This window comes from Capricornis sumatraensis, chromosome 10 (assembly GCF_032405125.1).
Source record: "Capricornis sumatraensis isolate serow.1 chromosome 10, serow.2, whole genome shotgun sequence".
Lineage (NCBI taxonomy): Eukaryota > Metazoa > Chordata > Mammalia > Artiodactyla > Bovidae > Capricornis > Capricornis sumatraensis.
Genome location: NC_091078.1, coordinates 19,594,857 through 19,737,554, shown reverse-complemented (window position 1 = coordinate 19,737,554; position 142,698 = coordinate 19,594,857). Strand labels below are relative to the sequence as shown.

General features: G+C 47.7%; 2 protein-coding genes and 1 non-coding gene across 5 annotated transcripts; 2 read left to right on the top strand and 1 right to left on the bottom strand.

The window, feature by feature from the left end:
- The first annotated feature begins 52,169 nt into the window (after positions 1 to 52,169).
- Positions 52,170 to 124,222, top strand: HK1 (hexokinase 1). 3 transcript variants are annotated; one of them, XM_068982370.1, is made up of 18 exons: positions 52,214 to 52,291; positions 70,736 to 70,898; positions 83,243 to 83,391; positions 89,022 to 89,141; positions 91,088 to 91,183; positions 91,775 to 91,874; positions 91,988 to 92,171; positions 98,473 to 98,628; positions 102,949 to 103,182; positions 105,625 to 105,929; positions 106,850 to 106,998; positions 107,336 to 107,455; positions 109,115 to 109,210; positions 111,066 to 111,165; positions 116,035 to 116,218; positions 118,265 to 118,420; positions 121,562 to 121,795; positions 123,380 to 124,222. In XM_068982370.1, the coding sequence occupies exons 1-18, from the start codon at positions 52,229 to 52,231 to the stop codon at positions 123,522 to 123,524; spliced, it is 2,754 nt and encodes a 917-aa protein (XP_068838471.1). In that variant the 5' UTR covers positions 52,214 to 52,228; the 3' UTR covers positions 123,525 to 124,222. The 3 variants fall into 3 exon arrangements, with proteins under 3 accessions (XP_068838468.1, XP_068838470.1, XP_068838471.1); XM_068982367.1 differs by lacking the exon at positions 91,088 to 91,183 and having other exon boundaries at positions 52,170 to 52,291; XM_068982369.1 differs by lacking the exon at positions 123,380 to 124,222 and having other exon boundaries at positions 52,170 to 52,291; positions 121,448 to 121,564.
- On the top strand, positions 94,785 to 94,857 carry TRNAE-UUC (transfer RNA glutamic acid (anticodon UUC)). The gene has a single exon. It is a non-coding gene; the product is annotated as a tRNA-Glu (tRNA).
- A 2,257-nt stretch (positions 124,223 to 126,479) lies between the features above and the next one.
- Positions 126,480 to 135,056, bottom strand: TACR2 (tachykinin receptor 2). Its single transcript, XM_068982890.1, has 5 exons — positions 134,665 to 135,056; positions 132,903 to 133,097; positions 130,815 to 130,968; positions 130,012 to 130,208; positions 126,480 to 126,696 (listed from the first exon to the last, which is right to left on the bottom strand). Exons 1-5 carry the CDS (start codon positions 135,054 to 135,056, stop codon positions 126,480 to 126,482), a joined length of 1,155 nt encoding a protein of 384 aa, XP_068838991.1.
- Between the last annotated feature and the right edge of the window lie 7,642 nt (positions 135,057 to 142,698).

The window sequence follows — 142,698 nt, the reverse complement described above, 5'->3', positions numbered from 1 at the left end:
CACAATATATAGCCTTTGGATGGTTCTTGGTGGTTTTTTGTTTTTGTTTTGTTTTGTTTTGTTTGTTTGTTTGTTTGTTTTTAAATAATTCTTGTTTTGTTTTTTTTTCTATCTTTCTTTCCTCCTTTTTCCTTCTGCTTCTTTTCTTTAATATTGTATTTTTGAAAATCCAACCTCTACTCTAGATTTTTAATCTTTGCTCTTAGGGTTTTTGTTGTCAATTTTGTACATTTAAAAACCCAAACTTCACTACCCAAGTTTACCTGAGAGCGAGATTACTGGCTTGACCACTCCCTTCTCCTTTGGACTCTCCTTTTTCTCCACCAGGTGGCCTCTGTCTCTTTTCTCCCCCATCTCTTCTCTATCCAACTCTGTGAATCTCTGTGTGTTCCAGACGGTAGAGAACACCTAAGGAACTGTTTACTGGCAGGATTTGTCTCTCTCCTTCTCATTCCTCTCTCTTATCCTCCTGGTCACCTCTGTCTACTTCCTCCCTCTCCTCTTCCCCGTATAACTCCGTAAATACCTCTGAGCGGTCCAGACTATAGAGCTCACATTAGGAACTGACTACTGGCTAGCTTGCTCTCTCCTCTTTCAATCTCACCGCATCTCATTCCAGTTATCTCTAACTACCCACTCCATCTTCTCTTCTCCTTGTAACTCAGTGAACCTCTCTGAGTGTCCCTCAATGTGGAGAAACTTTTCATCTTTAACCTAGATGTTTTACCATTGGTGCTGTATAGATGGAGAAGTCTAGAGGCTACTGTAAAAGTAAAACTGAAAACCAGAAGCAGGAGGCTTAAATCCAAAGCCTGAAAACATTAGAGAACTCTTGAATTCAGGGAACATTAAGCAATAGGAGCTCATCAAATGCCTTCATACCTACACTGAAACCAAGCTCCACCCAAGGGCCAACAAGTTCCAAAACAAGACATACCACTCAAATTCTCCAGCAACACAGGAACACTCCCCTGAGCTTCAATATACAGGCAGCTCAAAATTATTCCAAAACCTTTGATGTCTCATAACCCATTACTGGTCACTCCACTGCACTCCAGAGAGAAGAAACCCAGCTCCACCCACCAGAACTCCAACACAAGCCTCCCTAACCAGGAAACCTTGACAAGCCACTGATAGAACCCCACCCACAGTGAGGAAGCTCCATAATAAAGGGAACTCCACAAATTACCAGAATATAAAAAAGGCCACCCCAAACGCAGCAATATAACCAAGATGAAGAGACAGAGGAATACTCAGCAGGTAAAGGAACAGGAGAGTTGCCCACCAAACCAAACAAAAGAGGAAGAAGTAGGGAATCTACCTGAGAAGGAATTCCGAATATTGATAGTGAAAATGATCCAAAATCTTGAAATCAAAATGGAATCACAGATAAATAGCCTAGAGACAAGGATTGAGAAGATGCAAGAAAGGTTTAACAAGGGCCTAGAAGAAATAAAAAAGAGTCAAAATATAATGAATAACGCAATAAATGAGATCAGAAACACTCTGGAGGCAACAAATAGTAGAATAATGGAGGCAGAAGATAGGATTAGTGAAATAGAAGATAGAATTGTAGAAATAAATGAATCAGAGAGGAAACAAGAAAAACAAATTAAAAGAAATGAGGACAATCTCAGAGACCTCCAGGACAATATGAAACACTCCAACATTCGAATTATAGGAGTCCCAGAAGAAGAAGACAGAAAGAAAGATCATGAGAAAATCCTTGAGGAGATAATAGTTGAAAACTTCCCTAAAATGGGGAAGGAAATAATCACCCAAGTCCAAGAAACACAGAGAGTCCCAAATAGGATAAACCCAAGGCGAAACACCCCAAGACACATATTAATCAAATTAACAAAGATCAAACACAAAGAACAAATATTAAAAGCAGCAAGGGAAAAACAACAAATAACACACAAGGGGATTCCCATAAGGATAACAGCTGATCTTTCAATAGAAACTCTTCAGGCCAGGAGGGAATGGCAAGACATACTTAAAGTGATGAAAGACAATAACCTACAGCCCAGATTACTGTACCCAGCAAGGATCTCATTCAAATACGAAGGAGAAATCAAAAGCTTTACAGACAAGCAAAAGCTGAGAGAATTCAGCACCACCAAACCAGCTCTCCAACAAATTCTAAAGGATATTCTCTAGACAGGAAACACAAAAAGGGTGTATAAACCCAAACCCAAAACAATAAAGTAAATGGTAACTGGATCATACTTATCAATAATTACCTTAAACGTAAATGGGTTGAACGCCCCAACCAAAAGGCAAAGACTGGCCGAATGGATACAAAAACAAGACCCCTCTATATGCTGCTTACAAGAGACCCACCTCAAAACAAGGGACACATACAGACTGAAAGTGAAGGGCTGGAAAAAGATATACCACGCAAATAGAGACCAAAAGAAAGCAGGAGTGGCAATACTCATATCCGATAAAATAGACTTTAAAACAAAGGCTGTGAAAAGAGACAAAGAAGGCCACTACATAATGATCAAAGGATCAATCCAAGAAGAAGATATAACAATTATAAATATATATGCACCCAATATAGGAGCACCGCAATATGTAAGACAAATGCTAACAAGTATGAAAGGGGAAATCAACAATAACACAATAATAGTGGGAGACTTTAATACCCCACTCACACCTATGGGCAGATCAACTGAACAGAAAATTAACAAAGAAACGCAAACTTTAAATGATACATTAGATCAGTTAGACCTAATTGATATCTATAGGACATTTCACCCCAAAACAACGAATTTCACCTTTTTTTCAAGTGCTCATGGAACCTTCTCCAGGATAGATCACATCCTGGGCCATAAATCTAAACTTGATAAATTCAAAAAAATCGAAATCATTCCAAGCATCTTTTCTGACCATAATGCATTAAGATTAGATCTCAATTACAGGAGAAAAACTACTAAAAATTCCAACATATGGAGGTTGAACAACACACTTCTGAATAACCAACAAATCACAGAAGAAATCAAAAAAGAAATCAAAATATGCATAGAAACTAATGAAAATGAAAACACAACAACCCAAAACCTGTGGGACACTATAAAAGCAGTGCTAAGAGGAAAGTTCATAGCAATACAGGCATACCTCAAGAAACAAGAAAAAAGTCAAATAAATAACCTAACTCTACAACTAAAGCAACTAGAAAAGGAAGAATTGGAGAACCCCAGAGTTAGTAGAAGGAAAGAAATCTTAAAAATTAAGGCAGAAATAAATGCTAAAGAAACAAAAGAGACCATAGCAAAAATCAACAAAGCCAAAAGCTGGTTCTTTGAAAGAATAAATAAAATTGACAAACCACTAGCCAGACTCATCAAGAAGCAAAGAGAGAAAAATCAAATCAATAAAATTAGAAAGGAAAATGGAGAGATCACAACAGACAACACAGAAATACAAAGGATCATAAGAGACTACTATCAGCAGTTGTATGCCAATAAAATGGACAACGTGGAAGAAATGGACAAATTCTTAGAAAAGTACAATTTTCCAAAACTGAACCAGGAAGAAATAGAAAATCTTAACAGACCCATCACAATCACAGAAATTGAAACTGTAATCAGAAATCTTCCAGCAAACAAAAGCCCAGGTCCAGACGGCTTCACAGCTGAATTCTACCAAAAATTTCGAGAAGAGCTAACCCCTATCCTACTCAAACTCTTCCAGAAAATTGCAGAGGAAGGTAAACTTCCAAACTCATTCTATGAGGCCACCATCACCCTAATACCAAAACCTGACAAAGATGTCACAAAAAAAGAAAACTACAGGCCAATATCACTGATGAACATAGATGCAAAAATCCTCAATAAAATTCTAGCAATCAGAATCCAACAACACATTAAAAAGATCATACACCATGACCAAGTGGGCTTTATCCCAGGGATGCAAGGATTCTTCAATATCTGCAAATCAATCAATGTAATTCACCACATTAACAAATTGAAAAATAAAAACCATATGATTATCTCAATAGATGCAGAGAAGGCCTTTGACAAAATTCAACATCCATTTATGATAAAAACTCTCCAGAAAGCAGGAATAGAAGGAACATACCTCAACATAATAAAAGCTATATATGACAAACCCACAGCAAACATTATCCTCAATGGTGAAAAATTGAAAGCATTTCCCCTAAAGTCAGGAACAAGACAAGGGTGTCCACTTTCACCGCTACTATTCAACATAGTTCTGGAAGTTTTGGCCACAGCAATCAGAGCAGAAAAAGAAATAAAAGGAATCCAAATTGGAAAAGAAGAAGTAAAACTCTCACTGTTTGCAGACGACATGATCCTCTACATGGAAAACCCTAAAGACTCCACCAGAAAATTACTAGAGCTCATCAATGAATATAGTAAAGTTGCAGGATATAAAATCAACACACAGAAATCCCTTGCATTCCTAGACACTAATAATGAGAAAGTAGAAAAAGAAATTAAGGAAACAATTCCATTCACCATTGCAACGAAAAGAATAAAATACTTAGGAATATATCTACCCAAAGAAACTAAAGACCTATATATAGAAAACTATAAAACACTGAGGAAAGAAATCAAAGAGGACACTAATAGATGGAGAAATATACCATGTTCATGGATTGGAAGAATCAATATAGTGAAAATGAATATACTACCCAAAGCAATTTACAAATTCAATGCAATCCCTATCAAGCTACCAGCCATATTTTTCACAGAACTAGAACAAATAATTTCAAGATTTGTATGGAAATACAAAAAACCTCTAATTGCCAAAGCAATCTTGAGAAAGAAGAATGGAACTGGAGGAATCAACTTGCCTGACTTCAGGCTCTACTACAAAGCCACAGTCATCAAAACAGTATGGTACTGGCACAAAGACAGATATATAGATCAATGGAACAAAATAGAAAGCCCAGAGATAAATCCACACACATATGGACAGCTTATCTTTGACAAAGGAGGCAAGAATATACAATGGAGTAAAGACAATCTCTTTAACAAGTGGTGCTGGGAAAACTGGTCAACCACTTGTAAAAGAATGAAACTAGATCATTTTCTAACACCGCACACAAAAATAAACTCAAAATGGATTAAAGATCTAAATGTAAGACCAGAAACTATAAAACTCCTAGAGGAGAACATAGGCAAAACACTCTCCGACATAAATCACAGCAGGATCCTCTATGATCCACCTCCCAGAATTCTGGAAATAAAAGCAAAAATAAACAAATGGGATCTAATTAAAATTAAAAGCTTCTGCACAACAAAGGAAACTATAAGCAAGGTGAAAAGACAGCCTTCTGAATGGGAGAAAATAATAGCAAATGAAGCAACTGACAAACAACTAATCTCAAAAATATACAAGCAACTTATGCAGCTCAATTCCAGAAAAATAAATGACCCAATCAAAAAATGGGCCAAAGAACTAAATAGACATTTCTCCAAAGAAGACATACGGATGGCTAACAAACACGTGAAAAGATGCTCAACATCACTCATTATCAGAGAAATGCAAATCAAAACCACAATGAGGTACCACTTCACACCAGTCAGAATGGCTGCGATCCAAAAATCTGCAAGCAATAAATGCTGGAGAGGGTGTGGAGAAAAGGGAACCCTCCTACACTGTTGGTGGGAATGCAAACTAGTACAGCCACTATGGAGAACAGTGTGGAGATTCCTTAAAAAATTGCAAATAGAACTGCCTTATGACCCAGCAATCCCACTGCTGGGCATACACACTGAGGAAACCAGAATTGAAAGAGACACATGTACCCCAATGTTCATCGCAGCACTGTTTATAATAGCCAGGACATGGAAACAACCTAGATGTCCATCAGCAGATGAATGGATAAGAAAGCTGTGGTACATATACACAATGGAGTATTACTCAGCCATTAAAAAGAATTCATTTGAATCAGTTCTGATGAGATGGATGAAACTGGAGCCAATTATACAGAGTGAAGTAAGCCAGAAAGAAAAACACCAATACAGTATACTAACACATATATATGGAATTTAGAAGGATGGCAATGACGACCCTGTATGCAAGACAGGAAAAAAGACACAGCTGTGTATAATGGACTTTTGGACTCAGAGGGAGAGGGAGAGGGAGAGGGTGGGATGATTTTGGAGAATGGCATTCTATCATGTATACTATCATGTAAGAATTGAATCGCCAGTCTATGTCTGACGCAGGATACAGCATGCTTGGGGTTGGTGCATGGGGATGACCCACTGAGATGTTATGGGGAGGGAGGTGGGAGGGGGGCTCATGTTTGGGAACACATGTAAGAATTAAAGATTTTAAAATTAAAAAATAAATAAATAAATAAAAATAAAAAATAAAGAAGAGAAGTGAAAAGCAAAGGAGAAAAGGAAAGATATTCCCATTTGAATGCAGAGTTCCAAAGGATAGCAAGGAGAGATAAGAAAGCCTTCCTCTGCAATCAATGCAAAGAAATAGAGGAAAACACCAGAATGGGAAAGACCAGAGATCTCTTCAAGAAAATTAGAGATACCAAGGGAACATTTCATGCAAAGATGGGCTCAATAAAGGACAGAAATGGTATGGACCTAAGAGAAGCAGAAGATATTAAGAAGAGGTGGCAAGAATACACAGAAGAACTGTAAAAAAAGATCTTCATGACCCAGATAATCATGATGGTGTGATCATTCACCTAGAGCCAGACATCCTGGAATGTGAAGTCAGGTGGGCCTTAGAAAGCATCACTATGAACAAAGTTAGTGGAGATGATGGAATTCCAGTTAAGCTATTTCAAATCCTGAAAGATGATGCTGTGAAAGTGCTGTACTCAATATGCCAGCAAATTTGGAAAACTCAGCAGTGGCCACAGGACTGGAAAAGGTCAGTTTTCATTCCAATCCCAAAGAAAGGCAATGCAAAAGAATGCTCAAACTACTGCACAATTGCATTCATCTCACACGCTAGTAGAGTAATGCTCAAAATTCTCCAAGCCAAGCTTCAGCAATACGTGAACCGTGAACTTCCAGATGTTCAAGCTGGTTTTAGGAAAGGCAGAGGAACCAGAGACCAAATTGCCATCACCCGCTGGATCATGGAAAAAGCAAGAGAGTTCCAGAAAAGCATCTATTCTGCTTTATTGTCTATGCCAAAGCCTTTGACTGTGTGGATCACAATAAACCGTGGGAAATTCTGAAAGAGATGGGCATACCAGACCACCTGACCTGCCTCTTGAGAAACCTGTATGCAGGTCAGGAAGCAACAGTTAGAACTGGACATGGAACAACAGACTGGTTCCAAATAGGAAAAGGAGTACGTCAAGGCTGTATATTGTCACTCTGCTTGTTTAACTTATATGCAGAGTACATCATGAGAAATGCTTAAGCAAAAGCTGGAATCAAGATTGCTGGGAGAAATATCAATCATCTCAGATATGCAGATGACACCGCCCTTATGGCAGAAAGTGAAGAGGAACTAAAAAGCCTCTTGATGAAAGTGAAAGAGGAGAGTGAAAAAGTTGGCTTAAAGCTCAACATTCAGAAAATGAAGATCATGGCATCCAGTCCCATCACTTCATGGGAAGTAGATGGGGAAACAGTGGAAACAGTGTCAGACTTTACTTTTGGGGGCTGCAAAATCACTGCAGATGGTGACTGCAGCCATGAAAGTAAAAGACGCTTACTCCTTGGAGGGAAAGTTATGACCAACCTAGACAGCATATTAAAAAGCAGAGTTATTACTTTGCCAACAAAGGTCCGTCTAGTCAAGGCTATGGTTTTTCCTGTGGTCATATATGAATGTGAGAGTTGGACTGTGAAGAAAGCTGAGCCCTGAAGAATTGATGCTTTTGAACTGTGATGTTGGAGAAGACTCTTGCGAGTCCCTTGGACTGCAAGGAGATCCAACCAGTCCATCCTAAAGGATACCAGTCCTGGGTGTTCATTGGAAGGACTGATGCTGAGGCTGAAACTCCAATACTTTGGCCACCCCATGCGAAGTGTAGACTCATTGTAAAAGACCCTGATGCTGGGAGGGATTGGGGGCAGGAGGAGAAGGGGACGACAGAGGATGAGATGGCTGATGGCATCACTGACTTGATGGACATGAGTTTGAGTAGACTCTGGGAGTTGGTGATGGACAGGGAGGCCTGGCGTGCTGCGATTCATGGGGTCGCAAAGAGTCAGACACGACTGAGCTGACGGAACTGAACCTGTTCTACCAGCTCTTCAAGTGCCTCAGAGTCTATTCCGCCCTCCCACTCCCCACCACTCACCCATGCCCTTTCCCTCTTGTGTCTGATACACAGAAGGCTGCAGGTACTGGCTGAAACTGCAGCAGGTACTGGCTGAAACTGGAGATCCATCTGTCCTCTCAGAGAAGGCTGGAGCAATGTGGTCAGTCTCTGGGCCCTATATTCTAGTCTATCTAGATTTCTGAGTCTGTTAGTGAAGCCAGGGAATGCTTTTGGGGGAACACAGGATGGACTGTCCTGGGACTGAAGCTTGGATCTGAATGGTTGGAGAGTGTCTGGAGTTTTGTACAAAGGAGAATTGAATTGTGAATGGGCTGGGAGGTTATTGTGATAGCCCTGGTGCCCTGTGCCTCCAGGGGACTAGAAGCCTGTGGGAGCACATAGCTGGCATTTTTTACTTGAGATTACGAAGCCTTTAGCTTCCTCTGGGTAGAGGCTTGAATTCAATGAACTGTTGTGGTGGGATGTAGTCTTTTTCTTTCGGAAAAATGAAACAGAGATTTGGCTCCAGTTATTACGAGGTGGTGGGCAAATGAGCCGACTCTATGGTGTTCGGTGGGAAGCCAGTGTGAGAGCCTGTAGTCACAGTTTTGTCCGGCATCATCAAGAGCATAGAGAAGCTGTGATTCCAGCCTCAGAGGAGGGAGCTTTTATCTCGATATGATTCTCCAAAGACCATCTTTATGCAAGAAATGTCAGAGCCCCATTTCATAGTAAGTTTCTTTTGATGCTTTATTTTGGTTGAAGATTTATTTTATATCCTCACTCAAGGACTGACATCATCTTCAGATAGTGGTGTTTGGAGAGCCTTCCCAGGCCTGGGAGGTGCTGAGTGTTGGTGGGATGACCAAGCTGGGAGGCTGATCCCTGTGTTGTAGTCTAGGTTTCTGTCTGGCTCTCCCTGGGCTGATCATTTAAGTTCCTCTTTCACACACTGTCACGTTTCTGTTTCCCCAGCTCTTTTATTAGCATCAACTTTGGAGCAGAACTTGCCTAAAGTTCTCTTAGGTTTTTCAGTTTGGAGAAGAAATTGGGTAGTGCCCAACTGCAAGTTGACTGAGGAGGCTAGACTGGACTGGACGTGCAGAATGGTTAAATGAATGTGTGAATGAATATACAATTGGTAGAATGTGATTGAGAACCTCAGATTGACACCAGAAACATGTTCTGAGGGATGTTTATTCCAGAAACTAAGTAGATCCTGGCTGTTGTGTAGTTAATACCCATAAGCATTGATAGTTTACATATACAGTCCAAAAACTTCTTCCTAGCCAGCCAAGTCATGAACGCAGGACTTGAAATAAACCACATGCTAGGTGTCATGGGAAGCTTGGGCCAGAGTTAGGAGTCAGATCCTTGTAACCTTTGTTGAACATTCTCCAGAATGTGAGCCAGTCTGCAAAGCCACCTTCATGTCAGTCAGCCCAGCTGAAAGGCACATGTACTTGTAATTGTCTCTATCGTGTTCACGCTTGCTTTAATAAAAGCATTTATAACTCTGGGATCTTCTCTTATATTTCAGTTGGTCAATTATTGTATCTTCACTAAGAACTTTAGATAAACAAGATTATCATCCTTGGGAGGTCATAGGAAAGAAGACTTCTTTGCAAGAATCCAGAGAACTAAGGTTGATGAAAGGAAGTCAAAAGGAGGCAGATTTGGGGGCTTCCCTGCTGGTCCAGTGGTTAAGAATCTACCTGCGGATGCAGGGAACATGGGTTTGATCCCTGCTCTAGGAAGTTCTCACATGCTGTGAGGCAGCTAAGCCTGTGTGCTGCAACTTCTGAGCCCAAGCTCTAGAGTTTGAGGGCTGCAACTACTGAAGCTCATGTGTGGCCTGGAGCCCAAGCTCCGCAATAAGAGAAGCCACCACAATGAGAAGCCTGTGCATCACAGTGAAGAGTAGCCCCCACTTGCCACAACTAGAGAAAACCTGCAGACAGCAACAAAGATCCAACACAGCCAAAAATAAAAATAAATCTTGTTTATTTTTTTAAAGAAAAAAGAAAAGGAGGCAGATTTCATCCCAGACATGATTAGCCATCAATGGAAAAGGCTGCTTTAAAGGGTGGGGTATCACCTACCCAGATCTTGTCTTGAATGGGGTTAAGAATAGGATATGATATGCCAAGTTCTTTCCAGTTTTCAAAGAATCTGATTTTACCTCCTGGAGTCTCATGTCTGGGGCAATGGACCTCAGACTTGCTAAAATGTTCGTATTTTATCCCCCATTCTCAACACCATCAAATCACTTGTTGCATTTCTCTCTACAGCTGCAGATGCCTATCAGGCCTACTCGCAGAAGATTATCTGTGAATTCCTCTTCCATAGGGAACACGTGAGAAAGTGGGAGAGAACCAGAACCTATCATACTTTTAGTGGGTGAATCCACTTGACTGTCGGTATCTGGAACATAGCTCTCCACTTCATCAGTTGCAGAATGGCATGAGGACTTGTCGAACACAGATGGTTGGCTCTATCCTCAAAGTTTTCAGTTATATAGTTCTGCAACAGGGCCTGAGAATGCACATTTTAAACAAGTTCCCAGACAATGCTGCTACCACTGGTCCAGGGAGAAGAATTTGAGAACCATTTGAGAACCCTAGAGGCCCAAGCCAGTCCACTCTCAGTAAGACCCAAATCTGGACAGATAGATTAATAATCAGTTTTAGGGCACACCCTCCTCCTTCATCCTTCTCTCCTATTCTTTCATCAAGATTCACTTCTCACTGGCTCAGAGGCCTCAGAGAAAACTCTGAGGACTTCCCTTGTGGTCTGGTGGTTAAGACTTCACCCTCCAATGCAGGGGATTCGAGTTCAATACCTGGTCAGACAGCTAGGATCCCATATGCAAAAAAAACAAAAATGTTAAACAGAAGCAATATTGTATCAAATTCAATAAACAATTTTAAAATGGTCCACAACAAAAAAATCTTTTTTTTCTTTTTTGAAAAAAGAAAACTCTGACCCAGACCAATGTGTCCCAGATCCAAAGTTAGTAATGTGTGACTTTTAAAAAACTTTCTATTTTTATTTTTGGCCATGCTGCTCAGTTTATGGGATTTTAGTTCTCTGACCAGGGACTGAATCCACGCCTCAGCCCTGAAAGCGCCAAGTTCTAATCACTGGATTGCCGGGGAATTTCTGACTTCTTTTCTAAGTTGCTCTATTATTTATTCTTTACAATTATACTACTGAAGTATTATTGATGTACAGTATTATATGTTACAGGTGTACAAAATAGCGATGTACCATTTTGAAAGGCTATACTCCATTCAAAGAAAGCCATTTAAATTTTTTTAAATTTTCTTTTGTTTTGGCCCCACGGTGTGGCATGTGGGATCTTAGTTCCTCAACCAGGGATTGAACCCTTGCCCTCAGCAGTGAAAGTGCAGAGTTCTAACCAACGGAGCCAGGGAATTCCTTCATGTGATTTCTTAATTAATTTACCTCTCTTCCAGAGACTCTAAGCTCCATGAGGGCAGGATTTAAGCAAAAAGAGGTGAAGGGACAGTAGTAGATTACTGAGGATTGTGAAAGAAGGTGGAAGAACAGGGGTTTTGTCCAGAAAAGAAGAGCCTATTGATGGAAGGAGGAAAGAAGGAGGTGACCTGAGACAGTAACTAGGACTTTTGGCTCAGGTCTACCTCAGCTCAGCCTGGCGCCAACAGATGAGGTTTGTGTGTGTGTGCCTGCTAAGTCGCTTCAGTAGTGTCTGACTCTTTGCAACCCGATGGACATGTAGCCCCCCAGGCTCTTCTGGTCATGGGATTCTCCAGGCAAAAATACTGGCGTGGGTTGTCATTCCCTTCTCCAGGGAGTCTTCCCAATCCAGGGATCGAACCTGCATCTCCTGCAGCTCTTGCATTGCAGGCAGATTCTTTACCCCTGAGCCACCAGGAAAGCCCAGATGAGGTTTACCTTCTCTATTTTTTCCACCAACCTGAGCATTTCATTTCTTCCCAGATTTAAAAACCTGAGTTGGTTTTACTAATTCTGAGCTACTTGCTAGCTCTAAGCCTCTGCTACTGCACCCATAAAATGCAGAGTTCAAGCCCCAGGAAGGGAGAGATCTGCGTTCAAAAGCCAGCTCTGCTTTTTCCTGCTGTGTTTCCATGAGCATCTGACTCAGCTTCTCTAAGCTTCAGCTTCCCTAGGCATAAGGAAAAGGTTTCTACTTCCTGAGGCTGTTGGGAAGCCTCTGGAGTCGATACACAGGAAATCTTTAGCATAGTACCTGGCACAGTGAGGGCTCAGTGCACATGGGTTTCCACTGCCATTACCGTCCTCACATCCTCTTCACCATGGTCACCATTCCTGTCCTCCCCACCCAAAGCTTCTGTGAGATCCCAGTGGGACAAAGAACTTTATAACCATAAAGCACAACTATAACCTTGACCTCTGAATGTCAAGGGCACCAAGGTCCCCAGCCCCTGCCCATAAGGCCATAGTAGCATCCCCTTCGTTGGAAACAAGGCCTGTGTCCTTCCGTCCTCAGGATGCTGGAGCAGCCTCTACGCCTTCCCGTCCTTTGGTGAGCCTTCATACAGTGACAAATGAATCTTTTGTCCCTTTCTGTCCTAAGGACTCCAACCAACCAACCGAAGAACTGTTACCCAGTGCATTGTTCTGAAGGAAGAAAAGAGCCAAACACCCACCCACACTTGCTTTGTGCCAAGAATCTACAGTTGGGTTGCAAGGCAGCATATGTTGTCCTTTTGGAAAAATGAAAGTGAGACCAAGAGAAGAGCCAGCAGAGGTGTCTCAAGTCATCCCAAGGCAAGTGAGTGGGCGGCCAAAACCTGGTGGTCTGACTCTACCCGGAGCCACGCCCTCCCTGACCTTTGCATTAGACAGCTTCCTGTCCTGTGTAAAACAGGATGAGTAAAGAGATACTATGATCTCAAAGGGTAGATCCTGGAGTTCAAACCCACATACTCGACTAAGGGCTTCCCTGGTGGCTCAGACAATAAAGAATCTGCCAGCAAGGCAGGAGTTGCAGGTTCGTTCCCTGGGTCAGAAAGATCCCCTGGAGAAGAGAACGGCAACCCACTCCAGTATTCTTGCCAGGAGAATTCCATGGACAGAGGAGGCTGGCAGGCTACAATCCATGGGGTTGCAAAGAGTCGGACACGACTGAGAGACTAACACTTACTTACTTGACTGAAGAAGCCCAGAGAGGGGCAAATACTTTCCCAAGTTTACACAGCGATATATGTATTTATTTCTGACTGCACTGACTGGGTCTTCACTGCTTGCACAGGCTTTTCTCTAGCTGCCGCAGGTAGGGGCTACTCTTCGCTGCAGTGCACCGGCCTCTCACAGCAGCGGCTTCTCTTGTTGCAGAGTATGGGCTCTAGGTGCGGGGGGGCTTCAGTGGCTGTGGCACAAGGGGTTAGCTGTTCCACAGCCCGTGGAATCTTCCTGGACCAGGGATCGAACCCATGTCCCCTGCATTGGCAGGCAGATTCTTAATTCCTGAACCACCAGGGAAGCCCTACACAGTGATTTTTCAACTGGACCCAAACTCACTTCAGTTAAGTCTTTTGGTTTTAAATAACTGGGCTAACAGTGTGATTTTTTTTTTTTAAGGTAAAAGCTGTACTGGTATTCATCATAGCTTAATAAACTGTAAAGGATCTCTCTCTCCCGAGTAACATTTGCCCTTCTTATTAATGTCAGTGTTTGAGCTGATGCTCTACTGTTGAGGGAGAGTGTAGTACAGAAGTGAAAAGTGCAGGAGCTGGAGCCAATCTGATCTCCAATCTCAGCTCTGCTACTTACTTGCTGTGTGACCTTGGGAAGTTACTTGACCTCTTTGAGCCTCATTTTCTTCATCTGTAAAATGGGATAATATTACTTATGATATGTTCTTGTGAATTAGGGTCTTGACTTATTTGTAGCAGTGCCTGAGAAATAATATGCTCTCAATAACTGCTAGTTACAATCACCTCCAAGTGAGTTGTTTAAGGGAAAGAGTTGTTTAAGGGAAAGATTTGAAGTCAATTGATTAGAAGATTCATGCTTTCTCATAAAGTCTCAGATGATACCAAGAAAGCATATCTGGAAACCAACAAGGAATCCGATCACTGATATGTGCAAATGAATTGTGGATTTGTTGTTGTTATTAAATTCAGGTAAATGACTTAAATTGACTTAAATTTAATTACTTAAATTCAGGTAAATGACTCAAGAAATGAAGCATCTGTTTGGAAGTTGTGTTAAGATGTTGACTGTGCCAGGTTTTTTGGGAAGGGCAACTCTCAATTCACACAGATGCTCTAAATTCTGAGGAGGGAATTGAAGAGAGACTGGGTGAGTCCCAGAAAGAGGACTAATGGGCTTATGGGGTAATGCCAGCTCCTAGAAGGAAGGAGGGTGTGTGTGCTGATAGAACCACAGTGGGCCAGTGGAAATGCCACCAATTTCCACATGAGCTCTGGGCCAAAGCAGTTTCCTAACAAAAAGAAACACTGCTTTGAGTGACCTTCACACTGAGTGCCCTGGGCCAGTCCCGAGGTTGCTTTCTCCCTTCATTCCCATCTCCTGGGTAACAGCAGATAGGAAGCCAGCAAAGAAGAGGATGAGAGCATAATCTTCTCGGTCATGTGACAGACCCGTGGTGGCTTTAAGAAACAAATACCAATGGGAAAGATGGACGTTTATTGTCTGGTAGGTTGCTTTGGTGATCCAGGGTAGTGTTTGAACTAGACTTGGGAAGCTGCCTGGGTATCAGAAAGAGTGCATGTAGAATGTGTTGATGAACTACTTTGAATGCTAGTGGGCAACTTAGCTCCTGCAGACTCCTTGGGGAGGGGCTGGACCTGGGGAGTGTGTGATTCACTCCACTCCAGCCTTCAGGAGGATGAGGCGTGAGGAGGCGTGGATGACATGACAGAGACTCTGGAGGACAGGCAGCTTGTGGAGGGGGACAAGGTCTCGGGAGTCTGTGAGATCTTCCCCTGTGCTTGTTTCCCTGTGTCCTGCTGTGTGACCTTGAACAAGTTACGGCACCTCTCTGAATGTCCTCATCTTCTTACAACTGAGTGTCGGTCGTATTCTCCCCCTTGCAAAAGGTGTTATCAGGATCAAAGGAAAAAATGTATAAGAAGTGCAAATGCAACTCTTTCTTCTTATAGCATTATTAATTATTGGAAGGCAAAGTTTCTTTACAGCCAGCTGCCTTTCAGGCCATGCTAATAGCTCCCTTGAGGGATACAAGCAGTTGGATGAGATCTTCACAATGACCTACTGAAGTAGACAGGAGAGCAGTTGTGATCAGGTGACACTCTGAGGCCTGGAGGGGTTGAGCATCTTCCCCGAGACCATTTAGGTAGCAGTTGGTGGAACCAGACTAGAGGGAGGCAGCTCCCTGACTCCTGGCTCAGCACTCTCCTACAATAGATGCTCCTGGGAGGCTCAGTTATTTATTGCGATGTTATAAAAACACCCCTAGGGACTTCCCTGGAGGTCCTGTGGTTAAGACTCCATGCTTCCACTGAGGGGGGCACAGGTTCAATCCCTGGTCCAGGAACTAAGATCCTGCATGTTATGTGGCATGGCCAAGAAATTAAAAAAAAAAAAACAACTTTGTGGCTTACAACAATAAGCTTGAGATTCTGTGTTACAGCAATGTAGGCTGGGCTGAGCTGAGTGGCTGTAAAAGAAGATCCGTTTCATTTGTGTATCTTCTGCTCACTCCAAACGCTTCTGGCCACCAGGTGGGTGGGGTTTCTCTCCCAAACCAAACAATTCCATGACACCAGAATTATAGACCATCCTACAACTTAATTCTGACACCATCTACCAACTCCATGGGCTAAGGGTTCAATTCCACAAGGCTACCTCTCCACCCCCACTTCAATGCCAGTCACAAATCCAGGCTGTCATCTGTGCTTCTGACCAATTGACTCTGTAGATCAGAATTTCCCACAGTCCTCTCTTCAAGTTTAAGTTGCTAGAGCAGCTCACAGAACTCAGGGAAACGGTTTACTTATTAGACGACCAGCTTATTATAAAAGGATATAACTTGGGAATACCCTGGTGGTCCAGTGGTTAGGACTCTGTGCTTTCACTGCTGAGGGTGCAGGTTCAATCCCTGGTCAGGAAACTAAGATCCCTCAAGCTGTGTGGCATGGCCAAAAGAAAAAAATGTATAAGAGTATTCCTCAGGAACAACGAAATGGAAAAGATACATAGGGCAGGATATGTGGGAAGGGGAATCCAGCTTCCATGCCCTCTCCAGGTACACCTTCCTCACAGAACCTCCATGTGTTCATCAACCTGGAAGCTCTCTGAACCCCCATCCTTTTAGGTTTGCAGGGAGTCTTCAATACACAGACAGGACTGATTAAATCACTGATATTAATTCATCTTCTAGCCCCTGTCCCTTCCCCATGGGTGGTGTGGCAGTGGGACGGAGAGGGGCCTGAAATTCCAACCCTCAAATCGCAGGGTTGTTTCCCCCTGGCAACTAGCCCCATCCTCATTAACATAAACTTGAAAGGGGCTTGTGAATAATAAGGCACTCCCCTTCATCACTTGAGTTGTTCCTGGAATTGAAGCTATCTGAGGACAAAAGACCAAATATTGTAACAAGAGTCTCTCATTATTTTTATCACTTAGGAAATTACAAGGGTTTTAGGAACTATGTGCCAGGAACAGAGACAACGACCAAATGTATATTTCTTATTGTAAATCACATTATCACAGTGGTACTGCAGATCTGAGGCACATGTGGCTGGTCTTGGTCAGACTCACTCCTGCATTTCTGTCAACTCCCTGGTTGGCTGGGGGCTGGCCAGCCACAGATACTCAATTGGGATGGCTATTTCTGCCCCACTGTAGCTCCTCATTAGCCAGTAGGCCAGCAGGGGCTTCTTCCCATGACAGCAGTGCCAGGGCTCCCAAGAGCAAGAAGAGAAAGCCCCTTATGTGTAGGCACTTTTCAAGACTTTTCCTGTGGCACAGTTGCTATTGGCCAATTGCCCAAGGCAAGCCATTGGTGAAACCTGGGTCTTTGTGTATGGGAGCTACCCAAGGGCATGGATACAAAGAAACCCATCCACAGTTGCAACAATCTGCCATGTGTACAGTGATGAAAGGGAGAAGATGAGTGCCAGGGGTTCAGTTTTTATTCAACCTAGGATTCCGTGCCATGGGCCAGAGGTTGGTGTTCTTACTCTGAGAAGTCTCCTTGGATTCCTAAAATATAGTTCTTCCCCATCACAGCGCACTACTGTTGGGGGAGTTTGTAATTTCTTCAGTTCTGTCTCGCCGCAGCAAAAATTTGAATCGACAGACAGAGCGGTGTTACAGCTCAATTTTACTTGGCATGCAAAGGAAAATACATCCTCAAAGCGTGAGGGTGGGCTGACCCAAAAGATGTGAAGAGAAGAGAAGCCCAATTTTGGCTCTTTTTTTTAATATGTTTTTTCCTGCTCCCCCTGAGCCTGCCCTATGTAAATTGGGCTAGCCAGGAGGGCTGTTTGTTTCACTGAAGTTGGTCCTCCGACCTTCCTTTGTTCTATTTTTGGGGGCTTTTCCCTTCTTTGTCTTTAGCTATCACCATTCTGGACTCCTTTTTCCTATTCTAACTACCTAACATTCCCCTCAAGAGATGGGAGGCCTAATTCTTTGGGAATTGGGACATTGAGATCTCTCTGGCTACTTCCTGCAGAGCTGGGATGGCAAGGGGCATTAGGACTCCCCCTCTTGCTAGTCTCAAGCCTCAGAGTCCTTATAGCAGTGTCCATCTAAGGGTGAGTGATATTTTCTGTGGTTGGGTGTAGTTTTATATATCCTTGTTGAACTGGCACTGCATGTTTTAGCTTGTTGACCTGGGCAGAGACAAAATGGGTTAAACAATTGATAATATATGGGGCAATCACATGCAGCATCAGTATGGTGATAAGGATTAGTAGAGGCATTCAGTTCAGTCACTCAGTCGTGTCCAACTCTGCGAACCCATGAACTGCACCACGCCAGGCCTCCCTGTCCATCACCAATTCCTGGAGTTTACCCAAACTCATGTCCATCAAGTCAATGATGCCATCCAGCCATCTCAACCTCTGTCATCCCCTTCTCCTCCTGCCCCCAATCCCTCCCTGCATCAGGGTCTTTTCCAACGAGTCAACTCTTTGCATGAGGTGGCCAAAGTATTGGAGTTTCAGCTTCAGCATCAGTCCTTCCAATGAACACCCAGGACTGATCTCCTTTAGGATGGACTGGTTGGATCTCCTTGCAGTCCAAGGGACTCAAGAGTTTTGTCTAACACCACAGTTCAAAAGCATCAATTCTTTGGTGCTCAGCTTTCTTCACAGTCCAACTCTCACAGCCAAACCATAGCCTTGACTAGACAGACCTTTGTTGGCAAAGTAATGTCTCTGCTTTTTAATATGCTATCTAGGTTGGTCATAACTTTCCTTCCAAGGAGTAAATGTCTTTTAATTTCATGGCTGCAATCACCATTTGCAGTGATTTTGGAGCCCAAAAAAATAAAGTCTGACACTGTTTCCACTGTTTCCCCATCTATTTCCCATGAAGTGATGGGACCAGATGCCATGATCTTCATTTTCTGAATGTTGAGCTTTAAGCCAACTTTTTCACTCTCCTCTTTCACTTTCATCAAGAGGCTTTTTAGTTCCTCTTCACTTTCTGCCATAAGGATGGTGTCATCTGCATATCTGAGGTGATTGATATTTCTCCCAGCAATCTTCATTCCAGCTTGTGCTTCCTCCAGCCCAGCGTTTCTCATGATGTACTCTGCATATAAGTTAAATAAGCAGGGTGACAATATACAGCCTTGACGTACTCCTTTTCCTATTTGGAACCAGTCTCTTGTTCCATGTCCAGTTCTAACTGTTGCTTCCTGACCTGCATATATGTTTCTCAAGAGGCACGTCAGGTGATCTGGTATTCCCATCTCTTTCAGAATTTTCCACAGTTTATTGTGATCCACACAGTCAAAGGCTTTGGCGTAGTCAATAAAGCAGAAATAGATGTTTTTCTGAACTCGCATTAGCCAACTCCAAATTCCCTCTCGCCATGAGAAGTATCTCCCAAAGAGAGATTGTAGTCACCCTGAGAATTCTCTAGCTCATTCTTTGAGATCCTATAGGAATCTGAAGGTTTTTCTTGAGGACTCTGAGACTTTCTTTAACTTAGTTGGAGGTATTTACCCAGAAACAACACGTCTCATTCAAGATGTCTCAAGTCCCTCCTTGTTCAGGGATCAAGAGATCTCAGTTCAGTTGCTCAGTCGTGTCCAACTCTTTGTGACCCCATGGACTGCAGCATGCCATGCTTCCCTGTCCATCACCAACTCCCAGAGCCTACTCAAACTCATGTCCATCGCATTGGTGATGCATCTCCTGTCTATTTTGGAGTACAACCCCTGCCAAGCTGTGTTGGCTCTTAAGAGCTACCCTGAGAAATCTTACCCCTAGAAACTTAATTTTAGGGTTGTTCATTAGAATGGCACTCATTTGTAGTCCTGAATAGGTATCTGAGAGCTACCAGGAGTTCACAGGTATATTGAGTATCCTCTTCTGTTTTCTTCCATGGTTTGACTCGTGAGTAGTGAATCCAGGAGTCGTGTCCTGGTACCTTAACTGCTATAGGAGTAGAAAGTATTACAGGGTAGGGGCCCTTCCATGTGGGCTGGAGTTTAAGCCTTTGGGGACACATCTTTCCAGACTTAAATTAGGACTTGAGTCCCTGGAGCATATAGTGGTGACTGTTTAGAATCTTTCGGGTCCTGGTTGACACCCCACAAGCGTATATCCTGTTGGAATTGCCCAATGGCCATGGTATAAGACCGGAGGGTCTGAGCCTCTGGATCTAGGAAGAGGTCACTGACATAAACAAAAAGGTCTCCCATATAGCATCTCATCAGAACTAAGACCAACCTGTTCCTTTCAATATCGGTGTGGAGGAGAGCTATTGGTAAGCCTCCTTCCATGCCAGGGAGGTCTCCTGGGTTATCTTTTTTATTGCTGATTTTAAGAATTTGTTGACTCTCTCTACTTTTCCTGAAGACTGAGGCCTCCAGGCACAATGGAGATAGTAAGTAATGCCCAATGCTTTAGAGACCCCTTGGGTGACCTTAGAAGTAAATGATGTCCCATTGTCACTTTGTAATGACCTGGGCAGACCAAATCTCAGAATGATTTCATGAAACAGTTTTTTTTTTTTACCACCTCCTCAGCCTTCTCAGTCCAGGTGGGAAAGCCTTCAATCCATCCTGTGAATGTATCTATCATGACTAGTAGGGGTTTATAACCTTGAGAAACTGGCATCTGGGTGAAGTCCATCTGCCAGTCCTCTCCTGGGTAGGTCCCTCATCATTGGACGGACTAGGCCAGCTGGGGTCTTCGAGCTCCTTGGGGGTTGTTTAATCGGCAAGTGGGACAAGAGGAGACAACTTGCCTTATAGTTGTTTGAAGGCCTGTTTCTCTGAAGGACCTTTCTAGTAGTCTTTGGAGGACCTTTTCCCCTAAATTAGTCATGGCATGTAAGGAGTAAACCAACCTCCATTGGAGGTTCCCAGGCAGAAAAAGAAGTCCCTTCTTTTGGAACCACCCTGTATGATCTTCTTGAAAGCCCTCACTCTTAGCTTTAAGAGTCTCACCTTCAGTATATGAAGGAGTTTCTGGCAAATTAGTCTGTGGAACTAAGGTGGCAACCCCTGTTAGGTCATGGTTCTATAATGCTGCTCTCCTAGCTGCCTGATCAGCTGCTTGGTTCCCTTGTGCCACTTCCATGCTCCCTTTTTGGTGTCATTTACAGTGGGAGACTGAAACTTCAGTGGGCAGATGGACTGCCTCCAAGAGCCTAAGGATTTGATCATCATATTTGATTGGGGACCCTCAGATGGTCAAGTGGCCTCTTTCTTTCCAAATAGCAGCATGTGCATGTAGCACTAGGAAGGCATACTTGAAGTCAGTGTAAATGGCTACTCTTTTCCTTTTCCCAGCTCTAAAGCTCGAGTCAGGGCTATGAGCTCAGCTAATTGGGTTGAAGTACCTGGTGGCAGAGGCTTAGCCTCTATGGTCTCAAAATTGGAGACTACTGCATACCTGGCTCTTCTTTTTCCATCCAAGACAAAGCTGCTTCCATCAGCGTACCAGATTTCCTTAGGATCAAAGGATCTTCAGAGGATCTTCTGACAATTCCTCTTGGGGTTTTGTTCAGTGGTCCAAGGTTTCTAGGCAAGAATGAAAGGGGAGAGAGGCCTCAGGGATAGGCAAGAGGGTGGCTGGGTTAAGAACCTCACAAAGGGTTATACTCAGGCCTGGACTTGCTATCAGAACTACTTGATATCTGAGGATTCTTTGATCAGACATCCATATATGGCCTCTCCCACTCAGGAGTTGTTTCACTTGGTGGCTGATAAAAATAGTTTGCCTGCAAGAGAGAGTTTTAAAGCATCTTCTATCAGGACTGCAATAGCTGCAAGATTCTGAAGCAGAGAAAGATCTCTTCCCAATAAGGGAATAGGACACTCAGGGAACACCAGACACTGGTGGGAAAATATTTGTCCATCCCAGGAACAAAGAAGTGCTTGGGTGAATCTTTTTGTAACTGTTTTTCCTGTAGCACCCAAAATGGTACAGCTTTGGGAGGAGAAGGCTCCAGAGTAGAAGGTCAGGACAGAGTAGGTAGACCCTGTGTCAATCAAGAAATTCTTGGACCTACCTGCCACATCCAGTTGCACCCTTGGCTCCAGCCGCACGATGGTTACCTGTGACAGGCAGGCTGGCTGGAGCGGGCCGCTTCAGTCCTGCTGAACCATCGTGAGGGAAGGCTTGGTGCTTGACCTTGAGGCTCTTGGGTCCTGAGGGCAGAGTGCCACCCAGTGTTCCGACTGATGGCATTGGTAGCATGTTTTAGGAGACTTGTCACGGTTTGGACACTTAGGCCCAATGTCCTGCCTGTGTACAGATTAGGCATTTGCCTTGTGCTTTGTCCTTTAAGGACTCAGGGTTTGCCGTAGGGCTTCCCTGGAGGGCGTCCAGCATGCTTTGTCCCTTCCCTTCTCTCCCTCTCCTGGGCCTTGGCCTCCCTCTCGTGTTCTCTGTTATAAAAGGTATTGGTGGCTGTCTGGATGATCTCATCTAAAGCAGCAGCAGGGTCCTGCTACTGTAGCTGTTGTAACTTTATCCTGATGTCTGATGAACACTGGGACAGGAATTTGTCCTTTAAAACCACCTGTCTGTCATAACAGTCTAAGTCCAGATTGGCAAACTCCTGAAGGGTCTCGTTCAGCCTTTCCAGAAAGGCAATGGGGTTCTAACTGGGCTCCTGAGTTATTGCTGAGCCCCAGGCATAGCTGATTACTTTCTGCTGGGCTGCTTTCAGTCCTGTCTTTACACAGATTACAGAATGATCCCTTTCCCAGATGTTTCAGGGTCATTCTAATCAATTAGGATCTGAGAGAGGTACTGCAGTTTCCCCCACTGGGTATTCATCTCTTGACATGTGAAGCCCCATAGCATACCTTCGGGCTTCGTTTAAGACCCTAGCATGCTCAGGGTTAGATAAAGTTTTACTAAATATGACCGTGATACCCTTCCATGTTAAGTCAAAGGCCAAGGTAATGTGTTGGAATGTATCTATATATATGCTTGGGTTATCTGTATAGCTTCCCAAGTCTTGTTTGATCTGTCTTAGTTCTAAGAATGAGAAGGGCTTATGACCCTGGTTTGTCTGAATTCTCCAGTTTCAACTAAGGGCCACACTCAAGTTGGCTTTCGTGGAAGGGGTGCTCCTGGATATGGGGGCACGTTTGGATACAAGGAAGGAGTGCCAGGTAACTCGGGAGCCGTGGGAGGTGAGCCTTGACGAGGCGCTTCCTTCTCTTGGTTGTCTGCGCCTCACACCATTTGCCTGGTAGGCTCACTTTTAGGGCAGACAACAACCCCATACTTAAGACAGAGTTCCTTCATATCTCTTAGTTGGAAGAAAATTTGGACATGGGGATCTCTGCCCATTTCTCTTGTCTTTTGCAGAATAAGTCTAGCTGCAGGAGGGTATTGTAATTTAAGCTCTCATCCTCAGGCCAGTGCTCCTTGTCCCCCAGAGGATACTGTGGCCACACAGTGGCACAGAAGAATTTTAAGCAACTTCTCCTTGAGGTTAGAGGATTGAACAGCTTCCAGTTATTGAGGATGCATCTCAAGGGCGTCTGTTGGGAAGTGGATTGGTTATTTCCCATCTGAAAGACAGTGACGACAGGCAGGAAAAGAAAAAAGAAAAAAAGTTAATAGGCTTCCTTCTATTTTTATGGGTGGGCTTCATTAGGGGTGAGTCTTTCTAAAGATTATCCTACCCAGTACTGTTGTAACCTGAGAGCCAGGCGTCCCCAGGTCGGGGTGCAGGTTCCCAGGTAGGCTGAGACCTGACAGCCTGCTGGAGATCGAATCCCTGGGCAGGTCGAGGCCAGTCAGCCTTCCGAGAATTGGGTCTCTGGGCAGGTCGAGGCATGTCAACCTCCTGGGACTCCTGGACAGGCGGATCCCCAAGCAGGTTGAGTCATGGCAACCTTCCAAGGACCAGATCCCTAGGCAGTTCGAAGCAGATCGACTTCCTGGGGACCCCAGACTGGAGTTGGGCATCCCCAAGGTCTCCAGCGTGACCAGTGCTGGGTAGAATTAAGGGGACACGACTGAGCGACTGAACTGAACTGAACTGAATCTTAACTCATTGCTGGTTTGTCCACTGTGGATGGGAATAGATACCATGATGTAAAGCAATCCAAGTCTGTGCCCTGAGACTGAGAACCTGGTGAAACCGCCGTAAGACTTATCCTCTTATTGCTCTGAGGGAATGTAAACCACTGATTTCCTCTCCTAGTCTTCCATAAGAGCAGTTTGGGGTGTTTTCAGTGGTAAACATTTCATTGTCATAGACCCACTCCAGGTAATAACAGAAGTAGTGACAAAGGAGTGGGTTATCTGGTCCTGTTAGAGGCATTAAGAGTATTTTAATAATAAGTGGGATGGAGCAATGTTACCTACCAGAGGGGAGGGTCCTGGTTGTAGGAGTTAGTAAGCGGCTTAAGAACAAATTGATAAGAGGCAACAAACCAGATGTTCCGTAAAAGTGGAGTGGAGATTTGATCTGGGGGTATGTTTGTAACTTTAGGAGAAGGATTGTAAGGGTCTGGGCCCAAACAGCCTGCAGGGCTAACTCCCAAAGTGGCAAACATTATCCCTTGAAGCCCAATTGCCCTTGAAGGGATGCCACCACCAGATGGACTTCTAGCAGGCATTGTGTGCCTGTCACCCACCCTAGCGGGTTCACTGAGAAATGCTGTTGTTGTACATGCTATAGGAAACATGGAAGATGAAGGCCTGAATATCTAGAACGATTGGATATTACACAGTATTTCTCTTGCAAGGGCTAGCTATCTTCTGTTTGTCCATCCAGAAGATTGTAGAGGCAACATTGTGAGCCCAGACAACACTGTGGGCTCAGGAAAAGAGCATGTAACAGGAGGGAAGAGGGCAAGGCACAACTTTTGAAAGAATGACATGGCCCAAGGGCATAACATAAACTGATTAAAATCAAATGGGTTCAAGATGACAAATCAAATTCAACTAAACCTTGATCCTCAATCTGCAAGCTAAATGACCCACCCAGAGGTGCCAGGACAGTTCCAAGGCACTGTCTAAAGACCAAGAAGTTGGTGGTTCCCCAATTGTTGGGATGGTCCGCCCACTCATTAGCATACGAAATCACCCAGCTTGGAAAAACTAACCATACCACATTCCACGGCCACCACATGTACCCTCTTTGACAGCCCACACCCTGTGCACTGTACTTCTCTCTAAATCCGAACAAACCCACCTCTTACCTATCGCTGTGTCTCTCACTGAATTTTTTTGCAAGGAGACATCAAGAGCCTGAGCTTCATTAGGTCTTAAAACCAGGCACCATGGGTTTTGGCCAGGCTCAGGTCTCAGGAGAGAGGACATGAATGATGGGAGGAAAAAGCAGTGGGAAAATGTGCCTAGGAATCCCCTTCATAACCTGCTGGAAAATCTACTAAATACCTGACCTGTGCTCACAGTTTTCATTGGCCTGATCCTTGGCACAAAGAAGATTAAGATCAGAAGAACCCCTACCTGCTTGGGCAACAGCTCCAAGAGCACAGAGGATAGTGGAGCCTTTGAGACACAGTGGGGAGTAGCCTCTCCAGAGCCCCTCAGTTGCACCCACTGCCACTTGCCTGTTTGCAGGGGGGTTCAAGGAGACAAGCAACAGGAGATTGTAAAGGAATTAAGATTTTGTTAGCCATATGTCCTTCAAGCCACAGGGACGAGGACTTCTACCCCAACCAGAGGTCTTCTAGAATCTAGGACTGAGCTGCATGAGCTTTCTGCCAATTTGTTTTGGTTGTCCTGGTTTCCAGCATGCTGGGCTTCCTGTCACTTCCACTGCACTGAGGTTTCTTTGCATTCAGCTTCCACCACAGGAGCTTTTGCTGATTTGGGCTTCTGCTGTGTTTGGGCCTCTGCCTTGCGGGGACCAAGCTGAGCTTGTTTCAGCCAGGTTAAATCCAAGAAACGGCACCATAGATGTCCGGGAAGTTGGTAATTTCCTCGGTTCTGTTTCACCGCGGCAAAAATTTGAAGTGACGGACAGATCAGTGTTACAGCTCAGTTTTATTTGGCAAGCAAAGGAAAATACATCCTCAAGGCATGAGGGTCGGCCGACCCAAAAGATGTTAAGAGAAGAGAAGCCCACTTTTGGCTCCTATATTTTAGTTTGTTCTCCTTCCCCTGAGCCTGCCCTATGCAAACTGGGCTCGCCAGGAGGGCTGCTTGTTTTCCCTGAGGTCCTCAATCGGGTCCTCAGACCTTCCTGTGTTCTATTTTCACTGGCTTTTCCCTTCTTTGTCTTTTAGCCACTGCCATTCTGGACTCCTTTTTCCTATTCTACCTACCTAACACTATCATTGCTCTTTAATTGTTATAAACTCTGCAAGGGCAGGGACTGTGTCAATCTTTTTCACTACAGTGCTCCTAACATCTAGTACAAATAAATACTCAGTGAATGGACATCTTTATAATTTCACCTTTGAGAATTACAGAGAGGTGTTTTCTCATGCTTCATAATAGGGCTATATCTGGCAGCTTGATACCCACACCTGGGCTTCTCTGGGTTAGAATAATCTGTTGCCCGCTCTGAGTTGGTAAGTGTAAATATAACATTAATAATAATAATGGCCATATTTATTTAGTACTAATAGTTGTTGCTTATTAAGGACTTATGTATGCCAGGCTTTTCACATTACTTAATCTGCAATGCACATCAGGAAAGTTCCTAGACTCCTCTAAACCTCCAGATTCAAAGATTGCCACAGGCCACACTTGGCCCCATTCTGCATGCAAGACTATAAGACAAGAGCCACAACTTGCCTGCAGGACAAGTCCGAGAGCTTCTTTTCTGAAGGAGTCTGTGTAGCAGTTCACAGATAGGAGGAGACAAAATCTCATCAGGCAGCAGGATTCGTTTCAGCTTAATATCTCCCTTCCCCACAGGAGACAAATTCTCTTGTAACAATTCCATGGGGACATCTTCCAGGGTCCCTGTGGGCACAGGACAAGAATCACCTCTCTGAGGAAAGCCCAAAGCTATGGCATTCTATCTAGTGTTTATAGTTCGTCCAACCAAGAGCAATCTACCAGTCAGGGATAATCTTTATCCTAGGAGATATTGCTTATATAGTACCCTTACCAGATAAGTAGGGGAACAGAGTTAGAGCACTAACTAAGGCCATGTTCTAGTGCAAATAGGGTGTACCCTGGTGGTTTAGTGGTTGGGATTTCGGGCATTCACTGCCATGGCCCGAATTCAATCCCTGGTGAGAGAGCTCGGAGGCTTCCCAGGTAAATAATCCATCTGCCAATGCAGGAGACACAGGACACTTGGGTTTGATTCGGGCGTTGGGAAGATCCCCTGGAGGAGGAAATGGTAGCCCACTACAGTATTCTTGTCTGGACGATTCCACGGACAGAGGAACCTGGCAGGCTACAGTTCATGTGGCTGCAGAGTCAGACACAACTGAGCATGCACACCCGTGAGAGAGCTGAGATTCTGCAAGGCGTGTGGTGCATCCAAAAAGAAAGTAGACAAGGGTCATTCGTTCTCACCTATTACGACCTCCACTTTATAGACAAGGAAACATAGAGAAGTTCAGTGCGTAGCAGAGCAAGGATTGAGCCCAGGTCCTAGGCTGCATTGCTATTTTGTTAGTCTATCTAGCATTCTTTTTATAAAAATTGAATTAAATCATAAATTACAAAGCAAAATGTTTGTTGCCCATAGGTCATATTTTCTTTGGACTGTGCCAGTGATTGGAATTTCATTAGCACTAGATTGATAGAGCCTATTACCTTTAGTTAGTGCCTACTACCACACAATTGCACTCATCTCACATGCTAGTAAAGTAATGCCCCAAATTCTCCAAGCCAGACTTCAGCAATACATGAACCGTGAACTCCCTGATGTTCAAGCTGGTTTTAGAAAAGGCAGAGGAACCAGAGATCAAATTGCCAACATCCACTGGTACATGGAAGAAGCAAGAGAGTTCCAGAAAAAATCTATTTCTGCTTTATTGACTATGCCAAAGCTTTTGACTGTGTGGATCACAATAAACTGTGGAAAATTCTGAAAGGGATGGGAATACCAGACCACCTGACCTGCCTCTTGAGAAATCTGTATGCAGGTCAGGAAGCAACAGTTAGAACTGGACATGGAACAACAGACTGGTTCCAAATAGGAAAAGGAGTGCGTCAAGGCTGTATATTGTCACCCTGCTTATTTAACTTCTATGCAGAGTACATCATGAGAAACGCTGGACTGGAAGAAACACAAGCTGGAATCAAGATTGCCGGGAGAAATATCAATCATCTCAGATATGCAGATGACACCACCCTTATGGCAGAAAGTGAAGAGGAACTAAAAAGCCTCTTGATGAAAATGAAAGAGGAGAGTGAAAAAGTTGGCTTAAAGCTCAACATTCAGAAAACGAAGATCATGGCATCTGGTCCCATCACTTCATGGGAAATAGATGGGGAAACAGTGGAAACAGTGTCAGACTTTATTTTTTGGGGCTCCAAAATCACTGCAGATGGTGACTGCAGCCATGAAATTAAAAGACGCTTACTCCTTGGAAGAAAAGTTATGACCAACCTAGATAGTATATTCGAAAGCAGAGACATTACTTTGCCAACTAAGGTCTGTCTAGTCAAGGCTATGGTTTTTCCTGTGGTCGTGTATGGATGTGAGTTGGACTGTGAAGAAGGCTGAGCGCCAAAGAATTGATGCATTTGAACTGAGGTTTTGGAGAAGACTTTGAGAGTCCCTTGGACTGCAAGGAGATCCAACCAGTCCATTCTGAAGGAGATCAACCCTGGGATTTCTTTGGAAGGAATGATGCTAAAGCTGAAGCTCCAGTACTTTGGCCACCTCGTGCGAAGAGTTGACTCACTGGAAAAGACTCTGATGCTGGGAGGGATTGGGGGCAGGAGGAGAAGGGGACGACCCAGGATGAGATGGCTGGATGGCATCACGGACTCGATGGACGTGAGTCTGAGTGAACTCCGGGAGATGGTGATGGACAGGGAGGCCTGGCGTGCTGCGATTCATGGGGTCGCAAAGAGTTGGACATGACTGAGCGACTGAACTGAACTGAGTGCCTGTGGAGCAAACTAAGAGGAACCAGGGATAAAACTAAGCTGGCTTTACACTCCCAGCCAGATGTCTCCAAACTTTTTTGGTCATGCACTCTACTGGTAACATACTTTTGCAGGCACATTCCCAAATGCACGTATTTTAATTATTTCGAGATTGTATACACATATGATTTCACATATGTGGAATGTTCAAAATAGGCAAATCCACAGAGAAGAAAGTAGCTTAGTGGTTGCCAGAGACTAGGGTGGGAAGAGTGAGTGGGGAGTACCTGCTGATGGGCACAAGGTTTCTTTCTTTCTTTTTGGCTGCACCACTCTTCTCTTGGGATCTTAGTTCCCTGACCAGACATGGAACCTGTGCCCTCAGCAGTGAAATCATGGAGTCCTAACTACTGGACAGCCAGGGAATTCCCTACAGAGTTTCTTTGAGGGTGATGAAAATATTCTGGAATTAGATAGTGGTAATGTTTGCACAACCTTATGCATACACTAAAACCACCAAAGTACACACATACTTTGAAATGTGAATCTTTTGGTACATGAATTTATCTCAATTAAAAAAATTATATACATTTAGTAAAGTACTAAAATAATGTACACATTATAAAGACTAGCCTAAAAAAGTTACAGAGTGAGATTTAAAAAGTTGTAAATAAAAGTCCTGATAGCATCTTCAGTCACCCCAACAAACTGTCTGGTGTTCCCTGTGGACTTACTTTGTTAAACCATCTCTGAATAGGCTGTGTCCCCTAATTATAAGCCTTTTCTGGCTCTCAATAAAAGCCCTTTCTTCTTTCGCAGCTGTTTTGAATGTCTGTAAATTTGCTTATCAATCAACAGGAATGATGGTTAACTAACATATCTTGAATATACACTAGATACCAAGCTTCTAAGTTTATGTACCTCATTCCAGTGTGGCTCTATTATTATTCTCCCCATTTTACAGTTGAGGAAACTGAGACTCAGATAGGCCAAGTAACTTTTCCAGAGTCAAGGCTATTATGTGGCTGAATAGGGCTCCAAACCAAGTAGCCCAACCTGTAGGCTATGTTCGACACCTACTATGTGCCTAGAACCAGGGAATGCACAAAGTCCCCATATCTTGGGAGCTTATCCTCTGATGGAAGAGTTCGGGGGGTGGGTGCAGTTATCAAGTAAATGTCAAAGGACTGATATTTCTAAATTCTCTGAAGGATATTTGATAGCCAAGTCTGTGTCTTTTCTCTTCCAGAAATTCTCAGGATAAAGGAATTAAGCGTGAACTTTAAATGAAATTTTGTTTAGGTAAACAAATAACAAAGCAACCCCACAAGTTTTGTTTATGCCTCTGAGCTGGGCCAGGGAGGCTTTGGGGTGTCAGAGGTGCCCCAGATATACTGCCAAGACCAATTCTGGCAGAATTCACACACCCTGAACTGTTGGGATTCAGTGGCTGCATGCCCAGCTTATGCCAGTGTTTAGGAGCTTGGACTCTTGGCTTACCCTCTGAGAACTGAAAAGACCTCAAATTGTAGGGAGGCTTTGGATTTGCTGCAGCACCCTAATTGTTAGGCAAATCACATTATATTTGTAAGCTGTTCATGATAAGTAGAGACAATAATATTGCTATGAATTTCGACTTTAGGCTATTGAATAAGGATTCTTGCATTAGCCTTTCTGTATACAAATTCTAAATCTCTACTCAGTGTAACCAACAAAAAATGATGAGATCTTGATTATGGTTGTTGTTTAGTTGCTCAGTCATGTCCTACTCTTTTGTGACCCCACGGACTGTAGTCCAGCAAGCTCCTCTGTCTATGGGATTTCCCAGGCGAGAATATTGGAGTGGGTTGCCATTTCCTTCTCCAGGGGATCTTCCTGACCCAGGAATCGAACCCACATCTCCTGCATTGGCAGGCAAGAAGCCACTGAGATCTTGGTTAATTGACATGAAAAGATTTTCATAATATAGTATTCCATGGAAAAAAGTAGATTTTAAAAGTATATTATAGCATGATTCCATCTTTGTATTCATATGGGTATGTAGTTATCTGGAGAAAAATATAAGGAAGGGGCAGGTGCCACAATGTTAATAGAGCTTGTTTCTGTAGGAATGAAGCTGATCTAAAATTTTAAACTACTTGTCTGTATTTTCTGACTTTTGTTGCAATGAATGTACATTGCTTTTGTAATTAGAAAATTATTTTTTTTACACAGAGATACTCCCTGTGAAAGTTGCTCAGTCATGTCCGACTCTTTGCGACCCCATGGACTGTACAATCCATGGAATTCTCCAGGCCAGAACACTGGAATGGGTAACCGCTCCCTTCTTCGGGAGATCTTCCTAAACCCAGGTCTCCCACATGGCAGGTGGATTCTTTACCAGCTGAGCAACCAGGGAAGCCCAGAGATACTCCCTACCCTGTTTGTTTATTTCTTTTAAGATTTTTTTCTTAATATGGACTATTTTTAAAGTCTTTGTTAAATTTGTTACAACACTGCTCCTGTTTTACATTTTGGTTTTTTGGCCACTAGGCATGTGGGATCTTAGCTCTCCAGCCAGGGATTGAATCTGCACCCCTTACATTGGAAGGTGACGTCTTAACCACCAGACCACCAGGGAAGTCCCTACCCCGTTTTAGACATGGGAGAAGAATGATACTGTGATGAAGATCACGCTTCTGAAACATTGGAGTTGTCTTGGCTAATTTCCGTTCCTACTTGGTTCCTTCCCCAAAGGAGCACCCAAGACCAGACCTCTTTCTAAGGAGAGGAGGCTGAGGCTGGGATGAGGCACCACCTGCAGACTAGGTTCCTGGGAATTTCTTCTGGGATGATAACCTGCCTGAAACCTCATGACAGTTTACCTTTGGAGACACGGGCCTACACTTTGCCCCTAGTCCTCCGTATCTGCCTGTTTAGCATCCCAGCTGGGGAGGACAAGAATGAGGTGACAAGCCCCTGACGCTACATCCTCTGGGCTTTGCTTTTCTCCAGGTGTCACCGCCCCTGCTGCTGAGAGTGGAAGAGAGGAAAGGACCTCCGGACAGCAAGTGTCCCCCCCACCATGGGGCAGACCTGCCAGCGAGGATGGGTAAGAGCTCCTCTAGCTTTTCTCTGACTTCACAAGGTCACATGCACCCCTTCCTGCTCAGCCCACCCTCTCTGGCAGGAGTTACATTAGGATCCATTTTACAATGGAAGCCCCAGACCAAGAGCCCTGCAGGGACTTATTATGGAACAAGTTAGGAGCCCCTCAGATCCAGCCTTTCTCTGTGCAGTTTAATTTTCACCTGAGCCAGAAATGTCCTGACCAAGGCGAGCCCAGAGGATTATTCATGTAACCCCTCTGTTTAATTGCTTCCTAGATAGTCATCTGCAAATTCACAGATGTGTGATGTAAACAAGACTGTGACTTTTTCTATCTAAGAGAAGACTTCCAGGGCTGTTTTCTATGTTGCCATGTAAAAGCTGAAGCCCATTCTTGCCTCTTACAGACAGCTTTGCTGCTCCTCTGGATGTTGAAACAGATCCTGGAAGATGTTTACAGGACAATGTTCTGAGTGGGCTGGCTCATTTTAAGTTAACTTGTGCTGCAGATGGCCCCTCTGGGCAAGGACACACTTGCTCCTTTTCAAAGTTATGGACCTAGAGGCACCGCGGGATTTTAAGCCCAACAGACAGTCGGACAATGGCAGAGCTAAAGTCTTGGGGACAGAACTCTCTCACACCAGCATCTTACATCTTAAACACTCCTGTGGCCCCAGCACTCCTGGGTGTCAAATTAATTCCCAAATAGTGTTTGAAAGTGGGGAGGGTGTACGAGCTTGTGAGCTGCTTTAGCCTCCAGGTGAGGGGCTTGGGCACACAGGAGTGGGGTGAGGTGGGGGCTCTTTCCCTCAGTCCTGCCAGACTGGTTTAAAATCCGCCCTTCATCATCTCTGAGATGGACTTTGCAAAGTGTAGCCCAGACACATCCTTCCTGCCTCGCAGGGCATTGAGAGAATTGGATTCAATCTCATTTCTAACTCCCAAGTGGAAGCTCAGCCTGTCTCTTCTGTGGAATCTGAGGCACCTGTCTGGTTACAGTCAGAGACTCTGTGGGTCCCTGGTCTTCAGCTTCTTTTCCTTCCCTTACTTCCTTTACTCCACAGTGAGAACGAGACAAGTTTTCCTGCTCAGAGGAGGAGGAGGACCTCCCAACTAGGTTTGTCTGGGGTGTCGTTGCCACCTCTGCTGGTCCCCATTGTCCCTTTCCTGTGCTCCTGCCTGGTTTTGCCAGCTCCAGGCAGAATACCACTGAGTGTTTAAAACAGGCCAGGCCAGCCTTGGAGAGGGGGCACGAAGCAGCGGGTGTCAGAGGCGCCAGGTGGCAGTCAGCAGGCTTGGCCACTGGCACTTGGAATTTGAGGGCAATCTGTGGGTCTAGGATTGGTCCTCCATGGTACTCGGGGGCCCAGAGAGAGGAACACGGGCTCTAGGGTCTCAGACACAAGCTGAAAACTGCCGATTTGGAGGCTGCTTTGAGCTCTCAAGTAGCCCGGGAGGTGAGTTGGGGTAAGTTGATGTTGTTGCTCTGTGCTTCTGTGTAAATCCATGATCTTTTCTGCAGCTGCTGCCATGTCAGGAGCAGTGCCCCATGCCAGCCACTTCAGTTTACATTCCTTTAATTTTCACAAAGGCTCAACCAAGCAGGTATTATTCCCATTTTAGAGATGGAGAAACTGAGGCTTGGAGAGGTTAAATTACTTGCCTAATTTTGCACAGCTAGTCAGTGGCAGATCCAGGATATAAATTCAGGTCTCTCTGACCCAAAACCTGTGCTCTTTCTACCTTCACATCAAACTTAAGGCTCAGGGTAAGGCATGCCACTCAAACCACGACTTCCTCAGGACAGTTCTGTTTCCAGTTGTTTCAAGCTTAGGAATGTTGTGCTTTGAATACTGAATTCCTACTCTTCATCTAACAAAGGGCCAAAAATTATATGGTTCATTCAGCACAGAGTGGGACCGATACGGGTTGCCTTTCAGAGGGATTCCGATTTTCCTGCTGGTTCTCACAGGGACTGGCTGCATGTCTGCCGGCTGCCATGCAACCTTCTAGAAACCTCGGTCTCCTTCCTCGAAAGGAGGATTTCCTCTTGTGCTCTGTCACGCTGGATTCCGTTCCCTCTCACCCACTGAGAGTGGGGTTAGCAAGAGTCCCAACAGCAGCAAGAGAGAGCAGGCCCCAGCACAAGCCATTTTTCAAGTGCTCGCATCCTGTTGCTACTGTCACATAGCCAGTCCCGGAGTCACTGTGGGAGGAGACAGCACTAGAGCATAGATACAGAGAGGTGAACTGTTCTGGCTGGTTTTTTTTTCAAACAATTTACTATTTATATCCTCCTTATCACCTCAGCTGCCATGAGGAAGAAATTCACATGAGCCTGTCTCTTGTTTGGCAGTTCAGTTCAGTCGCTCAGTCGTGTCTAACTCTGCGACCCCATGGACCGCAGCACGCCAGGCCTCCCTGTCCATCACCAACTCCCAGAGTTTACCGAAACTCATGTCCATTGAGTCAGTGATGCCATCCAACCATCTCATCCTCTGTCGTCCTCTTCTCCTCCTGCCCTCAATCTTTCCCAGCATCAGGGTCTTTTCCAATGAGTCAGCTCTTTGCATCAGGTGGCCAGAGTATTGGAGTTTCAGCTTCAATATCAGTCCTTCCAATGAAGGACTTGATTGGCAGCAGCTCCCCACATCTGTTTGACAGGGTAAATTGTTAGAGGGCTATGGAAGGGCGGGGTGCTAACTCAGCAAATGGTCACTGTTTAATGCCCACAGTTCCTCCACACTCATCCAGGAAGCATCTCACCCTGCAGTCTTGGGGATGCGGTGGGGCCAGTGGTTCAGCAGAGACAGATTCCTGTGTTCCCACGGCTTCCCTACCCACCTCTCTAGCAGCTAGCTTAGCCAGCTGTGCTTTCATTATTGCTGAGCACGTCTGTCCTCTCTCGTGGACTGTGGCTCCCTGAGGGCAGAGCCACTGCTGGTTTTCACCTTTGCATCGCCACCTCCTAGCACAGTGCCTAGCGCATTTGTAAATACCTAATAAAGGCTGATGTGAATACATTCATGAATCGAAGATTTCTGAGCTTGGCTGCATTTCATTCAGAGGCTCATTTGCCGCTATAGGATATGCTTAGGTATTTCAAGGTTATGTGTAATTACTCTCACTTTCTGAGCATAGTTGGTTAATTATAAGCACCAATGTGCTGTGAATGCAAATTGCATGCCTCTATAACACCTTATCTTGTCCTGTCTTTAAGGGTACAGAAACTGAAAATTCAATCCGGCCCCCGCTCACTGAAAGTAAGGTAAGAGACCTCAATGTTATTTCCATTTCCTTCTGTAATGTTTTCTGTAGAAGAAACTCAGCATATGGCAATTCCCTTTGGAAATTCTGAACATGGTTTTACTGAGAAGCCCTGCAGTGGATTCTGGGGGAGGGCCCAGATCACCCCCCAGGGCAGAGGCTTTTGGAGAAGACTTTGTTCCTAGGCTCCCTTCTTAACCTTTTTTGAATATTATTAAGTTTTACTGGAGTATAGCTGCTTTACACTGTTGTGTTAATCAGCCATGCATATAAATATATCCACCCATTTTGGATTTCCTTCCCATTTAGGTCACCACAAAGCACTGAATTAGGGCTCCCTGAACTATACAGTAGGTTCTCATATACATAGTATCAATAGAGTGAAGTGGAGTGAAGTGAAGTGAAGTCGCTCAGTCGTGTCCGACTCTTTGCGACCCCATGGACTGTAGCCTATCAGGCTCCTCCGTCCATGGGATTTTCCAGGCAAGAGTGCTGGAGTGGATTGCCATTTCCTTCTCCAGGGGATCTTCCTGACCCAGGAATCGAACCCAGGTCTCCCGCATTGCAGGCCGACGCTTTACCGTCTGAGCCACCAGGGAAGCCCCATCAATAGGGTATATATGTCAATCCCAATCTTCTAATTCATGCCACCCACCCCCTTCCCTTCTTGGTGTCCATACATTTGTTCTCTATGTCTGTGTCTCTATCATCATTTTGCAAATAAGACCATCTATACCATTTTCATAGATTCCACATATATACGTTAATATACGACATCTGAGCCCTTTCTTAGAAGCAAAATGCTAAGCATCAGAGCAAAACACGGCGCTCTGCAGCCTTGAAGCTGTCTGGCATCCTGACTGCGGGAGACTCTGGGAGATGGAATGGAAGGGTCTTATGCCTCTCTTGTCTCTTCCAGTGTGCTGGAACAGGCTTGTCAGGAAACTGATGCCCACTCCTCCACCCCAGAGGATGAACAGGTCTCACATCTTCCCTACTGGAATCACCCATGTGCTCCCAAAACAGAATGTTCTGTTCCATTTGAGGTGGACACCTCCCCTCATTCCCTAAGCTGGCACTTTACAGTGTCTTTAAAATTGCAACAGGGAGTTCCCTGGTGGCCTAGTAGTTATGATTCTGGGCTTTCACTGTCATGCCCTGGGTTCAGTCCCTGGTTGGGGAACTGAGATGCTGCAAGTCATGCTGGTGCAGCCAAAAAAAAAAAAAAAAAATTGCAACAGAGTAGATCTGAGGTGGATTGCTTCATGCAAAGCTGGTAAATTAGAGCCCTGAAGAGTCAATTTGCTGGAAGAAAAGCAGAATAACTCTCGATTTCTCCTGCATCTGGGTCCACTATCTGGTCCTATGTGAGGCTCAAGGCTGGGTTGGCATTCATAGCCACCTCTGCCCTGACCTTTATTCACTGATTGTACAGCTCTATTTTTCTCCTTTCCAAAATAAATGAGTCGCCAGTGTTTGAGGATTTACGGTTGAGAAGTGAAGCTCCACAGAAAAAAGTTACAACATAGGGTGACATGTGACTTAAGAGCCAGATGTCAGAGGACTTGGTCGTGTCTTGGGAAGAGAAGGAAGGCTGGATAGAAGAGGTGAGATCTGCAGAGGGTCTTGATTGAGGAAGGAATTTGTAAGGGCAGGTTATACATGCCCAGCAGAGAGAGCAGAGCCTGTAACCGATGGAAAGGAGCCTGGAGAGGCTGTCTGGTGTGATACTGGTGTGGAAGACACAAGGGGAGGCTGATGAAGTCGGGTGGGGAAGGCACTGGGTGTCTGGTTAAGGAACTCTAGCGACTGGGTGAGAAGGCAATGGCACCCCACTCCAGTCCTCTGGCCTGGAAAATCCCATGGACAGAGGAGCCTGGGAGGCTGCAGTCCATGGAGTCGCAAAGAGTCGGACACGACTGAGCGACTTCACTCTCACTTTTCACTTTCCTGCATTGGAGAAGGAAATGGCAACCCACTCCAGTGTTCTTGCCTGGAGAATCCCAGGGATGGGGGAGCCTGGTGGGATGCCGTCTATGGGGTCGCACAGAGTCAGACACGACTGAAGCGACTTAGCAGCAGCAGCAGCAGCAATGACTGGGTCCAAAAGATCTTTAGGCTGAAGCATCATGTGATTACACTGTATTCTATCTGGCAGTGTCAAGGAGCATGAGCCTTGGGCATCCAGGAAACTCAGACATGGGGATGTGGGGATACGTCTAGAGAGATCCCCAGAGGTGTGTGTGCAAGATAATCCACTCAGAGTAGGGAGAAAATATTACAAAGTCCCATTGTTACAAGTTCCATTGTAACCAATTTCTTGATGGTAACCTTGCTTGGTTAGACTTTCAGATGGTTAGTAGTATCATCTTGCATCTAGGGTCTTTCACCATGAGACGTGGTTGTTAACAGCCCGTTGCTTTGTTTCCTGAACCATTTTAAGCATATTATGAGGCTTTATATCTTCAAACTGCTTGGTTGAAGACTTTTTGTTCTTTATTTTTGTTTTTTTCATATGTTTTGTTTTTCAGTTTTCTGGGTAATGTTTTATTTTTATATAATCCCAAACTTAAACTAGTTGACGTTTTATGCATGACGTTATCTGGCTTTAACTAGGCTGACCCTTACAAAACACGCAAGTGGCTGAGAAAGATTTCTACATAGAAACTGGATTAAAGCTAATGAACAGTGAGAAATAAGAATGCTGATTGCTTTCCTATCTCTAATACAAGCTACTCATCAATCACACCTTGGGGTTAAAATAAACAAAAGGTCTGATCAAATATAATAACTAACCAGTCAAAAGAATTAAAGTGAGCAAGGCTATTTGAATTCTGTCTCTACTTCGTATATCACTAATGATGAGCTAGTCTCTATTTACATAGAAGGCCTTGAAATAATTAGCTAGTGATACATTAGGCTATAGCCTTTTAAAACGGTTTATTTCGTCTTTATCTCTTTATTTTTGTTAAAGTATAATTGACTAGCAGTCAAATGCATAAATCCTAAGTGTTAGATCAATATGTTTGAACACATGTATGCACCTGTATGTGCTTCCCTCACAGCTCAGTTGGAGAAGAATTCGCCTGCAATGCAGGAGACCCCGGTTTGATCCCTGGGTTGGGAAGATCCCTTGGAGAAGGGAAGGCTACCCACTCCAGTATTCTGGTCCGGAGAATTTCATGGAGTGTATAGTCCATGGGGTTTCGAAGAGTCTGAGACGACTGAGCCACTTTCACTCATGCACCTGTATGGGCTTCCAGGTGGCTCAGCTGGTAAAGAATCTGCCTGCAATGCAGGAGACCCGGGTTTGATCCCCAAGGAGGGAAGATCCCCTGGAGAAAGGAATGACAACCCACTCCAGTATTCTTGCCTGGGAAATCCCATGGACACAGGAGTCTGGCGGGCTACAGTCCATGGGGTCCTCACAAAGAGCTGGACGTGACTGAGGGGCTATAACTCATACTCATATGCACCTATATAACCATCATGAAGTTCAAAATATAGAACATTTCCATCACTCCCCAAAATCTCCTCATGCCCCTTTCCAGTCACTGCTTCCCCATCTTTGAATTTATCTTTGTTTTGATTTCTAGCACCATAGGTTGGGTTTCTTGTTCTTGAACCTCATGTAAATATAATCATACATATGTGTTCTTTGGTACCTGGGTTTAATGTTTTTATATTGCTGCATATATTCATTCCTACATGATTTTGTATATAGAAGATCCTAGGTACACACACACACACACACACACACACACACCAAAACTGTTAGAATTAATGAACACATCCAGCAAGGATAGAAAATCCATACACAAAAATCAGTGGATTTCTATACATTTACAAAGAAAATCCAAAATGAAATTAAGAAAATGATTTCATTTATAATAGCACCAAAAAGAACAAAACACTTAGGAGTAAACTTTAAAAAAGTGTAAGACTTATACTATGAAAACTACAAAACATGTTGAAAGAAATTAAAGAAGATCTAAATAAATGGAAAGTCATGCCATGTTCATGTATATTGAAAGCCTTAATACTGTTCAGATAGCAATACTCCTCAAATTGATGTATAGATTCAACACAAACCCTATCAAAATCCCAGCTGGCTTCTTTGCAGAAATTGACAAGTGAATCCTAAAATTCATATGGAAATGGAAGGGACTCAGAATAGCCAAAACATCTTTCATAAAAAGAAGAAAGTTGAAGGACTCATATTTCCTATTTTCAAAGCTTATAAAGACAGTGTGGTACTGGTGTAAGGATGGACATATAAATCAATGGAATAGAATGAAAAGTCCAGGAATAAACCCCAACACCTTACAATCATTTGATTTTTGACAGGGATATCAAAACAATTCAATGGGGGTTAAGAACAGTCTCTTCAACAAATGGTGCTGGGACTGTTGGATAGCCACATGTGAAAGCATGAGGTTGAATCCCTACCTCATTCCATAAGCAGTTCAGTTCAGTTTGGTCGCTCATTAGTGTCTGACTCTTTGTAACCCCATGGAATGCAGCACACCAGGCTTCCCTGTCCATCACCAACTCCCAGAGCCTGCTCAAACTCATGTCCAGCAAGCCATATGCAAAACTTAACTCAAAAGACCTAAATGCAATAGCTAAAATTATAAAACTCTTACAAGAAAACATAGGTATGAATCTTGGTGACCTTGGTCTGGTGGTGCTTTCTTAATTTGATACCTGTTATGGACTGAATTGCAACTTCCCTGGTGGCTCAGACGATAAAGCGTCTGCCTACAATGCGGGAGACCCGGGTTCAATCCCTGGGTCGGGAAGGTCTCCTGGAGAAGGAAATGGCAACCCACTCCAGTATCTTGCCTGGAAAATCCCAGGGACGGAGGAGTCTGGTGGGCTACAGTCCCTGGGGTCGCAAAGAGTCGGACACGACTGAGCGACTTCACTTTCACTGTGGACTGAACGCCGCTGCTACTTGCTGCTAAGTCTCTTCAGTCGTGTCCGACTCTGTGCGACCCCATAGACGGCAGCCCACCAGGCTCCCCCATCCCTGGGATTCTCCAGGCAAGACTGAATTATGTCTCCACAATATTTATGTGTTGAAGTCTTAGCCCCCAGTACCTCAGAATATAATCATATTTGGAGATAGAGTCTTCAGTAAGCTAAAATGAGCTCTTCGGGGTGGACTCTCATCCACCCTGACTGGTATTTCTACGACGATGAAGTCTGGATACACAAAGAGACATCAGGGGTCTGTGCACGAGAGAGAAGACCATATCAGGAAGCAGCCATCTGCAAGGCAACGAGAAAGGCCCCGGAAGAAACCAAACCGACTAACACTGTGGTCTTGGAAAATTCTAAAATTTGGAAAGCTTCTAAAATTGTGAGAGGGTGAATTTCAGTTGTTTAAGCTTAACATCCAGCCAGTGATATTTTGTTATGGCAGCCCTAGCTAACTAATACAATACCAAAAGAATCCCTGGAGTGGAGACAACCAGCTGCCTATTAATGATGAGTGAATAAACAAACTGTGATACAGCTGCACAACAGAATATTATTCAGATATTTAAAAGACTGAAGTTCAGGTATGTACTACAACATGCTGCTGCTGCTGCTAAGTCGCTTCAGGCGTGTCCGACTCTGTGCGACCCCATAGACGGCAGCCCACCAGGCTCCCCCGTCCCTGGGATTCTCCAGGCAAGAACACTGGAGTGGGCTGCCATTTCCTTCGAACCTTAAAAACATGCTAGTACAGAAGAACCTATTTTCAAAACAGAAATAGAGACACAGACATAGAGAATGGGCACATGTATACCAGGGTTGGAAGGGGGTTGGGATGAAGTGGGAGAAGGGGACTATACACACCACTGTGTATAAAATAGGTAACGAATGAGAACCCGCCATATAGCACAGAGAACTCTACTCACCGCTCTGTCGGGACCTAAACGGGAAGGAAATCCAAACAAGAGGGGAGGTATGTATAGATAGAGCTGATTCACTTTGTGGTACAGCAGAAACTAACACAGCATTGTAAAGCAACTATACTCTAGAAAATTTAAGAATGATGAGAAAATTATGGTAAATAAAAGAAGCCAGTCACCAAAGATTGTATGAGTCCATTTATACAAAATGTCCAGAATAGGCAAATCTGTAGAGACAGAAAGCAGATCAGAGGTTGCTCGGGGCTGGGGAGTGTGGACTTTTGACGGGAAGGGACAGGTAATGGCTATGGGGTTTCTTTAGGGGATGACGAAAATGTTCTAAAATTGACTGTGGTGAGGATCTCACAACTCTGCAACTGTACTAAAAATCATTGAATTTTATACTTTAAATGTGCATATACGGTAGTCAATTATATCTCAATAATATTGTTACCCCTAAAAAAGCATTTGTTTTTTATACCTGAGAAGTATAAAGTATGTCTGGATATACTACAATTTGTTTATCCCCTCTCTTGCTCATTGACATTTGAGTGGCTTCTAGTTTTGGCTATTACTGATAACGTGTTATGAATTTTTGTATACAAATCTTTGTAGGGACATATACCCTAATTTCTCTTGGGTAAATACCCAGGAAAGGTATTGCTGGGTCACGGGGTCGGTGTCTACGAGGCTTTATCAGAAGCAACCAAACAGTTCTAAAGTAGCTGTATCGTTTAAACTCTCATCTGTCTCATCCATTTTCGTGTCTAGCATAGACATTTAGGCGTGTTTGACAACATACTTATTAGTATGGATATGCATACATATAGTAGTTTGCACTAACAGTTGTAAAACGTTTTTACTACATTGAGATGCATGATCAAAGCTTTTTTACTATAGGGATTTCTAAACAGATAAGCTCTGTAGCCTGGAGCCAAGAGAGAGTAGATACTGTGCTAAAAGAAATGTATTCATTTCCTAGGGCCACAAGAACAAATTGCCACAATCTTGGTGGCTTAAATAAACAGGAATATATTGTCTCACCCTTCTGGGGGGCCAGAAGACCAAAATCAAGGTGTCAGCAGGGCCAGGTTCCTACCACGGGCTCTAGAGAACTTCTTCCACTGCGGGGGGCTCTCGGCACCCTTTGGCTGGGTTTCACGTGGCATCTGCCTCTGCCCTCATATGGCACTTTCCTTTCTCCTTTGTATGTCTTGTCTTCTGCCTCTCAATGAGGACAGTCATGGGATTTAGGGCCTATCAGTAATCCAGGATAATCTTGAGATCTTTAATTTAATTACACATGCAAAGACCTTTCTTCCAAATAAGGTCACATTCACAGGTTGTGGGGATCAGGCCATGCCTTGGAGGGAGGCGGGTGCCATTCAACCCGCTCCAGTCCTGCTCCAGCAGAATGAATCAGAAGGAGAAGATGGATTCAAGAGAATCCGTAGGTTTGATTTGTGTTGTGTTTGTTCTCAAGACCTAAGTATAAGTAGACTTGATGGGGTTTGGTGACAGATTAGATGTGGGGCATTTGGGAGGGGAAAGAGCTCAAGGATGGTGTTCAGGTTTCCAGCCTGGGTGGCAGGGAGTTGGTTCTGTCTGGAACATTCTTTTCCCAAGAGAGAAGAGAAAGCGCAGGCATGGCATACTCCCTCCTTTTATTCTGGTCTCTGCTCAAATGTCACATACTCAGAGAGGCTTCCCTTATCCATCCTATCTAAAACGATACTCAGATTCTCTACGGTTTTCTATTATAATTTAGTTTTTCTCTCTCAAGCTCTGGAAATCTGGAGGCTGCCAGTGTAGGGCTGATATGGGGTCCCTGGGTGAGAGGGAAACAAGCTCTATTTTATTTTGTTGCTTTGTTTTCTATGGCTGCCATTCTCAAGGTTATCTCTTAATCCAAGACAGTTCCTGGATCTCCAGCCAGTCCGTCTGTAGTTCAGCCAGCAGGAGGAAAGGAGGCGGGACGGCAGAGGGGAAGCTGCGCAGGAATGGCTCTGGGAAGCTTCCATGAGATGCTCTCACTTTCTTTTTGTTACCGATGGAACTTGGGTCCTACCATCTGATGTGTAGCAAAATCAGTCTACAGATACCGGGTGGGTGGTAGTGAACAAATTGCCGAAGTACAGTCTGTACAGTATTTACTGTGGGGCACCCAGGGGCAGCTCATGCACTACAGACTTTCAGGCAAGGGTTGTTGTTTTTTTTTTTTCCAGGCAAGGGCTTTTTTAAAGGGAGCATTAGGGGTAAGGGTCGCAGGGTGTGTGATAGGTTAGCAGACATTCTTCTGATTGGTTGGTGGTGAATTAATAGATGTTTTCAGGAGTCCTGTTCATCAGTCTTTTAGTTCCAATCACTCTGGGGTCTACATGCTGGGGGTCAGCAAGTTACCGCCCTCCTCTGAGTGGGGATCTTTCTGCAGAACTACTCAAAGATACACACACGCTTCAGATGTTATCTTGGTCACTTCAGGAGGCCTGGGACCATTATTCTAATCATTAACTCCAGGAGTTGGTGACGGACAGGGAGGCCTGATGTGCTGCAGTCCATGGGGTCGCAGAGTCAGACACAACTGAGCGACTGAACTGAACTGAACTGAAATACTTTGGGGGGCTCAGGGAAGGCCAAACAAGAAGGCAGATGGGGAACGGGGAGCATGGAAGGATTTCTGCCTGGGAAGACCCTACAGGGTCCCGTTCAATTTCAGACCCCCTTTTCTTGGATATTCCTCAAGCCTGAGGGGAACAGGGATGGGAGAGGAAAGGGAATAAGCTTTTGCATAGAGAGGTTAATCATAAACTTGGCAGGGGAACTCAGTTTTGGGGGACTCAAGGACACGGGGAAATAGAAATTGTAGGAGGTAGTTGTGTGGGTAGCACTTGGCTTTGTTTTCCCTCCTACCACCTGACATAAGGTGCCTCTAATTTGCGATTTGTTTACTGTCTCTCCCCACAGAATGTAGGCAGAGACTCTGTCTTGCTCACCTATACATTTCTAGTGAGCTAGAAGTGCAGGGCACCTTAAGTGCTTCACAAGTATTTGTTGAGTGAATAAATGACAAGGAGAGGAACCAAGAAGAAAATAAATTTAAGAAGAAATGACAGTGATGGGAGACAAATTGAGTTTCAGGTGCCTGTGGGAGCTAGGACTGGGTATTTACAGGCAGCTGGAAATATGAACCTGGAGCTCAGGATTGGTGGGGACTGCAGCTCTTGACAAACAAGAGTGATTCTTTGGGTAGGGCAGGCTGGGATGCATCCACAGGAGACTCAGAGAGCAGGGAACACCCAGCTCCTTTGACCAAAGTAGATGCCCCACCCCCACCGCACTGGAAGGGGCCGCTGCTTTCCTACCCCCGCTACAGGCCCCTCTGTCACTGGACTGGCCTCAGCACTTGGTCTGAAAATGCCCTTTATAGGATGGTTCTGCAGAGCCAGGCTCCACGTGCTATGTTTCATACATCTAACCAAAAATGCCTCAGTACACTAGGGGAGACAGGCTCCCCAACTCAAGTGCTTGGACCCAGCTGTGACTGAGCCATCACTAGGCTTGGGTGAAATAAGAGAAATAAGGACAATATGGTGAAATGAATATTTCACTTTCTTAGAGCAGCAGGGTGGTCTTGAGTCAGACTGCCTGGGCTTGGATCCCAGCTCTTCCATCAGTAGCCCTGTAATCTTGGAGAAGTCACTTAATCTCCCTGTGACTTGCTGTTTGCACCTATAAGATGGGGATAAAATTGGTTTTTACCTCATTGGATTGTTCTGTGGATCAAGCATGTAAACATATGTAAAGATTTTAGAACAATACCTGGTATGTAGTAAATCCTGCCTAAACACTATTATTATAAAGGGGGCTTCCCAGGTGGTTTAGTGGTAAAGAATCTGCCTGCCAAGCAGGAGATACAGGTTGGATTCCTGGGTTGGGAAGATCCCCTGGAGAAGGAAATGGCAACCCATTCCAGTATTCTTGCCTGGGAGAATCCCATGTACAGAGGAGCCTGCTGGGCCACAGTCCACAGGTTGTAAAGAGTCAGACATGACTTAGCAACTGTGTGCGTGTTAGTCACTCAGTTGTGTCTGACTCTTTGTGACCCCAGGGGCTGTAGCCCACCAGGCTCCTCTGCCCATGGGATTTTCCAGGCAATAATACTGGGGTGGGTTGCCATTCCCTTCTGCAGAGATCTTCCTGACCCAGGGTTTGAACCCAGGTCTCCCACACTGCAGGTGGATTCTTTACCATCTAAACAGCAGTAAACATTATTATAAAACCAAAGTATTTGATTTAAAAAGCAGCCCTTATTTTTACTTCTCTGGGCTAAAATATATTTTCCTTTAGGATATTATGGTGAGAGGAGATGAAAATTACAATGAAAAAAAAATCAGCAAAACAAAAAGCCAGTGCCTAGGTTTTGTTTGTGTTTAATTTGCTGGCCTGCATAGTCCCACAGGCTGGGGACCCTGCCTAGGTGTTGACATGGACTCTCCTATGTGAGCATTTTCCTCTATATTTTGGAGCTAATTCCAAGAGGCAGGATTGAGAAATTTTTTTGGACCCATGAAGGTGGTTTGTGTGGGGGCACTGGGGAGAAATAGCCCAGGAAACTTGGGGTAGCCAGCAGGGTGATTTAAGATTGCTCTGTTCCAACACGATATGGGTGTCCTTTGGGGAAGGAGCTGGCCTCAGATAAGGAGCAGGCCTGAGGCCAGGCAGGCCTCAGCAGTCTGGTTAACCCTTCTTCCTCCAGGCCATTATTCTTTAAGCACAGGAGGCTCGTCAGGTTCAGAGGTAATGGGAGGAGGATGGGGTGTTCAGGGATTGACAAGACTGGATTGGGCTTCCCTTGGCATCCCTGAGGGAATCATCCTTAAAGGAGAATAGAAGCCTTTTGGGGACAGAAGCGGAACAAGGTGTCTTGGAGTGGCAGTGGTGGTTTCAGGCCCTTTCAGAACCAGGTAAACAAGTCAGAGGTGAACAGAAAGCAGGCATGCAGGGACCTGGATGACACCTGAGAGGGTTGGGACTTGGGTGAAGCAAAAGAGGCGCTAGGAGTAAAGAGTTGGAGATGACAGAGCGACTGAGCATGCATGCACACATGCAGGGTGCAGCCTCTCTTACTTCATCTCAGTCCCGGCTCTGATACCTGAGGCCTTGGGTCTATAAATTCCAGTTATCAGCTGAAAGTTGAAATGCCTACTGGGGCCAGTCAACTGTGTGTACCAGTGAAGCAGGTGGACAGGTGGGGTCTGGGGCAAGCTGCAGTACCTCAGCCTTGTCTGAAGGGGGCAGTAGTGGTCAGTGCCAGCTGATTGTTGCCAGTAATAACACGGGCTCTGTGAGACTAGACTTTAGATGCCAGAAACCTGGATTTTAAAGTGACATCTGGGACTTCTCTGCTGGTCCAGTGGGTGGGCAGACCATGCTTTCAACATAGGGCATGTTCAACATAGGGTTCAATCCCTGGTGGGAGAATTACGATCCCTCAAGCCAGGCAGTACAGCCTAAAAATTTTTTAAAAATAAGGTGACATCTCCTAATTTTCAAGGGTTGACCCATACATATAAAACATTGTGCACGTGTGCTTAGTCATGTCCAACTCTTTGCACCCCTTGGACTGCAGCCCACCAGGCTCCTCTGTCCATAGGATTTCCCAAGCAAGAATACCAGAATGGGTTGCCATATCCTTCTCCAGGGAATCTCGTTGACCCAGGGATTGAACCTGTGTCTCCTGCATTGGCAGGCGGACTCTTTACCTCTGAGCCACCAGGGAAGCACCTAAAACACGAGGTGGGTCCAATACAATGTTTCAGCCTGGCAGTTGCCAATTTGTAACCTCTGTTTTGAGGTTGTTGGAAGGCAGCACTTTAGGCAAATGAAGGAGGAAGGGAGGCAAGCTGAGGTGATTTTACGACCCCAGCCACTCCTTACCCTTCTCACGCAAGAAGCAGAACTGTGCAAAGTTGATGAGAAAGTCACAATGAACTTTCATCCCAGTGTTCTCCAGATTGACAGGATCACTAGGACCCTGGGGGGAACCACGGCCGGCAGTGTCTGAGGGAGCCTGCTAAAAGTATTACCGGTCAATTCATTTCAGACATTTCCTCCAGATGTCCCCTTAGAAAGTTAGGGTCTAAATCAGTCATTCGCATTCCTGACAGTCTCTGGCATTCACCTAGGGAACCTTTAAAAGGCTGTTTGGACTGCACCCCAGATCAATTCAGCCATCATCTCTGGGATTAGAGCTGGGACATTAGCATTTATAGAAGCTCTCCAGGTGATTATTATTATTTTTTGCTGCACTGCCTGGCTTGAGGGATCTTAACGTTCCCCAACCAGGGATCGAACCAGGGCCCACAGTAGTGAAAGGGTTGAGTCCTAACCGCTTTCACCACCAGGGAATTCCCTCCAGGTGATTCTTTTATGCACCCAGGTTAAACACCACAGATCTAACTAACAGAAACACTGGGTCAGTCTCCCCTCCTGGTGGTGCTTTTCAGAATGTGTTCTGCATGCATGACAGGGCCCCCACTGTCAGTATTCCAAGATGCTGCCCTAGTGTGGGTTTTCTTTCTTCGCTTTCTCTTTCTCTTTGGGACCTTAAACAAGTTCTATAAACCCCATGACCCTCATTGATTAAGGGGGGATAATGATATTTGCCCTTCTAACCTCACCAGCCTGTTATCAGGAGAAATGAGACAATAAATGAGAAACTACTCTGTAAACTGTCAACATTATCCAAGCATTGCTGTTACAAGTGTGCTGCCAGATGTTGGGGTACAGCTTTGTTCCTCTGCAGAGAATTTCTGGAGTAAAGTTCCTAGTGCCCATGGGGCTGATGCGAATGGTTTCATTCTGACTTTGCTGCAGCCCTCACTTTCTTACCAGCAGGGGTGTTTCATGGCTTGATAGTCCAGCAGTCTGATCCTCTACCCCCACCCCCACTTGAACAGAGAAACCCAGCAGACATCCAGGAGGAGGCGGGGCATCTAGAGGGGAGACCTGTGGAACTAGGTTTCCTATGGTCCAGATCTTTGCTGCTCTTCCTCAGCAAAGGGACTTTGCTGGCGTCCAAGAGATCTGTGACAGCAACCAAAAAAGAGGCAGAATAATAAAGAAGTACAAGAGGTGATAAATGGCATGACATAAGGGGGAAATTCTGAGCCTAGTATGGGACACAGCTGTGCAGCATGGGCCCCGGCCTCAGGAAGCTGTCTGATTGGGACAGATAAGGCCACCCACCCCCAGAAGACAGCCAACAATATCAGGCGGACTGTCATGACTCAGCGTTACTTATCTGCGGGCCAGGCTTACAGTGAGGTGGTGGGAAAGGATGCACAGGACGCTGGCTGGGCATCAAGACTGGGTTTGCGTCCCAGCTCCAAACTCTACCGCGACCTGACGCTGGGCAAGATGGTCCGCCTACTGCCCCTCACGTTCTTACTCTGTAAAGAAGAGCCTTGGTCTAGACCTAGATGGACTCTAAGCACAGTCCGAGTTTGTCCTGTGGAAGCGCTGAGGCCTGGGAAACTTCCGTGAGTAGCCATGGTCAGGGAAGGCTTTATGGGGAGGGTGGGAGAGCTGGGTTTCCGGTGAGAGGGACGCTGGTCAGGTGGAGGTGAGTGGAGAAGGCTGAGCAAGCAAGGAAATAGTGCCGGGGCTCAAACAGGATGGACCTGGTGTGGGCCAAGGACAGGGGGAAGTGGCCTCCTTGGGGTGGAGAAAAGATAAGTGGGGAAGAGTGGAGTCAGATTACGTAAGGCCTCAGACACCAGGCAGAGATGTTTGAATTGGCTCCATCAGGAAGGAGGGGGGCCATCAAGGGATTTAGGGCATGGTTATGATGTGATTAGGCTGCTTTTTCGCAGGAATAATGTGGCTCAGACCTCAGAATGACTTGGATGGCAGGAAGCCAGGAGCCAGGAAGGGCAGCTAGAAGACTTGTAATATTTCTGGCATGGGCTGATGAGGACTGAGGGTTGGGAAAAAGCAGTGAGGCAGGCCTAGAGATATTTCTCAGGAAACCTTGATAGGCCTTGGGACCTGGCCGCGTTCTGGGGGTGGGGAGGAGTGAGTCCTCTTAAGAAGCAGATTCTCTCTCAAAGGCAGCGAAGAGAAAGTACTGGCAGCCTCCCTGCCTGCAAACAGAACATCTCAGGGTAGCCTGGCCAGTGGAAGGGTTAGTTTTCCTCTTGCTTTGGCTCAGATAAACATCTCAGTTGTAGTGGGGGCTTGGTGATGATGCTGGCTGGGCCTGGGTAAAAGGGTATGTGTACTCCTGATCACTGCCCTGGACTCATTCCATCTTTGAGTGCCAGGCCCTGGGCTGAGTATGAGACAGAGCAATTAACAAAGCACAATTCTTGGTCCTTGTGAGTCTGGCAGAATTACATTTGCAAGACTTGAATGGCACTTGAGAACAACCAAATTGTTCTCATCCTCCCAATTTTGCTTTATGGAATTGCAGGTGGTGAAATGTTTGATGGCTGCCAAGAGACCTCTCTGTTCCTGGCTTATAAGGATACTGTCCAGGGGGTGAGGCTTTCCTGATGGCTCAGCAGGTAGAGAATCTGCCTGCAATGCAGGATACACATGAGATGTGGGTTTGATCCCTGGGTCAGGAAGATCTCCTGGAGGAGGAAATGGCAACGTACTCCAGCATTCTAGCCTGGAGAATACCATGTACAGAGGATTACAGTCCAAAGAGTTGCGAAGAGTCAAAAAGGACTGAGCAACTGCGCACATGTCTAGGAGGCAGAGCCAAGTTTTGTGAGGCTTGTAGCTTAAACAATTTGGGGGAGCCTCTTTGGAAAATAACTCAAAATTACAAAATAAAGTTGATGGGTCCTCTCAGGGCCTGCTGCTGCTGCTAAGTCACCTCAGTCGTGTCTGACTCTGTGCAACCCCATAGACGGCAGCCCACCAGGCTCTGCTGTCCCTGGGATTCTCCAGGCAAGAACACTGGAATGGGTTGCCATTTCCTTCTCCAATGCATGAAAGTGAAAAGTGAAAAGTGAAAAGTGAAGTCGTGTCTGACTCTTAGCGACCCCATGGACTGCAGCCTACCAGGCTCCTCCGCCCATGGGATTTTCCAGGCAAGAGTACTGGAGTGGGTTGCCATTGCCTTCTCCATCTCAGGGCCTAGACTCAGGGAAATGTGAGCAAGAAGCCTCAAAGTGTAAACCTCATCAGCTTCCAAGTCAATCTTGTAATACCCACCATTTATTATTTGCATATTATAAGCAGGTGTTCTATTTGTACTATTTCACAGCAACCAAGGGAGGTAGGTGCCATTAGTATCTCCATGTTATAAGATGAGAAAGCAGGCTCAGAGAGGTGACTTTGGATGCCTCAGCCATAAAGCAAGGGGGTGAGGGCTATGCTCTGGACTGACAGCTCTGGGCTCCAGGGCCAAAACTGAGATCCTCTTCAATTGATGATGGCAAAAATCATGCCCCTGAGGTTCCTGAGAAGTGTTCTGGTCCTAAACCATCCCCTCCTGACTCCACTGTACCTTTCTTAGGCCTGGCCAGGGGCTCCCAGGATCCAGGGCTCAGGTAGAGGTTATCGGGCTGGACACTGGCCATCTCTGCTGCCTTGGTTCCAGTACCATGGCCTGTTTAGGCAGAGCGGCTACCTACCACTGGGAGGACATAAAACCCAGGGTGAGCACTGGTTTGAAAACACACAGACTCAAAGTCTAATCCTAGATCGACAGCTTTCTGGTTGTGTAGTAAGACACATGGCCTCAGTGAGCCCCCACTTGCTTACCCGCTGAATCAGGAACCTCTTCTTGGTATTCTGAGTTCAGTTCACGTCCTCTCATAAGGCAGTAAAGCGCCTGGTGGTGTCTGGCACACAGAAGCAAGTAATCTAAGAATCCTATGGCTGCCATCAGTCCTAGTAGCAGCATAAACACCTCTGATTCCGCACCTCCCTTCCGTATTTCAGAACTGAATAGTTTTCCGGGGATTCCTCCCAACCCAGCTAACTTCCTCCAGGATGTGAAAAAGGCGGCATCTAAGAGGGGCGCCTAAACTGTCCCCCAAACTCCACCGAGCCTGGGCCTGGGCGCTCCGGAGCCCAGGGGTTGGGGCCAGTGCCTGCAGCTCAAGTCCCGCCCAGCGGCATGCGGCGTGCGCCCTTGGGGAAGACGGCTCAAAGAACCGGTGACTCAGGGACGGACGCTGTGGGGCGTCGCTCTTGGTTTAGCAATACAAATCCTCCAGCCGGAGGATCAGGCCTGGAGGCGCTGCAGCACGGGCGGGCCAGGGTGGAGTGGGGTGATGCCCCGTCGGTGAGGACCTAGGTGGGGCTCCGCGCTCGGCCCCTTGGGCCCGCGAGAGCTGGCAGGCGTGGGGCCCCAGGGCGAGGACCGCCAAGCCCCCCAAGCCTCTCGCATTCGCCGCCACAGGCCCCGCTCGCTTTTCAAGGCGACTTCTTCGAGTCCCCTTAGGGCGTCTCCCCTTCCTTGGAACTAACAGGGGCTAACCCTAATTTCCGAGAAGGGGGACTGCGTCCCCGCCCCCCGCCTGCCCAGTTCCCCAGCCAGCCGGGCCGGGCGATGCCGCCTCCCCGCCTGCGCCCCGCCCAAGCAGGGCGCCGCCACGCGTGGCGGTGCGCGCGCGACAAAACCTCCCGCCCCTGCGCCGGCTCCCTACGTGGGGGACGTGCCGGGAGATGCCTGGCCGTGGGGGATTTCGCAGCGTCGCCCGCCCTCTTTCAGACGCTGGGAGGAGCGGCCACCGCGCCCCCCAGGTCCTGGCCCGCCCGCCGCCGCCCGGCGCAGCCGAGGCGCGCGGCAGCCAATGGGCGCCGAGGAGGTGGGCCGGCTGGCGACTGTCACCCTCGCGCGGACGGGAGCGCGCAGACGGGGAGCGCGTGAGCCGGCGCCGCGCTCCGGGTCGTGGGGGAGGAGCCGCGGGAGGAGGAGGAGGAGCCGCGGAGCAGCCGCCAGAGGACCACTGTTCGCCCGGGCTGCGGAGGACAGACGCCGGCCGCCCGCCTGTCGCCCCGAGCCCCCGACCGCCAGCATGATCGCCGCGCAGCTCCTAGCTTATTACTTCACCGAACTGAAGGATGACCAAGTCAAAAAGGTGAGCCGGGGCCGCTGCCGCCGCCCGGCGCTCTGCCCGCAGCCTTGCATTCCGGCATCCGCTCGCCGCCGCAGCCGCCTCCATCCTCCCGCGCCCAGCCTCCCTCAGGCCAGCATTGGTTGGATTGTCGGGCGGTGGGGAAGTCTTCGCCTTTCGATTCTTCCTGGGGCCGTCTGTGTATGTGTTGAGGAAAGACCCTCGAGACTGGGCCGCCTGCTGCAGTGTCCTTGAAACGGGCTGTGGAAGTCAAATGGGCCCCCGGGCCATGCGGGGAGGTGGCCATGTGGGGACTGGTGGGCTGGTCCGTAGGGCCTGTTTGGTACGGTCCTAGCGCCGTGGGCGGAGTGATCACAGAGATGCTGGGGAGTGAGTGCGCGGCAGGCGGGGGTGCTGGCTGGAGGCCAGGCATCCCATATTTGGGGTTCCTGGCGGAGGGCGTCAGGGGTCCGGGAAAACTGTCACCCCAAGCTCTCCCAGCTATTGCGGCTGCTCCCTTAATCTGAGGACCGAACGACCCGCATGGTTTCCTGAAACGGGGAGGGGCGCAGAGGCCACCGGAAACTTTGCTCATAGGCCTCAGGTCTGGAGCGGTACGTCTGAATGGAATTTTTTTTTAATCGCTCTACGTGACCGCTCTCTTAAGCTGTAATTTCCCACCAGCCCAAGGGAGCTCAAATAAGAGACTGCTCTTTTGAGTCGGATGGAGGTCTTGACTTGTATGCTTGTGGCGTGTGTGTTCTTGCACAAGGACACCTCTCCCTTCCCTGACTTCTAACATAACAAACTGTCAGCTGGCAGGTGTGAAAGGTGTATCTCTCCCTTCTACCAGCTTTGGCACCAAGTTTTTAAGAAACAGCCTAAACTGTAGGGAAAGACGCCCATTTTATCATTGCCGAGCCTGGCAGATGCTCCTGACCCACACCCAAAGTGAGTGACATTATTGCTGGGATAAAGCGGGCTGGAGAGCAAAGTCAACCTGACTTTGGAGTTCCAACAAGGGAGCGCTACCTACAGGTGAGAGGCAGGAGCCACAGAGCTGTAGCCACCGGAAGTTCAATGCTCTTCTCTTCCTAATCACTCTGGCACAAGAGGAAACAGGCCTGCTGAGGGTAGTGAGGTCACCTCATCAAGGTCACCCGAGGAGTTAGGGGGAAAGCCAGGGTGTGACCCATGTTTCTGCCTCTCTCCACTAGGAACTTGACCGAGGCTCCTCCTTGAAGTCAGCTTAGGGGGAGGTGCTGAGACAGAAATGATGGAGGATGCTGCTTGGATCTTGGATCCTGCGCCCAGTAGGGACCAGAGTTGAGTAGTTAGGAGACAGGCCTGGGAACCAGCCAGGGTCCCTCATGGCTACAAGTGGCAGTGACTGGAGCTGTGAAACCATGGGACTCCACTCCCGAGGAGCACCCTGCAGCCTCCTGGCCACTGAGCTCTGGGAGCTGTGCATGCCAACGTGTACATTTCACCAGTTGTCTGCAGTGGTGTTGTGTATCATTGATGTTCTTCCCATTTCACAGTGGGGAGTTGAAGACATAGATGGGTTCACTGTCCTCTCCCTGCACGTGGTGCCCTCTGTAGCTCAAGACGGCCGATCACCAAGGTGGGGACCCAGATAACCTTGTAAGCCTCCAGCATCCACACCCACCATCATCTGTGGCTGCCAGGGGCCAAGTTGAGTTGAGGTTTGGACTGCCTTGGTGGGACCCATTTTATCATGTGGGCAGTTTCTAGTGTAGCCAGAGCCCTCCACTCCTTGTGGTGGCCTGACTCACAGTCTATCCACCAGGCTCCTGTACACATCTAACTGTGTGATTTCTGAATCACTTGATCCTCAAATCCCTCCTCCTCTGAGACTGGCATTCTGAAATTCCTTCTCTGCCTTCCTCTGGCCTCAGAACCTTGCTGGAGGAGGGTCTTGAGGCCAAAGCTTCCACCAAATAATATTATTGGTCAAGGAGAGTCTTAAAAGTAAGCTGGCATTCTTGCATCTCACGGAGGAGTTCTCAGGCTGCTTTCTATGGGGAGAGGATGTGGATTCCTGCCAGAGGGACCTTCATGATGGGCTCTGTGGCTCTTCCATTGTGTGTGTGATCCTCAGGAAGCTTCCTGGGCCTCCTGAACACAGAGTGGGCACTTGTTCTGATAGCCTAGTCAGTTTTCCCAGCCCCTACTTGTGCAGATCCTGAGAGACTGAGTCTGTTCTCCTGAGACTCCGGATTATTAGAGACCACTTACCATAGGGATCCAGGGTAAGCCCTCCACTGGCAGGACTCCAAGCCCTGTTCTTCCTGCGGAACTGGGCCCTACTTGCAACCCGATGAGGACCCAGTGAAGACAAGCCATGATGATTCAGCCCTCCAGCCCTAGGTGGCCTCTGGAGCACTGGAGACAGCTCTGGCAGCCCCCACTAATCTTCATCCATCTCCTTGCCCTCTATCTTGGGGGTGGGGAAGGGGAACATGGGGATGGTGCCAGCAAAGGTTTATGGGATTGCTTGGGATACAAAAGTGATCATGAAAGGGTATCTTTTCTCTCCCCATTGCTTATGGGACATCAGTAATTCAACCTCATAAATACATCCTGTGTTGAAATGCGCCAAGCATCTGGCTTCCCAGCATGGATCACCATTTTCCAGACTGTGTATGCATAGTGTTAGATGATGGGGTGCAGTGAAAAGGGTGCCCTGGCATTAGACTGAAGTACAAGAGTACAAAACACAGATATCCCTTTTACTCTTCTATTGCTTTTGGGAGGAAAAGGATGCTCGTGTGCATTCCATTCATCAGAATTCTAGCCACCTGTTAATTCTGCAGCTAGAGCCTGTGTCTTTTGACCTCCAAGCAGCTTTTCACATGCCTCTTCTCTCGCCTGCTTCCTCCAGTTGGGTTAGCCATTAAGAGCCTGAAGAAAGGTGAAGGACTACATAGTGCTGTATTCCTTCAGAAAAGGAAGATGGGCCCCGCAAGGTTAGAACTTGGCCTCTAAAGAAAGGCTAGACTTCTTTCCTCCAGGGATGTCAGAATGGTGAACAAATGCCCGTGGATTTTCCCTAGGAGGGATCCCCATGATCTGATGGAATCTCCATAAGCAGGTGAGCAACAAGTGTGATTTGTCCAAAGTCCTCGAGTACTTGGTTCGTGAAGACAGAGGAGAGTATGCTTAGCAGTTACAGGGCTACCGAGTTCTAGTTCCCTGGGGCCCCTGTGTCCCAGTGGCAAAAGCAAGCATTTAAAAAATGCCTGTTTCCTTATTGATTGGGGGTGGGGTGCGGGGAGTGAGACAGAAATGATAGGAAACCATCACAGGCACCTTTTGATCTGGTGTTATGCAAATACTCAGGAAGAGCCTCACTCCCTGGGGAATCTTCGTTACACAGCCCCTGTCCCCTCTACCCTTTGGAAGTTCCGTGGAGTTCTCTACCCAGAAAATCCCCAACACTTCCTTTGGTTTCACAGTTTGGGATTGTCTTGAGGGAATAAACTGGGAGTGCGGGTGGGTATGAGGGACTTTCACATCTGGCCATGCCATGCAGTCCTCCCACACTCCTGTTTTCTGGAGAAAGCATGGGCAGCTTTCTCCTAGAAGGACTGTGTGCCTGCAGTCAGGGGTTCCTGCCTGGTAGAATTAGCCACTGGAGTCAGCTCTGAACATGCCTGAGGAGGTCCTAGGGGAGATGCTGGAGAGGCCAGCATACACCTCTGCGCCCAGGAAGTAGTCCTGGCTAGACCGCTGGCACCTGCTTAATTGATTTGAGCACGATCATTTCTTCAGAAAATGTTTGAGTCCTTTATTATGTGCAGAGTACTATACTAGGCTGGAGTGATGACTATAAACCTGGACAAAATAGTCCCTGTTTTCTCATAGAGTATGAATAATTATCTGCTATCTTATGATAAGTGCAAAGCATAGAATGCTTTGAGAGCTCTTGGGGCCATAGTCAGATCTTTGGGTGGGAAGTCACTAGCCTAGGAGCTGCTTAAAGTCAGGCGCTAGGGAACTCCCTGACAGTCCTTTGATTAGTACTGCATACTTTCACTGCCAAGGGCCCTGGTTTGATCCCTGGTCAGGGAGCTAAGACTACACATGGGCTGTAGGGGGCGGGGCAGGGGGAAAGCTAGACTCTAAATGTACAAATGGGAATGTTATACTTAGAAACTTTGTAAGGGTGAGTCAAATGGATAGTTACCAAAATGTAGTTTGCCTTCTCTTTTTTTAAATGGTTCTCTTTTTAAAACACCTTCTGGGTGCCATGTGCGTGGGTGCTAAGTCGCTTCAGTTGTGTCCGACTCTTTGTGACGCTGTGAACCATAGCCCTCCAGGCTCCTCTGTCCGTGGGATTCTCCAGTCAAGAATATTAGAGTGTGTTGCCATGCCCTCCTCCAGGAGATCTTCCCAACCCAGGGATCAAGCCTGTCTCTTAACGTCTCCTGCATTGACTGGCGGGTTCTTTACCACTAGCACCACCTGGGAAATCCTGCCGCTGCTGCTGCTAAGTCGCTTCAGTCGTGTCCGACTCTGTGCAACCCCATAGACGGAAGCCCACCAGGCTCCGCCGTCCCTGGGATTCTCCAGGCAAGAGCACTGGAGTGGGTTGCCATTTCCTTCTCCAATGCATGAAAGTGAAAAGTGAGAGTGAAGTCGCTCAGTCGTGTCCGACTCTTAGTGAACCCATGGACTGCAGCCCACCAGGCTCCTCTGTCCATGGGATTTTCCAGGCAAGAGTACTGGAGTGGGGTGCCATTTCCTATCAGATACCAATTGGGTGTGTAGGTATATATGTCTGTCTATATCTAACAATACACAAGGACATACTGACAGCCACAGGGGTATGTGTGTGCTTTCATCTGATCTTTCAGAAACCTCAGTGAGGTTGTCATGGCAGGAAGTGTTATCCGTCCCCCTCACTGCTCCTTCCCTGCACATTCTGCTGCCTTGAGTGTATGGACAGAAGGCAGAGATTTTATTCCCCTTTTAGAAACAGGGACTGGCTGGAGGCCCAGAGGAGATAAGTAACTTTCTCAAGGTCTTAGAAAGCCTGGAATGGGTTCCAAAGGGCTATTGTTTTTAGTGATTTAACTTGGGATCTGTATTTTAATTCTCTCCCCCCACCAAATCAGCACATAAGAGTTAATTTTTTATTGTGAAATATTCGAGGTGCATAAAAAGCATTGAAGCTAATATAACAAACACTTGTGTATCCACTGCATAGCTTGAAAAGTAACAGACACAGTTGCAATTTTATTACAGACACAACTGAAACCGTTTCTATGCCCATCTTCAGTCCCATTCATTTCTCCTCCCAGAGGTGACCTCTGTCCTGAATTTGGTGTTTATCATTTCCTGCATGTTTAATATTTTTTTACTGCATATCATGTATCTATGAAGCAGTGTGTGCTGTTACTTTATATGGCTTGAACCTTTTGTAAATGGTGTTATTCTGTTTGTATCTTTCTGCAACTGGCTTTCTTTAAAAACTCACCGTTGTATATTTAAGACTCTTCCATGTTGATCCGTGTACCTCCCTTTCATCAATTTAAACTGTGGTATGCTCTTACATTGTGTGAACACACTAAACTAATTTATCAGTTCTTTTGGTGTGCTTTTGAATTTCTGATTATTTAAATTGCAGTGCCATAGGGATCTTCTGTCCACAAAGAAGTTGCTTTAGGCTGTGTTTCTAGGGCTGAAATTTCTTGGCAGAAGAGTGTGTGTATCTTCCCATGGTTGATGTTTGCTAGATTGCCTTCGTGATCAGGCTTCCAGTTAGAAGTTTTGTACAGGTTCTGAACTTATGGTTGCCAGGGGGAGGAAGTGGGGAAGGGATAGCTAGGGACTTTGGGTTGGACATGTACACACTGCTATGTTTAAAATGGCCAACCAGCAAGGACCTACTATGTATAGCACAAGGAGCTCTGCTCAGTGTTACGTGGCAGCCTGGATGGGAGCGGAGTTTGTGGGAGAACATGTATATGTATAGCTGAGCACCTGAAACTATCACAACATTGTTAATTGGCTATACCCCTATAAAAATGAAAAGTTTAGAAAAATAGAAAAAACAACAAAAAAAAGTTTTGTACAGGTTCCTGTGGTTCCACAGCCAACCCTTGGTGCAGTAAAACGTTTACGATTTTTAATAGACAATTTTTAAACAGACTGTTTCTTCCCAGACACTTCCACGCACGTGACAGCATTTGAGCTTGGTTTAAAAATAGCCATTTCCTAGTTTGCCTTACGAAGGGAGCCGTTGCTGCCAGAGTGTTACTGACTGAGGCTGAAAACTCACTGTGAGCAGTGCCCGCCTCCTTGGCTGTTTCCACGGTGCATGTGGAGGGGGTGGGGGTGGTGGGTACAGAGACAAGCTTGTGAGGGCTCTCTGTGTCCCCTGTGCTCTAGCGTGAATCCTGTAAACTTTCCTGGGAGTTGAAACACACAAGCGTGCTTTTGCCCGTGCGTCCTCTCTCTTCCTGGGTGGATCTGGGTGGGCAGGGCTGGCTTATCAGCCCCGTAAACATTTCTCTGTTAGAGAACGCTCAAAGCCGGCAGCCTCTCTCAGACTGTCTTCCCTAAAAGGAGAGGGTGGCTGTGTCCCCCGCGGCAGGGAAACTGAAATGTGGAGTCTGCAGCCCAGCCCTTTGCAACAGATCTTGTGAGCCCTGTGAGAGGCAGAAAATGTCGGATCATGTTCATCCAATTCCACTCTGTTACCGGCTTGCAGGCGCTGAGGCGTTGAGGGGACCTTGGAGGGAAGGTTGCACTGAATGCCTACTAGGGGCCTGTCTTTCCTAAAATGGTTTTTATTTAACCGTCAGTAGTGACAGTACTAACCGAAGCCAACGTGTGATGCCTGTCCTGTTTGCTGCACCGAAGGCATTACATGCCCCCAGCTCCCCTGTTAGTGGGGATCTCTTATGATCACTGCTTTTGGATGAGAACCCTGAGCCTCAGGTATAAACAGAAGAGTCAGCATGCAGACCCATTCAGTCTGCTGGCAGAGCCCCTGCTTTTTTTTAACATTGAGATATAATTCACATACCACAAACCTTAACGTTGTAAAGAGTGCACGTCTGTTGCGTCTAATACATTCATGAGCTTGGGTAACTGTCACCACCGTCTCATTGCAGAACATTTTCATCAACCCCAGGAGAAACTCTGTACCTGTTAAGCAGTCACTCCCCATTGCTCCCTACACCTTGGTATCTACTAATCTATTTCTTTTTTAAATGAATTTACTTCTTCTGAACATTTCATATGAACAGAATTGTATAATAATGTGACCTTTGTGTGTGGTTTCTTTTGCTTAGCATGTTTTCATGGTTCATTCATACGTATATACTCCTAAGTACGTGTACTCGTTCTTTTTATTGCTGAATAGTGTTCATGTGTGCTTATCTCCCACGTTTTGTTTACACATTTGTTAGTTCAGGATGTTTGTGTTGTTTCCACCTTGAGGCTGTTGTGATAATGCGGCTGTGAGCAGTTTTCCCTGTGTGGACATACTTTCATTTCTCTTGGGTATGTGTGTAGAAGTGGAATTGGTGGAAGAGATCCTGCTTCTGTCCCCCTGAGGAAGGAAATGAGAAAACTGAGGCCCCATGTGGTGGAGGGACTTGCTGACCACATGGCTCGTGAGTGATAGAGACAGAAACACCGTCAGGTCCCCTAACTCAGAAACCCGTCTTCTTTCTACTGTAACACACCCAACTCTCGTTTTGCTGTTGAGGGAAACAGATTCAAAGGAGGAAAGAGCTGGGGACAAGGCAGAGCTGGGCACAGAATCCTCAAAGTCCCCCTGACTCCCGTCTCCCCTTCCTCCCCACCCCAGCACCAGCACCCTGGTTTGTGCCTGTCCATCCCCACCCTCCGCCCCCTACCTCTCCACGCCCCACCCCTCCACCCCCATGCTGCTCAGTGTTGACCAACTCCTTCCACCTGGGAAGGAAATTGACCCAATAAAGTCTTTTACAGTGAACGTTAGGGATGTTCTCTGGTTTTCAAATTTCTCTCTGTACCCTTGTCCATTTGTCCCCCTCCCTCCATCCTGTTTGCATTTAAAAGAGGACATTTGGGGAGGCCAGCACTCACCTTGCAAGACCTCCCTATGCTCCCTGTAAGGCATTATCAATCTAGCTTTCTCTCCCAACATCTGCCTGGCCCTTCTGTAAGCAGCTGCTTTCCTTGATTGACTGATGCGTGGGGTTCGCCTGCAGCCTTGTTATTCAAGCTGACCTCATTTCTCTGATGTCCCCCAGTGCCTTCCAGAACCCTGCCTGGGTGGGTGCGATGAATCAAGTAGGAGACGCCAGGCCATCACTGTAACAAAGACACTGCCTCACATTTGCAAAGTTCTGTTTCATTTTCAAAATACTTTTACATGCTTGATTTAGTGGAGTCCTTCTGGCAAGCTTGAATGTAGGCATTTCTTCCTACCTCTTACATGTGGGGGCAGGGAAGCCTCAGGAAGTGGAATTGACATGATCTTTGTTAGCCAGAGAGCAGAAGACCTGGGAAAGGGCACAGGTCTGCCTGACACTAGTGGGTGGCTGTCACTGCGCATGCAGATCCAGGACTGTGGTCCAGGGCTTGAGGCTTCCACAGCAGTGCATGGCAGTGGCCTCCCAGCAGAAATTGTCACTCAAGGCTCCCATGATGGGGATGTGGCTGGAGTGCTAGAGCCTTGCTGTCCAGAACAAGAGCCACTAGCCATGTGTGGCTGCTGCTGCTAAGTTGCTCAGTCGTGTCCGACTCTGTGCGACCCCATAGACGGCAGCCCACCAGGCTCCTCCGCCCATGGGATTTTCCAGGCAAGAACACTAGAGTGGGTTGCCATTGCCTTCTCCACATGTTTGGCTATTGAGCACTTAAAATGTGGCAAGTCTGGTTTGAGATATGCTGTTGAACATAAAATACAGGGTTTTGAAGACTTTGTATGACAAAGAAGATATATAAACAGCTCATCAATGATTTAAAAGACATTAATTACATCTGGGAATAATAGTTTGGATATATTGGGTTAAATAAAATGTTATTAGAATTAATGTCACCTTTTCAAAAAATGTAGGTACTAGAAAATTTTAAATTACATATGTGCCTTGCATTATATTCCTGCTGGAAGCACTCTGCTAGAAGTGAATTTTATGGCTCAGAGGTTTGGACAGAGGCACTCTGCATTTAAAGCAGTAGTTTCCTGGGGTCCTTGGGGCTCGATTTCCTCATCTGTAAAACCAGGAGGCTGGAATCCTTTCTCTCTTAAGGATCCCTGTGGCTGAAGCAGTATTGTTAGGCATCAAGCCCTTTGGGTCTCAGTTCCCTTCTCTGTCAGATGAGGTGATTTGTGTCTCACTGCCTATTTATTAAATCAGAGAATGGGTATGGAAACACTTGGAAAGTGTCCTGAATTACATAAATGCCAGATGTTATCATTGTTCATCCAGAGCACACCTGTAGGCACCTGCAGCTTCCTGGATAACAGAGGGCAGGTGGCCAGACCCCCGAGCTGGGCAGGAATCCTGGGTCCCATTCTGCTTGGCCTCCATAGGATTCTGAAATCTTGTATTCTGAGGAATCCATGGTGTCATGGAGCTCCAGTGCCCACTGTATGTGACAAGAGGGTAGTTTTCAATGATGCTCTTTTACTGATAGGAAAAACACAGATGGAAGTGATGTGTCCAGGGTTATAGGAGGAATCCGTGCAGCTGGAGGAGGCCTGAGATCCTTTGCTTTCCAGACTGTTCTGCCCCCACCACTGCAGTACTTTGGAACCATGACTCTGGGGTCTGGATGTCTCATGGTGAAAGCAAAGCTGTCTATACTTCGGATCTTCTCTTCCCTTGCCTGGAGGCACCTGAAACATTGGAAACTGTGAGTCTGGAGCCTGGCTCTAGCCCAAGCCATTGACCACAAGGCCCAGAATGAAGCCTGTTGTTCTTGTCCTGCCACATTCCAGGGCTGTTCTGTTCACCTTCAGGGACTGGGTACCTCCTTTATTTTTAGCTAGTTCAGTATGACAGCTGTGTTCTCATCCTGGGCAAGGGCTTGGTCTCTCACCAGCAGAAAGTGCCTCATAGCAGGAGCCAAGGTCACCAGGAGGACTTCGGGCATGACCTTTGGCGGTCATCCTAGCAAGAGGAGTCTGGGGAGCACTGGGTTGGGGTCTGAACCCAGAGCTGCCCTAGATATCCTAGAGGCTGGATGTTTGGGCCTTTCCCTTGGCTGCTTGACCCCAGGTTCCTCCCATGTAAAACGAGGCTGACAACACCCACCCTGCAAGTGTGCTGCTTAGATCAGGGCAGGTTGAAGTGTTCAGCAGGGGCTCCAGTGCCACTTACTGTTATCTCGGTTCCCAGAACCTCAGTTTCCTCATCAAGAATGGGGATCCCATTTTCCTCCTGATTTGTTGTGATTAAACAGAAGTGTTGTATGAATAGTACATGGTGCTTAATAAATGCTCAGTCCATGCCCACTGAAATGGAACTAACCATTCAGAAGTACAAAGGACCCAGAGCTGTATCTGAACCTTGGAAAGGGCCTGAGAAAGGGAGCCTCTGAGGACAGTGTTTAAACCTGCCAAAGGGACCCTGATGGCTTGGGGATGTTTGCACACACAGCTCTGTCTCAGAAGCCTCTAAAATGTAATTTATTTTCCCAAACACGTTTCCTCTCTCAGGTATTCAGCAGCCTCTGGTCACCTTGAATAGTGGAGACCCCTGATCATCTGTAGAGCTTTTGTGTCCCCCCTGGACCCCAGGGTGCAGATGTTGTGAGGGGTAGGGGGATTGGAGAGCGCCTGGAGCAGTCCCTCCCTCACAGAGGGGCTGTTGGATCCACACAAGTCACCGTGAGGCTGAAGTAAGGGGCTGGGGCTGGAGAAGGCCTGTGTCATTCAGGGAAGAGGACTCCTGCTCTATCTGAGCTAGCAAACCCTTCTGAGATGACCTCCTGGGTTAGGTGTCACTGGAGGCTTCTGTTCACCCAGGAGAGCAGCCACTCAGCCTAGCTGAGAAGCCACCTGAGGGGGTGGGGACACCAGCCTGGAAGTGTGGCCCCTGCACCCCTGGCACTCCCGGTCTGGCGGGAGGCACACACCGTGCACATGTTGCTGCGGTGCCCCGGGGAAGACTCACTGCCGCTGTCCCCAGGCAGGTTGCTTCCTCCACACTGAGCACAAGGGCCAAGGGGATGCTGAGAAGAGCGGCAGCTGGTGCTGGGCGGGCGGATCACCTGGCCCTTTGGAGGAGTGCGCGTGGAGAAAGGAGCGGGGTGTTGAGTGGCACTGACGGGCCAAGCCAGTCAAGTGGAAGCGGATCTGTCAGGAAGGACCATCAGTGGGGCAGAAGGCAGGAGGGTGCCCCGGATGGGTGATTCTGGTAGGGAACTCGGGGCGTCCAAAATGTCTGTCTTTGTGGCCAGTGCCCTGCCTGCTCAGGGACTAGCTGCCAGAAGTAGGATAGAAAGGTGGGTTTCCTGGGCCACCGCCCTCATTGGTGAGGTGGGGCTGGGCAGGCAGGAAGGGGGTTGGACCTGCCAGAGAGGGGCTTGGGATGGTACCCACCATGGCGGAGGGTGCCGTTAGGCCAGGACCTTTGGGTTTACTATGGTCTTTGAGCATCCTTCCCAGGATGGTGTGAAAGGGAAAGTGAAATGAGCAATTCAGATCGCTGGTGGCTGCTGGGGGGTGAATGAGGCCTCCAGAATAACCAGGCTGCAGGGTGTGCTTTTGTCAGGCAAGGGAGCCTGTATACTGCTTCTGTAGTGGATGGAGTGGTGGCATTAATGCCACCATTTTCCCACATCTCCCTGCTCTCTGACCCTGGGGCTGGGTTCGCCCTGGGCTGAGCAAGAAGGGTACCGAGGAAGGAGCACAGAACCAGGAACTTGGTGTCCACTCCAGCTTTCTCGCTGACCATTGATCACCTCGAAAGTGTTCGTCGCTCAGTCATATCCGATTCTTTGTGACCCCATGGACTGTAGCCCTCCAGGCTCCTCTGTCCGTGGAATTCTCCAGGCAAGAATACTGAGTGGGTAGCCATTCCCTTCTCCAGGGGATCTTCCCGACCCAGGGATCGAACCCAGGTCTCCTGCATTACAGGCAGATTCTTTACGGTCTGAGTCACCAGGTGGTCACCGTGGCCAGTTGAATAACCTCTCGACTCTGATTTTTCCTAAGGGCATTGGATGTGATGGCACCTGCCCTGCTTCTCTGGACAGGATAGCTTAAGGATCAGCACATGAAAGCGCCGTGCAAAGTAGAAGGCCTTTGTAGGTCAAAGTCAGGTGAACACAGCCACATTATAGATGGAAAGACTGAGGTGCCTGCAAAACGGCAAAGCTGGAGTCCGACCTAGGTGTCTACAGTGCTCAGTCCATGCCATATCCTCGAGCCAGGCAGTTTCTTAAAATCTAAGTTGGCTGTTAGTGTGTCTTAGAGAAAGTTCCCAGGAGAAACAGGAATGGAGTTAAGGTTTCAAGGGAGAAACTGTTTGTAATATGGTTCCATTTTTGTAACAAAATATAAAAAAACCAAGCTCTGTACGCATGGATGTTTAAGTAGGAAAGCTGCCCTAGAACATAAAGCTGTATTAGCAAGGACTTCTCTGGGGAGACTGAGGGAAGAACTCAGACTTTTTATTAGTACTTTTATGCCTTGTTTGTGTTCTTTAATAGTAAGTATATATAACTTACTGTTAGAAAAGAATAAAACAACCCAAAAGTTTCAGAGGACTTTTGTGAGAATCTTTCATTTGCTATTGTTTCAGGCAAATGACCACCTGCCTTTCGTTTTCTTTTTTACAAGATGGGTTAGTAATATCTGGTAATCAATGCATTTCTCTAGATATTTAGGTAAAAGGAATTAGCGGCATGTGATTATGAGCTAGACAGGTGAGTGAGAGAGATGGATTCCCTTTTGGTCATTTCAGTGGAAGGATGGGAAGAGTTTTTGACACATTATTAAAATTCTCCCAGTAGCTTTCTGAGGCGAAAGTATTGCATGTGTGCTCAGCCGCGTCCGACTCTGCAATCCCATGGACTGTAGCCTGCCATGTTCCTCTGTCCATGGAATTTTCCAGGCAAAAATACCAGAGTGGGTTGCCATTTCCTAATGCAGGGGATCTTCCAGACCCAGGGATCGAACCTGTGTCTCTTATGTCTCCTGCCTTGGCAGGTGGATTCTTTACCACCATGCCACCTGGGAAGCAAAAATATTATTATTCCCATTTGAAAGAGGAAAACAAGAATCAGAGAGATTAAGTAACTTGTCCAAAGTCACACAGCTAATAAATGGCAGGTATGGAACTCGGTTCTCTTCATCCACAGCCCTGGGTGCTTCCCACATGTGAGAAAGAACAGAAATCCATAAGGAGGAGCTCCCAGAGAGGGGTTTGGAAGACCTGGAGTCTAGGTCCAGCTGCCACTTATAAACCACGTGACTGTGTGTGAGTCATGGGTCTCCATTTCCTCAGCTATAAAATGGAGATAATGATATCTTTCCTGCCTGCTTCACTGCTGTATTGTGCTGGGAGAAAGGGAACCAACACACTGAACCCCCACTTCATGCCAGGCACCTGACATCCACAAGCTTGTTTCTTCCCTTTCTATGACATCCAGATGGGATAATATGTGAAAGTCATGTGTGTAAATGGCAGAGTCCTCTGCAAACATGAGCGCTCATTAAAGTAATATTTATCACCCTGGACCCATTCTTTCCTGAGTCAGTCCCCTTAAGAAAGAGAAGTGCATCTGATGTTGAAATCTCTGCTCTGCCCTTAAGCAAGAGTCCTTCTTAACCCTTCACTGCCTGTTCCCCAGTTTCCTCTGTGAGTAAAACACCTCACTTGGGACGTTCACTTCACAGGCCGGTGCTGAGCCACTTCAGGCACATCTGTTGCTCTGCTGAGAGAGGGAGTGAAAAATTTTCCATGGCTGTGCCCCTTGCCATGAGGGGTCAGAGTGCCCGAATCACCAGTAGTTACGGTGCCTCCTGCCACAATTGGCCTATTCACTTGGGCATGTCCAGTCTTGAATTGTTTTTTTTTTAAATGCATGTTTGGGAGCAGGAGGTGGCTTCGGGCACAGATACTTTTGAGTTTAGACCAGTGTGGGGCCACTGGGTACTTCTGCTGGCTGAGTGGCTCTGCGGTGCTTGGTGAAGCTGTGTTCTCTTCTGATGTCCCCCCCTGCCTCTGAGCTGAGTCTGCGGGATCCAGCGCAGCGTGTGGTGTCTGGGACCTTGGCACCCCTGCCCCCATCTCCTTCCCAGTCTGACCGAGTCCTGCGTGCTCATGTCAGACACCAAGTGTGAACGTGAGCTCTCCAGAGCCCAAGGAATTCCTATCACAGACTCCTGGGAGCCTCTGTCTGTGTCTGTGATAGACAGCCTATGATAGATGGCTTGCAGCTTGAAGCCACCAGAAGAGGTGCTGTGCCTTCCTGTCACCAAAATGTAGGGCTAGGAGTTTAAGGCATGTGTGGGATGCGTTGGACACCAGCGTTTGGCCAGAGCAGCAGAGTTTGGAGGCGGTATCCTAAGGAAAGAGGAAAGACTGTGGAAATATGAGAGGTAGGGAGAGAGAGTGGGGAGGAAAAGATCTGAAGCTGTTTGGAGAGGGGGCAGAAATAGAAAAACTGAGAGGACCACAACTTTGGCCAAATCTCCCAAAGCCAGAAGTTGCCCTTCTCCAGCCCTGCCTCTCTCATTTTCCCCTCCTGGGCTTCTGGGCCCACCTTCTATAAGAAAAACAGCTCTTGCCCTGGGGTTCTTGCAGAGCTCTGGAGCAAACAGGAGAACCCCCTTCCTTTCTACCTCCCTCCACCCACTGCCCATTCCCAGCTTCTTTCCCAGGTGGGACAGAGGGCAGCCCAGCCAGCTGCCAGGCAGGGCTCATCTGATGAACAAGAGGAAAGAGGCCCCTTGTTTGGTGAGCTTCTGGGCACTCTGGTTCCCACGGAGCATCCTGCAAGTGTCTCTTGATGTGGCTCCAGTGCTTCCTGGGCTGCTAAAAGGGCCACAGTCCGTATGATGCGAGTCTGCTGAGCCCTGCACCAGGTGCCTGCCTGGGGGAGGGTGGGGGGTACTGCAGTCCAGCCTCGGGTTCAAAGGCCCCTCCTGAGCTTCTAAGGACCAGGAAGGTGCCACCTGAGATCCTAGGGGCTTCAGAGTCAGTTCCAGCCCTGCCCTGTGCCGTACCCTTTTTCTGGCCCCGATTTCCACATCTCTGCTGAGAGGAGTTGTACCATGTGATGATTCATGAACATGAACCAGAGAGGGAAAGCCCTTCTTCCTTCAACACTTGAGGGCCAGGTTGTCTGACATCTGTTTCCCTAGCCTGCTTTCCTGTGTGAGCTTCTTGGCTCTATTTGGCTTTGATGGGCTGTCCTAAAACATCGGGCTTCTGGGATCACTGTCCCTGTGCTGAGCTGCACCTTGAGTCAGGAGGCAGGCTGGCTGTGGAGCCCTGCTCTTTCTAGAAGTTTCTCCCTGACCAGCTAGAAAGTCTCAGCAGTTTTGCTTGGCCTTGATGCCTGCACAGTAGAGGGGACTGGCCTTCCCCAAGGGGTGGGAGCGGTGGTAGGTTCCACTTAGCTTCTTGAAGCCTCAATTTCTACAGCTGGAAAATGGGGATTAAGAATGTCCCCCTGAGAGGGTTATTTTGAAGATAAAATGACATATTGGATACAAAAGCACTTGATATACTATAAACCCTGATATAAAGTATTCTTGCACCCAGCATTCGTTGAATTCCTCCTTTGTTCCAGGCAACCGGGTAGTTCCAAAGGTCTACTCGACATGTTTCCTTTCCCTGGGAAACTCATGAGTTATCAGAGGAGACAGGCGTGTCAGTAGACAGATGAACGTAAGGAGGGTGAGGAGTGTGGTAGGGAAAACACGTCCAGATGCCAGAGGAGCGCCGTGACTGTCTCTTCTCTGCTCCTGCTCACGCATCCCCTTCGCAGCACACAGCTTGATCTTTCCGAGACACATCTCACTGTTGAATACTCAGTCGAGTCACCTTTAGAGTGAATTTGTCCACCTGTCTCATCAGGCCCCGCACGCCTTTGCTCCTGACAACCTTTCCAGCTGCTCCATTCTTGCACTGTGCGCTCCATCATCACACAGACCACCCTACCTGCCTCGTCCTTGGCCTTTGCTCTCGCTTGTGCCCTGATGCGCTCTTGCACTCAGTAGCTGGCCCCACCCCCTCCGCCCACCGTGCGCTTCTGTGGCTCACGCATGAGCGACTGCTTCTTCCGACCAGCTCGTGGTCGCCGTGACTTGCAGCAAGAGCTGCCGATGGGCGCTGCCAGCCTTGGGGGTAGAACAGAGCACGTCTCCTGGGGCTGTGTCCTGGCCATTTCTATTCCAGCTCTCAGCGGTCTCTGATTGCCCTTCTCTTCATTACGAAGGGGAAAGGAAAAGGTGGTTGTGGTGGAAGAGATGGGGGTGGGGGCAGGGCACAGGCCGCAGAGGACGCTGGAGGACTCCTGCCTTGTCTGTGAGACAGACAGGCAGGGCTGGGAGCAGCAGGAGGCGGGAATCCAGAGCAAGAAGGCTGCCTGAGAGCAAGATATGCAGAAATTACTCTGTGTCCTTGAGTCGAGTGTTTCCAGCCACCCTGAAATGTAAGCATGAGATCCCATTCTCAGAAGCCAATCAGCATCAAAGGCCTTTTCAGCAGCCTCATTGAGTCATAAATCAGCCTCTTCATCGACCGGGAGCTTGCTATGTGTGAGGCTCCTGTGAGTCACTGGGAGGTCAAGGTGAATGGAGCAGACACTGTCCCCATGACAGGTGTAGCAGGCAGTGAGCCAGGCTGGACCATGTGGAGAGATAAGTGCTGAGGGAGTCATTATCTGTACCCTGAGGGTCTCAGACGTCTGCTGGAGGAAGTGACATTTGACTGAACCTTGTAGGGGAGGTGAGATTTGAGTGGGAAGAGAAGGAAGGGTGGTTTGACAGGAGAGCCCAGGCACTTCCCAGGAATGGCAGGAGAGGTTTGGATGGAGGTCAGAGAGCCCAGAGCTGCACCTGCAGAGTGTAGGGGCCTTGGACATGGGAGACATTGCAAGGTTTTGAGCAGGGGAGTGAAGTGATCAGGGTCCCAGTTTAAGAAAGTGAAATATCCTGGACAAGCCCCCTGCCTCCCGCCCCGCAAAAGGCAAAATGTGGTCATGGTATAGAAGATAGGTTAGAAAGGGAGAGAAATTGAAGACTGAAAACCATTGCAGTGAATGGGTCAGGAGTCAGGAATCCAGGCACTTGGTTATCAGGGCTTCCTAAAGCAGGACGTGGCAGAAAGAATAAGCCAGGAGACAGAGAGACTTCCAGTGAACTCCATGAGGACAGGTGTCTAACCCAGAGCCAGACATGTAGTAGGCGCCCAGTTAATACTTTTGGGGAGAGTCTTTGGGAAGGTACTATGAAGAAAGAAAAACAAATGATGACAAGGAGGCCTAAGGTTGGGATCCTGGGATCCTGGAGGAGAGCAGGTAGCCCAGGAAGAGGGGCAGGTTGGTTTGGTCCTGGTTGAGTCAGGGGTGGTCTGATCTGGAAGAGTGGGCACATGGGCTCTGGCACACAGGCATGGGAACTTGGGCTCTTCCAGACCTTTTCGGGATAGTGAGGTTAAGGTCTCTGTGCCCTGGGCCTGAAGCGGCTTGTCCTGAAGGGCTCCGGCCCTTCACTAGCCATTTCCTTTCACCTAGAAGTCATGCCCAAGGAAACCCACCAGCACCACTGCCTCACGAGCCTAGTAAGAAATTGCTGATGTTTATTGAGCACTTCTCTGTGTTCCAAGGGCTTCTCTGTCTCCTTTGATCTTGTAACATTCCGTGAAGGAGGTTCTGTTTATCATCTCAGTTTTTCAGTTGAGGAAACTGGAAATTCACACAGCTGTTAAGCGATGGAGCTGGGATTTGAGCCCCAGGTGATGGCTTTGGAGCCCTTGTTCTGGGGCACTGCCATCCATGTGAGGATGAGCCAGAGGGAAGGAGTCACATGGAGGCTTAATGTGCCTCTGGCATGTGCTTGGGGATCAAAGGACAGTTTCCATGTAATATTTGAGGGTTGGTAGGGACCTTGGAGGTGTCTCGTTCATTTTACAGGAGAGGGACCAGGGCTCAGAGCATTTGCAAACCTGCTCTGGGCAGCATGGTTGATGGCAGCTCAAGGATGGATCAGCATGTGTGCTCCAGGGCCCATGGATCTGTATGATCTTAGATGGGTACCTCTCACTCTAGTGTTCTTGCCTGGAGAATCCCAGGGACAGAGGAGCCTGGTTGGCTGCCATCTATGGGCTCGCACAGAGTTGGACACAACTGAAGCGACTTAGCAGTAGCAGCAGCAGATGGGTACCTCACCCTGCCATCCCTGTCCTCCTCCAACCAGACTGGAGCTGAAACGACTTCCCTCACCCTTGGCCTCACTTTCTTTTCTTCTCATCCTTCCTCTAGATTGACAAGTATCTCTATGCCATGCGGCTCTCTGATGAAACTCTGTTAGATATCATGAATCGTTTCAAAAAGGAGATGAAGAATGGCCTCTCCCGGGATTTTAATCCAACAGCCACAGTCAAGATGTTGCCTACGTTTGTAAGGTCTATTCCCGATGGCTCAGGTGAGTCTCACACCCAGAGAATGGGCTCTCAGGGCTGAATGCTCTGTGAAACCATCCTTCCAACTTTCATTCATTTGTTCATTTATTCATTTACTTACTCATCCAGTTATCCATCCATTCACCATTCCATCCATCTGTTCTCCCATCCATCCATTCACCATTCCATCCATTCACCTATCCATCCATCCATTCACCATTCCATCCATCTGTTCTTCCATTCATCCATTCACCATTCCATCCGTTCACCATCCATCCATCCATCCAATTTATGTTTGTTGGGATTCTGTCGTGTGATAGGGGACCATGTTTGGACCAGGCTGACCTCCCCTGATTGTCCTGACTGTCTAGTGACTTGTGGAAAGAGAGCATAGCGTTCATGGATCTTTCTGATGCTGTATGAATTATTCTTACATCTCCAGGACAGGAAAGGTTCCAGAACAAGCCAAGAGTTCATGTTAGGAGAATCTCTTCATCAGGGCACCAGGGCCTCCCTGTACTATCCCAGATAAGCAGCAACCCTAGTGGCCAGGTGGATCTCAGGCCCAGAGGGGAGATTCAGGTCCCCATTTGAACAAATTTCATAGATGCTAAGTCAGGGTAGCCCCTCAAGCAGAGAAATGGTGAGGGGAGTAGGATTGGAAAAGGGAAATTACCCTCTTGGTCTGCATCGTGTGGCTCATGTTCCACAGTGGGCATTTGGGGGCTTCCTGAGCATTGTCGTTGCCCTGCCCTAGGGGAGTGGCCTCAGTCCCTCCGCTTGGCAGAGTGGAAGCTGAGAGCGCATAGCCTGGCCTTGGCCTGCTCAGTGGAAGTCGTTCTGTCTGGCTGACCCAGTAGTGGGTGTTGTGCCTACCCCAGCTTAGCACATGCCCAGGAATCCCGCCTTGAGCTGGGTTCTGTCCTCTAGGCTGGGGTTCACCTGCCATGTGCAAGGGAGGGAGAGAGATTATGAAAGTTAAATTTCTCTTGGGGTTGTGAGTACACACTCCGAGAGTATGGCTCTTACGCTCTCCTGCTATTTCTTCCCTGCTCTGGAGACTCATTGAAAGCCGTGATTTGAGGCATCTGATATGCAGCCTTCAAAATGGCCATCAGGAAAACTGCAGCTGTTTCAGCTGATGTTTATGAAAGACGGGCAGGTGCACTGCGTGTTGGAGTGACTGGGCGCGGTGGGAAGGTCCTTTTGTGCCAGCAGCCGGCCTTTAAAGTCCTAAACAGACTGGGACACCATGGAAGGGCGGGTGCTCTTGTGTGCCTTATGGCCACAGGTGGGGTTGACTTCACGCACACACACTGGTACTTGTATTTCTCATGTTTCCCGACTTTTAAAAATCTACCCCACTTTTATCCTTTTGTTTTCCTTGAGGTCTTGCTCACCAGCAGTTTAGGCTCTTTTATGACTACCGAGGAGACGCTGGCCATCAGAGTGACCAGACCACAGTGTCCCCTGGGTATTTTTCTCATATCTCTGGCTTTGTAGCTTGCTCCTACTTTTCCCAACCCCGAATGGCACCCGTGTCCAGAAGCATTTGTGTCTTTACCAGGTTAGCTGAATTCTGCATGTGGCTCTGCATGCTGTCCGCTGAGAGAAGGGGGAAAGGGAGATAAGATAGAGGCGCGGCCCCCAGGGCCCCCACTCTGGCTTTGCTGAGATAACTCAGAAGGATGCCTGATGCTTGGGGGACCCCTGATCTTGTGTGACTGGCCCCGTGCTGGCATGTCCCATGAGAGGCTCCTTCCCTTTCCTCCTGAAAGCTGCCTGCAAGCCAGCTTCCCTTCCGTGGCCCGTGTGTCAGCAGGAGGTGCCCTGCCTCATACCTTCACATTTTTAGGGCTGAGGGACTCAAAGTGTGATCCAGATACAGTAGTAATCTAGCCATTTGAAAACAGGGCTCCACATGCATTCTTATTTGGGAAAAACAATATTTCCAAAGATTCCCCTTAGAGATCCAGAGCAGGGACTTGGTAGTCCCGAGGTTAGGACCCTGTGTTAGGATCCAGCGCAGGGGGCGTGGATTTGATCCCTGGTCGGAACTAAGATACCATATGTTACGTGGCATGGAATATCAAAAAGAAAAGAAAACAAGAGATTGGAAGCAGATACCAGGGTGCTAAAGGCCCTGAGCAGTCCTGCAGGAGAGAAGACTATTAAACCCGGCTACCTGCCTTTTCCCCAAACCTGTTTGCTCTTTCCCCCAGTATTTACTACTATATTTCATCTATTTCGAGACCCTATTTCTGTCTTTGTTGTTGAGTCCTCTGAAATCAGCAGTGCACTGTGCAGTAGTTGCCTCTTTAAATTACTGTGAGCAGCATTTTTTTCTCTCTTCGCATGACATAAAATGACGATGTGTCCACAATCAGTGGTGTCTTAAATGTGATGATGTAGGTGGTGATTACGCCCGTGTTGGGAAATGCTGTCCTAGAGTTTGTGGAACTGGAGCCAGCAGCCTGGGCCCCATGCCTCCTTCTGAGCCTCTCTCGTGTCCAGTGTGAAGAGAAGTGAGTGGGCCCGAACGTTCAGGGCCCCTCGGGAGCACAGAGCCGTGCTGAGAGGAGGAGGAGGAGGAAGGGGAGACGCCAAAGCCCTGAGCCCTCAGGACCCACCCTGAGGCCCTGGCTCCCCTGGCCTGCATGGCTAGCCCTTCCCCAGCTCCGCCTCTCCCTGGGGACTGTTTCTTCTGCTCTGTGTTAGTTTCCAAGGCTGCTGTAATGAAGTCCCATGAACCGCGTGGCTTTAAATGAGAGTGATTGTCTCACAGTTCTGGAAGCTTGAAGTCCAAAATCAAGGTGTTGGTGGGGCCGTGCTCCTTCCGAGACGCTGGGTTAAGTCTTTCCTTGCCCCTTGCTGGCTTCTGGGGGTGGCTGGCAGTCCCTGACGTTCCTTGACACGCACCTGCATCTCTCCACTCTCAGCCTCTGTCATCATGTGGCATTTTCCTCTAATAAGGATGCCAGTCAGACTAGAACCCACACTCATGACCGCCTCTTCATCTGATTACATCATCTAAAAAGACCCTTTTCCAAATAAGGCCACATTTACAGGTACCCAGGGTTAGGACTTCTGTGCCTTTTGGTGGGGATACTGTGCAACCATAAAATACTGTGTAGCTCTTCTCTCTCTGATTGTTCCTAATATTCATGGGTGGGCTCAAGTCAGGTGTCCAGGGGCCCACACTCCTCCTGGAATGGTCCGTCCAGCCCCACATAGACACTGATATTGATGCCAAGGCCTTGGGCACCAGTCCAGTCCTTGCCACTTTTTGATGGAAGTGCCTCCAACCACGAGGTCCCTTGGAGGAGCCAGAATGTGGGTCTCCTTCATAGTAAACCATGGTGCTAGTCTCTTTTTGAGATGTTAATTACTGCTTCACCTGTATAATTAGTCAGTGACAGAATTAGTGGTAATCCCAAACCACCAAAGGATAAATTGGAGTCACTGCAGTGGAGAGGTGCCCCTGCCCGTCAAGCGGTGATGTGACTTCCAAGTCAGAGGGAGAAGCAAACCTTTCCTTTCCTGCTGACCTTGACCCTGATGACTGGATTACTGAAAACTGTTGGCTTTTGAAACTGTATTGATTTTTTTTGAAAATGTTATCAGCCCATTTTTGTTAATTTCCCCCCTTTTGACGATTTTAATGGGCAGTGCTTTTTCATTAATTGTTCTCAAGTAATCTATACATTAGGTTAAAAAAAGATGCAAAACCCTAAAGTGGCTTTTAGCTGCTGCATATCCTTTTTGCAATGGGAAAGATATGAATAATACATAAAGGAGGAAGATACTGAAGCCTTTTTATGCTGGTGACTTGGCTAAACAGAAACCCTGTTCAAAGGTGCCCAGTTTCTGGGGATAGCTGCCCATCTGTATCCAGCTTCTGTCAGAAGGCCTGCCCGACTTTGATTCTCACTTGGGAAACTTCCCCTTTTTTTCTCATCTTGTCATTTATCACTCAGGATATTGTAAATATCAATTAGATTGTAGGCTTCTTGAGGGTAAATTGAGTTGAAGATTTCCTTGTTTCTGCCTTTTGGTTCCTTAGTGTGCTCTTCACCCAGAGGATAAGTTTAGAATGTTTGATTTGAGGTGTGGTCCTGGGCTTCCCCTGGTGGCTCAGGTGGTAAAGAATCTGCCTGTAATACGGGAGACCCAGGTTTGATCCCTGGGGCAGGAAGAACCCCTGGAGAAGGGAATGGTAACCCAGTCCAGTATTCTTGCCTGGGAAATCCCATGGATAGAGGAGCCTGGAAGGCTACCGTCCATGGGGTTGCAGAGTCAGACACGACTGGACGACTAACACACTTCTTCCTGGACTTCCCAGGTGGCGCTGGTGGTAAAGAACACACCTGCCAGTGCAGGAGATGTAAGATCCCGAGGTCAGGAAGATCCCCTGGAGGGAGGGCATGGCAACCTACTCCAGTATTCTTGCCTGGAGAATCCCACTGACAGAGGAGTCTGGCAGGCTATAGTCCGTAGGGTCACAGAGTCAGGCATGACTGGAGCGACTTAGCACACTCACAGTTAAATTGGTGGGGCTTAAGATACACTGCTTTCCAGCCAAAGGAAGGAAAATGTTTCCTTTTCTCACTGCATTTGGGCTGTTTACTTACCTTTCTCTGTCCTTATGTGGGAAGATGGTTGGATTATCTCAGAAATGCTCTCGTTTGATGAAATCTCCGAAATGCCTAGCATTCCAGTTGGGTTTCTGATGAAGGTGTAAACTCTCATTGGCTAGCAGGATTGCAGACAGGAGGCTTTGTGTCTCGTGTACAGGATTAATTCATGGAGCAGGCAACGGGAGGCATTTCATGAACGCTGAGTTTTGTTTGCCCTGTATTCCAGCACAGGTCTGGACTGAAGAGAGACATCTGTTTCAGTGTTTGTTTTCCATTATTTGCTGGTAATAATGGCTGTCATTAGAAAGTGGAGAGTTGCCAGGGGCCCTTCAGATGCTTTGTTTAATGAGCCTTCTATAGAAGAGCAGTTCTTGGCTTCAGTGGAAATGGGAAATGTAGGATGAAGTCTCGGCAGTGGCAGGCAGGAAGGTTGAAGCCAAAGATTTGAAGAGGAAGTAAGAAAGGAAGTCAGCTGCGGCAAGGAGACTGAACTTGAAACTGAAGGGGAAAATAGAGTTTCAGACCACTGGATTAATCTCCGGCTCTGCTGCTTATTACCTGTGTGATCTTGGAGAAGTCACTTAACTGCTATAAGCCTCCATTTCCTCATCTGTAAAATGGGTGTGGCAGTCCTGCTGTGCCTGCCTCACAAGGCTGTCAGAAGGATCAAAGTGCTTTGGAAACTGCAAACTACCATGAGAGTTACAGAGAGTCATTGTTCTGCTGGTCATCATTATAACTTAATAAATGACTTTCTAAGAATTCTTAATGAGCGTCCCTGGTGGCTCCGTGGTAAAGAATCTGCCTGCCAATGCAGGAGACGTGGGTTCGATCCCTGGGTCAGGAAGATCCCCTGGAGAAGGAAATGGCAACCCATTCCAGGATTCTTGCCTGGGAAATCCTATGGCAAGAGGAGCCTGGCAGGGTACAGTCCATGGGGTCACAAAAGAATCAGGCACAGCTTAGCAACTAAACAACAATGAGGAATTCTTTGGAAGAATTTCCCAGCTTTGGAAGGCCCTTCCCATCTGATGTGGCCAAAGGCCCCTACCCATCAGACCTAAAGGCAGAGGTCTCGCCCTGGAGGGAAATGTCAGAGCTTTTCAGAATTCACCAGCATCCCGGTGATGTTATGGGAGGGAGGAGACAAAAAAAGGGAGGAAGCAAAGGCAGGCTGTCTTACCCCCACCCCAATACCCCTCATAATGTGGATGAGCCCACAGACTACAGCTCTGGTTCCTCTGCAGCTGGGTGATTGAACACCACAGCTCTGAATGGGGGGGACCAACTGAGATAAAGGGGAGGATACATCCTTTATGGAGGGCAAGTTGGTATTTGGAGCACCCATTGCCTAGTAAAGAATATTGAACCCAGCAGCCTCTGCTTATAACTGAAAGAAATCTAACTCAAAGTTGTATAAGCAAGAAAGGGAATTCTAGGTTCACATAATGGAAAATGTAGTTGTAAGTTGGCTCCTGTAACCAAGGCCTCATCTGTCTCTTAACCAAGGCTTCATTCGTAGGCTGCCTCTCCCTTATGGGGGCAGAGGTAGCCCCAGCAGCCGTAGCTGACACCTCATCTCCAAACTAGAGGTCCTGGGGTGGTCTTGGAGAAGGTGGTGATTGGCTGATGTGGGTCACGTACCCACCCTGAACCAATCACGTTGGCCAAAGCTGGGAACTCTGGATGCTCTTGGGTCACATGGAATAGGTGGTCAACCCCACCCCCAATTCAGATGACAAAACGGGAAGGGTGGTTATCTAAAGAGACACCAGACAGCAAACAAAGCTTTCTGGACACTTTCCCAGAAGTCATTCCTTGGTGTCCTTTGCCTGGCAGAGGATAGCGCTGAACAGACCCAGGTGTTCTAACTGAACTAGCTGCAAACACTTTCTGATTTGCCTACTGTATGTGGGACTCAGTACTGGGGAGAAGGAAGTAAGCATGCTAAATTGCCCTTGCCTTCAAATTGCTCATCACCCAGATGAGGAAGATAAAACTTTATGTGTATATGTGTGTGTGTGTGTGTGTGTGTATGTGTGTATGTATGAATGAGCATCCCAGTATTTGCAAGTATATGAGTGACTAAGGAAAGGGAAGGGCCCTGGCCTTGCCGCAGGTGTGACCATGAGCAAGTCATTCAGCAGGTTTGGTTGGAGCTACCTTATCCATAGATTGAGGAGGCGAGTTAATATTTGTCCCATATTTCCTGAGCTGCAAATGTGATTTACAGAAGAGATGCCAACTGCCATTTCTTTTAGCAAGCACAAACACACCCTGGAATCAGGGTCACTGCTCAGGAAAGGATCAGGGGCTGCATTGGGCTTAACAGCGACCTCTTGTAAAATGCCTTCAGGGAAAGGCCCCTTCACAAATCATCTCAAGGCTATCTTTTCTCCTTCTCTGCCCCTAACTCCCTGAAACCCTATTGACCTGTGTTTGTTAAAAAAAAAAAAAAAGGAGAAATGGGGTGGACAGACTGTGGTGGGAGGCTGGGACGGGGCAGGAGTCTTACAGAGCTGCAGAAGTGTGGGCCAGCCCCATGCACCCTAAGACCAGGTTCTTCCCTGACCTAGAGGCAGATGAGATCGTTTAAACTTATCCTGCTTGAAAACTTGAGAGCTGGGGCTTCAGGGGTGCTGCCTGAAACCTGATTCCTTCCTGTTGTGTGTTGACAATGACACCAATAAGCAAGAGATCCCCCACCATCACGTGGAACTTGAGCACAAGAGCCTGCTTTTACTTAGTCCCTTGATTCAACTGAAGATGAGACTTTTGACCTGACTGATTTATCAAGATTTCTCAAGCTATTTTTTAAAGTTATGATGAAAGCCAGTGCAAAATGTGAAATAAATAACTTTTTTTAAAAAATTAAAACAGTGTGTGTGTGTGTGTGTGTGTGTGTGTGTGTGTGTGTTAGTCCCTCAGTCGTGCCCGACTCTTTGCGACCCCATGGACTGCAATCCACCAGGTTCCTCTATCCATGAGATTTTCCAAGCAAGGATACTGGAGTGGGTTGCCATTTCCTTCTCCAGGGGATCTTCCCAACTCAGGGATCGAACCTGGGTCTCCTACACTACAGGCAAATTCTTTACTGACTGAACAGTAAATGAATTAATTAAATAAAAATGTTAGGAAGGAAAAGCTCCCATATTTTCATCCTAGCACAGTGTTCGCTTTTGCGTGTGTTGTTTCCCTGTACACAAGTGGTTTATAGAGAGATGTAGCCATTCCTAATGTGCTGATCTCACTCTAATGCCCTCTCTGGGGATCCTTGTTCCTGAGGTCTGTCCAAGAGGCAGTTGTATCCAATGGCTATGAATTTGGGCTTTGGATTCAAATTCTGGCTCTGTCAATTACTGGCTGTGTGCTTGGGCAAGTTCCCTAACCCCTCCTAGACTTTACTTGCTCATCTGCAGAATGGGGATCATAATAGTACCTACTTCATAGAGTGGAGAGGGGTTAGAAGTAAAATGAGCCAGAAGAAGTACTTAGCAATTGGAGAACAGAAAGGCTCAATGAATGATAGTAAAGTTAAGTGTTTCTGATGTTCTAGTAATTCATTCTCCTGAGAAGGAACCCTCTCATATCACATTTATTTTTTTTACCCAGTAGTAGTGTAAGCACTATAGGGATTAGGATTCTGATGAGAACTCAGGGAAAACCCAAAACTAATTTGAATGACCTATGACATCAGGGTCAGAATTTCTCACAAAGCTGAGACACCTTCTTCCTAGCATTCCCACTTGGCCTCTTTCCTTTGGACCATTGTTGCTCAGTTGCTAAGTTGTGTCCAACTCTGACTGACGGACTGCAGCACGCCAGACTTCCCTGTCCTTCACTATCTCCCAGAGATTGCTCAAGCTCATGTCATTGAGTCTCTGATGCCATCCAACCATCTCGTCCTCTGTCGCCCCCTTCTCCTCCTGCACTCAGTCTTTCCCAGCATCAGGGTCTTTTCCAATGGGTTGGCTCTTCACATCAAGTGGCCAAAATGTTGGCGCTTCAGCATCAGTCCTTCCTGAACATTCAGGGTTGATTTCCTTTAGGACTGACTGGCTTGATCTCCTTGATGTCCAAGGGATCAAAGAGTCTTCTCCAGCACCACAGTTCGAAAGCAAAAATTCTTCAGTGCTCAGCCTTCTTTATGGTCCAGCTCTCACATCTTGTACATGACTACTGTAAAAACCATAGCTTGAACTATACAGACATTTGTTGGCAAAGCGATGTCTCTGCTTTTTAATATACTGTCTAGGTTTGTCATAGCTTTTCTTTCAAGGAGCTAGCCTCTTAATTTCATGGGTGCAGTCACCATCTGCAGTGATTTTGAAGCCCAAGAAAATAAAGTCTGTCTTGGTTTCCATTTTTTCTGTATCTATTTGCCATGAAGTGTTGGGGCTGGATGCTGTGATCTTAGTTTTTTGAACGTTGGGTTTTAAGCCAACTTTTTCACTCTGCTCTTTCACCTTCATCAAGAGGCTTTTTAGTTCTTCTTTGCTTTGTACCATTTAGGGTGGTATCATGTGCATATCTGAGATTATTGACATTTCTCCTGGCAATCTTGTTTCCAGCTTGTGATTCATCCAGCCTGGCATTTTGCTTGATGTACTCTGCATTCAAGTTAAATAAGCAGGGTGACAAGTAACCTTGACATACTCCTTTCCCAATTTTGAACCAGTCCATTGTTCCATGCCTGGTCCTAACTGTTACTTCTTGACTTGCATACAGGTTTCTCAGGAGGCAGGTAGGGTGATCTGATATTCCAGTCTCTTTAAGAATTTTCCACAGTTTGTTGTGATCACAGAAGCAGTTTTAAAACAGCAACATCATGTGGTATATCCATACTGTGGAATGCAACTTGTCACAGAAAGGAATGAGGTACTGGTATATGCTTCAATGCAGGTGAACCTTGAAAGCATTATGGTACATGAAAGAAGTCAGCCACAGGGGACCACGTATTGTATGTATCCACTATAATGAAATGTCCAGAATAGGGAAATCTCTTGAGACAGACAGTGAATTAGTGGCTGTTAGTGGATGAGGTGGTTTGGGAGGAAATGGGGAGTGACTGCAAATGGGTATAGAGTTTCTTTTGTGGATGATGAAAAATTTCTGTAATTAGATAGTGGTGATGTAAATATACTAAAACTCACCAAACTGTACACTTTAGAATGTGATAGGTGCAGACTTCCTTGGTAGCCCAGTGGTGCAGTTAGGACTTCACTCTTTTATTGCAGGGGGCATGGGTTTGATGCCCATGCCCCCTTGAGCCATGTGGCACGGCCAAATAATAAAAATAAAATCAAATGTGATATTTTAATTATTTCCCATAAAGCTGTTGCTAAGAAAACAAACAACCAATCAGTGGTATAACTGCTTCCTGTGTAATGAACAAGAAGCCAAACTTCCTTGAATGAATGAATGGGCCACCAACCCTTGTGATCAAGCAGCTACCAAGCACTTACTGAACTACCCTGGGTACCAAGGGCAGATGTAAAGAATCCTGAGTTGTAGTTTTTCCCTCAAAGAGCTTGAGAGGATAAGAACAGAAATTCAGTTGTAAATGTCTTTGGTTTATTCCTCGATTCCTTTGCCACCCTTATTAATTCAGCTATTAATATTGGTTGTGTTCATATTATATGCCAAACAACCATTCTAAGTTCCAGAAATAGAGCAGTGTGTCAGAACCTAAAGTTTGTTGGAATCAAATACAAAGAGGGTGTCAGTTTATAAAAAAAGAAGTTAAAAAAAAACCAACAATCCATTACTTAAAAAAAATAAAAACTTCAAGGGGCTCAAAATAGTGAAAACAGTGTTGCAAAAGAACAGGGTTGGAGGACTTTCACTTCCCAGTTTCAAATTTTCGGAAGCAGTCAGGTCAGTGTGGTGCTGCTGTTAGGACAGATGTACAGATCAATGAATCAGAATTGAGTGTTCACTATGTCAATTACATCTCAAAACGGGAGGAAAAAAGGAATTGGGAGTTCAGAAATAAATCCATATTTATGGTCACTTGATTTTTTACAAGGGTGTCAAGACTTTTCAGTGAGGGAAAGAATAGTCTGTTTAGCAAATGGTGTTGCTATTTGACAGTGCCTGCCTGGTAAAGAATCTGCCTGTCAGTGCAGGAGACATAGGAGACATGCGTTCCATCCCTGGGTCGGGAGGATCCTCTGGAGAAGGAAATGGCAACCCACTCCAGTATTCTTGCCTGGGAAATCCATGGACAGAGGAACTTGGGGGCTTATAGTCCATTGGATCACAAAAAACACGACTCAGCAACTAAGCAACAACCGTCCATGTGCCAAAGAAGGAAGCTGAACCTCCACTTCAGACCATATACACAGATTAACTCAAAATGGACCAAATACCTCAATGTAAGAACTAAAACTGTAAAACTCTTAGAAGGAAGCATAGGTACGAATCTTTGTGACCTTGAATTTGGCAATGGATTTTTAGATATGACCCCAAAAGCATTAGCCACAGAAGAAAAAAGATAAGTCGCACTTTATCAAAATTATAAACTCTTATGCTTCAAAAGTCATCATCAAGAAAGTAAGGTGATGGTGAGACAGTGATAATGTAGCATCAGAAGTAAAATGAACAGATTTTCATTGATTTGGGAGGGGACCTGGGATAGAGGATGCTGGGTGGAGGCTTAGTGGCTTGGTTTCTCATCACAGCCACCTCCACTGGTGCTCTGTGGTGGTCTTGACACACAGGCCTGTTGTCTTTCTCTAACCCACTGAGGTCCACCCTCACATTGGTCGTGAGGAATAAAACTGGTTCAAGCCAGTTTACTCTTGTGTGACCAGGAGGGACTTCTGTTAAAAACATCCCCTGGGCAGAAACAACAGGAGTGTCCAGTACCTGATGAATGGATACACACACAAGGAAATATCACCCAGCCTGAAAACAGAGTGAACCACTGATATAGGCTATAACATGGATCAACCCTGGAGACTTGATACAATGCGAAATAGGCCAGACACTAAAGGACAGATACTATATGATTTTGTTCATGAGAAATATCTAGAATAGGCCAATTCATAGAAGTAAAAAGTAGAATAGTTTTTGCCTGGGGCTGGGGACAGGGGAAATGAGGAATTACTGCTTAATGGTTATAGAGGTTCTGTTTGGGATGATGGAAATTTCTGAGGATGGTGGTGGTAGTTGTGTAACATTGTGAACATTTTTAATGTCAGTGGGCTGTACACTGAGAAATGGTTGCAGTGGAAAATTTTATGTTATGTATATTTTACTACAATTAAAAAAAAAAATCCCCTGGGGAATCAGTGGAGGTATGGACTAGCTGGAATTGGTGTCTCAGCTGATGGGGAAGGAACTCAAGGCATGGAATAGACCTCAGATGCAGGGTTTGCGCTGAGTTGAAATGCTTTTATTTTTACCTTATGGATAGCATAGCCATTTGTGAGAAGGGGTAAAGACTTGGAGAACGATGGTTGGTATTTTAATGAAGTCCATACTTTCATTCTGCAATTGGGACTGAGCGGAACTGTGTGAAGCTGTCTGCCTAGGGACACCTGGCTAGGAGAGGGCTTCTCTTGCCCACTCTTCCAGGTGGGGCTGTAGTGTGATGGGGTCTACATGACTCCTGTTTTGTGGCCGAAAGCACAGTGAAGTGGGGCCAGACCCTGCTGAGAAGTGGGTGAAGCGTGCAGCCTTCCCAGGCAGTTGAATCTGATGTGATGTTATTGTCTCCCTAACAGAAAAGGGAGATTTCATCGCCCTGGATCTTGGTGGATCTTCCTTTCGAATTCTGCGGGTGCAGGTGAATCATGAGCAGAACCAGGCTGTTCATATGGAGTCTGAGGTTTATGACACCCCGGAGAACATCATGCATGGCAGTGGAAGCCAGGTGGGTCTCTACTTCCCTTCTGACTAGCCCCTGTGGCCTAAGCATCAGGCTGCAGGGTACCCCCAGGAACCAGCCCCAGAGCAGCGGTGGGCTGAGCCCCTGGGTGAGTCCATCATAGGCATACATAGAGAAGGACTCCCGGGTGGAATCCTCACTGTGTGAATGAGCTGGAGGATGGGAGGGGGCTATTGGTCCTTTCAGCTGCTGGGCCTTTCAGGTGAGGGGTGTAAAGAGGAGGCCCAACGGGTAAATGCATTCATTCCCTAAGGATCCTGGGGTGGTTCCCCAGAAGAGGGAGCGCAGAGCCCTTGGGTGAAAGCCCTTCTCCCAAGTCATTGTCCTCCTCACCCAGTTCCCCCAAGGCCTCGGCCTCGTCAGTTGTGGCTGTCACCTTGTGGGACAGCAGGAATCTGAGTTCAGAGCCCCAGGACTATTCTAAAGGGCTCCTGGCTTCCCAACTGAATAGTCTCCTAGAGACCTTGGCACGGAAAGCAGCGAGGGCAGGACCTTGCCTGGAAAGTCACCATCCCTTCCTCTCACACTTGTAACCCCTGCCAATGGAAGGGCTGCCTTCGTTTGCTGGCTGAGGCCATGCACATGCTCAGAAGGGCCTGACCACCCTCCTGCTTCCCCATCTGGCTGTGGTGGGTGGTAGGCTGCAGGCTCACTGAGGACCCTGTGATCAGGTTGTGGGCAGCCCTTGGCAGGCTTGCAGGCATTTCTGGTCCTGTTCTGCTCCTCCCCCTCTCCTGCAGATGTTCTGACCCCTCCCCTCCCGTTTAGAGCTCGCCTCCTAAGTCATGGCTGTTGTCAGGATGTGTATTATTCAGAGCTTGCCAAATATTTGTTTTAGGGAGGGTGTGTTCACAGCAAGGTTCATGACTAAGTTCTGCAGAAAACCTAATGGCTCTGGGCTGGACTTCGGGATGAAGCCCAGCGCCTTCTCTTGACTCCTCTTTGTTCCTAAATTCCTGTGGCTGGGACCTAATGCAAACTCCACCTTTTCCTTCTACCAGAGAAAAGGGCTAATCCTGGTCTTTCACCTGCTGCTGAGGAGGGGCAGGGGTTGTGTTCAGAGATTTTCAGACTGTGAGCATTGATGGGGACACTGTCCTTAGGCCACTTTTTTATCAGCCACTGAAACGGGTGCATCGCTCATAGGATGCCCCTGCCCGGAGGTCTCTCTGCTGTCCCTCCATAACAGGGCTGCAGAGATTGGCTCATTCATTCAGTGTGTGCATGAAGGTGTGTGCATGAAGGCTGCCAGCGAGTGGGTCTCCTCAGCCTGCCCAGTGCTCGCCACATTGCTCCTTTCTGCAGGTGGCCAGCAGCCTCCAGTTGGCATTTTGCTCCTTCTATTTGCCAACAAACACTGATTAGTCACTCTTCCCCATGGCCCTTGGGAGGAGCCACCTCTGCCTCCTGCCTTCACCTTTGGGACTTGCCCCCCATGCCATGGACATTCCTGTGAGTCTTGGCTTGACTTTTTAGGAGCAGGGTTTGTACATTGAGGGGATGCCCTCCTTCAGGTGCACGCTTGCTGCATCACTTCTGCCGTGACTTTTTTTTTTAAAGATTTTTAGAAAAACATTTATTTCTTAAAAGTTAACATGTGCATACTAGGAAACCAAAAAACACAAGAAGCAGAAGACACAGTCATCCAAAATCATGAGCAGTTGACCGTTTGATGTGTCCTTCTAGGTTTCATTTGTGTATTTACACAGCTAAGCATCCATTTTTATGTATTTAAGATCATACAGTTGTGTATCATGCTTTCTCACACATCATGAATATTTATTGTTTCAGAGTTCCGAAGCTAATGACTCTTCTAATTGCTGCCCCCAGGACCTTGTCTATCCCAGCCTCTGTCCCCTTCTTCCCAGCTCCAAAATTACTTTGTTTCCAGCTGTTTCTGCAGCTGCCCCTTTCAAGCAGTTTGCAAAGAAAAGATGTTGATGTTGATGAGGATAATGATAATGTTATATTATTAGAGCAAATACTTGCATAGAACTTGTTATGTATGTCACTGATATAAGCCCCTTATACAGATTAACTCATTTAATCATCATTACAGCTCTGTGGGTAGGTATTATTCCTGTTTCACAGATGAGAAAATTGAGGTTCAGCTGTTAAGTGATCAGCCCCTTGGGTCACACAGCACAGAAGTGATAAAGCTGGGATTTGAACCTGGGCAGTCTGGCTCCAGATGTGACAGTTTTAGCAATGTGGGGCACTCTTAGACTGGGTCTTTGTTTTTAATTAATTAATAAATTAATTAGTATTTTTACTAAAATTTTTTGATAGTGTAGAAATGTGTGGGCAAGGAGGAAAGTTCAAGTGATTGAGGGAGGAGAGGGTTGGCAGTTGAAAAATAGGGATGAAGCGGCAACCTCTCGTCTAGAAGTTTGGTGTGAGGTTAGCAATAAATATTGGTGGCCCATTTTTCTGATATCTCTTGTTGACCTATAGAATACCCTAGTCCACAAAGGGCCCCATTTTGCCCATGAAGCAGCTCAAACTCACAGCCTGTGAACTGTGCTGAATTCTTGGGGCTGTGATCTCATGTTCAAACATAGGCAGGAATTTTTGATAGATTTTAAAACCTTTTACTCTAAATAATTTTAAACTTTCAGGAAAAACTTTAAGATAAGCACAAAGAGCTTTTTATATCCTTTATCCAGATATCCCAATTAACTATTTGTTTTACCCTTTTTTCTCTCTTGCTCTACACACACACACATAACACACACAGAAACACAAAGTATCTTGAAAGTTTCAGCACAGTTTTAAGCGTTAATAATTTCAGAAACATAATTGTGATCTTCTTAAGACATCACTTATTTAGCTTGGGGAGTTTTGAATACTAAATAAATGACTTAAATTTATTTAAATTAAATAAATGTGCGTGTTTTCAGGAAAGAAAAAAAATGTTTTTTAATCATTAAAATTTTGAGTGCAGAGAGGCTGGGTAACTTCCCTTTCTGGTTGGTTAGACATGAGTTAGCCTGGGGGAAGCTTCCTGTCTATTCTGAGCAGGCTTGTCACCCCTTCCTTGGTTCATTCCGCAAATGGCATTTCCTTTTTAGCAGAGTGCAAAGGGGTGGGTGTGTGACTTCAATCCAGAGACTGCTTCCAGCGCCACAGCCCTGTGTAACTCACTTCCCTGCCTCTTCCTGCCCGCAGCCTGCCTGCCTTCTGCCCAGCCTGCTCCCCTGAGGGAGCTTCTTCCGGCAGATGACGTGGGGCAAGCTGTCGGGCTTCGTAATGGGTTTACGTCGCTCAGAAATGTAGGTCGCAGGAAGCTTAGCTGGGTTCTCCCAGGGAAGGTGGTCATGTGTCTCCTTGGCCAGAGTTGCCGCTGTCACCGTGGCCTCAGTAATAGTGACTCAGGGACAGAGGCTCCCAAGTCAGAACTGACAAGTTTTTCCTTTCCTTTGGCAGGAAGATCAGACTGCAGAGCTGGGTCAGGGACGTCTGGGGAAAGATGGGGATGGGAATATTGACTTCTGGCCTCGTCTCAAGGAGACTCTACAGAGTGGCTGTGGGGGCAGCCGTGATGCCTGGCCCAGCTCTGGCTGGGCCCTTCCTGGATTCCTCCTACACAATTTATCCAACATTTTATTTTGGTTTCCTCTGTCCCCTCAGTCTGTCAGGGAGCTCCGACAGAGTGGCCCGGAGTGATAGACCGTGGTTTTGGTGAAACTGTCTCTTCTCCCTTCAAACTACAGCCCTAGTGGGGAGAGGAAGTGGGTGCTGCTTGTGGTCTGGTTCTGTTTTATCTGTAAATTCAATCTGGAATCAGAAGGCTGTGTATTCTGGCAAATGGTCCTTGTGCCATTCCCAGACTCCTCCCTGGTCTGGGTTCTTGTTCCTCCATAGCACTTTATCCCAGACACCACCCCCACGGCCTGGGGACCAGCCCCCTCCCCTGTATAGGTCTCCCCCCAAATCCCTTTAGATGAGGAGGGAAGAGAAGGAGAGTGGAGGGGACCTGCCCCCTCCTCAGGCGTTGGGGAGGGATCTACCCCCATGGACTCCACTCTTTCCTGTGGGGCTCTCTCCTTGACACATTTGTTAAAATCAAACCTGAATAGAACTATAAGTTTAATATGGGGAGGGGAAGGACCCTGCAGAGAAAGCCTTCAGGCAGTTGGCCTTGCCTTGGCTGAGTTTGCTTCCTGTGACTGTGCGGTTCAGCCCTGCAAAGGCTGCATTCTCTGGGCTTCAAGAAGCTCCATTAGCTGTGTCAATCCCATGTACATGGGAGGCCTAGTGTTAGATGACAGGCACGTGAAAAAAAAAGAGGGGTTACCTAGACTGTGGCATGGTTGCCAAAAGAGCATATATATGGTTTGGTTATATTAATGGAGGTAGAGAGCTAAGAGAAAGGGAGGTTCTTAGTTCAACTAAGCTTTTTTTTTTAATCGGAGCACATGTGAAATACTATATTCAGTTCTGGATATACTTTAGAGAAAGAGGGAGGTATTGGATAAATCCAAGAAGTTGCCTAGGAGGTGATGAGCTTGCCGTCATTGACAGCATTCACACAGAGGCTAGGGAAACAGTGTTCTGACTTCTTTCTAGTGGATCCTAAGAGACATATGCATATTCTGGCAACTTGTTGTAGAGCCAGCAAGTTCTACAGCGTGTCGTAGAACTTAAATTGCAGTTCACTAAATAAATCGTAGTATATTCACACCATAGAATGCTATGCAGCAATGAGAACCAGCACTGGTTCTCACACAACTACGTGGATGGCCCACACACATAGTGTAGAGGAGAAGAAGACAGACGCCACGGAGTGCACGCTGCTGTTCCTTTTATACATAGTAGACAGCCATGCAGAGGGCGTTGGAAGGCTGAGTGGCTTGCGATTGGCCTTGTGAGTTTGCGTGGCAGCAGTGACTGCACGGGAGGGTGTCTGGGTGCACCTGTGAGAATCCAATGAACCCTACACTTAGGACGCGAGCACTTTTTTTTTGCATGCATATGGAACGTGAGTTAAAGTAAAAAGTGGATAACTCGGAGACTGTGAGATCACTCAAGTGGCCTGGAGGCTGGGGAATTGCCTTACAGAGCTTCTGGAACTGAGAGGGAGGGAGAGAGAGATGGAGTTAGAGAGAAGGGGCCAGATGGCCACGCTGCCTGGGTGGCTGCTGGCGGTCCATGGCCTGTGTGTTGTGCAGGATGAACTGTCTTTCTCTTATTTTCACATTTTCTAAATACTCAGATGATACATCTTAGTACCCAGGTGATACACAAGAGGCCACGTGAAGGCTTAACCGTGCTGGCCCACAAGGCAGGCTATTTTCAAGGGACTCTTCTTTGCCAGTCATGCACTTCTTGGCTTCTTTTTTCCTTTTTTTTTTTTTTTTTTTTACTGTGCTGCACATCATACATGATCTTAGTTCCTTAACAAGGGATCGAACCCACATCCCTTGCAGTGGAAGCATGGGGAGTCTTAACCACTGAACCTCTAGGGAAAGCCCCACCTGGTGACCAGGTGCCTTGGGGATGGGCAGCTAGGGTAGCCAGGCTCCTTTCTGTGTTGGGCGGAGAATCCTTCACATTTTTCCTGAAATGCTAAGTCCTCTTTCTCCTTCCCAACTGCTCTCTTGTGCTTCCTCCAGCTTTTTGATCACGTCGCTGAGTGCCTGGGAGACTTCATGGAGAAAAAAAAAATCAAGGACAAGAAATTACCTGTGGGATTCACATTTTCTTTCCCTTGTCGGCAATCCAGAATAGACGAGGTAAGACATTCTGGGATTATTAGGCTTCTCAGACACCCCAGAGAGGAAATGCTAAGGAACCCTTTTCCTTTCTCTGGATGGTCTGCGTGTCTTGGATTTTTTTTCTTTAAGAAGCATTTGTAGAATGAATGTAAGGTCATGATAATCATGTTTATTTTTTGGTTGCTTTAGTTATATGTGTATTTTTCATTACAAATCATGTGGCCATTTGGTAGAGAAAACCATTTCTTAAACTCAAGCAAGTGAAAGAAAAGAAAGTAGGGTTAGTGGCCTTTCACAAGGACCGTTGTCAGTACTATTTTCCCTTGGCTTTTGAGAGCTGAGGCTTGACAGCCACGCTCCCTGGGCAGAAGACAGGGTGAGACTTCCCTGTTCCCGCCGAAAGAGGCAGGAGATGGGCCGGGAATGAAGTGGCTGCTGGCTGTTTGCTTGTTCATCAGTGGCCGTGGACTGAGTGCCATCCTTGTGGGTTGGGCTAGGCCCTGGGAGAAAGCTGCACACAGATATGGCCTGCCTGGCAGAGGTGCTGTCTTCCAAGAATGAAGGCATTGCAGAAGTGGATAGGGAACGTCCTCGGGGGCACAAGAGCCCCACAGAGCAGAGCAGAGCAGATGGTGCCTGGCAGAGAAAGAGCCAAAAGTGTGGCCCCCACCTGCCAGCCTTGACCCTTCTCTGGGGAGGGCTTGCTCAGCCGGGCACTCTGCCTGCTAGGAAGCCAGTGGATCCCAGGATCTAATTACCCATCTGGAGGCCTGAGCCCACTCTCAAGGCTGCCTGGGACCTTTAAGAGTGTCTAGACCAGCTGCCTTTTTTGACAGATGAACAGAGTCACCATAAGAGGAGTTGGGAAGACTGCCCACGAGGAAATGGACAGAAGTGGTGGGGATAGGATTGATGTCCTGATTTCCAATCCATGTTCTTTCCACAGCACCGTGTTTTCCAAGGCTTTGGGGGGCCTGAGCGTCAAAGGGGTGATAACAGTGTCTGGGGGCTTTTGGAATGCCCGGTCAGCTGCAGGCTGCTGCCTGCCCTTCCTGATGCATCCTGCATGGAGGCTACCTGGCTTTTGGAGTGCAGGGAAGCCCAATGTAGACATTTCCCATCCCTGTGTCACCCTGGAGACAACGGGGCCTAAACAGTAGCTCTTCTCAACCAAGCCGCATTTATAATGACTTCCTGCACTTGGAAAATAGTCACATAGAACAATATTCTTTTCTTGGATCCTTGATTTAAAGAAAAAGATACAGAAGCAATATGTAAAACTATTGAAATAATATAAAGGTGTAAAGCAAAACATAAAATTCCTATGCTTGTATAGTCTCAAGTGAATAACCACTGGATATATGTCCTTAGTGTTTCTCTAGAAATATACACACAGAAATGGATTATACTGTAGAGTCATCGCTTACAAATGGGATTTATATTCCAAACTTGTGGAAGAGGCATGAATCAGTTAGTGTTATCCTTTAAGCTCAGGACTTGGCTCTTAGAAGCACAGTAGCCAAGAATTATCTTAGCATTTTGTTTCTCTTCGAAATTTGGCTCTGATGAAAGTTCCTTGGGGCCATGGGCCATGGAAACCAAGGTCTGGTTTGAAAATACAGAAGGGTGATCAGGTAATAACAGCATTTCTCTTTCTAAATGAAGTCGGGCTGTGCAGTTGACACCAGTTAGATCTGCATGCTGTGTGACACCACCACACTAGCCAGCCACTGACAGTGTTTGAGTGTGAGCTGCAGGGTATTTTTCCCTGTGGCAGCCACCAGAGAACTCCATTGTGTGGATAGATAAGCAGGAGATAAGAGTCTGGGTCTCTTACCTGATGTGATGTGTCTCCCCTCCCTGGGCCTCGGCTTAGTCACTGTCCTTGAGCAGACTCTCCAGGGACCTGGAGGTTGTGGAGGCCTTCTAGCCCTCTTCTGACCCCTCTGTGCTCTCCTGTACAGGCCATCCTCATCACCTGGACAAAGAGATTTAAAGCAAGCGGCGTGGAGGGAACTGATGTGGTGAAGCTGCTTGACAAAGCCATCAAAAAGCGTGGGGTAACTTCTCACTAGCCACTTGCCTTGACCACCTAGAGGTGGGGAGTGTGGGGAGAAGGCTGTGTGACTAAGGTTCTTTCGGGGGACGGTAGTGCATGGCCTGTGGCGGTGGTATGGTGGGTACGGGTCTTTGAAGACCGAGGCAGGTGAGCAGTGAGAGCTCACACTCTGGAAGGTTGGGGCTGGTTCAAAGCAGAGCTGTCCGAGGTGCTACCAAAGAGCCGAGCTCTTGGGCAGGGGTTAGCCTCCTTTTGACATGAGGGCAGCTGTGCAGGGAGCTGGCGTGATTGAGTGCAGCGTGCCAGGGTTGCAGCAAATGCAGAAGGCACATGGATGCATTGGGATGGTTTACACAGGGCTGTGGCTCTGTAAGTGAACTCCACACTGAAAAGAATCGTAAGCCAAATAACGAAGGGCGCCTTTTTGTCTCCATAATGTGATCACTGGGCTTGAGTCTGGTGAATCTGAGTGCCCGCAGTGATGAAAGCAGCGGAGGCTATGAAGTGGGAGCCCTCCAGCCAGGCCATCGTAAAGGCAGGTGATCGCTGCTCCACGTGTGAATGGGGAGTGACCCCTCTTCTCTCCCTCCAGGACTATGATGCCAACATTGTGGCTGTGGTGAACGACACGGTGGGGACCATGATGACCTGTGGCTATGACGACCAGCTGTGTGAAGTCGGCCTCATCATTGGTAACGCCCGCCCTGTCCTTGTCCCTTCCTGAAGCCGGTGTTTCCAGCAGGTGCTGCCGTCTCTCTCGTGACGTGGTGTGGTCACAGCTTCTGATCTCGTCTCTCTCTCCAAGGTACCGGCACCAACGCGTGCTACATGGAGGAGCTGAGGCACATCGACCTGGTGGAGGGCGACGAGGGGAGGATGTGCATCAACACTGAGTGGGGGGCCTTCGGGGACGACGGGGCCCTGGAGGACATCCGCACTGAGTTCGACCGGGAGATAGACCGGGGGTCGCTCAACCCCGGGAAGCAGCTGTGAGTCCCACCTTTTCTTAATAGTCATATAGAGGACCTACAGGACACTTAAGGGGAGATTTGGGGTGGATGATGAGAGGGGCAGGAAGCCAGGTGATCACAAAAGGATCACCCATCAAGTGTATATTAGCTCACTTTTTTTGAGACACACACAGCTGTGGTGTGTGCAGCATTGAAAGCGTATTTTAAATTATTTTCTCCTTATTAATTTTTATTGAAGTATAATTGATTTACAATGTGTTGGTTTCTGCTGTACAACAAAGCAAATCGCTTATACTGATACATTTATCCACTCTTTTTTAGATTCTATTCCCATATAGGTCAGGTTCTTATTAGTTATCTGTTTTATGGATAGTAATAACATGTATACATCCATCTCAATCTCCCAGTTTACCCCCCTCGACTCCACCCCCAAATTTCTGTTTAATTACACTGTGATTGTGTTCTTGTAAACGTTTTAAAAATTAAAAGCACAGAAGCATTAGCCTGAAGCTAAGATTTAAAAACATTTCCGTATGATGTCCTCAGTAGGGTTTGCTGCTGAGGGTGGGAGAGGCCACTCAGCATGGTGTCTGGCGAGCAGGGAGAGTGAGCAAGTGTCCATTCATTCTGCACACACTCCTGGAGCACCTGAGATGTGCCAGCTCAGTGCTTGGCTCCAGGCATACAGAGTAGCACCTTCCCTTCCGGAACTTAAGGTCCATTTGAGGAGGGAAGTCACATCTGCAAATACCTGTCATGCAGGGGAGTGGTCGGGAGCCATGTGAGTCGTGCAGACTGTGGGGAGACCTTCTTCCATGTCATGTATAAGCCAGATGGGTCACAGCTGATAGAGAACATTGCATCAGACTTCTCTGGCAAGTTAGTCTTGTCCTTGGAGAGCTCTGGCCACAGAAGTGTGAGTGATATTATTTAGGCTGGTGTGGGCATTGCTTCCTGTGAGCTCCTTGTTTCCTGAAGTGCATATTCATATTTCTCTGTGATGCTTGCATGCCACCCTCTTTGACTGACCTCCCAGCAGCCTTATTCTGGAGTTGGGTGCTATCAGCACGCTGGGAGATGTTCATTGACCCTGTGAGCTTAACTGCCCTTATCCTTTGCCAGAGAGACACTGTCATGGAGTTTGTCATTTTGAAATCTGTCACCCAAAAGATCTCAGCCCCCCAGGCTGGCTAATAGGCTTTCCACCTGAGTTAATGGAATTGCATAAATGGCCAACCTCCCTCCACTGGGACTGGTGGTGGTGAATAAATGAGGTCTCTCACTGGGAGAATCCTGAGTTCTTAGACCCAGCATTGAACATCTGCTCTGCATGCTGAAACACCAGCTGGGTAATAAGGAGCCCCAGCTCTGACAGCCAAAGGTTTTTTCCCCTCAATCCATTGACCTAAACCCCAATTCTAAAACCTGACCCCAGCTGCCTTGAAGCTATTTACTCGCGTGTTTATACATGTCACTGGAGATCCATGCTTGATTATAGCCCTGCCTCAGGCACCCCTGGGGCTATTCTGTACTATGTGGCATGTGTACCGTACTACCTCTCTGAGATCCTCAAATGTCCACGTTCCCAAGCATATGTGACCCCAGGGGTTTCAGATAAGAAATGATGTACCTGTAGTTACTGTCAATCACTGAGTCTGAAGTCACCCCTCTCAGCACAGCAGGTTGGGCAGTTACCTGTGATAACTGAGCAGATAAGGCCCAGGGCCTTGGCCATTTCCTTAGCCTTAATGTAGGGATCCTACGTGGCTTAGGTGGAAACCTGGATTGTCTGTCATCCATTTTGATGTAGTTCTGAATTTCTCTAAAGAGTTGAACTGTATCCTCAGGCTGAAATGTGAACTGGCCTCACAGTTGACTTTCAATAAACATATTTGAAATAGTGGATGGATAGAAGATGGACACGCAAAGATAAGTGGATGGATGGATGGATGGATGGATGGGGGTTGGAGGATGAGTAGTGGATAAGAAGTGTGGCTGGGAAATGGGTGGGAAATACGTGCGTATATGAAAGAGTGAGACAGGTGGGATAAGATCCATCTCCATCTTCCCTGCTGTAGGTGTCTTGGTAAGCACAGTTCCGAAGAGATGACAGATTGTGAGTTGTATCATATATTTCTAGAAATAGGCTATTGGTCAGAGGGTTTTTTGCCAAAGTTAATGTAGCTGGTCTCCTAGGGATCTGCCTGATTTTGGGGGTCTTCCCTGTGTCTTCTGTGTAATGTCAGGTTCTTCAAAGCTGTTTTATTTTCCTTGTACCAGGGAAAGGTGTTTGCTCCATTTGACTGATGGGGAAATTAAGGCACGAGGACCCTGGGACAGGGCAAAGCGGGTTTAATTTGAGGTTTCATTTGGCTTAAGTTTGTGGTTTTCTGTCCTGCTGGAAAGTACATGTTTTTCATAGTGAACTTCCAGAGTGTCTTAAGAGGCATTTCATCATTTATGAGCAAACATTATCATGAATGGTCTAAAGGAATGTTTTTCTTTTTTTTGGCTGTGCTACACGGCATGGGGGATCTTAATTCCCTAGAAGAATTCCCCAGGAAGTCCCCTAGAGGAATGTTTTTCACTAGAATTACATTAAAACATTTTTTTCTTTTTTAAAAGGGGAATTCCCTGGTGGTCCAGTGGTTAGGACTCTGCACTTTCACTGCCAAGGGTCTAGGTTCAATCCCTGTTCAGGGAACTAAGATCCCACAAGCTGCGTGGCATGGCCAGAAAAAATAAAGAAGAATTACGTAGAGACCTTTAAAAAACATATTATTGCCTAGGTATTTTCCCACCCTACCCACCTTCCCTCCCAGTCCTACTTGGCCTAGGCTGAGCCCTGTCTTCAAGAGCCTGCAAGTGATTCTAGTTTTTAACCAGGGCTGAAAACAGAGGTGTATCTAGCTAGCTCTGTCTAAAGGCTCTGTGCCCAGGGGGGCTCTAGACCACTGTGCATCCACTCATTTGTTTAGATTGAAGTTTACATTTACTGAGTACTGACCGTATACAGCTGACAGGAAGGGTATCAGTACCGCGGCCCTATGCCTCCTGCCTTCGTTGCTGACAGCTGCTTCAGGACCGCTCCCCCAGCCCCCAGGTTAGAAGGTTTATCCCTCTAAAAGGGGTCGGCCATGGCCTTCCTTCCTCCCTGCTGCCCTCTGTCCTGGTTCCACACCTGTCTCCTACTGTAGATGAAGCCCCAGCTTCTTTCATTTCTAATTTTCCTTCTCCTCTTCTTGTCTTCTTAGGCCTTTTGCTCTTCTGTTTTCTTTTATTTTCTGCTTTGTTAGGAATTCTGAATCCCATTCCCCTGTGATTCCCTCTCACATCTTTCATAGTGAAGGAGACACCGCCCCCCAAAGCAGCAGCAGCAGCCGTGATTGTGACAGCAGGGAGGTCTGGCCTGGAGAAGTCTTTGGCCTGGATGGTGGTGGAGTAATTGCACCTCTTTTCAAGTCATCCCCCGAACACCTTCGTTACTGTTGCTCTGCCTGCTCCATAGACTCTCTCAGCAGTTCTAACCCTCTTTAGGTGCCCACAGACCTCACCTTCCTTCTCTGACCCTGGGCTGCCCGTCGGAGCAGACCCTGGCTGCCAAGGGCATTCCCTGTCAGCATCCAATCCCCTGCCCACCTTTCCCAGGCTCCCCCAGGCCCTGTGGGCCACAGCCCTGCCTGTGCCCACCAGCATGCAGCGAGGCTGCAACACCATGGTGCCACCCACTGGCCTGTGGTCGTAGGTATCTGACTGCTGAGCAGCAGATCACGGCTTGCTGGCTTTCGCCGGAGGCTTGTGAGAAGGGCTGTTTCCTTGTTCTGCTGCTCCAGCGGGGACTCTAGGGGCTGGGAAAGGACAGATTCTTGGCCTCAGGCTTCCTTTATCTGAAAAGGAGGATGGCAGTGTCTATGTGTCTAAGAGACCATCATATAGAAAAGGGAGCAGGTCATTCTGAGTGTCTCCAGAAGGCAGAACAAGAAGCAATGGGTGGGACTTCCCTGCTGGTCTGGTGGTTTACAAATCCACCTGCCAATGCAGGAGGCATGGTTTGATCCCTGGTCTGGGAAGATCCCACATTCTGTGGGGCAATGAAGCCTGTGCCCCACAACTGCTGAACCCCGATAGCATTAGAGCCCATGCTCTGCAACTAGAGAGTAGCCCCTGTTCCCCACAACTAGAGAAAGCCTGGGCACAGCAATGAAGACCTGGCGCACCCAAAAATAAATTAAAAAAGAAGAAGAAGCAATGGTAGGGAGGTGCACAAGGCTGACTGTAGTCCACCTTAAGGGGGAAGAACCTTCTTGCTGTCAAATTTGCCCAATAGCAGGGGCAGGCTGCCTAGAGGAGTGAGCTGGAGGTAGACGAGCAGAGGCTGGGTTGGGCTGGGGCTGATGGCTGCCAGGATGACAGTAATACAGGTGACTTTTAATGATACTGTCCATGGGAGAGACAGAAGAGCACAGTGCTTAGAGCATGGAATCTGAGGCTGGATTTAACTGGATTGAAAATAATTTGCCACTCATCAGCCCTATGACTGTGGGCAAGTTATATAACCTTTCTGTACCTCAGTTTTCTCATCTGTGGAATGGGGATAATGATGATATCTATCTCATAGGCTTTATAATAAGGATGAAATAAGTTAATACACATAAAGTGCTTAATTAGGCAGGAGACGTAGCAAGGGCCATGGCTCAGTATTAGTCAGGCACTGGAGCATTTTACCTATATCCACCTCTATCTTTCATACAACAACCTTAGAGGTGGGCCCTGTGTGCTCCCCATTATGCAGGTAAAGAAACTGAGGCCCAAAGAGGTAAGTAGCATAATAAAGTGGTAGGGCTGGAGTTCAATTCAGGCAGTCTGGCTCCTGTCTGCTCTGAGATTCCAGTTTGGGTGGCACTAAAGCTGTTCCCACAGGTGCCTGGGCCAGGAGCTGGGTGGGGCAGCTAGGACTCAGCAGGGTGCCCTCCTGCCAGGGATCCTCAATGCAACTGGGGCCAGGGCAGTCCTGTCTGGTCCTGTCTGAACAATGGGACCTAGTGTTTCTCCACTCCTTGATTTGGGGGCGGGTTGAGGGGCCGTGTGCTCAGGTCCCGGCAGCATCCCTGGCTCCCGCGCCAGCTCTGAATGGAGCAGATTGTTTTGCTGTGTCATAGCCAGCCCTGGGTTGCCAGCTGGGCGCCCTCAGAGGAGAGGCCAGCTGCCTGGATGTGGACCTGCCTCTGATCTGTCTTGCTCTGGGCTTCCTCCTGGCCTCTCATCAGTCAGGACTCAGGACCTGGCTCTGGCTCAGATATGGCTTCGAGCCGTAGTTCCTGGCTCCCTCTCCCCTGCAGTGTTGGGCTCAAAATGGCTGCTGCAGTCACAGCACTCACACCGCCCACCACACCTCCCAGGGGAGGCAGGAGGGCCGAGCCACTGTGATTGGCCTGTGGCTGAATGTGGCCGGAGCGGTAGGAGGAGCTGGTTGGTTTTAAGCTACTCGGGGAGCCCTCTCCTGGAGTGTAAGGGCAGGTCAGTGGGGAAGGAGTGAGTTGCACAAAGCACTTTCCTGGAGACCTTTTTTCTTTGTCTCTCCGCTGGAGAAGGAGAACATGGGTGCCAGGAAGGTGACCAGTGACAAAGGTCCCATGGGGAATGGCTGCATTTTAGCCTTGTCATCTCCCCTCAGAGAAGACGTCTACACTTTCTGAGCTGGGAAATGGAGAGAATACTTCCTGACCACCTTGCCACAGGAATTGGAGAGCTTCCTGATAGAGGGATAAAGATGAAAGCCCTTTGAAAAGTACAGTAATTGGAATTCCCTGGCAGTCCAGTGGTTAGGACTCAGTGCTTACACTGCTAGGGCATAGGTTCGATCCCTGGTCGAAGAGCTAAGATCCAGGCAAGCTAAGATCCTGTAAGCCAGGTGGCATGGCCCAAAAATAATAAAAATAAAAAGTAAGGTGTAAAGTTTCGCACAAGATGATCATATCCTACTCATTCCTGTCTAGGTCCCTCCTCATTACCTTCCGTCTAAATCCTGATGCTCCCTCCACCTCCAGGCAGCCTTCCCTGACTGCCCCTGCCCTTGGCGCTCTCCTTCTGTTTCCTTCCCTGGGAATGGGTGTGGGGTCTGGATGACCCTGTTCGCCCGCTTGTCTGTTCATTGTTTACTCACACAAACTGCGTGGTCTTGCCTGCCAGTGAGACTGTGCGCTTGTGAGAATTGAGGCATGTTTTCCTCTCCTTTCACGTCTCTCCCACCACTCATGAGATGCCACAGTGGTGAGCACGTAGGAGGCACTGACAAGTGCCTGGTGCTTTTCTCCTGCAGGTTCGAGAAGATGGTCAGTGGCATGTACCTGGGCGAGCTGGTCCGACTGATCCTGGTCAAGATGGCCAAGGAGGGCCTCTTATTTGAAGGGCGGATCACTCCCGAGCTGCTCACCAGAGGGAAGTTTAACACCAGTGACGTGTCGGCCATCGAAAAGTAGGTGCCTCCCCTCACGCCTTTCCGGGGGGCATGGGGCAGAGAAGAACGATGGGTCTCTTGTTACCTGCTTGAGTCCTGGTTTGCTGGGCTTCTCCTGAGGAGTATTAGGGCTTTCTGGGCCGGTCTCCCCTCTCACTTGGCTGACCCACCCAGGGCTGCTCTCCCTGCGGGCACCTGGTGGCTGCACATTAAAAAGTCATCTAGTTAGGGGCAAATGCTCCTTGAATGGTGTGATTACCAAAGATCCCCTTCTCCTTCACTCTCCCGCAGCCCCACATACAGCTGATCCTGGAGGTGAACAGGAACTGATTGAGCTCAGGCTTGGGTTAATCCCTCCTTGGGATATCAGGGTCTTCTCCAGACAGTGTTCCAGGGAACCCTACTGACCTCAAGATCATTAGGTGTTCCCCCGAAGAAAGGGTTTTGTGGCCACTAGGACTGGGAGATATTTAGAGAAGTCTAAGTAATCACGATGGTGTGATCACTCACCTAGAGCCAGACATCCTGGAAAGTGAAGTCAAGTGGGCCTTAGGAAGCATCACTACCAACAAAGCTAGTGGAGGTGATGGAATTCCAGTGGAGCTATTTCAAATCCTGAAAGATGATGCTGTAAAAGTGCTGCACTCAATATGCCAGCAAATTTGGAAAACTCAGCAGTGGCCACAGGACTGGAAAAGGTCAGTTTTCATCCCAGTCCCAAAGAAAGGCAATGCCAAAGAATGTTCAAACTACCGCACAATTGCACTTATCTCACACGCTGGTAAAGTAATACTCAAAATTCTCCAAGCCAGGCTTCAGCAATACATGAACCGTGAAATTCCAGATGTTCAAGCTGGTTTTAGAAAAGGCAGAGGAACCGGAGATCAAATTGCCAACATCTGCTGGATCATGGAAAAAGCAAGAGAGTTCCAGAAAAACATCTATTTCTGCTTTATTGTCTATGCCAAAGCCTTTGACTGTGTGGATCACAATAAACTGTGGAAAATTCTGAAAGAGATGGGCATACCAGACCACCTGACCTGCCTCTTGAGAAACCTGTATGCAGGTCAGGAAGCAACAGTTAGAACTGGATGTGTAACAACAGACTGGTTCCAACTAGGAAAAGGAGTACGTCAAGGCTGTATATTGTCACCCTGCTTATTTAACTTACATGCAGAATACACCGTGAGAAACGCTGGGCTGGAGGAAGCACAAGCTGGAATCAAGATTGCCAGGAGAAATATCAATAACCTCAGATATGCAGATGACACCACCCTTATGGCAGAAAGTGAAGAGGAACTAAAAAGCCTCTTGATGAAAGTGAAAGAGAAGAGTGAAAAACTTGGCTTAAAGCTCAACATTCAGAAAACGAAGATCATGGCATCTGGTCCCATCACTTCATGGCAAATAGATGGGGAAATAGTGGAAAACAGTGTCAGACTTTATTTTTGGGGGCTCCAAAATCACTGCAGATGGTGACTGCAGCCATGAAATTAAAAGACACTTACTCCTTGGAAGGAAAGTTATGACCAACCTAGACAGCTTATTAAAAAGCAGAGGTATTACTTTGCCAACAAAGGTCTGTCTAGTCAAGGCTATGGTTTTTCCAGTGGTCATGTATGGCTGTGAGAGTTGGACTGTGCAGAAAGCTGAGTGCCAAAGAATTGATGCTTTTGAACTGTGGTGTTGGAGAAGACTCTTGCGAGTCCCTTGGACTGCAAGGAGATCCAACCAGTCCATTCTAAAGGAAATCAGTCCTGGGCGTTCTTTATAAGGACTGATGCTAAAGCTGAAACTCCAGTACTTTGGCCACCTCATGCGATGAGTTGACTCATTGGAAAAGACCCTGATGCAGGGAGGGATTGGGGGCAGGAGGAGAAGGGGACGACAGAGGATGAGATAGCTGGATGGCATCACTGACTTGATGGACATGAGTTTGAGTGAACTCCGGAATTTGGTAATGGACAGGGAGGCCTGGCGTGCTGCGTGATTCATGGGGTCGCAAAGAGTCGGACACGACTGAGTGACCGAACTGAACTGAACTGAAGTGTTCATTAGCATATAAAAGAAAGCCTAGTTCACTTTGGTTAACTGGTCATTTCCCAAAATCCTTTTGTGCCTGAAGCACCCTCCCCACTCTTCCTACCCCATGCCCCTCTCTGTCTCCCACGCCCCAGCCTCCCCATTCTTTCACTTGTTCACAGCCACACATGTTCCTTGGCACAAGTTTGAGAAGCATTGGTTAATAGATGAGATAGGACAGATAGACATAGAAGGACAGAGTCCAGCCAGCAACCTGGCTTCTATCTTTTGACCTCAACATAAGAAACCCAGTCTTCTCTGTCTCAAGTCCACCCAAGGCCTGTTATTTGCAGGCCTTGGGTGGCTTGATGCCAGGCAGCTTGATGTAGCCGAATGTCTGAAGGGCACCTGTCCTGTGGCTGGTTCCCTTTGCCACCAGGTTCTATTCCTGGTTCAGGAGACTCCACATAGCCACGTGAGGCCACCTGCTTAAAGACAGGGTTAGCTTGATGCTAGAAATGCCCTTTCATCTCTGCATGAGGCAGTCATCCTACTGCCCATGCTGTGGTCCTCGAAATTCAGAGCCAGTGGCATCATTGCTCTGGCTCCAGGGAGAAGATGCTGATGTAAATGGAAAGGGGTTTATCTGAACCTGCTCTTTTCGAGTCCTGACCTTTGTCCTAGGACCTCTCCTTCAGGACCTGCAGCACTACAGTCATTAGGGAACCACACTACTGAGTTTCCAACAGTCTCCCTTCTCAGGTCCCTGCTCAGCTGTTGGGAGGGGAGGGAGCAAGAAATGTGTGGCTTATCTCAGAATCACTGACAAAGTCAGGAAATGCCTGCCTTCCTCTGGGCCTGTTTATGGTGTTGGCTCTTTGGTTACCAAGAAACAAAACCCACTTGAACTAGCTCAAGAAGGCATCTATGTTGTAATAAAGCCTATCTCAAAAAAAAAGAGAAAAAAATCTATTAAAAACCTCTTACCAGTGAAGATATATTGGAAGCATTCTCTTTAAATTCAGGACCAAGATAGTATCACCTGATTCTTTTTTGTTGTTGTTTCATTGGAGGATAATTGCTTTAGAATGTTGTAGTGGTTTCTGCTGTACAGCAACATGAATCAGCCATAAGTATGCCTATGTCCCCTCCTTCTTGAACCTCTCTCCCACCCCTTCCTACCCCTCTCGGTTGTCATAGAGCACCGAGTTAAGCGTCCTGTGTTAGTATCACCTGTTTCTATTCAGCATTGTCCTGGAGCCTTAGCTCCAATATTTTTTTACGAAAGAAAAAAAGAAAAGAAATTAAAGCCATAAGAATCCAAAAGAGAAGTAAAACTGTCATTAATTGCAGATGTATTTGTATGGAATACCAACATATCTAGACAAGTGATTAGAATAACAGAAGAGATTAGGAATGATATCTAGAGATAAGATATAAAAGTTAATTATATTTCTATGTATTGACAGTAATTAAAATATGTACATATTTTAAAATCTTTTAGACTAGTTTTAGAATTGCAGAAAAACTTCAAAGATAGTATATACCTCTTACCCAATGTTTCCCATTGTTAACATTTTAATACGGTACATTTAAAATACGTGTGTATATGTATTTTTTATTTAAGACAACATCTACAATAGTATTAAAGCTATACCCTCCAGGATATACTTTAAATCCAACAAAAGCTATACAAAGCATATATGCAGCAAATTATGCACTTCCCAGGTGGCTCAGTGGTAAAGAATCCACCTGCCAAGCAGGAGATGTGGGTTCGATCCCTGGGTGATGAAGATCCCCTTGGAGAAGGAAATGGCAGCCCACTCCAGTATTCTTGCCTGGGCAATCCCATGGGCAGAGAAGCCTGGCAGGCCACAGTCCATGGGGTAGCAGAAGAGCTGGACATGACTTAGCAACTAAATAACAAAAATGCAGGAAATGAAACTCTGACTGAAAAAATCGTGGAAGAATGTGTAAGAATCCAGGGGCATACTACAGACCCAGACCAGGAGATTCCCTCACATCTCTGAAGCACTGAGGCCTGGGATGGAAGCAGCTATTTCTCCACCAGTTCAGAGCCCATGTGGGCTGACCTCTCTTCTCCATGTGCCTGACATAACTTAACCATCACAGTTTTTCCTTCTGCTGCTTTCTGACTTCTTACGGAGGAGACCCCGTCTCGGGCATTTCTCCCTTGCCATACACACATGATGAATGGTCAGTTCACCTCCCCAGGACCTTCAAGCCCCAGTGCTCACAGCAGTGCACTGCCGGCTGTAGTCCTTAACTAACAACTTTTGGCCTCTGACTTCACAGGAATAAGGAAGGCCTCCACAATGCCAAAGAAATCCTGACCCGCCTGGGAGTGGAGCCGTCTGATGACGACTGTGTTTCGGTTCAGCACGTGTGCACCATCGTCTCATTTCGCTCTGCCAACCTGGTGGCGGCGACCCTGGGCGCCATCTTGAGCCGCCTCCGAGATAACAAGGGCACGCCCAGGCTGCGGACCACGGTTGGTGTCGACGGGTCCCTTTACAAGACGCACCCACAGTGAGTCCCCTTTGCTCTAATTGGCACTCAGTACCTGCCCTGGCTAAGGACCGTCTCCAGAGGTCAGACTTTTGCACCCAGTGAAAGTTTTTGGCAGATAAGACAATATCTAGCTGGACAGAAGGGTCAGAGTTGCCCACTTGGAGAAATATCTGGCTCTCAGCTGATTCCCACTGGTGTTGCTTCTGCACTGCTCTGGCATCTCTCCTCATTTCATAAGTCTTGTTAGAGACTTCTCTAGCTGCCAGGAGCACTGGGTGGAATGTGTCTGTATCGTCAATTCTCTTACTTGTCTGCATTTAATCAGGGACTGTCATTGTCACTGTAGTTTGGGTCCTACATGTGCTGCCCACATCCCTGTGTTAGAAGCTCCTGTGAGTTTCTAAAGCTCCCCAAACACTCAGATAGTAATTTTTAAAAACAGGCAGCTTGTCAGCACTTTGCATCTGCAAGCCGATGAGAGGTTAGGTTGTCAGTAATCCCCACTTAGGTGCTGCCCTCTTGTCTGTTGGGCTCCTTCGTGTCAGAAGCCGCCTTTGGCCACAAGAACATGGTTTGTATTTTTTTAAAAAGCTGAAGGTGAATTCTAAGTCTTTATGTACTGAGTTTTATTTGTTTATTTTAATTAATTTTTTTTTTGGTTTATTTTAATTAATTTTTTAAAGCTTTTTTTGATGTGGATCATTTTAAAAGTCTTCATTGAATTTATTACAATGTTGCTTCTGTTTTTTTGGCCACAAAGCATGTAGGATCTTAGGCCCCCCATTCAGGGATTGAACCCACACCCCTGCCTTGGAAGGTGAAATCTTAACCCCTGGACTGCCAGGGAAGTCCCTGTATTGAGTTTTAAAAATGACTGCCTATAAGATGTTTTTTTTAATTAAATACATGACCTCAGATATTCCTCCCATTGTATTTATAATGTGCCTGTGAAGTGGCTTTGCAGATACTGTGCCTTCATACCAGGTCTTGAAACAGTTAAATGAAGATTGACTTAGACTGAGATAATTCAGTGTTATTGAGGGGATAGGGTTTGAGCTAGTTAGCTGTTGTTATCTGCCAGGTTCACAAGAGTATTTGTAAAATTCTTGATAATGCAATTAGCCATTAAAAAAAAATTTCTTGGCTAATTTTTGCACAAGAAAGCTTAGGCATTTACATCACATTAAAATAATTTTCTAGTTGTGATAAAATATACATAATATAAAATTCACCATCTCAACCATTTTTTTAGTGTATAGGTCAGTAAATTTAAGTTCATTCATACTGTTGTGCAGCCATCACCACCAGCCATCTCTCGAACTCTTCATTTACAACATCATATTAAAAAAAATAACTGATTAAATACAGATTAAAATACAAAGTAACATACTTTTGGTATAGAAACTTCAAATAATTCAAAAAATGCCAGAGAGAAGCCATTTTTGATCCCATCCCCTGGAATTGACCATTCTTATCATTTTGGGGTTCTAAATTCCCAGTTTCCCAGCCTTCCATACTTACAACAGACCACAAACCTGGAGAAAATTCTGTGTCTTACTGAGTCCTGTCCTAAAGTCCTCTTCTAACCACTAAAAAATATCTCAGCTCTTGGGGACTGAGGGAAAGGGCCAAGTGAAAATGAAAAACAAGAGCAGTTCTTTATTGAGGCCCTGCTTAGCACCAGTTATTCACTGAAGCATTTGATGAACTCAGTTGCGTTCCTTCCTCATCATTGTCAGCCAGACGCTGTCATCTGCATTGACTCCAGGATTAAGTAACAGGCCCAGGTCCCCTGGTGTGGAAGTGGGGACTTTTTTTAAAGATTTTTTTATGTGGACCATTTTTAAAGTCTTTATTGAAGTTGTTCCAACACTGCTTCTGTTTTGTTTGGTTTTTTAGCCCTGAGGCATGTGGAATCTTAGCTCCCTGACCAGGGATCTAACCTGTACCCCTTGCATTGGAAGCCAAAGTCTTAACCACTGGACCTCCAAGGAAGTCCCTTCTGGTCTGACTTAAACACTGGGCTCTTTCTTAACCAGTGTACTGTATTATCTCCTTGTCATGGTGGACGACAGATTTTTGAACCCTGAATTTTCTGTACTCGATACAATTTTTTTTTTTTGGCTGCCTGGTATGTGGGATCCTAGTTCCCTGATCGGGGATCAAACCTGTGCCCCCTGCACTGGAAACATGGGGTCTTAACCATTAGACCACCAGAGAAGGCCCTCGATATTTGTATAATAATGAGAGCCCTCTCTTTTTGTGTGTGATTATGGGTAATTTCAGTTTTCCTTTTTTACCTGTCTGCGTTTGCTAACTTGTCTACAGTGGATGTGTTGTATGACTTGAGTAACGAGGAAAGTGAGTGTAGAAGATGGAATTAAAACGTGGAAAAAGAAGGGGATCCTAGAGGTCCCGACAGTCTGGCTCAGTCTGTATACTGTGCGCCCCGCGCCCCAGGTATTCTCGGCGTTTCCACAAGACTCTGCGGCGCTTGGTACCCGACTGCGATGTGCGTTTCCTCCTCTCCGAGAGCGGCAGTGGCAAGGGGGCCGCCATGGTGACTGCTGTGGCCTACCGCCTGGCTGAGCAGCACCGGCAGATAGAAGAAACCCTGGCCCACTTCAGTCTTACCAAGGAAATGCTGCTGGAGGTGAAAAAGAGGATGCGGGCTGAGATGGAATTGGGGCTGGGCAAGCAGACGCATGACAAGGCTGTGGTCAAGATGCTGCCCTCCTTCGTCCGGAGCATTCCTGATGGGACTGGTGAGGACCTGAGCTGGGGGCTCACACGTGCCTCCCGCTTCTCATCCCAGCGGCCGAGTCACTGCGGGGCTGCCGGGAGGTTGTCTTCTCCAGGGGATGCATTGACGCTGGGATGGGTGGCATGATTTTGGCAAGAGTTAGAAACTCACTCAAACCTCTCAAAGATATCTTTTCTATTTTTATATAGACCATTTCTAAAGTGTCTATTGAGTTTGTTACAGTGTTGCTTCTGTTTTCTGTTTTGTGTTTTTGACCATGAGGGATGTGGAATCTTAGCTCCCCAACCAGGAACTGAACTCACATCCCCTGCGTTAGAAAGTGAAGTGTTAGCCACTGGACCACCAGTGAAGTCCCTCTCTTCCATTTTTACCACCGACTTGCTTGCTGCATGTGAGACTCGAGGCAGCTGACCTCCCCTGGTCTGGACTCCCAGGCAGGTGCTGTCTTTAAAACCACAGCCCTGACTCCGAATTAGAAAGTATTGCTTAAAGAACAGAGCTGGGCGGATTCTGAAGCACTGAGATTGCTTGTAGGTCCTTTGCTAAACACAGTAAGGCAGAAGAAGGACACACCCAGCGCCTCCTTCCTAGGTGGAGAGTGTGAGAGGCCCGCAGAGGCCTGGGGAGTTTTACATCCAGGCACATTGGAGCTCAGCATCCAACCTGTACTGTGACCTTGCTGGTCCTGTTGGTTCATCCATGGGGCCTTTTGTCTTCTGGTGTGACTTGGAGACTGTGGTGGTCATGAGTTTGTGCCCACCTCTCTGAGCCTGGGCTGTATGCTGAGAAAAGACTTAACAGTTTCTCCCCTCTGTTTAATATGGGGTTTCCTCCCTTGAAAGTTTGAAGTCTTGGACTTACTGGCTGCCAGGAGGTGAAATTCACTCTTCTTGACCTTCTTGATGTTCTTGACTACAACAGAGAATGGTGACTTCTTGGCCCTGGATCTTGGAGGAACGAATTTCCGCGTCCTGCTGGTGAAAATCCGTAGTGGGAAAAAGAGATCGGTGGAAATGCACAATAAGATCTATGCCATTCCCATTGAAATCATGCAGGGCACTGGGGAGGAGGTAAGATAGTGTTGCTTTTCCCTCGCCAAGGCACGTGTGCGTCACATACGTGGCCAGTAGCATTGCTGGACCCCAGAGCCTCCATGTGATACGTGCTGCAGTGCAGCTGGGTCCGTGCAGCCCAAAAGTGTCAGGTACATTCAGCCCGCCTGGGCTGAGGATGCTCAGGCCCCTCTGAAGATCCGAGGGAGGGCAGCTTGCTCTGCCTGTGTCATTGTGTGTGCGTGTGTCTGTGTGTGTGTGTGTGTGTGTGTGTGTCTGTGTGTGTGTGCGCGCGCGCGCGCACTGAGGGTGTGAACCCAGAGGTGCATGAGTAATCCCTTCTTTTCTTCTAAAGCTGTTTGACCACATCGTTTCCTGCATCTCTGACTTCCTGGACTACATGGGCATCAAGGGCCCTAAAATGCCTCTGGGCTTCACATTTTCGTTTCCCTGCAAGCAGACGAGCTTAGATGCGGTGAGTCTCTTTCTTTCCAGGCCTCAGACATCGGGCAGCACTGACCGACTGTTGGCCAGTGTGGGTCAGCCCTTGAAGCCTCCTCCAGACTGTGTGTCACCCCTCGATTCTGGACAATTTAGCTGTCACAGAGGGTTGACCCAGCTCTTACGCCACACCCTCCAAAACATCTTCAGACTCTATTCTTCTTTTATCATTTAAAGCATGTACCTCTTCTGGGCCTCCAGGCAAAAAGAATCTCACCCTCCTTAGTGTTCCCTGTTCTCATGTTGCCTGGTTGTAGCACTTTTTACCCAGTTTTTAGTGCTCTTCTGTGTCATTCTTTTCTTCAACGTCATTTGACCCTTGAGCCAAGGATCTGTGTTCCCCACAGGCCCTAGCCCAGTGTGCTAGCAGAAAAGACGCTTAATAAATGTTTATTCAGTAGATGGAATGACACAGGGTTCAAGGTCAGGGCTTGAGCACCTGCTGAGGACTGAGAACACTAGGCAGGCAGTTCCTGTCCTCAGGGAGCCCCCAGTCTAGTGGAGCATCCCAGCCCTTAGACCAGCAGCTCCAGCACCACGCTTAGGGGTCCTGGTGGGGCCGGGGGACAGTCCATGTGAAAGGAGCTGACTGTTCAGAGTCGTGCAGGCAGGCCCCGTCCTGTTGTTGCGGGTGCCCGTGTTTTCCCAGGTAGGGGTATGGCCAGGGAGGAAGCCGTGGTGCTAGCATCGCATGACATAGGTCTTAGGCCAGGGTTTGCAGCGTATGACTGGCAGCAGTTGAGACGCTAGGTAGGGCCACCTGCCTCTGAAGCCAGTTAATCCAGTCACAGTGCTGACTTAGGGCTTTTTCCCTCTTAAAGGCTTTGAGATCTCAACAGGTGGATCCATGTAAACTTGTTTCTGGCAGTTTTCAAGGGTGGTTTTTTAAAGGTCTGGTGGTTTTTAAAAGCAGTTCACTTGTACCGTCATCATAGTGAGTACACAGCAAGCAAGCATATAAACTACAGTCCAATCAAGCCTAAAGTTGACTTTAGGTAGTAACAGAGTTACTAAAAGTTTGCATTTCTCCACTTCTGTTTTTGGCAAACTGTTCTTCAGGGGAACTAGTTGGTGACACCACGGGCAGCACCATTAACTTTCTATGCCCAGTTCAGTTCAGTCACTCAGTCGTGTCCGACTCTTTGCGACGCCATGAATCTCAGCACGCCAGGCCTCCCTGTCCATCACCAACTCCCGGAGTTCACTCAGACTCACGTCCATTGAGTCCATGATGCCATCCAGCCATCTCATCCTCTGTCGTCCCCTTCTCCTCCTGCCCCCAATCCCTCCCAGCATCAGAGTCTTTTCCAGTGAGTCAATTCTTCGCATGAGGTGGCCAAAGTACTGGAGTTTCAGCTTTAGCATCATTCCTTCCAAAGAAATCCCAGGGCTGATCTCCTTTAGAGTCTCCATCTGTGAAGTGGCGCTTATAAACCAGACCACTGTGAGAACTGTGAGAAGGGGGCAGGCCTGGGAGGACTCTTCATATTCTACTCGTTGTGCCTCCGACGTTCCAGCGTCATCTCACTGTACTGTCTTAGCAGGTGTTTACTCTGGAAGGAGGGAGTGGCATTTTGTGTTCTGCCTGGAAGGATTAATGACACGAGACTCTGCGGGGCCCTTCTTGTTGCAGGGTATCTTAATCACCTGGACCAAAGGTTTTAAGGCAACCGACTGCGTGGGGCACGACGTAGCAACCTTACTGAGGGAGGCGATAAAAAGGAGAGAGGTAACTATTAAAAGGATGTTTTAAAAAATCCTTACTACTTTTTTTCAGGTTATGTTTTGATTTTTTGGCTGCACCACATAGCATGTGGAATCTTATTTCCCCAAGCAGGAATCGAACCCTCGGCCCTTGCATTGTAAGCTCAGAGTCTTTTTTAGAATATGTGCTGCCGAAGCGAGCACTAAGCTCAGAGTCTTAACCACTGGACTGCCAGTCTTAACCACTGAACTGCTCCTTTCTTCAGATTATAAAAATTGTACTTGATTGGGAATTCTCTGGTGACCCAGTGGTTAGGACTCCACAGTTCCACTGCAGGGGGCACAGGTTTGATACCTGGTTGCAGAACTAAGATCCCACCAGTCACTCTATACCACCGAAAAAAAAAAGGTTGTACTTGTTTGTTGTATAGAATTCAGTCGATACAGAAGTATGCAACAAGGGTACTAACATTCCCCCCACCCAATGGCAATAAAATATCAGAACAGTTTTGTGTTATTAAGGGATAGTTTAAGGAATGTAAAATCATGGCTCTCCTCTAGCTTGAAAAAGGGAAAATCAGCTCTTGACTGTGGGGCACAGCCTGGCACTGTTGCGGGGCACAGCTGCCGTCACAGCCCCCCTGCGACAGTGATGGAATCAGGTGAGAAAGAAGCACTCCGTCATCACAGCAGAACTTGGCACACACTCGGAGATGGCCCTGCCTCCTGACAGCACCCAGTCCAGAGCCAAACCCCACTTCTTGGCACCCTCCCTAAAACCACCAGCACAGGCTCAAATCCTAGACTTGTGCTTTCTAACACATTCTGAGTCACCCCATGGGATGTGTTTGCCTGTGTTGCAGCCAACCAGCCAGGAAGCCCAGCTTTATCTACTGTGGGTGCGTTTCTATGGGTATGGTCTTTGGCTGGAGGACGTTGACAAAATGTAAAATAAAAAATTAGCTCCTTAGTTAATGAGGAAATCAGTAAGAAGTTAAAGAAAACAGTCCATTCAAGTCTCTCTGGTTCAGAAGAGCAGATAAATACACAGGCAGTTAGAAAAGCTGAAATGAATAGGCATGAAGAGGAGCCGGTTGATCCTAGAAGAATATGCTAAACAACAGTTAATATTTCATTGAAAAGAAATCTGATGACTCATTTTGCCCATTTCACAAACTTTTAGTGTTCTTCCAATGTACTTTCCATGTGTATACAAATAAACACACATTTAAAAAATGGGAGTCATTCCATATATACTATATTACAGCTGCTTGGGTTTTTTTTTTTTTCATTTAATAGGAAACCAGGAGTCTTTCATGTTACTATATAGAGGCCAACCTCACTCGCTTTCTTGGCTGCACAGGATTCCAGGGTTTGTCTGCGTCGGGCCTTCCATAGTCCCCTTTGATCTGCATTCCAGTTGTTTCTCCTGGCTCTCCTGAGTTACGGAGAAAATACGCTTGTATGTGCCTTTGTGTACTTGCTTGTCTGGACAGATTCTGAGACATGGATTTGGTATTTCCGTCACGCCCTCTGAAGGCTATCATTTTTACCTGCCAAGACAAAGAGCTGCGTGGCCGTGATTCCTCGGCTTTTCCCCATCCCACGGTGCCCTCTGGGCTGCCTCTCTAGTGCTCAGTGCCATCTCGGAAGTGGGTAGAATGCATTCTTTCTTCCGAGTTCAGGCTTCAGATGCACCTTTAATAGCAGATGCTTAGTGAAGGAGCATCTCGTTACCTTTCACAGGCTGTTAAGGAAACAGTTTCAGATGACGCACCAGCGGCTTTCTGACTGGCATGCAGCAGAGTGAACCTGCAGACCTCAAGCTGGGCAGTGCGTGTCCTTCCCCTAAAGCTAAACTTGTCTTTTTCTTTCCAAAGGAATTTGACCTGGACGTGGTGGCTGTGGTCAATGACACGGTGGGCACCATGATGACCTGTGCTTATGAGGAGCCCAGCTGCGAGGTTGGACTCATTGTAGGTGGGTGTCCTGGAAGGTCTTTTTCCGCGGCAGGGAAGGCTGGGTTTTCCTGTTTTGTGGAGCCCTGAGTCAGCATCTCGGTGCTTGGTGGGAGACATCGTACATCTGTCGGCACTGTCCCCTTACACCTCCAGAGTTGCATTGTAGACTGAGGCTGCAGGGCTCTCCAGAGGTTTCCCCTCCTAAAACTCACCCCATGAGGGTGAGCAGAAAGTCAGAAACTGAACTCTCCGGGAATGAGGCTCCTGGTGGCTCTCATGGCCCCAGTGGACAGGGTGGGAGGGCCTGGAGCTGACCTGCTCAGCAGGGCAACTCAGAGGGCTTGTATGAGGGACTTGGGCAGGTGTTGCAGGGCCAGGTCTGTGGCTGGGAAAGAAGCAGAGCCTACTCTTTTCCTGACTGCAGAGAAGGGCCAGAGGGCAGTCTGGATGCCATTTGGCCTTCAGCAGCAGTGGCCCGCCAGCTGCTGAAGAGGGAGGCACGTTACTGAGCCAAAACCTGGGTCCGCTCACCCAGTAAAGCCAATCCACCAACACTGGTTTATGGTGAAGGAAAAACCACTTTTTTTTTGATAGAAAAAGAGGTAGTTTATTAGCATAGGATAAAAGTACAGCATTTATTGTAAGGCGCCATACAAGGAATCCAGGACAGTCAGTGTTCAAAAAGTCTAAACTCCCCAGTTGGTTTCAGCGAAGCCATTTTAACGGGCTTCCCTGGTGGCTCAGATGGTAAAGAACCCACCTGCATTTCAGGAGACTGGGGTTTGATCCCTAGGTTGGGAAGATCCTATGAAGGAGAACATGGCAACCCACTCCAGGATTCTTGCCTGGAGAATCCTATGGACAAATAAAGAAGCCTGGTGGGCTAAAGTTCATGGGGTCCCTAAGAAGGCCACATGAGGGAGGGAGTCCCAGAATGTGATCAGCTCGTGCACAGTTCTCTGACTGGTTGAGGTGAGGCAGCAGGGTGGTGTCACAGGGGTTAACATTATCAATCCTTTGGCTCCAGCAGGCCTGTGGGCTGTGTGCCCAAGGTCAGCAAGTATCTTCCATTTGGTGAGGGTTTTGGCATCTGTAACACAACTCAGGGAATGTTCTTCAGACGTATTATCTAGGCACTTCAGAGAGGAGCTAAAGCAGACAGTGTGGGAGTAGGGTCTGTCCAGGGAAAGCCCCGTAGGGTCCTGCTTGGTTATAGGCAGAAGGATTATCTTTTGGCTTTTCAGCTTGTTCCTTTATAATCCAAGTAAGGATCTGGGCCTTGAGAGCACAGAATTCCAGAAGCATCTTTATTTAGGTTGCAAGAAAACCATTTGTTTAACTGATCCTGCTCCTAGTCTCAGGAATGCTGAGAAAAGGCCCGGTTTCTTAGTCAACACCTGCAGACCTCCCTGGGCAGAGAGGGTTAGCACCCTGCTGCGTAGACCTGGGCGATTGGGAGAAGACCCCAGCAGGCTGCCTTCCTGGTGCCAGGAAGACCTTTTCTTTTATTAATCCACTTTTGGCTTCAGTGGAGATTTAAAAGAAGAGGAGCAGCTCCAGGGGAAGGTTGGTTGAGGCCTGACTTTGGGGCTTTGTTTCTTTCTTTCTTTTGCAAAGCTTGCTTTCTCCTGGTCCCTTCCCCTTTCTGCTTATGAATGGCCTTAGGTATGAAATGCAAAGCTAGAGTGACTCGGCACTTTCTCTGCTTCCTGCCTGAGTCAGACCCACAGATGTAAGGGCAGGGGTGTGGGGGAGGTGTAGGAGGGGTTCTGCTGCCTTCAAACCACTCTTTGCCATCAATTGATCTCTGCGCAGAACTCCCCCAGCAAGAAGTATGGTTTGCATATTTTGGTTTTCTTTGTACCCCTTCCATTTCTGGGCCTCTTCTCTCAATTTTACCCTCTGGTTGAAAGGGAACTGAGAAAGCAAAAGTAATCCAGTGATGTTAATCCAAAACTGGGTTGGCTTCTTGGTGGGCATTGAGCCAAAAGACACAGCCAAACCAAAGATCAGAAGGAGAACACTGGGGATCTTTCCCAAAGCAGTGTCTCCTACAACAGAAAAATTGGGGAAGTTTTAAGCTAAGGGTACTTGCACATTCATGAAATACCTTGGGCTTGGGCGAAGGAGAATTCAGTATAGAGTTGGGGCAAAGGTTGACAGAGTCCAGGCTTCATTTGATTTAAGTCACAAGGGTCAGAAAGGTCAACATCACCATCCCTTCAGTCAGTTCAGTTGCTCAGTTGTGTCCAACTCTTTGCGACCCCTTGGACTGCAACACACCAGGTTTCCCTGCCCTTCATTATCTCTCTTGGAGATTGCTCAAACTCATATCTATTGAGTCAGGGATGCCATCCAGCCATCTCATCCTTTGTCGTCCCCTTCTCCTTCGGCCTTCAATCTTTCCCAGCATCAGGATCTTTTCTAATGAGTTAGTTCTTTGCATCAGGTGGCCAAAGTACTGGAGCTTCAGCTTCAGCATCAGTTGCTCCAATGAATACCCAGGACTGATTTCCTTTAGGATTGACTGGTTTGATCTTCCTGCAGTCCCAGGGACTTTCAAGTCTTCTGCAACACCACAGTTCAAAAGCGCTAATTCTTTGGCGCTCAGCTTTCTTTATGATCCAACTCTCACATCCATACATGATGATCTGGCAGTTGAGTGCCTGCAGGGGGTTTAAAAGTCTGCAAAACAGCTCAGGAAAGTGCTTCAGGCTAATCTTTAACATGAAACAGAACTAGGAATCTTTACAACTGCTTTATTTTTTTTGCTATTATTACTTCTCTTCCCTGATGATAGTTTGTTCTTTTGTCCCTTAAGATCATTATTACTGAGACCTGTTGCAGAGCAAGAATTGTGGCCAAACTTAGATCACAAAATGCATTAGGCCAACATGGCTTCACTAATGTTAAGAAAATCATGCCTGTTTGTATTTCTCCGGGGACCCCCTACCCTATCTGCTTATAGTTATACAGTCAGAAGCATCTGCAAATTCTACTTGTTTCTTTAAAGGGCATAAAACAACCTGAGCCCACTCGTCTAGTTGGTAGGGGTGTCTTTGTGTCCCTTAATGATGTTGAAAATCCATCTACCTCTGCATCCCACCCAGGATGGGTCCATGGTGCTCTAGGGCCTTGTGAATCTTGTTGTGGTCCATGGACCAGCAACATCAGCATCATCTAAGAGTGTATTAGAAATGCAGGGTCTTGGGACTCACCCTTCACCTCCTGAATCAGGAAATCCACCTTAACAACTCCTCAGGGGATTCAGGTATATAGAAAAATATCTATGTGAGGGACTCCTTGGTTGCTTGGTTGGTTTTTAAATTTCCCATCCATTCGCTGAGACAAAGCCAACAACCACAAGTTTGATATCTGGCAATTAAAACTGTTATGAAAGTTTTAGAACACTTCCTCCCAGCATCTGGACCTAAATCCTCCTGGATGAGAACAGCAAACAGTTTGGGTTCTAACCCTAGTCCTTAAGGGACCACACTCTGAGTAGCCCTGTTCTGGGACATCAGGGATGGAAATCAGAGGCTCCTGAGCCCCTGGAAGCCATTTGTGAGACTATGTGTATACAGTGTATGGGTACACCTGGGGAGATGTCCCTTTTCTCAGGAGTGTGTGTGTGCTAAGTTGATTCAGTTGTGTCCGACTCTTTGCCAGGCTCCTCTGTCCATGGGATTCTCCAGGCAAGAATACTGGAGTGGGTTGCCATTTCCTCCTCCAGGAGATCTTCCTGACCCAGAGATCAAACCCCTATCTTTTACGTCTCCTGCAGTGACAGGAGGGTTCTTTACCACTAGTGCTACCAGTTCCCAGGCCAGGGATTGAACCCTGGACCCCTGCATTGGGAGCACAGAATCTTAGCCCCTGACCACCAGGGAAGTTCCTTTCTCAGAAGAATCATCAGAATTTCAAAGAGATCTGTGACACCAAAATGGTGAGGAACCATTGCTTTAGAAATGCACCCTGGACATGCTCAGGACGCTGTCCTTCGGTGAACCAACCAGAGGCCTCATTGTAGAACACACAGGAGAGTTTATTCAGGCAGAGTCCATGACCAAGTGTGATAAGATATATGGATATGTGTGGCTGGATAGTAGACAACACCTCCATGTATTAATAGTAATATATGCATGTGTGCTAAGTCGCTTCAGTTGTGTCCTACTCTTTGCGACCCCATGGACTGTTGCCTGCCAGGCTTCTCTGCCCAAGGAATTCTCCGAGCAAGAATATTGGAGTGGATTGCCATGCCCTCCTCCAGGGAATCTTCCTGACTGATCTCCTGCTTTGGCAGGCAGGCTCTTTACCCCCTGGGAAGCCCAATAGTGTGTGTGTGTGTGTTTGTATCTGTGGCCAGTGTGTTGGGGGGGTGGGGGAAGAGAATTGGAGAAATACCCTTTCAATCTGAATGCTGCATGAACCTCCACCACTTTTAAGATGCATCCCTTTGCTCTAACACCGTCTTGTATTAAAGTAAGCATAGCCCTACTTGGTGGAGAAGGAAATGGCAACCCACTCCAGTATTCTTGCTGGAAAATCCCCTGGACGGAGGAGCTTGGTGGGGTGCCATCTATGGGGTTGGACAGAGTAGGACACGACTGAAGCGACTTAGCAGCAGCAGCAGCAGCAGCCCTGCTGGGACAGGTGAACGTTTGAGGCTCTTAGTATTGGTGCCTTGGTATAAAGTGAGTTAATCAAATGCTCTGGGCAGTTTTCACTCTAACTTTCCCATGATATTTTGAGATTTTCCTGGAAGACATTGGGAAAGTAAATGTTCATCTCAGAAGCGTGCCCCGGTGGAGCGCCAGGCCTAGTTGCAATCCCCCTCCCCACCAAGCATGGAGACATGGCCATTCATTCCCCACTTTATGTATTTCAGGGACTGGCAGCAATGCCTGCTACATGGAGGAAATGAAAAACGTCGAGACGCTAGAAGGAAACCAGGGACAAATGTGTATCAACATGGAGTGGGGGGCCTTTGGGGACAACGGGTGTCTGGATGATATCAGAACAATCTATGACAAACTGGTGGATGAGTTTTCTCTAAACTCTGGGAAGCAAAGGTAATTCCACCTGGTAGAGGAGACAGGACAGTGGTGGGCGGGGGTGCAGGGTACGTGGCTGTGTTTCTGCCTGTGTTTGTCTATTTTTTGGCTGAGTCATGTAGCCTGTGGGAGCTTAGTTCTCTGACTAGGGATTGAACCTGGGCCCCCTGCAGTGAAAGCATGGAGTCCTAACCACTGGACTGCCGGGGAAGTCCCCTGCCTGTTACAGTGAAGGAAGTTTCTAGTGGGAGGGGGCTTTGCACAGAGCCTGGAGACTATGGTCCCTCAGGTTAACTCCTGACCTTTTCTTTTGTCCCAAGAACAGAGAACTTAGGGGTGGCAGCTGCAGGTGGTACAGGATGGCCCAGGTTGATGTTCTGTCCAGGTGCCTCCTCTGGGTACAGGGTGGCAGTGGTCACACCAGTCCTCTCACTGACCATGTTTATTCTGGAACATTCTGGTCTTGCTGTTGCTCTATGATTCCTCCCCATAGACTAATAGAAACCTCTTGGTCAGCAGGCTGCTCACTTGTTTAGTGGAAGCAGAACACCCTTGACTTGCAGTTGTTAATGGGCAAGGGAAGTTAGGATGTTGCCAGTGGGGGTGGGGATGGGAGTAGGGGGCTCCAGGTCAGGGGTGAGGCTGAGGCCTGCCGCCCTTTAGCCTTCCCACAGCAGACCTCTTGCAACACCTAGTGGCTATTTGGAGCTTTGCAGCCTGGGTTTCAGGGACCCTCCCCAAGGTGGCAGTGTTCCCCCTTCCCAGCAAAGAGACAAATCTTGTTTCAGGCTCCCAGGGATCAAGCCATCCTCTGCCACAGCCAAGATGGGGTGGTCTAAGTCACGTCCCCAGAAGCAGAACGAAGAGCTGGGGTAGTACCTCTCAAACATAAGTGATTCTCCGGCTAACCTCAAGATTCACGTCTTTTCCAAATACCACCTAGGCTGCATGTTTTTCTTTAAATCAGCTTGTATTCTTGAGTTTAATAAGGGAGGAAAAAGCAGTATTACCATAAAATGGATACAGTGAAGAAGAGCGTTATTTCTGTCCTACTTACTGTGCCCACCAAACGCTCTACAGGAAGACCCTCTTTGTTAAAAGGGAGATCTGTAGGGGTTGGAAGGGGATAGAACCATATCAGCACCAAACTGTTCCACACCAAGGAGATGTCTCCTTGATGGAATGAGAAAGACTAGGTGAGAATTGAGGATAATTGTGCTATTTCTTGTTTTTTTTTTTTTCTCTGTGGAGCACCCCAGATCTGGAGTATACAGATTCCAGGGGAGTCTTCCCAGCTTAGGGACCCTGAGATATGGGGTGTGTGCACGGAAGCAGTTAAATCCCTTGTCATTTCTTGAGGCCCTTGAGCATGGAGAGGGCAGGAATTAAAAGCCCCCAAAACAAGTGGCCCCCAGGGGTGTGGTGGCTGCCTGGGTCCTCCAGCCCGTGTGGCTTTGTCACTCTGTGGGTGCTTGACCAGCACTCTGGGTTGTGGCAAAACCTTTCAAAAATCGAGTGGAAACACTCTCCGTGTTGTCCTATCCCTTTAAGCCGCTTGCGAGCTCTCCAGTTAGGTATTGAGCGCTTCAGAGAGCAGCACTGTGTTGTGCTAGGCCCTGGGACACAAAACTGAGCAAGGTACTCACACTCCGTCCCCTCGAGGCTTTCACTGCAGGGATGCCGAGAGGCGGAGGACCCGCATGTGTTGGGAAGAAGGGAGGGTGCCTGGAAGCTGAGACAGGCAGGTGAACCGTGGGGAGGATAGACCCCTTGGAGCAGTGATGGTTGAACTGAGAGCTAGGAGCTTGAGTGGGATTTCACCAGGCAGAGGGAGGGAGTCGGGTGAGGAAGAGAATGATCTAGCAATGAAGCAGTGCTGGTGGTAGGTATCCTGGGAGGGCTGGGGATTCCTCAGTCCTTCCTGGTCTTGCACTTTGCCTCTGCCAGGGAGCACAGGGCTGGGTGCGTGGGGTGGTGATCCCTGTGAGGCACAGGAAGGTGCCCATGGTTACTGCGAGACCAGAGGCCTCCTAGAGATGCCCAGCCTCCCTCCTCTCATTCCAGGTATGAGAAGATGATCAGCGGTATGTACCTGGGTGAGATTGTCCGGAACATCTTGATCGACTTCGCCAAGAGGGGCTTCCTCTTCCGGGGGCAGATCTCTGAGCCGCTGAAGACCCGGGGCCTCTTTCAGACCAAGTATCTCTCTCAGATCGAGAGGTGAGTGGGCAGGGCCTTCAAGTCACAGGTGGACCTGGCCAGGGGGCCGTGATAGGGGTGGTAGGCAATCTAGGGGACATCTTGGCCGTTTGTGAGGGTTTTCTTCTTTTCTGGAGTAGTATACCCTGAGCAGTTGCATGTTGAAGTTCCATAATTTTACTGTAAATCATTCCCTTTTATTCATTCTGTATTTTAGGGCATTATATTGATTTGTTTGAAATCGTCCTGTGTGTAAGTAGGTTACATTTCAAGATAGGAAAGGTGCATTGCCGATATCTGAATTGAAGGAGCACTGAGTCCAAAAGAGCCAAGTGCCATCGGTCTGACCTCACCCTCTTCTCCTCTGAAAGGCAGCTTGGGATGCAGGGCTCACCACCCACAGTGTCCCAGCAAGCTGCTTCTGTCTTCCTCCTGCTTTTCTCACCTGGAGTGAACATTTCATCTCCAGCATTGCCATCTTGCACAGTGAACTGTGGGAGAAAGTAGGAAAGTGCTCAGCGAAGCGCTTGTGCAGAAGCCTCCTGCATTTTAGCATGGTCATGATAGCAGCACTGGGCCAGGGCCTGCTCCTCACTGTCCCCCAAGCCTGGGTCTGTAACCTGCAGGGGAAACTCATTGTCCACCAGAACCCACGCAGTAAAGTGCTTGCTGCTATAGACAGCAGCCCCGAGGCCCCGTCCTTGGAGGCACCCAGAGTGGTGGCATTTCACAGCCTCGGGAGAGGGAGGGGCCGTGATAGGGGACCAAGTTTCCCACCTCTCTTCATTCTCAGTTCACCCATGAGCCAAGTGTGGAAAATAGCAGCCAGAAAAGGAGAAGAAAGTAGCAGTGAATATTTCTTGTTAATACTTTTTTATCACCGTGAAGTGAAAGTCGCTCGGTCGAGTCTGACTCTTTGTGACCCCGTGGACTTCTTTACAACTCCCATCCGTCCATGGCATTCTCCAGGCCAGAGTACTGGAGTGGGTAGCTGTTCCCTTCTCCAGGGGATCTTCCCAACGCAGGGATCAAACCCAGGTCTCCTGCATTGCTGGCAGATTCTTTACCAGCTGAGCCACAAGGGAAGCCCTTTTTATTGTGGTAGATACACATAGTGTTAACTTTATCATTGTGACCATTTTGGAAGTGGACAGTTCAGCAGCATTAAATACCTTCACTTTGTTGTCTGACCATCTACACCATCCATCTCCAGAACTTTTTCGTCTTCCCAAACTGAAATTCGTACCCATTAAATACTAACTCTCATATCCCCCTCCCTCCAGCCCCTGGCAACCACTGCTCTGCCTTCTATCTATGACTTTGACTCTAGTGACTTCATGTAAGTGGGATCACACAGCATCTGTCCTTTCACATCTGGCTTACTGCACTTAGCATAGTATCTTTAAGGTTCGTCCAAGTTGTAGCATGTGTCAGAATTTCCTTTTTTAAGGCCAAATATGAATAATTCCTTGTATTGTATACACCACATTGTGCTTATCCATTCATCCATCCATGGACGCTTGGGTTGCTTCCACTTTTTGGCTGTTGTGCATAATGCTGCTATGAACATGAGTGTGCAAACACATGATCACATCCCGGCTTTCGATTCTTTTGGGTGTATACTCAGAAGTGGAATTGATGGATCACGTAATTATTTTATTTATTTACTCGGAGGAACTGCTATACTCTTCCACAGTGGCTGTACCATTTTACATCCCACCAACAGTATATACAAGGGCTCCAACTTTATATCCTCGTCAACAATATTTTATTTTCTGTTTTTATTTCTTTTAATAAGAGCCATCCTGATGGGTGTGAAGTGCTGGGGAAGGTCTTTTCACGTGTCATATCAAAGGGAGAAATAATAAAGAGAAAATTGCAAATTTTAGCTGCATGGTTTCTGTAAGTTAAAAACAATATCAGTCCTCGAGCTTAAAAGACAAAACAGGAAACCAAAGAAAACATCTGCATTCTATATGACAAGATACCGAGTATGGCACGGTGGGCAAGAGCTTCGGTAGTTCTGGCCCTGAGACCTGCTCTACGTCACTGGCTGTGAGCTCTGCCTCAACTGCCACATCTTTAAAATGGGAACAGTCAAATGTGGATCAGTTGGCTGTTAGGAAGAGGAATGAAGTGATGTATGTAAACACCTGTCACATAGTGGGTCCTCAAAGAAGGCTCACCGCTCTTGTCACTGTTGTCGTCATCATCATTGTTTCATGGTCAACTCTTTCAATTTCATGAGGAGACAAATATCCCAGGAGACCAAGAGTCAGCTTTCAGAAAGGCACTTGCCTTCTGGGTCAAAAGCCCTTCGACCCAGAAATGTATCCTAAAGGTAAAATCTGAGTTGCACACAAAGACTTATAAACAGGAATGTCATCAGAGTGTTACTTTTTGGTAGCAAAAATTTTCAAGTTAAATTTCTCTAAATAAATTATGGTCATTCCCAGAATGGAATACTATGGCAGCCTTTTTCAGTGCCGGTCTTGGATAAGGAGGTAGGAACTCCCTCAGATAAATGAAGAAAAAAGCAAGAAAGAAAACCATATATAAAGGGCAAGTCCACAATATTATTAATCAACTCTGTGAAAGTGAAAGCCACCCAGTCATGTCTGACCCTTTGAGACCCCATGGACTGTCCAGTCCATGGAATTCTCCAGGCCAGAATGCTGGAGTGGGATCCCCTTCACCAGGGGATCTTCCCAATCCAGGGATCGAACCCAGGTTTCCTGCATTGCAGGTGGATTCTTTACCAGCTGAGCCACAAGGGAAGCCAATTAATCAACTATACTCCAGTATAAAATAAAAATTTAAACATAAATAAATGACAAGCCTATTTACATACAGAACAAACACAGTTTAATGATAGTCAAGAAAACTAGATTGGAAGGTAATATATTTAAACCTTAATAGTGTTTTCCCCAGTGTTGGGGTTGTAGAGGTTTAATTTTCCAATTTTAATTTTTCTAGAGTTGCCAGTTTTTCTACAACTTGACTTGTAATACTTGGAGGGTCATTTTTAAAATATATATTATTTTGAAGGGAAGAGAAAACCCCATGACCCTTTTCACGGATAAGCTTGGTGATTTGGGGATGGCCCCTGCTGCTCTCCAGCGGGTTCCCTTTCATCCGGCCTCCTGACTTTCGCCCCCACAGCGACCGATTAGCGCTACTGCAGGTCCGGGCCATCCTCCAGCAGCTGGGTCTGAACAGCACCTGCGACGACAGTATCCTCGTGAAGACCGTGTGTGGGGTGGTGTCCAAGAGGGCGGCGCAGCTGTGTGGCGCAGGCATGGCTGCTGTGGTGGATAAGATCCGCGAAAACAGGGGGCTGGACCGCCTCAACGTGACTGTGGGCGTGGACGGCACGCTCTACAAGCTTCATCCGCAGTGAGTGGGGCTTCCATTGGGGGTGGGCGCGTGGGCGAGGCCCCTTTTGGTTCCGGGACATCAGGATGTGATTTCCCGCCCCCCAGTAAAATTCCTCACCAGGAACCCAGCCGGCCTGCAGGGTGTGCGGTCGGGGCAGGGCTCGTTTGGCACGAGGAAGGGGGCACAGGGAGGAGAAGTGGCTTCACTTGGCCAGTTCACCCTGTGGTCCTGACATTTCCTGCTTGCTGCTCCTCCCGGGCCCTTCCTCCTGGGCGGGGAGCAGGAAAGCAGGGTGGGCGCGGGCTTACCCATCAGCCGGTGGAGAAGCTGTTTTTCAGAAGCCGGGAGAGGGAGTGAAGAAAAGGGAGAGGCCCCACTGTCTTGTTCATCTGCTACATCAGTCTGTCAGAAGCCTTGGAAGGCAGGAGCAATCGTGGCCCTGGGCTTGGAGCACGGAGGCGGGCGGGATCAACCTCCTTTAGGCCCGGTGTCCCACATCCCATGCTGGAGGAGAAGGGGTGGGCCCATCTGCTGTTTGACCCGCCTTATGTCTCAAAGCTGGGCTCTTATGGAGTGACCGTATTATTGTTGAAACAGAGGTACTTTGGCCAGCCGAGAGAGGGCTACTAATAATTACACTGGGACCGTTCCCAAGTAAACCAGCCATAATGTCACCCTACTTTAAAGCAGGCATACCCGACTCAGCATGGATGGTGCCTGCTTACCTCACGGCCGTGGCTTGGGATGGAACAGGCTGTCTGGCTCCATCCCCAGCTGTTTCTTCACCGTTGTCACTGTACTCCTTGTCACTGTGTTTAGAGCTAGTCTTTGGAGCCCAGCGTGGACAGGCTTGGATTTAATCCTGACAGCACCCTTTAGAAGCTGTGCTCAATTGCTTCATCTCTGTCAAGTCTCCTCTTTGTGGGATAATAACCATTGGCAGACTGGACATTACATATATCAAGTGTGGGACACCTAGGAGATACTCAGCAGAGGGCAAGCAGTATTACCTCTAGGAGCCCCGCTGCCCTGAGCATTCTCAGCCTGGCCCTATCTCATTTGCAGTACAAAATGCAAGAACCCAGAGACACTTCTCATTTAGAGATTATGCTTCACTTGGGGGTGGGAAGGAAGGCTCCCTCTCAGCTTCAGGTGCTGATGGGCTGGGGTCTCAGAGGGCTGCAAGCTAGGGATGGGTGATGTTTGTTTCCATGAAGCCTGCTGAGCTGAACAGCTGACCTGGTCTGGCGCGCCTCAGTGGTCCACGCCCAGGTCTCAACACCCTCTTGGATTTTGGTCCTCTCAGATCCTCAGGCTCTGAGGACGGGAGCTGTCTGGGTGTGTTACTCATGCCATTGCCCTCAGAAGTTGTCCAGAGGAGCTCATTTTGGATTCTCCGTCGTGCCTCCCTGCTGCAAATTGTAATTAGGTTGGCAGGAAACCTGCTTTCCTCCCAGCCATTCTCAATAAGTCTCCGCTGCTTCAGAGCAACCCCACCCCTCTCACGTCCCTCCTTCCCTTTGGCTGCCTCAGCATCTTCAGGTGGGTCCTGCATCTCTCCTATTCCTCTACCAACCCATCTCTATCTTTTGTCCTTTTCAGCTTCTCCAGAATCATGCACCAAACCGTGAAGGAACTGTCACCAAAGTGTAACGTGTCCTTCCTCTTATCTGAAGACGGCAGCGGCAAGGGAGCCGCCCTCATTACAGCAGTGGGCGTTCGGCTCCGGCAAGAAATGAGCAGCTAAGAGCCCTGACCCCCAGCCTGCTGCCCTTCCAGCACTTCTCTCTTCAAGCAGCGACCCCTTATTTTGCCCAGCGAGCTGTGCTGGGAGACTCCGGCGCCAGAACCCGCCTGCACCACCGCAGGGAGGAAACCAGAAGCCCACTAACGGCGCGTAACGTAGGGTACAAAATAGAGTGTGTGCTGTTGATAATCTCCCTGCCCTCCAGGTCCCTCCTCACCTGCCCTACCACTCTGCATGATTTGATTTCAACCCGGTCGTATGTTCCCCACGTGTGAAGTTTAGTGGCGTCCATTTCTAATTTATGCATTCGTCCAACCGTTATTTATTGGCCCAAGATGAAAAGTCACACCATCTGACAGGCCTTAAGGGCCTCCGCTGCCCGTCCCTGGGGACCCATCCCCCACGTGCAATGTATTATCACCAGCAGACACTGCCGGGACTTCTCCTCCCATGGGTGCAGTGGCCGCCGCGTCCTCCCGGCGCCGCACCCGCTGCTGTCTGGTGTCCCATCTGGGCATGGCAATGCCACTGAATTATGTGTCCGTGGAACTGGTCATAGCCACATTGTGACAGTCTTGCTTTCTGTCTGTCTTGGGGAGGGGAGGTGGGCAGTCCTGCGGGAAAGTGTCTTGTCTCCATTCGGGTAAAAGGAACCAATCAAGAAACAGTACGCTCATTGGAATTACCCATCGCTTTTGTGAGCCATGTTGTATGACCTAGTAAACTTTGTACCAATTCAAAGACCCGAGTGATGCTTAATGACTGGGGAGTGGGGAGGATATTGGGGGATGTGGCAAAAACCAAACCCTGGGGGGTTTTGTGGCCTTCTGGGTCGGGGGCAGAGTTTGAACTGAAGGCTGTGTTCTTCAGCCTGCAGCCTTCTTTTGGCTCAAGGTCTTCTGTGCTCTCCCCGTGTCTTCTGGCACCTGCCCTCCAGGCTCCCTGCTGCAGCCCCAGGGGCCTGCCTTGGGGAGGGATTCCTGCACCCCCACCTCGACCTCTTTCAGAAGGTAAAGGCTTCTGTCTTCCAATAGCCTGCCTTCCTCACCTGTAGCTGGAACAAAGTAGAAGCTTGGCTTGCAGGGGCTGTTTGGGTTTCCCGAGAGGACGGGGCAACACTGGCCCCCGCCGCTCCCACTGTTCCCGAGCAGGTCCTGCCTTCATCATCCTGTCTGCCAACTCCAGGCGAACAGATGAAGAGACGCCCTGCCCCGAGTAGGTGAAGCCTTGCAGCAGCCCTGGGTAGCAGGGTTGTGGTGCTCTCCCCCCGCGGCCCACCTCACACACACCCCCTTTGAAAACTAACCCCTTCTATGGGAAACTGGCCCTTGTCCAGCCCTTCCATCCCTGCCCCACCTCAGCCTGGAGAGTGTTGTTCCGCTCTGTGGCTGCCATTTTGGATTCCTCCCCCCAGGTCAACGGACCCCACATTAGCCCACATTCTGGTGCCCTGTGACTGCAGTGCCACATGAGTCTCCCCGGCCATGGGCACACCTCTGCGTGGTCTTCCCCAGGACCGACTGCATGTTCACTTGGTTTGGTGAGACCAGGGTCCCTTTATTGGCACTGCCAGCGCCTATGGCACAGTGATTTTATGGAGAACACAGGTAACATTAAACTCTAGGTGTGTGTTTACAGCATTATGTGCTTCTTCTGGAAGGGCCCAAGGCAGGAAGGGTGAGTCAGCAGGCAGAGTGAGGTGTGGACCCGGCTGGGCCTGGAGCTTTCTAGGGGATGGGACGGCTGGTGTTCTCTGCCTGCCAGCCTCTTGAGCAGAAGTAAGGGTGACGGCTGTGTTGCTGACTTGCAGAGGCATTCATGTCAGACGGCTGCCATGGTAGTAATGAAAGTCACGGCTGCTGTTTATGAGGGCTTCCCAGGTGACTCAGTGGTAAAGAATCTGCCTGTCAATGCAGGAGACACAGGTTTGATCCCTGGGTCGGGAAGATCCCCTGGAGGAAGACACGGCAACCCACTCCAGTATTCTTGCCTGGAGAATCCCATGGACAGGAGCCTGGTGGGCTACAGTCCATGGGGTCACAAAGAGTTGGACATGACATAGTGACTGAGCACACACACTGTTTATGAAGCACTTAACATGTATTGGGCTTGCTGATGTATAGGCATCCCTCCCATCATCCTCAGCCTCCCTGCAAAGTAGCTTTGCAACTGAAAGAGGAAGGCAACGTGAAGGTCATTGTCTTGAGACCACCCAGCTGAGGCTCCCTTTGACCCTTAACCACCAACTCCCCTGGGGTGGAACTGGTTTCTTAGATGCTAAAGCAGAGAAGCCCTGGATTGGCTCACAGGTTAGGGGCTTTGCAAAATTAAGAAGCTTCTTTCCTTGTGTCTTTATCCTGATAATAAATCAGTGTCCTGGTTGAGTACTGCCCACGGGTGTGTTTTGTTTGGTTCATACAACATGTATAAAAATGTGAGCTAAATTTAACAATTCTGGAAGTTAAGTTTCACAAATTTGGATTTCTGGCTTCTCTTGAAAGATGCAGAGGATCAGTCGCATGGCAGCATTTGCCCAGAGCTGATCAGCTACTGTCCCCTTTGGATTCCTATGCCTTCCAGTTTGCCACAGTCCCCACCATTCCCTATTGCCCCAACACTGGAAGCCAGTTATCTTTTATCAATATATCTACAATTTTTCTTTCATACTGGGTTCAATTTACTCATTATGTTGCATGCCCCAGGAAGGCATTTGACCTTGCAACTCCTGGATTAGATAAGTGTTAGCTCACCCTGTCTTTGAATTATTGGATCCCTGAAGCACTGTCTGAAGGGCTAGCTGGGAGAGGTAGTACCCACTGCAGAGTTCCTGGCCCCGCCTCGTCTTCCCATGGATGTACTGAAGGGTGAGGCATGGGCCAAAGTTTCAGATGTGGTCCTTTCGACTGGCTACTTCTCAAGGGTGCGGAGCCTCTCCCTGCAGCCAGGCACTAGGCTTCAGGGTTCAGTAGACACTCCAGCCTGGGGGCTTTCAGCCTGCCCGTTGACCGCCTCAGAGGGGGCCAGATCCCCAGACATGAAAAAAATCTCTTTAGTGTGACACCTGTTGACCCTCGTGGAGAGGGATGGAGTGTGGGTCAGCTCCATCTTGTCCTCCTCGGTTGGCGTGACCCATGGACAGCAACGGAAAGCAAGCCGGAATCCAGAGCGAAACCTGAGGGGTGGAGGGTCATCTTGAGAAATGGAGTGAGGCCAAGTTATGGGAACTGGCCTGTGGCTGCCCCACCTCCCGAAGCCGATCTCCCCTCCAGAGGAACGTTGCTTCGGAAATTCACTCATAAGCGCTCAGGGTCTCCGGAGGACTTCTCTGGTGGTCCAGTGGTTGAGAATCCTCCTGCCAATGCAGGGGACGAGGATTCGATCCCTGGTCCAGGAACTAAGACCTCACATGCCCGTGCAGCTAAGCCCGTGACCACAACTACTGAATCCCGAGCGCCCTAGAGCCGGCGCTCCACAACAAGAGAAGCCCCTGAAATGAGATGCCTGCACACCGCCCCTAGAGAAAAGCCGGCGCACAGCAAAAAAACCCCGGGGCAGCCAAAAATAAAATAAAGAATTAAAAAAAAAAAAAGAGCTCAGAGACACGTTCTTTAGTGGGTTGGGATTTTGGAAACAGCCAGAAGTAATCTGGAGCCAAGTCCAAGTTTGAAGTGGGGGATTAAGCTGGACAAGACCATTTGTTATTACAAACAAACAAAAACAAACCAAGTACAATTATAACACAACAGATTTTCTTGTTTGATTTGTTAATTGGCTTCTAAAGGCGTATGCAAAGAGGAATCTTAAGAAATTGGGGCTTTGGCAGTGTTGGCTGGAATAAGGATGCTCTCCAAGGGGACTGCTTTGAAAGGAATTATGCCCATGGAACTACTAAGTCTGGGGACATTTGCTTAAAGAATAAGTGAGCTTCCCCATGGCAGCACAGAGGGTCCCCACGTAAATGAGAGATCAGAGGAAGGAGAGAGTGAGTGGAAGAAGTGAGACAGAGCCGGCAGAAGGTAGACACTGTCCCGTTAGGAGCAGAAATAGATGAGGCTCTGTGTGGTGCAGAGAGAGGCAGACAACTGGGTGGTCTGTTCCCAGGAGACGCAAGCTTCTGTGTTGCAGAAGCACGGACCTGACGTTGGTTCCTCCCCCTGTAGCTCTAGAGAGTCCACGGTGCAGCCCAATGAACAGCTTTATTATGGGAGCTTCATGGCCACTGTCCCTTATACCTACCCTCAGCATATCCCAACCTGAGCTCCCTATCCTCTTCCCCCCATACCCCTGACAGTCGTCCTCATCTCAGCTCCTGATAACTGACCACCCGAGAACCTGGAGTCATCCTTGACTTCCTCTCCATCGAATTCTGTTGACTCTACCTTAGCAATCTGCAGATTCTGACCACTTCTCATGCATCTAAACCCACCATCTCTTGCCTGGTGGGATTACTGCAACTGCCTAATCCTCTCTCGGCTTCTCCCCCTTACCTTGGGTGTTCCCTCTGCCTGGAACTCTTATCCAGACAGCTACCAGGGCCCATTCAGTCCTCAAATCTGCTCAAAGGGCCCCTCAGTAACCCTACCCTGACCATCCTGTAAAATTGCAACCTTTATGCCCATTACTTCCCTCATTACTTCCTGTCCTCCCTTACCCAGTTCTTTTTTCTATAGGATTTATCACCTAATATACACTGTGACTCACTGACTCATTAGCTTTGCTTATTGTCTATCTCCACCTGCTCCCCCTAGAAGGTCAGCTCCCTGAGGAAAGGGATCACTGTTTTTGTTCACCAGCGTATCCCATAGGGCCTGGAACAGAGCTGGCACACAAAGCCACTGGAGATTGTTTTCTAGAGAAAAGAAGATTGCACCAGGAGGAACAGTCCTACTGCAGAGCTGGTGTCTTCAAATCCTGAACGATCAGAGGTTGTTTCAGGAACTCATAGAGCCCTGGGGTGTTGACTTCCATGGACTGTATCATTGGGTACCAGTGCATAAACACAGAAGGCTGGGGGCCCTCCCTGCTGTGACAGTCCCTGTCTCTAAGTTCTCACTTCTACAACTGCATGGGAGAAAAATGTGTGATGTGGGGATGAGATTACAGACCTTGGAAACACATGGAAATCTTGTATGAATTTAGGAGAGTTTTCCTTTCTGAGACTCAGTTTCTTTATCTGTAAAATGGGGAAAATACCTCCATCCCATTACATGGGTAGCCCTGGTGGCTCAGATGGTAAAGAATCTGCCTGCAATGAATCTGCCTGGAGAAGGGAATGGCAACCCACTCCAGTATTCCTGCCTGGAGAATTCCATGGACAGAGGAGCCTGGTAGGCTACAGTCCATGGGGTATACTTGCCTGTCAGGAGACAATGGAGGGTTCTGATGCCTATTAAACATTCAAAAGATAAAAGTCAGTCTCTCACTTCCTTCTGGCCTGTCCCAGGTGGGTAGGATGTCTGAGCAACAAAGGCTCTATTGGCCTTATGAATGGTCTGGATATCTGTGCAGAGAGGTGATAAAAGATGCCCAAGGTCAATGTCACCCACATCACTGCCTTGTTAAGGCCAGGACTCAGAGTTCACCTCTCACCGACTCTCACCTGGCCCCACCATCCTGAGGCTGAGTGGCCTGCTCTACAAGGACTCCTGGGCACTGGGGCTTCCGCCTGGCCCAGCATCTCACACCTGTGCACATGCTCCAGAGCACATGCCAGTCCCTCAGTGAGACTCCACTTCTCTAGAGGTACGAGAGCAGCAGGGAGTGAGAACTGGGCTCCTTCCTCCCTGGCAGTCTCTGCCAAGGCCATTTCCTAGCGCCTCTGAAAGCCCCTCCTGTGATCTTCCAGGGAGCAACCCGTTTCCCCTCCAGCCACGGCCCCAGCCCTCAGGCTGTGTTTCATTCGCTGTGGCCGGCACTGTTCTCGCCTACAGACAGTCCTCAGTGCCTCCTCAATGTAGAAAGCTCTTAAAAACATCAGTACCTCCCTCCTTCTTGTTGTTGTTTCTTTTGTCTTTATTGAATTTCTTACAATATTGCTTTATATTTTGGTTTTTTTTTTTGGCTGATAGGCACGTGTGATCTTAGCTCCCCAACCAGGGATCAAACCCACACCCCCTGCATTGGCAGGCAAAGTCTTAACCACTGGACCACTAGGGAAGTAGCCAAGTCCCTCCCTCCTTTACCTGGCTCCTTCCTTCCTCCCTCTCTGGCTGTCCTTCTGCCTCTCTGCCCCTCCCTCCGTCTCTCTGTCCCTCCCTCCTCTCTTCTCCTTGTCCCAGGTGCAGCCCCCAGAAGAAAGAGCAGGAGCAGCCGGACGTGAAAGCTGTGGCCTGGGCATTGGGCAGAGCTTTGGGGAGGGGGTGGGGCTCAAGCGAGGATTATGCTGGGGGATCCCTGTGAGGATGGCAATCCCATGGGGGTGGGTGAAGCTGTGCAGGGGGCTCCGGATGGAGCCAGGCTGAGGAGAGGGGCTGGGGTGAGGGCTCACCTGTGGTTGAGGCAGCAGTAGATGATGGGATTGTACATGGTGGAGCTCATGGCCAGCCAGAAGAGCGCCAGGTAGACCTGCTGGATGAACTTGTGGCAGTAGATGTCCTCCTGGAAGGTGCCCAGCATGAAGTAGAGGTGGTAGGGCAGCCAGCAGATGGCAAATGTCACCACCACCAGCACCATGGTCTTCACGAACTGGGCCAGGAGACACTCCGGTCACTCCGCAGCCCGGATGCCCCAAGACCCACCAGTCTTCCTGAGGGTGAGGGTGGGGCACCCCTCATGCCAGCCTGAGAAGCCCTCAATAATCAGGTCCCCCAGAACACCTGCTACCCAGGCACTCCTGGGCCCTCTACCTGAGGGCTTTTGCTCAGGCTGGTCTCTAGGCTCACACTGCTGTCTTTCCTTCTTAGTTCTCACTCCTCAAAGCCCAGTTCAATGCCACCTTCTCTAAAAGGCGTCCTGGATCGTTCTTTGAGCAAAGCAGCTCCCCTCCCTGGAGAGTGGATGAGCTCTCGCTCCTAACCCCATCCTTTGGAGAGACCCTGCCAGCTATGGGTCCGCAAGACCCCCACTCGCTGCAATCTGTGTCTGTCACAACCCAAAGACCAAAGGCAAGGCGGCCGGCCTGGGGAAGCAGGAATGAAGGCTCTGGCCAGAAACTTGGGACAAACGCAAGGTACAGGCGGAGTCTACCCTCCGTGGCGCCCTTTCGCGGGTGGGCCCGGAATAGCCGATGCCGAGGCGTGGCCAAACTTCCGGCCCCGCCCTGACCCCGCCCCCTCCGCCCCCGGAGTTCACCTTCTTCTTGGCCTGCAGGTGGCGCAAGTTGGCACCATGAGCCTGGTGCCCCGGGACAGAGCGTCTCCAGAGCGTGAGTCCGATGACACTGTAGGTGACGAACATCACCACGAGAGGCAGGAAGTAAATGAGGGCGATCACTACGAGATGGTACCTGGAGGGAGAGTCAAGGGCCTGGGCACCTGGCGACTGCCAGAGCTCAGTCCCCAGGACCTTGCAGTGCCCCTGAGTTTTCCTGACAGGCCACCCCGGGGCCGCCTCCCAAGACCTTGGTTTAATTTTTTTTTTTTTTTTTTTTTTAAGGCAAACCGACTAGCATATATGCCCAGTGAGGGCTTCCCCTGCCGCAAAAGGGACACCAGTGTAAGCTCTGAGTCCTTCCAAGTGGCAGACAAGTTATCAAACGAGGAAATAAATAGAAATGAAAAAGTTAACCAATACATTTGTTTAAAATTTATAATGACATTAAGCACAAGTGAAAGTGGCTCAGTCGTGTCTGACCCTTTGCGACCGTATGGACTGTACAGTCCATGGAATTCTCTAGGCCAGAATACTGGAGTGGGTAGCCTTTCCTGTCTCCAGGGGATCTTCCCAACTCAGGAATCGAACTGGGGTCTCCTGCATTGCAGGCAGATTCTTCACTCCCTGAGCTACCAGGGAAGCCCCATTAAGCACAAAGGAGGAAGTAAAATTACATATCCCACCCGCGCCACTGTTAACGATTTGGAATATTTTCTTCCAGAATCATGCATTATATGTGTGTATATACACATGTATTAGATTATGTATATCATCTATATCTGCATCTGTCTGTCTACAAAGATTTCCTGGAGTTGATGTGTTTCTATCCTGCACCAGCATCCCTACCAGGGAATGGGGCAGTGAAGACGGGCCACACTGTTCAAGCTATCGAATCACCTCTTCCTGACTGTGAGCATTGTTGGGAACACGGCTCACATCAGCAGACACACTTTCTGCTGTGAGCAAGTGGCCTGGAACACTGCTGATGGTGCTCATCCAGTCCCCATGGCGGACACCCAGGGCTGTGCTGAGGCCCTTTTATTTCCTTTGGGGTAAAGGACATGCATGCTGCCCCTTCTGGTTTCTGAGTGGTGCTGCAGTCACGCTCCAACAAGACCCAGGCAGGAGCATTTGGTGGATGGACCCAAGACCCCTGGCCCTGTCATGTGACCTTCTTCTAGGAAAACTGAGGTGTTCCCAAGCCACTTCTCTCCTCCACGTGTGCCAGCCTTTCTGGGCCCCTTTCAAGAGGGGCTGCCACCTGGAGAGAGGAGAGCAGATGGGTTCTTCCCTAAATACCTTCCCTAAAACCTGAGTTTAGAATTCGACTTTCTAATTACAAAATGTCTGGCGCCTCCTAGACACCCTGACCCCCATCTATCCTACTGTGGAGCAGGCAAGGAGACGAGGAGCAGAGACTGGGCTCTGAAGCAGGACTGCCTGGATTTAAATCCTTGATTTACCACTTAATAGCTGTGTGGTCCTAGGCCCTTAGTTTTTTTTTTAGTGCTTTGGTTTCCTCATCTGAGAAATGGAAATAATAATAATACATACTCATACTGTTATGAGAATTAAATGAGTTCATGTGTGTAAAGTGCTTAGACCAGACCTGACGTTTACTGAGTGCTAAGTGTCACTTTGAGTTGATACGGTGCTCACATTGAAGAAGGCAATGGCACCCACTCCAGTACGCTTGCCTGGAAAATCCCATGGACTGAGGAGCCTACCTACAGTCTATGGGGTCGCCAAGAGTCGGACACGACTGAGCGACTTCACTTTCACTTTTCACTTTCATGCACTGGAGAAGGAAATGGCAACCCACTCCAGTGTTCTTGCCTGGAGAATCCCAGAGACAAAGGAGCCTGGTGGGCTGCCATCTAAGGGATCACACAGAGTCGGACACGACTGAAGCGACTTAGCAGCAGCAGTGCTCACATTATCCCCCGTCCACTCACAGATACCTGTGCACTCACACTTACACACTGCACATGTGTACACCATGAATGTGCATGCACGCACACACAGGTGCATGCACACACACCATGTTCCCTCACCCCCAGGCCTTACAGAAGGAGCATCTTGCCACCGCTGTCTTCAGGCCAGGCCACCACGCACTTGGTGGCGCCCTCATCCATGGTGATGGTGGAGTAGAAGCACTGGGGGAAGGCGAGGGCCAGGGCCACCAGCCAGATGCCAGCAATGACCGCTCTGGTGCCAGGAGCTGAAAGCCGGGGCTGGAAGGGGTGGACGATGGCCATGTACCTGTGAGCAGAGGGCGGTGTGAGTCGTGGGTGCACTCCCATCAGACCAGCCTGCACCTCCTCTTCCCAGTCCAGGCGCACACTCTCCAGCCTATTCCCCGCACCCCGCTGGTGACCTGCAGAGAGCTGCCGGGCTGGTGACGGTCTTGTCGACACATGGCACACTAGCACCCTAAACCTCTGTCCACCTCATCACCTCCTTCTGAGCGTGGACATGCTCTCAGAAGGCCACAAGAGGGCAGTGTGGCCACACCAGAAGTCCATCTGGGGCATTGTCCTGCAGCTCCGCCCTGCCGAGTTCCTCAGCAGCCCAGCCTCTCCTGTTCAGAAACTCTTAACAGCCCGAAGGTCTTCTGCACAAAGCCCAAGCAGTTGCCCACCAGCTGTCTGCAGTGGAGAAAGTGCTCTACGTATGCAGAAATGACCTTGGTCCTAGACGACCCCCCCAACCTTCCTCCCTGGGATTAATCTGAACCTTCAGACATGGCCAGGACGATAAGACAAAGCTCAAATCCCACCCTTTCGCTGATCCTGACATCCTGACATCCTGATATACTACCTGCCCCACCCCAAAACACAAACCCTAGCACCTCGAATCCCCTATCCCCTTTCTAATATTTTCCCATAGCCCTCATGACCTCAAAATACAATGCATAATTTATTTAGTCTTGTGTTTCTATTTAAATTTTCACCAGGGCAGGCATCTTTATCTGTTTTTGCCTGAATGTGCAGAACAGTATCTGTACATAGTGGGCACTGAACATAAGAATGAATGAAGAAATGGATGGACGAGTCTCCATTATTACCATCCTGACCTGAGCCACCATCTTCCCTCCCCTGAGTTACTAGTCAACCGCCTCCTGCCTGTCTGGACTCCTGGCTTCCACCCTGCCCTCTACAGCCCATACTACCCACCCCCCAACCTGAGCTTTAAGGTGGAAGTTCCATGAGGCCATGCTTTTCCCACTGGTGTATATTCCCCAGTGCCTGAGACAGTGCCTCAGATACTTACTGAGTGAATGAAGAAGTCTTAGGTGACTCAGACCTGCCGATTGATCACTCCTCCACCCTCCTGCCCCCCAACCCCTCCAGAGGCTTGGTCTGCAGCCCCGGAGATACAGCACCTGGGAGGTAATTGGCCCCATCGTAATTATGTGGTAACTGCATGCAGTGTTTAATTTTCCCCTCACATAATCTATCTAGGAATAGGAAACAAAATAAGCAATTTCCTTGTAAAAGAAAGAATCCAAAACAAAAGTCAACTCCAGAGAAGAACACTCCAGAAGGTCCCTAAAACACTGTTCTTCCCCTAAAGCCTTGAACAGCCATCTAGGGCAAAGTTCTTTCTCGTGTCTAACCTTATCCTTTCTCGTCTCAGCTCCACAGTCCTCTGTGAAACTATTCCAGATGCATAGTTTAGGATCATGAACAGGTTAGGAGGCAATTAATTCCCTGGGTTCTACACTTAACTTGCTGTGTGACTATGGACGTGGTATCAGCCCTGTCTGAAGCCAACACAGTGAACCGGCTCCCCCCAGCTGCCCCACTACCCCGCTGCCCCTTCTTGCCTGTCAGCAGCAATGGCAGTCATGGAGTAGATACTGACGAACATGGCTGTGATGGGGAAGAGGTTCTGGAAGTAGCAGAAGGCACGGCCAAAGTACCAGATGTTGTGGCTGGCGTAGACGAAGTTGAAGGCAGCGTTGAAGGCAGCCATGCAGAGGTCGGCCAGGGCCAGGTTGACGATGAAGTAGTTGGTGACTGTGCGCATCCTCTGATGGGCCAGAATGATCCAGATGACTGTGGCATTACCCATCACAGCCACCAGCACCAGGGCCAGGTAGGCTGCGGTCCACAGTGCCAGCTGCCAGCCGGGCATGGAGAAGGCTGTGATGCCCGTGGCGTTGCTGTCAAGGCCAGACGAGATGTTTATATCGGTCATCACGACACAGGCCCCCATGGCCGCCTCTGAGTCTGGGACAAGGGGTAAGGCTCCTTGGCTCCCTCCAGGCCCTCGTGCCCTGTGGGAGCACACAAATCCTTTCTGAGTGCGGGGAGCAGGAGGAGTGGGTGCCAAGCCAGGTGCGCCCAGGGAGCTGGGGGGTCACTCCCAAGTCTCAAACAGAGATGAGTTAGGCTGAGCAGACAGCCGGGTCCAGAGTCCTAGGCACTTCAGATTCCCATGTCCTGGCCAGCCTTCTCCAACGTCACGTGGATATCTAGAATCCAAGACGTGGTCTCAGAGTAAGAAGCATCCTTCTAAATCATCAGCCTGCGTCTTCACTGGAGAAATGGAAAAACAGATTCCAAGTGGGGACCAGCCCAGGTCATGTAGTAAGCTGGTGATAAACTCGAACCCAGGTCCCTCCTAATGTGGTTCAGGAGACATTAGGGATCAGATGTGTGCAAAGCAGCTGTTTGGGTCTCGCAGGTCAGTTGTGCAGCAGGCTGTCTCTCCAGGCGCTGGGGTGCAGGCGGGGAGGCCGTCCCGCTACTCTCCGGGCGGGGCCGTGTGGTGCAGGGCGGCGAGGGCCTTGGCAGAGGTGCTGTCTTCTCACGAGCTGGGGCTTTGCCTCCGCCCTTTGTCCCACCTCCTGCATGGATGGCCAGGCTTCATCTCTTGAGGAAAGATTTAGGACTGGCTGCTGAGGCAGGGAGAGACCCAGGGAAAGTTGAGGGGGTGGCAGGGGTGGGGCCTGGCATGGAGGGCACAGTCCTCAGTAGGGTGTTTACATTCAGCGGGGCCGGAGCTTCATCTAGAATGTGACTAGGGGCACGGGCTTGGGAGCCTCGGGGACTCCAGGCAAGGACTCCTAAACCTTTCCGAACTTCAGCTTCCCCATCTGAAAAAATAGGAACAATACAGTGTGCATCTCACAGTGTATTGGTGAGTTTTAAATGAGATAGTGTATATTAAGTCTGCTTAGCACAGGAGCTGACATGTAAAAGGTGTGACAAGGAGTCACAGCCCTGTGGGAGGCCCCCGGGCCTGCTCAGGGCTCTGTGACCAAGACGGAACGCAAAGCATGTCTAACACGTGCTCGGGTGATGTTAATGCTGCTGGCCCAGGGACCTCACTTTGAGAACCACTGTCTTAGGACAAGGACAGGGCTCACCGCCTCTCCTGTGAGCTCCAGAAAACCCCGAGGGGCAGCCCACAGACTCCAGTCTTGCGCGCTGACTGTGTGATGTGTCGGGCACTGCCTGAAGCTGCTGTCTGAGTGACTGTATGTGTATGTGACTGGCATGTGTAAGCGCATGCACATCCGTGCACCTGTGCACGCCCGTGGGGGTGTAGACCATCAAGACCCGGCAGCCTCAGGAGGGCAGGGCATGTCCCTCCTTAACGCTTGGAGGGTTCTCAGTCACCAGCATGGGCAGCCCTGCTGTGCCAAGTGTGTGCTGTCTCCTTGGACTCCAGCCAGCTTCCGGGGACCCCTACTCTTCCCGTGGGTGTGTATACTGTAGGACCCTGGGCCTCCTGCCCTCCCAGAGTCAGCTTAGGACACAAGGGCTCCCACCCCAGCCAGGCCATGGGGCAGAGGGAGGCCTGTTCCCTGTCTGGATTGGGCCACCATCCTCTGTTTGGACAACTGCCTTTTGCTGAACGACCTCTGCCTCTGATGTCTTTTGGCAGGAGAGCCGCAGACACTCCAGTTCGGGGCTTGTTTGTCTTATGCTTCCCTGACCAGGGTTTTGGAGGCAGAATGTGTAGAAATAAGGATGTAAGCTGGGGCAACCTACTCTGTTGGTGGTTCTGCCTCCTCCTCCAGGCTGTCAGAATTTGTTGAGTTTCAGGTACAAGCAGAGTGCAAGGATAGGACACCGATGCGTGTCACCCATCAGAGAAGCCCCAAACAGTACCCATTTCTCCTCCCCGCCAGCATCCCACCACCTCCAGTGTTTACGTGAGGATTATGTTTTGGAGCTGTTAAATCTAAGAGTTTTATTTCCCCCTTAAATCATGCGCTCTTGTAGCTTTCCAGCTATGTACTGGTGGCCTCGTAGAAGGAGAGGGTGGGGGCCACCCTGGACAGAGGGGCGCGCAGAGCTGGCCTGCGGAGTCCATCACTAAACAATGGTCGTGAAAGCCGGTCTTTCTCAAGACAGGAAAACATTCTGAATTCCTTTAGCTCCTCTGCATACGTCCAGATTCCAGTTTGGTCCTCGAGGATTTGTATGGGAAGTTTCCTCCACCAGGAAGTGGAGGAGATTGCTGCCCATCAGTTCTGTTTGGATGGGCTGAGCAGTGGCACAGGTTGGGTACCCCAGGAGGCTACTCTGGTTCTGACTTTAGAGTGCAGGATGTTTATTAAGGAGCACATGGGATCAACCCCTGGGGAAGGGAGGGGAGAGAAGCAGGTGTGGGCAAAGGGGGTGGCTGAGCAGTGATGGTGAGACAGTGGCCTTGGACAGCCCCAGGTCAGATCACTCTGAGCTAGAAGGACCCATTAGAGTTACCCTCATGGTTTGTGCTATTGTGGTTTTGAAGCTGGACTCCTGAAGACTAGAATGGGAGAGGAATTGTACTTCAGGGAGTTTGGAAGCTGCAGGGGTAAGGGATGGGAGAAAGAAAGGGGTTCCAGGAAGTGCTATGGCCCAGGTGCCCCTCAACAGTGTCCCAGAGATGCCTTCGGCAGTAGCCTGACCATGTCTCTGGCTGGGCTTGGACCACCTGGTCACGGCTTCAGCGGGTCACACGTGGCTGCAGGTCATCTGTTCACCGCAAAGTTCACCTGGGCTGGGCAAGATGAGGACAAGGACAGCACAGTGAGCTGTTTATTGGGTGAATGAATCCCATTTGAAAAATCAGCCTTCATTCTGAAACTATGCCCTTCTTGCTTTGGGGGTTAAAATATCCTTTTTTTCAGGAAATAATGGTGATGGCAGATGGTAGTTGCCTCCCTGGTTTTTCGTTTCCTTTTACGTTTCTTACTCAGTGGAATACCATGCTGATGAGCTGTATGGTTCCCTCAGTTAGGTGTTTTGATATTTTATTGGTCCATGAAATTCAAAGACACAGGAGTCCTGATCTAGTCCTCATTTGGAGAAGAGAGGGGGAGCCCCCGAGAGGAGTAGGCTGGCCTCGGGTCCTCTGGCCTGTGAAGGGGGCCGCTTCCTGATGGCGTCCCTCGTCCTACACAGTCTGCACTGGCTTGCCTGCCTCCCCTCTCATGAAGCCACTTCTTGGTCACCTCCTTGTCACACAGGTGGGGAGCTCCTCAGGGCCTGGGCTGTGTCTAGTTTATGTCTTTTGTCCAGGAGAGCAGCGAGCATATCGCAGGTACCCTCTAAATGTGGACTGAATGAAAATGATGAACCAGATTTAAAATGACTCAGGGGTGAGGGATGGTAAACTGTATATATTGCATATATCATCTATTTATCTATCTATCTATAATGCTGCAGCTTAGTGGTTCAGTTGTGTCTGACTCTGTGACCCCGTGGACTGTAGCCTGCCAGGCTCCTCTGTCCATGGAATTTTCCAGGTAAGAATACTGGAGTGAGTTCCCATTCCTTCTTCAGGGGATTTTCCCAACTCAGGGATCAAACCCGAATCTCCCACATTGCAGGCAGATTCTTTACCGTCTGAGCCACCATGGAAGCATTTATCTATAATAGGTAGAACATATCTAATAAAGAGACAGATACTTGACAGATAGATGTGAAAACCTTAAACTAATGGGATTGGCAGTGATGGGATTTTAGGGAACTTTGAGTGGGCAGGGCAGTGTAAAATCTGGCACACTGGCACACAGTAGGTGCTCAATAAATCTCAGATGAATACATGAATAACAAATAATGAATAAAGTCTAGAACATCACTCGGTCAGGGGTGATGGGAGTAGCATTCTTATTTTCACAGAATCTAAAACTTAAACTAAAAAAACATGTCTGTGTAGGTCAGGCAGAGCTTTTGGAGGATGCTGAGTGTTTCCACAGCATCTTAGGATTTATTCCTCACAGTTTGCCCCACCTTGTCCACAAACCAGAGGGTCCCAAGATGTGGCCCCTTTAGAAGATGAACTCTGGGCCCCCCACCCCCCTGGCCTGAGCATCAGTGGCCCAGAATCTGGGGCTTCAGCTGGCAGAGGGAGAGTTGCAGTCTGCCAAGAGCACACGCTGCAGCTGACACCTTTTTTAAACACTGTGAGTGTGATGGGGCGGTGCCTCCCCCTAAAAGCCTGAAGTTTATCTAGCCAGAGAAGAGAGGCTGTGAGTGTTTACATCTGCTGCGGTGCTGGTGTACACAGAGCTCAGAAGCTCTTAACACCAAACGAGTTCATTTCCCAACATCAGGCTTCTGCAAAATCTGCCCATCTATGGCAGGCCTAGGAGGAAGTGGGCGAGGCTTGCCTAGGAGGGGGTTGCTAGTTAGGTGACTGGGGTCATCCCAGAGGCAGCCTGGGTGTTGCAGACAGAGGGGACTTGGTGTCTGCCCTGGTACTGGCAATTGTGCTGTCGTGAGGAAGTGGTGAATGAATGAGGAAAGGGGGAGGTGACAGAGGGTCAGGGATTCTGCTGAAAGGTCTGAGTCCTGGGCCCTGCAGGGGGTCTCTCAACTGGACTGGGAGTGGAGAGACTCCCTGCAATCATCCCAGAGTTAGGAGAAAGCATCATGTCTCTACCTTCAAGAAGCTTCCAGCCGAGATGGAGAGCCAAATCCTGGAGGAGCAGAGAGAGCTTACCACCCCTGTACTATCTGTCCCTCTCCACTCCATCCTCTGCCACAGTGACCTCTTAAAACACTATCTGACCACGCACTTCCTGCTTGAAACCCTCAATGAATCCCCATTGCTCTCTGGTGTTGGGGGCCAGCGTGAGGAACTCCGCCCATGGCAAAGTCATGAGGAAGAAAGCTTGATCAAGCCTCAGGAAACCCCCTGTTCCCGAGCATCTACCCCAAAACCAGAGTACTTTACGGGGAGCTCTCTCCCATAACCATTTCTCTCAGAGAAGGAGTTAACTTGCAGCTCCAGTTAATAAAAATTCCTGGGCGTGACAAGAGTGTTTCGACTTACGAACTCTGGAGGTTCTCTGGCCTGCCTGATCAGGCTCGTCTGGCCACATGTGATTGTTTACAGCCTCCCAACAGTGAGAGGCACGGGATGTTTTAAAACTTTCTAAAAACAGACTCTTTTCAGAAGTTAGAAGATCATTAGTATAGTATTAGTAGGATGATTAGGAATTATATTGGTGAAGGGTTTTTTCATTTGTCCTGCCAATAATTATTGCTAATTCCCTGCCCTGGGTGTGACAAGGATGTCTCAGGTCAAACCTCTCTGCTGACAGACTAGCTTGTGTGACAGCTCCTCAGCCATAAACAGCACAGAGAGTTTGGAGTATTAGCGTAGGGCTTTTTTCATTGATGAGTCAATGATTGCCATCAGGCCTCCATATCCTTAGGCACCTGGGAATATATTAATCAATGTATTTGGAATATAGAAAAGGAAATATAGTAGTTTTTTGATGTTAGCAATTCTAGACTTTTTGAGTTAATCTTCTCTTTGGTTATAGATCACTGTACTTTGTTATAAATCACTATAAATCACTGTGTCCTTGCTATGCAAAAATGTAACTTTATCACTATCTTAAAACAAAATAGATCTTAAGGGGAACATTGGTGAAGGGTTTACATTTGTTGAGCCAATATTTGCTGCTAAAACTTCATATTCCTGCCCTTATAATGAATATAACTAGCATATAGGAAAACTAAGTACTAACCTTTAAGATTAATCATGTTAAACCTTAGGTTAAGTAAATTCCTTTCTTGATTGTAACTCACTACACCCTCACCCTATAGGAATGCAACTTTATTTGGAGGGTGGTGCCTGATTTAAGAAAAAATCACCCCTGGAAAAATAAGTTTTCTGGTTAACTGACCGGTATCAGAAAGAGCCATAAAATGTCAGCAGACCTCATGGCTAAAAGATGATGAAACTCATAAGACCTTTGTATAATTTTATATGAAGCACCTGATTGTGACAAGGGTCAGGTCTGCTGACCCCCGCGTGACTCAGTATTCACCCCTATGTATAACAAAAAGGTATATAAACAAACCTGAAAAATAAAGAAATCGGATCAGTTTCCAGAAAGACTGATTCCCCCATGTCGCTTCTTTCTTGTTCCCGTTTTTCTGGCTGAATTCCCATCTGGAGCATGGATGCTATTCCATGTAATCCAAGTTATTCAGCCTCTTTTTCTCCACTAATCTTCCTACTACACTATTCATTTCTAATCTCTCTATATCTGTGATTAAATATGTATTTTTCCAAAGACGCCGACTCCGTCCCCACCTTCGAATCACCCTGGATCCACGAGGGCTGGACCCTGGCACTCTGGGTTGAGGAAAATAGCCTCATTCCTTTACTGCTAATTCTTTCTCAGGAGCACTTTCCCCTTGCTTCTTTTAGCAATAAAACCTCCCCTGTTGTTACCTATTGTCACCTGGCTTCCCAGCTAATGGACTGTATTTCCAAGCCTCCCTTCCAAGCCAGAGATGGTCACATGATTAAGACCTGACCAATAGGATGTGACAGAAGCGATTTACATGTATATACAGACAACTTCAAAGTCTCATCTGCTTTTTTTTTAAAACAGCTTGCTTTTTTAAAATTTTAATTAATTAACTAATTAAGTTTTGGTTGTCCTGGGCCTTCATTGCTGCATACAGGCTTTCTCTAGTTATGGCGAGTGGAGGCTGCTCTAGTTTCGGTGTGTGGGATTCTCACTGCCGTGGCTTCTCTTGTTGCTGAGCACAGGCTCTAGGAGGGTGGGCTTCAACAGTTGTGGCCCACAGGCTTGGTTACTCCACGGCATGTGGAATCTTCCCGGACCAGTGATTGAACCTGTGTCCCCTGCACTAGCAGGCAGATTCCCATCCATAGCACCACCAGGTAAGTCCTCATCTTTTTTTTTCTAATTTATTTTTTATTGAGATATAGTTGAGTTACAATGTTGTGCTAATTACTGCTGTACAGCAAAGTGACTCATTATACATATATGAACATTCTTCATATTTGTATGTTATGGTTTGTCACAGGATATTGAATTTAATTCCCAGTGCTGTACAATTAGACTTCTGTCATTTACCCATTCTATATATACTAGTTTGCATCTGCTAGTCCCAAACTCCCAGTCCAGCCCTCTCCCACCCGTCTCTGCCTTGGCAACCACTGGCCTTTTCTCTAAGTCCCTGATTCTATTTCTGGTTCATATATAGGTTCATCTGTGCCGTATTTTAGGTTCCACTGATAAGCAATGTCATATGGTATTTGTCTGTCTTCCTTACTTCACTTAGTATGAGCCTCTCTAGGTCCATCCATATTGCTGCAGGTGGCATTATTTCATTCTTTCTTATGGCTGAGTAGTATTCCATTGTATATTGTACAACGTCTTTATCCGTTCATCTGTTGATGGACAGTTAGGCTGTTTTTATGTCTTGGCTATTGTGAATAGTGCTGCTATGAACATAGGAATGCATGTATCTTTTTGAATTATAGTTTTGTCTGGATATATGCCCAGGACTAGGATTGCTGGATAATATGGTAGTTCAATTTTTAGTTTTCTAAATAGAATCTCTATACTATTTTCCATAGTGAC

Excerpts from the sequence above, each read along its gene's own strand:
- HK1 (XM_068982370.1), top strand. The coding sequence starts at position 52,229 with ATGATCGCCGCGCAGCTCCTAGCTTATTACTTCACCGAACTGAAGGAT. Across the intron at positions 98,629-102,948 it reads GACGTGTCGGCCATCGAAAA|GAATAAGGAAGGCCTCCACA; the intron begins GTAGGTGCCTCC and ends CTGACTTCACAG. Across the intron at positions 106,999-107,335 it reads TGCAGGGCACTGGGGAGGAG|CTGTTTGACCACATCGTTTC; the intron begins GTAAGATAGTGT and ends TTTCTTCTAAAG.
- TACR2 (XM_068982890.1), bottom strand. The coding sequence starts at position 135,056 with ATGGGGGCCTGTGTCGTGATGACCGATATAAACATCTCGTCTGGCCTT. Across the intron at positions 130,969-132,902 it reads GGTGGCAAGATGCTCCTTCT|GTACCATCTCGTAGTGATCG; the intron begins GTAAGGCCTGGG and ends CTCTCCCTCCAG. Across the intron at positions 126,697-130,011 it reads TACTGCTGCCTCAACCACAG|GTTTCGCTCTGGATTCCGGC; the intron begins GTGAGCCCTCAC and ends TCCACCCCTCAG.